Raw genomic sequence first — 127,500 nt, 5'->3', positions numbered from 1 at the left:
GCTCGAACTGCTTGCGTACCGATTTTGGGCGCACATCAACGAACTGCGCTAGCGACGCGTTTTGGTGGCGCTCATGTCGAAAGTGGAGGGGAGCAAATCAGAAGATCCGTAATGAATGAGCGCACCATGAAAACTTACTCGCTTCACTTTGGTGCATGCGATATATCACCAAGAATCCATTATTTTTTTGTGTGGTTCATTTTACAAATTTTCCTAAATGTACCTGTTGCCGGGGACGGTAGTCCACCGCTTGAGCTGGATTTCTTGATAGGACGGTCATTACTTTGCTACAAGAAATTAGAATATGAACTTAGGTAATTATTGAGTGTACACACATGGTCATCCCTATTGTTATTGAATTTGGCGAATGTGTTTCTATTCGTATGTAATTGAAGCGTATCAGCGTTAGAAGTGTAGCTGTTTCCTAGGAATCCTAAAACTAACACGTTTTGATACAGCTGTGAAAACGTGGTTGTAATAACAGGGTGCTTGAGAAACTTCTCAGAACGTAATCTGGGGCTAGTTGGTTAGCCATTGCTTGCAAAACGGGGCCGTAGAATACGAAGGACAAGCAACGAGACATCAAGACATCACCTCCTTGGTTACCCTTTGTATTCTTTGGAACTTTTTGCTAGCAGCGCCTGAAAAAACGTTTTCTAAAGTCCTCCAAAAGGGGGAAGACGCGACAATTAACCTATTTCCTGAGGATTATTTTTACCACAGAGGAATGTACTTTGAAAGGAATCGAGGTTGTAATTAGACAACTAACCGGGAACATCATACTGATTACTTTTGAATGCAAAGAATCACACGAATAACCTATGATGCAAGACTAGAAACTTGTCTTCTGAGAAGTTCATAACTGTTTGTATAGACATGCAAGAAATGGATGCTGGTAACTGCTACAGCATAATAAATTTCGGCCAATCTCTGCCGCTGATACCAATTCTTCACTGATTCGAGATTGGAGTTCCGGGCTTTCGCTACAGGTTCCGTCACTGAGGAAGCTCACAAGATTCTCAAGAACAAGATAATCTTTCCGCACACCATAACGTGGTTTCCGGCGCACGTCGACCCCTAGCTTCACTCCTTTCCCAATCTCAATGATATCACCCACTCCCAAGCGCGCGCACTAACGCACAGCGCGGGAGCAGGGTCGAGCTCAGACTCCGGGGTTATCGAGTTTCGGGACACTCTCACTACTTTCAGCCAAATCACTACGCACTATCACCTGGGCAGGAGGACTAATTCTCCCCCTCATAGCAAACTGGCTAGACCTCTGGCGTCCACTTTACGCATGCTTCAGACTAAGTCCTATCCCAACCTGGCCCTTTTCCATAAGATCACTCCAGAGGCTTTTAGATCTACTTGCCTCGACTGTGGGGCTGTTAGCAATCTCGAACACATGCTCTTGCGATGCCCCTCGTTACAGGGACCCAAGCGCATCACGGAATTAAAATGAACCTCTGCCATCCAGAGCTGAGAACTTTCACGTCAAACTTGGGCTGTCCAGACAGCCCACGATGCAGCGGTTAGGCTCGGCCTACCAGTTGCGGCAGAGCTGCGGCCTACCGCAGCTCTGACCTAGGGCAAAGCTTCTCAGGACCTTGTAACTAACGTTCTTTGTCTGTCTGTTTGTCCGCCGCTGCCGCAGAGCGCAACTGTAACGCCCTTAGCAGGCACCCATGAGGGACGTGACCCACCGGCGAGCATCAAGCGAGCGTCCTTATCCATCGCGCTCGCTTCATGCTCACCCTATGGCGAGGCGTAGAATGACGTCACTCAAGAGCGTCAGCTAAGGGCTTAATTAAATTAAAGTAAATTATGGGGTTTTACGTGCCAAAATTACGATCTGATTATGAGGCACGCCGTAGTGGGGAACTCCGGAAATTTCGACTACCTGAGGTTCTTTAACGCGAACCTAAATCTAAGTACACGGGTGTTTTCGCACTTCGCCCCCATCGAAATGCAGCCGCCGTGGCCAGGATAGCTAAGGACTTGACAGTTGCGCTCTGCGGCAGTTAAGTCTAGTTTTCTGCGAGGATTGGGCGGTATTACGCTGTAGAAATTAGCACCTTCAACTTTCTGCAAGTTTCAAGTTACGAGCTTAGAATCAATCGCCTTAGTCTTTCAGTTAAAAATTAATTACACTAACTTGCTTGGTTACTATCTCTAATCACTATAAAATGCTTTTCTTAGGGATAAAATAAGCAACCGTGAAGACTCACTTTCTCATCACCTCAGTTCTTTTGTCTTCAGAAAGCTTCGAACGCATCTTTTGAAATGCCCTGTACATTTGTGCGACGGTGGTGGTACGCATATTTTTGTCGTGAAGCGCGTGACCTCAGCGATATCTAAGCGGGAAATATAATAAGTGGAATGCCAGTGTCACTGGAGGACAACTTTGAAGACGAATATTTTGAAGAAAGAATTATTGAAATTCCGTAGTTTCGCCTGCCAAAACAACGATGAGATTATGAGATACGCCGTAGCAGGAAACACCGCAATAATTTTTGTACACTTGGGTCTCTTTAACGTGCACCTAAAGCTTAAGTACTCGAGCGCTTCCACATTTCACCATTATCGAAATGCGGCCGGGATCGAACCCGCGTCATCGAGATCAGCAGCGCAAGACACTTAGAAACGGGTGCTGCAGTTTCAGGACTTCTGCTCGATCATACCTGCCTCAGTCCACTTCAGACCTGGCCGGCTGCTATTGCGCGTCTGTAATGCACGTATACAAAGAAAATAATTCAACTCAGTTGGTCACTCTTGCTAAATAGATAGCATCGAGTCTCGTCGTACAAGTAATAGCCGCATCTTCAAGTGAACAGCCCAGGTAGCTTAGTCAGACCGTCCTGTCGCAGGGCACCTTAAGTAATCTGCAATATCTAAAGAAAGGTATTATATATGAACCACTTTTTTTGAATAGTAACTAAAGTCTCCGATAGAGACAGAAAAACCAAGAACCATATTACGGGGTTTGTTGTTGCCTCCAGTGCGTGAAATTAGTGTATCTGCCCATTGTGCGAACGCAATAACAGTCTGATATGAGATCAATTTTATTGTGCAAACCCTTATATTACGCCTTTTTTTGTGACGAATTCATTCATTTTATTGTGTTCTCCGGTGATGAGAGAGAGAAAGACGAAAAGGGAAAAGTAGGGATGTTAACTAAGGGCGTGCTCGGTTGGCTACCCTACACTTGTGGCAGGGGAAAAGGAAAGAACAGATAACGAGAGAAAAAAAATAAGAGTCAGTCATTCAGAGTCATTACGATGGAAGTGTGATGAAAATGGTCGGTTACGTTTCTATGTTTTTGGGCATCAGTGACCACACTTCGAAAAAGGCAGGCATACTTTGTGATAATCGGCCTTGTGCTGAAGCCGGACAAGTAGAAAAGGAACTGTGCAAAGTGTCATAACTTTTCATAGATAATCTACGCTGGGCGTATGCTGACAATGAAAAAAAGAAGTTTATGACGCCGAGATTGTAACCTGACGAACGTATCGGCCGCATACTACAGCGGGGAAATTGCGGTACGCTTCACACGCGGCCGTTCGAGCAGCCGAGGCGTAACCGCTGCGGCCGGCGCATAACTGCTGCTTTGCCATTTTTGTGTCGTCTGGGCGTGCTGTGCTGCATTTGCCCCATCAGCGGTAAATTTTGTTTTCTTCTTCTTTTTTTTTTTGCTTCTTTTCATCGGATGGCGCTTTGGCGACGGCCGTTGGCGGATGGTGACGCGAGCAGTTCGATCCGCGCGATTGTTTGTTTCTCGACGGGGCCAGAAAAGACGCCTCCGGTACTCGCGTCTTTCCCGAAACGGTCATTGAAACAATCCTGCGATGAAGCGTAAACCGGGTTGAACGAAAAGCAAGCGGCACCGTTCGACGCGTTTTGCTGAAGCGCAATTGGCCTACAATTCAGGAGCCGGATGCCACGTTCTGCGGCACACGTTGGCTTCACGTATCGGCTATACTCGTGCCCGCTCCACGTACACGTTGCGTTGTGCACTGCACAAGGTGACGCGGACGTCGTGCTGCGCTATCGAGCGACCAACGGGAACTAATTTGTGTCATAAACTTTTCTATAAAGCATACGGCAGGGAAATAGACGGTAGTGGGTTTAATAGAGCATCGAGTCGCGCGGCTCCGCCAGAGTGAGATTGGGTATAATACGTGGATTGGCTTTAGTTTCGTGCTTCTAGCTTTAAACGGGTTTATCAAGTGCCAAATTGATAACGTTCAACAAAACATTGCGTTAAAATTGTATTCGTTCGTAATTATTATGTATTCGCACTTATTATTGCATTCTGAATTATGATTGCTTAAACGTTTAGATAAGTAAAGCATACTAAAAATTCATGGGGCACTTAGTTATTCCTACGTGGAGGAATGCGACAGCATTGCGACAACCGCGCAATGCTTAGGCATTAAGCTACAACAGAAGGTCGAGGGTTCGACTCACAGCAAAGGTCGCGGTTCGAGTGCCTTAATTACGTCTTAGTTATCTGTTTTACCTTATTAAATTCAACTTAATTAACACCAAAGGTCATGGACTCGACTCTCACCAAATGTCAAGGGTTCGTAGCCTTTTTGGACTATCGGCGGTCACGCCGACAACGCCTGATTTACCGCCTCGTTGGCCATATAATTATTTCGCATTAATAACTCCACAAGAACGCCCGAAGCTCCAACCACGAAGATTAGACAAATTCATTTCCACTGTAGCTGAGTAATTGCTGCGCCACAGTTGCCCCGCCTCACGATCGTCGGTGATTTTTTTCTAGTTCACATGGACCAGAATTCACAGTATGTGAAAATTAGATGCGTGAGCCTCTTGTGAGTCTACGAACGGTTACACTCTCCGGACGAAGGGCTTGATGTACCGCATTAGGATCAATCGCCTGACCACTTTCCGCTAAAAGCTTATTGTGATGACGTAACGCCAAGTGCATGCCGTGCCACTTCGTCATCACGGGCACTGATATCAGCAGCGGATAAGTAACCGCTGCCTATAAAAAGCGTGTGCAAAAGAATAAACGCTGATTCCTTGTTCTGCACCGGCTACTGTAGTTTTCTGGAGTACGGCTTCTCGGTTACCGCACGCTACTACACTTATCAATCCTTTTATAAGTACTTGTGTATGCACCACCTCCAGTCATTTTCTAATGTATGGTTGTTGCGAGAAAGGAATTTTAAAAAATGTGCCTTATTAAGTCCTTCTTTATCAACTGTTTATGGAGAGGTTGGTGCATACATAGGTGGCACCGGCCATTCCTGTTCTCTGACATGACGATTGGGCTCAAAACGATGATCATAATAGAATCGACAATTAGGAAAAATACAGTGACATGATTCCTAAAGTTGTTCCTGGAACATCAACAAAACACGAATGTTCGTGAGCGATTGCAGGTGTAGCCCGTCTCAAGGGAAACAATACATGTACAAGAATTGCAAACACGATGACACAGAGAGACGCACACAGTCAAAAACCTGTGCGATTAGCGAAAAACAAGGGGAACGAAATGAAATTAGCATGATAAGCTTTAGCCTACCATATCAGCTACGTGCCTTGGATATATGCGACCGCTGTCATAAGAAAAAGGTGTGGAGCCCACGGCCATATGAAAATTTTCAACAAAGTGCTGCACACCCAAGAGCACAGTTCCTGGAGGAATAACAGGAGGCATCACCGCCCAGCGTGTTTCAATACGAATAGGAGAATTCAGTTTTATTCAACCGACAAAATCTTCCTCATGTCTGCGTTAACCTTGAACAAATACGTGCCGCGTAATCTCCAACATCCAAACTACGCCAGCTAATTATCATACCAGAACACCACATGCCCGAAGGTCACAGGCTTGCTTTCGGACCGGCTTACGGAAATTAGACGACAGGCCTTTTGCAGATCCTGGGACCGTGGCCTCGTGCGTCTTTGGCGCACAAAGCGACAAAAGGCACCAGCCTATATCAACACCTAATTGTAACGAACTGAACCGTGAATGCTTTCAGCGGGTGTGCGTGCGTACTGCGAACATTCTTTCACGTCTCCTATTCACCTTTTGGACCTCTGTATATTTAAGGGGTTTTTTTCATTCGTTTTTATCCGTCATTGGCTGGAATGACGCCAAGTTCGCTAGCATTGGTCATTTGCTACGGTGAGTAATAAGGTATTATTAGATTCGAAGTAAAAACAAATCCTTACATAATCCGGCGCCAGCTCATCATTAAGTGTCATGAATGTTTAATCTTTACACGGCAGGAACTTCGCAGTTTGTCAACGCAAAACTGTACACGACGACAATCTATGAGCTCCTGATGTGACAAAGAACTGGATTATTTTTTAAATAAGCGTATTTTAAAGAGATGTTGGTGCCTGTAGGCGAATCCGGCTACTTCACTTCTCTGACTCGATAATTGTGCTCAGAACAATGAACAGAAGCAACGCTTGAAAGAATTGAATCCATATTTGACCTTCAGATTTTGTATCCGAAAGGGAGTTGATGAAATATTGGCCTAAAGTGATCTTCCTGGAACTTTAGGCACCTGGAGTAAAGAGAGATAGAAAGAGACATCCTTCAATGTGTGCTGGATGTTATTGCCTGGCCATACGCTAGTATATGCGACTCTAGATGATAGAGGGGATGCGCGAAATGACACTCGTACGCAGTACACACGCACAGACCATGCTAAAGTAATAAGACGATGCACAAAGCGTAAGAAAGCACCTGCATTGTATTTCAGGGCAGTGTCTCGGAAAAAGACTTCTAGCGTCCTAGTTGCGCGTAAAGCTCTGTAGCAGCGCTGCTCCAAGCTCCCAGAATACCTTGCAAATCGAAGGAACTGCCGCGTAAATTTAAGATTTGAGGACTGCTCTTGTGGCCGCAAAGAGTGTGCACACGCACAAAACACGATGCAAGTCATTGCGCATACTGCGCACAACACAGTGATGATGGTATTAATTGGAGTTTGTACAAGAAGTAGCTTGTGTATTCGACGCCTATATAAGCACGGTGTAGCAGCTCTGATATCCGAATTCCGGCATAAGAAGGCACGAAGTTAGCGGGTGTGGCCGCGTTGGAGAGAAAGTCACAGCAGGGACTCTGCCAATGACAAAGGAGGTTTCCAGGCAGCGGTGACGCGTTCTCAACGCGTGGTTCCAGTGAAACAAAATGATGTGCAAGCGATGCAAGAACCAAGCGGTAAGACCGTCATGCTCCCGGCATAGTCACGGTAAACACTCCGGTTCCAACGTGCACATTTTCCACATAGCTCTACCGACTGCGTCAAACCAGTTGCGTGCACAATAATCCTGGGCGAAACTGAATAAAGAATCCTTTGCTCTGACGCACTCGCGACCATGCATGTTATGTGCAGCTCTCGGACGTCGACAGCTTCCGTTCTTAACGGGAAGGTTTCTCAATGAAGTTAAGACTTGTTTCTTAGTGCGATCTATTAAAAGCACTTCCAGGAGATACAGTAACACCGTTGTTCTTGCAGAATTAATCAAGGCCCAAGCACGCCTGATTTAGATGCATCTGTGGGTCACTTTGCACGTACGGCGAAATGGTTCTTAACTCGGCCCTTTCGAATGCGGCATCGAAACTTTTTGAGACAGTCACAATAAAATTAATTTTCGTTCAGGTGTGAATGCCTAACGTGATCGCTTCTTCGGCGAGTACTCTCCGATGAGAGAGAATTGAAATATTTCGCAATAGCGACCACTGTGTAAGAGGGTGAAGGTTGAGACAGACGCCGCATCTACTTGTTCTGTCGATCGGATCATCATCATTAGCAGCAGCATTATCGTCAACAAACGTTATGCACTACATTAAGCGATCATGGGTGCTATTTTGCGTACTACTATAAATACTGCAAAGCTCGCCCATATTGTCAAATTCACCATCATAGCAGCCCTGATGGGCTCACAGGGCCGCTACGGCCTCATTGATTGGCTCAATATGCCAACATGGTGCAATTAATCCATACAGCCGAATTTGACAGTGCACAGAATAGGAATAGCAACGTGAGATAGGCGAGCATAGTGCTTGCTTCCTTCAGAGCGCTGCATGGAACTACGTCGGCAAAGGTATCCGGCCGTCAATTGACACGAGTTGCCTTTCCACAGAAGTAGCGCATCGTTCTGGCGAAGACGCGGCAAAACGCCGGCGGCCGTCGCCGCCGCGTGTCCGGGCGCGTTGCGGCGGCGACGTTCCGCCCACCGTCTGGCTACAGAGTCGGTCTGGCTGGGGCGCCTTAATCGCTGCAATTACGGGCTCCGCTGTCCCTGCGAGTGCATCTCGCACCCGCTGACCTCGGAGCCGAGACGCGCTTCCTCAAGCCGCGGAAAACATTCTCCCGTAGTCGTTTGTCGTCGGGTGCACGGCCTCCTCTCATCGCGATTGTGCGTCTGTGCGCAAGGAGAGGAGAGAGCGGGCTTGAGCCGGAATGAATACCCACTTGCAATACTTTCTGACTACAAGTTTACAAGTTTCCCATGAATGAGTACATCAAAAGCAATGCGAAGTGTACAGGTTCTTTCTTGGAATGCAAGCGGTAATAAATATGCTTGCTGATTTTCGTAACGTCCAGTGTGCTCTTCGGCATCAAAAGTTTTGATACGCCTAACTTCGAAGCAGTGGTTCATGCATAAAGTAAAACAAAAGGAAAAAAAGGATCTTCGAAGATGTTTCTCAATTCAGGCGACTCATACATCAAAGACAGTAAAGCTGTACAAGGGAGTTCAGGCGCCAATGAGGATTGCTGCTGTCTGTCTTACCACAGCCCGAAATCTATCCAAGTCCAGGGCAGTTTCTTCGCTATACCCCAGCCTTTTCAAATGATTCACTATATCCGAGATTTGTGCAGATTTGCGCTTTTACTTCATCATGGGGACCAGAATTCACAAGTCATGAAAGAAACATGAATTGGACAGCACAAAGGGCTCATAGTAAGAAATACTAATGAAGGCAAGTCATTTTGGACAACACGTAAATGCGCAAGACTAGATTAACTGTAACTCGGCTTTTCCTTTACACAACTACAATTTATCGATGCCATACGACCCAGACGCAATAGTTACGTGAATGTTTGTCAATTAGGTCCCTTCTAGCTGATCTCAAACTTGAAGCCAGTGATACTGAAAGTGAGAAACAAAAATTACGGATTACTGTTAAAGATAAGCCACATGAAGTTGTCTATTCGAGCAAGCTATGCGTGAGGTAACTTTTATTTTTCTAATTCTTAGTTATTACGCTTCAGAACAAATTCGGGGTTCCCAAGCAGGCTGCGTTGCTGACTGCTCTTTGACTGACATTTAAAACTGAGCTCGCCGCCGCTGCACGAGAAATTGTGCGGAATTCCCGCTTAGGAACTTCGCTGTTAAATATATCGGAAACGTGGCCCGTGAGTCCACGAGAATCACAATGGGGGCTCGTTAATATGACATCGTAAGGCACTCTAGTAGAGCAAGCAAGAACAATGACAGTTTAATAATACTCTCATGGTAGGCAAAAATTAGTGTGAGCTGATCCAATTGATAATCGAAGCTGAACACATCGCGGCCTTTGGTGCTGCGCGTATTAGCAAACCGCCTTCAGCATTAGCAAATGTGTAGTTGGATTTTCTACACATCGCTTGTCTCGACTCTTGATAACCATTTTTCATAGTGTATTTATTTAATGATTGTATTTTTTCACGTGCTCGATGGACATGCTTGTGATGCGTTTTGGCGGATTTTATAAATGCGACTGGTTACCGAAAATCAACTGCTGTTAGATAGCGACGTTCGTGTGTAGAGGTGATGTCAAAAACATGGCGTCCATGACGTCTTTCTGCCTCTGCAAAAAATCGGCCCATTTATTCACTAGAAGCATAGCGTTCGAGATTGGTTTCTCTTACCCTAAGGGATCCGTCACTGTGACGAGGATTTGAACACTACCTATTTCTGTCTTCTTGTGACCGTGTTCTTGCTTGCGCTACTAAAACACTTTTCTATGAGACTACTTGAGCAAGTCTGACGACTGGCTGGGACGAGGACCCACGCGGTGCAGGTCACATCGACGGATGTTTACATCAACCCAACGGCCAGTTTTCGGACCGACAAGCCGGTTCGACCCAATTTCATTGCGTTCATGTAAGCATGTGGCAGTGAGTCTCTTCAAGCACCAGGTTTCCAGGTGGGGCAAAAACAGGCAGTCAGCGTTGTGAGGTGCGCGTGCACGAATGGAGCGGCCGCTGACAAATTGGTGCTTTTGCGCAGTTGAACGAAAGTTAGCTCGTTCTACAAGCTTTTGAGGAAAATAGTGCCGCAAGAGGGCTCACGTTGACGACACTTTCTCTTCCAGGTTGATATCGCCTTGAGTTGCAACGTTGCCACGCCTAAACAATAACATTAAGAAACTACCACCGCGATGATAACAAGGCCACTTCTACAAGGACAGGTGCAGCAGTCGAAACGCCGGTCCGCCTTCCTGGGCCGTGTTAACCCTACACTTCGATGCTTACGTCGGTCGAATACGGCCTTGCATCTTGTCGTTGAAGCGCACCGTGGGGGGGACTGACGCCAATTCCCTGTTAGTTAAGTGTGCGCCACTGGTGAGAAACAGCATTGGACGCTCGACAACCACGCCAGCACAATGCCAAGTCGCCGTTTTGCCTTGGTTGGTTTCATAAGGAAACGCTCGCCAGGAACGAGAAGCGAGAGTGCGTGTCCGGAAGCTCCGGACACATTCGCTCACTTTGCGCATGATCTCCCACTGCAACCTATCATCAGTTCCACGCCGGACGCTGCGCAGATTTCTCTCTCTTTCGCTCTCTCTCTTGATTTTTTTTATCTGCTTACATAAAGTTCCTAACTAGGTAACCTACCTGCGCAGGAAACGAGCCGTTGGACGGCCCGACACTGGTTCCCTCAAAGCGTGCGCTACGTGCGCGATTATCACGGCTGCTGATGGGAAGGGGGAGGATGGAGGGGGAGGAGGAAGGAAGCGAGAGCCCACCCCGGTCACACCAGCCGTGCTCACGGTTCTCTTCGGAGCGCGCCGTGCGCCCTTGGGAAAATTACGCCGCGTTAAGTAACGCGTGTAGACGCCAGCTAGCGTAAACCAAGGTTGCAGACTCTGCGCAGCTAACGACCAACGTCCTAGACGACGTCGAGAACGATTGCGTAAGCTTCCCATCAGTCTCTCCAATTCGCACCAAAGAGACATGCATCTTCCAGCTTGCTTTATTTTTGAAAGCCAGTTCTTGGCACTTGTCATACACAGCGATGCGGCGAAGGCATGAGCTGTACATACGTTCCTGTTTCGGAAACATTATTTCTCTATTCATATATGACGCGCTGTGCGGCGCGTGTAAGTTCTGAAGTCATTTTGGTAGCTATTTTTGTTGGTTACAATGTCCAGAAGGGCACATGATTGTACTATGAGCTTCCAAATCTTATCTCGAGTAAGTTTACATCAGGGACCTAGCAACCAATGAACGTTCAGGTTTCTTTACAATAAATAAGAAAGTACGCATGGGTTCTTCCCATCAGTATGGTCAATCAAAATAGTGAGTGTCATTTTCGTGAGATGTTTCAAAGTTGCAACTAAAACTATCAGTAGTTATGTATGAATGGATTCGGAGAAATCTGTATACACATGACCTTGGATTCGCAAGCTTTTTATTATTTTAATTATCATTTATCAACTACCTGCAACGTCATTTCCTAAAAGCAGTCTTGCACGTAACTTGAATATTGTGCTCAAGTTACTGCAACTTACGTACTTTTGTGAATTAGGAACTAGTACGAGGCATAATTTCTCCAATGCTATTCCCTGCATGCTTAGAAGTATTCAGACTATTAGGCTAGGAAGGCTTAGAACTGAGTATCAATGCCGAATGCCTCAGCAGGCTTCGATTTGCAGATGACATTGTTACAACAAATACTTGCAACAATTACTTAAATGAATTACAACAAATACTTGAGGACCTTAACCGAAAAAGTGCTAAACTGGGGTTGAAGTTTAATATGAAGAAGACCAATATAATGTTCAATAGACTCGCAATAGAACAAGAATTCAGGGTCGCCAGTCAGCCTCTACAGTCTGTACAGCAGCACGTTTATTTAAGTCACTTACTCAAAGAGGACCCTGATCATGAGAACGAAATTTACAGAAGAATAAAAATGTGGAGGAGTGCATCCAGCAACTACTACCAAATTCTGACTGGGGGCTTACCAATGTCGTTGAAAAGTGTACAATCATACCGGTGCTAACATATGAGGCAGAAACTTATAGGTTAACAAAGAAGCTTGAGAACAAGTTAATGACCACGCAAATGTGATGGAACGAAAAATCTTAAGCGTATCGTTAAGAGACAGAAAGAGAGCGGTTTGGATACGAGAGGAAACGGGGTTAGCCGATATTCTAGTTGATATAAGAGAAAAACATGGATCTGGGCATGCCATGTAATGCATAGGGCAGGTAACATTACAGTTGTAGAATGGGCGCCGAGGGTAGGGAAGTGCAGTCAAGGACGGCAGTAAATTAGGTTGGGGGATGAAATTAATAAATTTGCAGGTGCAAGGCAGAAGTAATTGGAGATCTCAGGGAGAGGACTTCGTCCTGCCCTCAGCTGGCATAAAAGTAGGCTGATTATTATTATTGTTGTATGTATGTTTGTATGTGTGTGTAGGCTTGCATTGTTCTTCCTGTGCATTGTTTTGCCGAGTGCGCCAGCACGAAGACCCTCGAGGCTCTTCCTGGTCACTTTCTTTAATAAACATGTTTGGTTGTTGTTCTTGTTATTATTATTATTATTATTATTATTATTATTATTATTATTATTATTATTATTATTATTATTATTATTATTATTATTATTATTATTATTATTATTATTATTATTATTATTATTATATCGGCTGCCAGATTTCTTCTCCTAGCACTTACGCAGAAAAAGCAAGGAGGCCCAATATTTAGAGATATTTGATTACGTTAGGTTTGACAAACTTGTCGCCCAGTATGACTGGGACACACTCTTAGCACATAATTGTTCCACCAATGCGTATAAAAAGTTTGTAGATGCTTTCACAGAGCTGAAGCAAGGGTGTAAAAGATCCGTTTTGGTACGTAAGTGAAAATCACACTCACAATGGGTGAATAATCGAATACTGAATGCTATTCAAGAGAAAGGCGTACTTTGGAAACGATTTCGAAAGCACCCTGAAGATGAAGCTTTGAAGATTCTTTACCGAAGTGCACGAAACAATGTTACAGCAATGATGCGCTGTTCCAAAAGAAACTATATTGGGGGTCAATTTTCTTTTTCTCGTAATAAACCTGCCAAGATGTGGTCCCTAGTGAATGTGCTTAGGGCAACCAAGTCGAGCTCCTGTTTAGATCCGATATTGAAAGGCTTCGGTGCTCCGTCACAAGCGGTGGCTAATTGCTTTAACGATCCATTTTCTTCAGTGGCGACAGATACGGGGACACCCCTTAACCTGCAGAGCCTTATCGCACCAAGTGGTTCCGTATCAGATTCGGCGCTTATGCCCTCAATGGCGGAAGACGACTAATTTCGATTGCCATGTCGGTAACGAAAGAGCGGTTCTGAAGATTTAGATGGAAAATCAGCTGATGATAAATCGTAATATCAGTGTGTTAGCAGGGCCGATTCTTTTTATTTTGAACAGTATTCTAGACACGGGTATTGTACCCGATGGAATGAAGAGAGCACGTGTTATTCCGATATTTAAGGGTGAAGATGCATCAAAACCTGAACACTACCTCTCCATATTCGTACTTCCTTTCTTATCACAACTGTTGGAAAGGCATGTTCTTGAAGCGATGGACAGCTGTGTTCTTAAGCACAGCATATCATCAGCTTCCCAGTACGGCTTTGTTCAAGGCAGTGGCACGCAGAAACTTTTTAAACTTTGTCAGATTTTTTACACGAAACTTTAGAACGAAACCAAGAGGCCTGCGGACTCTTTTTGTATTTATCAAAGGCATTTGACTCCGTTAACCCTTGTATTCTATGCAACAAACTTTACAACTATGGCTTTCAGGGAGATTTTCTAGATTTTCTTAGTAGTTGTTTCCTGAATCGGTGACAAATTGTTTGTCTGAATGATGCACACAGCACTTTGCGGTACCTCATAGCAGGAGTGCCGCCAGGTTCAGTGCTGTCACCGATTTTATTCAACTTATACGTGTGTGACATGGGACAGGTAATTGGCACAAGCACCATCTTTCAATATGCAGACAACACGTTGCTTGTTTCAAGACACGTGGAATATGATAGGGCTGTTGCTCTGCTTCAAATTGATGCAGTTAAAATCATAGACTGGTGTAAAAGTAATCAAATAAAAGGTAATGCCCGAAAAACGCAATCAGTCTGTTTTAGAAATCCTATGAAAGATCTTGATGCCACACTGCCTGTCGTATTGCATGGCTCTGATTGTTTGAATTGCGACTGCACACCGATGGAATATGCTGACAGTGTTAAATATCTAGGAGTGCACTTTGACAATGATTTATTATGCAACGTTCATATGGCTTCCATTTGTGCTATACTTCGATGAGCTGTTGAAATAAAAAAATGATATTGCATGCGTTAGCATATTCGCATATAAGATGTGGAATCTGCTGTTTTTTTTTTTAATTGCAGCCACTATTTATGGAAATCCAAAGTAAACAGTTTATTACAGAACAATTTAAAAATTGTAGCCTACAACACAAACATTGATATAGATAACCAATTCAGGTCTCTGAAAATGACAAACATCGATTCAGTTTTTCTCTCTGTTGTGCCGCGATATGTATGGAATGAAGATTTTCGCGTACCCGCAATAAAGCACATGAATCTACGCAGTACCTCCAGATATGTTGTTCCTCGAACAAGAACTAATTATGACAAAAGGCAAAGACGAGGTAGGGAGAGTATTAAACAAATTAGGAATATAATATTGTCTTTGCCTTTACTTGAGTTTACAATGCGTGAACAGCGAAGTTTATCCGGTTAAGGAATGGATTAAAAGAAGGGATATGAAAAAAAGATGTCACTTGGATGAAGCTAACTGTTATTTGTGTGTATGTGAGCATTGCGAATAGTTTGAACATGGTACCTGTATCGATTTCGCGGCTTTCCTTTAGAACGTTCTTGCAATATTCTTGCAATAGAGTGACCAGTCGTGTTTGAAGATTACATGAAGTATCTCTGTCGCTCTAATTTTTGCAGTTTTTGGCAATTAGTTTTCTATATGCTGTTGAAAATGAAGAGGTTTAGTTTATATTTTGGAAAATTAGTTATGCTTGAGATGCTGTCAATGTGATTGTGCCGTGACTGTCAGGCATCTGCCATACAAGCCCTACGAAGGCTTCGGCAGACCCGGCAAGAAATATATGTAAATGAAATCTCGCAATAAAGAATATTATTATTATTATTATTATTATTATTATTATTATTATTATTATTATTATTATTATTATTATTATTATTATTATTATTCGACCTATTTCTATACTACCTGTACTTTCTCACATCATGGAAAATTTCTTTTAAAATGCGTGTAATCTTTTGTTGAAAAAATCTTCATTTTTTCGACTCAACATTTTGGTTTTGTTACTGGTCGTGGAAAGGTAACCCTTCTGGAGGAGTTCTCAGATGAACTGTTTTCAGCTCTTGATCAAAATCTGTTTAGCGTTGCTTTATTTTTGAACTTTTCGAAAGGTTTCGATACGGCTCATCATGGAATTCTATTACAAAAATTATATTCCAGTGGTTTTAGGGGTCCATCCTAAGATATGCTAAAAAACTATCTCGAGGGACAGTCACAAGTGGTTGTCTTAGATAAAACGATAAATGCAAGTGGTAAGCTTCCATTGAAGGTCGGAGTTCCTCAAGGTTCCATTCTATCACCTCTGTGTTTCAATATATTCATTAATGATTTTTCTCGGGTTCATTCAAGATGTTTGATGTTTCAATGATGTTGATGTTTGATGTTGCTGTCAAAACATTTTTCGTACAACATGGCTATCTCTAATCTTCATAATAATGTAGACAAGATAATGACTTGGTTCGCTGATAATTGTCTAAAGGTTAACGCTTCAAAAACAGAACTAATTTGCTTCAGAACCCCCATTAAATCTAACAGTATTAGACACACCATTATTCCTGCACAGTCACAACTGTCATTCCTGTCTATTCGTGCCGGTTAACTACGTGAACTCGGTAAAATGCCTGGGAGCACTCTTCGACTGCTATATGCCATGGCACAGTCAACTATCACATATTTGCTATAAGCTTAGGAGCGGTGCGTGGTTATTCTTTCGCAATAAATCTACCGTTCCGCTTCAAGTAAAAAAAAAACTATTGCGCACACCTTGGTCCACAGCACTCTTCCATATGGGATTACCATTTTTGCTTTCTGCCCCACTCGATGGCAAAACCATGTTGATTCTTTGTTACAAATATACTTAAAAACATGGCCTACAGCACTTGTTAATCACAAATGGTAACATCTTCTCAGTGCTTGGCCTTCCATGCTTGTGGACTCTATTTGTGCAAACTGTGGTGCTACGGCATTTAGTTTCAGTGATTTTGAAGCATGTTACACACAACCCCCGGAAGCCTTCGTAGTAGCGTTCGCTTTGTAATTCCGCGATCCTCAATGAGATATGGTGAAGCTAGGCGTTATGCTTATGTGCCGAAAATTATGAACGATTTGCCAAATGAGGCATTCGCCACTACATCAAAAAAAGGCATTGAAAACATAATTTGTTCACTGTAGCACGGTTGCCTTAACATTTACACATTATACTGGTCATCATTTCTAAAATATGTGCATCTTGCCGTCTTGGTGTCGACTGTTGATCCGTGCTCCATGAGTTGCTCCTTGTTCGTGTTAAGCTTCCTAACTATTACTCCTCCTGCAATATCTTGTTACATGTCGATACTGCACGCTCGCCCTCTGTCCCTCAAGCCACTGGTGGCTCGAAGGACTTGGCCACCAAATGTCACCAAGAGCCACCGAGAAACCACAGACATGGTCTAAATAACTCGAATATTGGTAAACAACATTTTTTAGGGCAAGCATATGCTAACATGGTTACTGCTTTACTTAAAGATTGTCCTCTAAGAATTTATCACTTGCAACTTAAACTTGCAAGAAAGAGATTTTTCAGTAATAAGTATTCTAATTTTTAATACGCATTAATTAGTGCTCAGCTACTTCTTCACCAGGTACTCAATAACTTAACATAACTTTTTGAGTAACTTGTACCTGTCTGCTAAGAGGCAATACAGCAGGGAAGTTAAGTGGAGTCATCAAGTAACAAATAAGAAAAAAGTCACAAGATGTTGCATAGAAAAAAGGCATCATGTGATAAAGTAGCAACATCTCGTGCAATAGAGTTCAAATCTTGTTTGACATGAACAAAACATGTAGTGTGCATATACTCTGCCGAGGAAAGCGTATGTCACCTTGAAAAAGACAAGTACACTTGTTTTTACGTTGCCTCCCGCTTTTACCTTGTTCCCGTTTTGCTCATCCCCATGAACGAAAAAAGAATAACGAAAGGCGAATAGAGCCTAAATGTCAATTTCTAACTGTTTCAAATTGTGGCCCCATTTGACATGAAATGTGATGACCTCATGTGCACTTCACTGTCTATTCCCGGTTCAGTATGATGTGTGTCATGAAAAAATTTTAGCAGCATCATGTTCCTTCTGCGATCGTCCAGCTGTTGGCATTGCAGTTGCTTATTTGTTGTCATGCTGAATGTCCTGTTATAATAACCAGTTACCAAGCGTCCTGCCCCGTTTTGGATATGAATAGAAGTTTAGATGTGTACGGGTCCCATCATTCACAGGCGTACTCATATGCCGAACGGACGTGAGTATAACATAGATCTGTTGCTTAAAGGTACTCGGGAAATGTTTGCACTTTATCGGCGCTGAACACCTTCCGATTTTTAGGATTGGAATGGCCTAAACGAAGTCGCCTTGGCCCGCCATGGTCTTTTCCGGACGTTACCTGCAGCCTCAATGTACCCCACCTACCGACGAAACGCACCATTTCAACTGCTGAAGCCAAGTTTATTGTGTTGGACCACTTGAGCACTTTGTTTCAAAGCCATCTACAAGTGTACACAGACGGTTCGGTGTGTGCACAAACTGATAGCTGTGCAGCGGCATTCTGCATACCATCCCTTTATGTGTCATGGTCTGGCCGACTGGATCGCGTAGTTTCCTCTACAACAGTAGAAAGCGCCGCAATCACCGCGGCTTTGCGGAAACTACGTGCCTTTTCTGCACGAGATGTCGTGGTGCTGACGGATTCCAAGTCAGCATTACAAAGATTACATCGGGGCCTACCTCTAGAGAAATTTACAAGGCAGTCTCTGGCACTGATTGACGACCTCACGAGCAAAGGATTTAACATAACGTTTCAGTGGATTCCATCACACGTAGAAATTGATGGAAACGAGGAAGCTGACGCCCTTGCACGCCTAGCGCTGACATGTGTCCCAAAAGTGAAAGCTCCAAAAGCTTTTCAAAACCCTAAGGATGCAATCCGCCTTCACTTTAGACAGATGCACAAGAATCCACACGAATCCTGTGTGACTCATGGATTTACACGCGAACAAGCGACGCTTTTATACCGCATCAGGACCGACTCCGCATACACCTCAGCTTGGTTATTCAAGACTGGGCTTCGCGCTTCCCCACTCTGTGTTTTCTGTGGTGACATTGGTGACATCGCACATTTCATTTGGCTATGCCCACAGTTTGACACAGAAAGAAAAGCGTTGGTCGACAACCTGCAAAAAAGCGGTCTCACGCACAGGACCTTTGAAGACGTTGTTTTCCCCGGAGGGCCCGCGGCATTCAGGAAGAGAGCGCAACGCCTGCTGATAGCCTTCCTGCGAGACACGGGGCTCATCGACACCTGGTGACACATCCCTGATCTCAACTTGAAGGAGGATCAGGCGGAACAATTGCCGGCTATGTATGCCAGGCTAACCCCGCCTGCTTCAACATCACCACCACCACCACCACCACCACCACCACCTTTATCAGAAAGAAACGAAGAATGTCAGTTGCTTTGCTATAAATGCACATTCCATCAAAAATGGGACATTTTCCATCATGTACCCCAATCAGCAACTAAATCTAAATTACTTCACAAACAATCGCTCATTCACGCGATACACATTTCTGTGTACCACACAATCATGTGTCCAAGTATATAGCCCTACTGCTGAACGCTAGAAATCTCCAGAGCTTTGATTAAACATGAGAAGTTGATGAGTGACTACGTCAAATGCTTTTTTGAGCTCCAGACAAATGCAGCCAATAATTGCCTATGGCTAATGCAGCATCTATGAAAATTACACAAGCAGTGCCGCGATCCTGAGTTATCTTGTATAAAAAGTTATAGATTGAGTGGTTTTACATGCCAAAATAACGATCTGATTATCAGGGACGTCGTAGTCGGGGGATCCTGATTAATTTTAATCGCCTGGGTTTCTTCAACGTGCACCAAATGCATGGTACATGGGCGTTTATGTATTTCGTCCTCATCGAAATGCGACCACCGCGGCCACAATTCGCTCCCGCGACCTCGTGCTTAGCAGCGCAACCTCGCAGCCACTAAGCAGCCACTGCGACTGTTGTCTAAAGTCATGTTGGGCCTCATAAAAAAATTACGCGTAGTTAGATGCATCGTCATACAAGTATGCAGGGCACTTTCCCTAACAATAATGTCACACTAGTCGGAGAAACTGGCCTGTAGTTCTCGACGTAGTGTCTTGGCCTATTCTTCGGAATTGGTAACACTGAAGCGGGAAAATCATCTGCAGACAGACGACTTATTTGATTTCACTTCGCCAAGCAGCTTACAGATACGTTACGCACTCGCTGCCCAAATATCTCCACCACAGCAATCGATCTATAAATGAAATAGCAAAACAGAAAGCAGGCGCAGCAGAAGAACCAGTGTGCCTGTGTGTGCGCGTGTGCGTGCATGTATGTATGTGCGTAATATTTTAAGCACTTTTAAGCCAACAGCGCACTAGCGATCACGTACGCAAGAGCCACGGCAACATTGCATAAAAAAAGAAAACACGGAAACAAATAGACGCAAATGCAAAAAAATGAATCAATTGTGCACAACCTAATTATTGCACCGGCTTCAGCACAGTTCGCACAGCACTCCCGTTCGTCCATCAAGGCGCGCGCGTGTTGTCCTTGCGGTCACGGCCCCAACAGCGAGCGCTGTGTCTTTGTTAAGCATTGCACACGGCCTGTTCCGGCTGCCAAGTCACGATCGTCTTCGCGCACTCGGCGCAACGCGGCGCGAAATCTTTCCGCCTCCCCGCGATCACGTCTCAGTGCTGGGCGTCTCGCCTCAAGGCTTCCTGAAAGCATGAGCAAAGCAAGGCCACATTCCTTACACCAGCTGTGGGCGCTTCACTGCATCTTCATTGCTGCGGATTGCTCCGGGTGCCTTTCTTTTTTTACCCACTCGCGAGAGGAGGCGTGGCGTTCGCTCGATACAGAAACCCGAAGAAACTGGGCTGCAGGGCACGGCGGCGAGAATACCCGATGAGCGACCGGGCTGGAAACGAAGTCATGTACGCCCCCGCTCCCAATCTCAGTGTGCGGCTCCTTCTTTCTTTGGATAAGTAGAAAGACGACGTTGACAGTTTTGCAACGTCTTGGTGTCACTTGATGCAGAAGACATCGACGTTTCCCTACGTACATTTATGATCCATATTTACATTGTCCAAGCAAGAGAGAAGTTCACATGAATATGGAGGCCTAAAGTGCCTATACTGGAAGAAGAAAAGCCAGGGTTGTTGCCGCCCCACCCTAACAAGAAATGTACGAATATGGATCCCCATATATAATACATGAATAAATGAATGCTTTGATAGCAATAACACAGTGAGGTAAAGGGATCTCTATAAGTATCCATGTGTTCCCATATGTCATTTGGCACATGCCCCCATATTTTATATGGGATACACGTGTGGGATCCAAATACGTTCATATAGTGATATATGACTTGCCCCATATGATATACGAGAAAAGATATATGGGAACCCCATATGTTCCTATTGGCACCATATGGGACATGACCCATATGACTTTAAGAAAACATACGGGTTTTTACGTATCTCGATCCCATATGTTCAGTTGGGATTATTCGATAGGGGCATATTGGTTTTGTCGATAGTGTGACGAAGAAAGTGCCCTTGTCCAAACGTTGTCTCCAGTGACATTACTCGTTCACACAATTCATTGCATACTTCATTGCTTCCTTCAACTGTTTGTTTTCATGGTCTAGACACTTTTGTGCGCGTTGTTTTAAGTGTCTTGTCGCGCCCACTACGTTTCTCATCGATTCAAGTGCGCTGAAGCTGAGCGCTCGTCATTCTGTGTACGTTTGTGTGTGTTTGGGCTTTTCGATGCTCATTTGTCCATGTCATTTCTCTATATTCATAACACAATCTTATTTATGTGTGCATACCACACCTAATCCGGCGAGTGTTAAATCAGCACCACTCATGGCCATGGTGGCGGATGTGGAGCCTCCTTTTGACCTATGGCGTCACTCAAATACACAAGAACAGCGACGTACGTGGGAACAGTCAGCACCGTGGCAAGACTGGTAGCGCAACGCACGCGCATTGCGGAGGTTCTGAGTTCGACACCCAATGGCGACATGGTATTCTTCCGTCGATTTTCATTGCCCTTTAGCTCATTATTTGTACACTATAATTTGAACTAGAAATAACTTCCCCTATGATTTCCTTGGCTTCATTATGCGCTGGCTTCACCCAGAGACACTCACACACGCTCAATCTGCTCATGGAGTCTCAGTAAGGCCTGTAGTTAAAAAATATATTTATCAGAAGTGTTGCCGTTGCGCGCCATCCGCAAGCAGCATTTCTCCAGGGGCAAACAATTTTCATCTGTTTCAAGCTTGAGCCTCGATACAAATGCATCGCAGCCCTCAAAGATTGTCTCTCTGATTACTCTCACGGCTCATCACTTGGATTAACTAGTCTTTTATGAAGCAGCAAATATGTGAAGTTAGGGTACTATAATGAAAGGAGAAAAAAGCGTACCATGCTTAGGCATGTCTTTTTTCTTCTTTTTTTTTACTTGTGCACTGCCGCGTTCTCTCGAATGCCAAGGCGGCGAGCAGCTTCTCTGGCAGTGCAGAGGCCACACCGCTCGAGTGGCGTCTTTCAGTGGAGACGTGCCCGGCATATGAAACAGGACAAGACGGACGAAGGCGGCATTGCTTGCTTCGCTTTTCTTCTTTGGCACGTCTTTTCTCACGCGTCTGATACTTCTTTTGCTCCGGGATCGAGACGGAGAAGCGGATTGGTTTACTATCTACTCGCGTCTTCCCCACGCGCTGAAAACTCCAAAGAGCCTGCGTGAAATAAATAGCGGTACAAGGCTAAAGATGTTGAACAGCGGGAGCCCGGTATCTCGACTGTGTATGTTCCGCGTTAGCTGCAGCGTACTAAGCAGCACACGGCGAATGCCAGAAGCGAACATTTCTGGGGTTTCGCGCATTAAACAGGTCTAAGGCAGCGTAGCGAAAATTCTTATGGATGCGTTGTACCTGGATTACTAACGTGCAGTGCCACTCACTTCTCTTTGCATAAAATTATAGAATTATAACAATCTTCAATATGTCAATCGAAAAATTAGAGAAAAAAGGTAGAAATAAATGCAGGGAGGTTAACCAGGTTGCACGTGGTTTGCCGCCCTACACTGAGGAAGAGTGAAGCGAGAACAAAAGGAAAGGGAAGAAAAGCCATGCGGGCGCCCGCACAACAACGCTCACCGTGCATTGAAAGGCGGTCGCAGAGCCGAGTCGTTTTTAAAACTTGCAGTATCTAAACAGAAATGCTGAGCAACTGATACATCACACATAGCAAAACTGTATCAGCAAGTTCTAAGTACCAGGGATCTATTTGCTGGCTATTCTTAGTGACGATTCATAATCGGCGCCAGGTCATACTCATGTGGGGCTCTCACGCCGCCGCATTACAGACCACTCCGTCGGAAACCAAAATTACAGATTACTGGCAAAAAAAAAAAGAAAACGGCGAGAGCAGTTGCCTATTCCAGTAAGGAATACATAAGGTAACTTATATTTTATAAATATTGATAAATACGCTTAAAAAGATTAAGCGGACTCTCCTTTAGTTGAAGTCTGCGTAGTGAAAAGCATTCATGCTTCGGAAGAAAATGGCTATTATTATTATTATTATTATTATTATTATTATTATTATTATTATTATTATTATTATTATTATTATTATTATTATTATTATTATTATTATTATTATTATTATTATATGGTACTTGGGAGATGTCGTCGCCTTTAATTGGCGCCGGCTTCTCATTCTCACACAGAGATTAAAGAAATAATTAACTTAAACACATTAAAACTAAAGGTCAACTCCAAATAATAATAACGCACTGCCCAGTCACATAAGTACACTAATTCCACACTAAAGCTGAAAGTCAGCTCTAAATCATAAAAGCACAAAGTCCAGTCACATAAGTACACTAATGCCAAACTAAAACTGAAAGTTGAATAAGATGCTATACTTCCTCATCCGCGTGGCCACAAGTGCATTCCCCGCTATCAGCTCTTGAAATTTGTGGTATAAAATGTTTTGCGCACGCGGTGCCGAGCCGAAGACGGTGAAGCAGCGTTTCAAAGGCTATCGTTGTATTTAATGTGGACGGGATTTTAAATTGAAGTGACGGCTCAATGTAAAATAAATCTGAAGATTTCGAGTTCTGATCAAACCATGTCGCTTTGCAACCACGGGCTGAGATATTAGGAAATGGAGGATGACATGCCTGTGCAATTACTAAGGAACTTGAAGTTGCTCGAGGAACGCCTAAGCATACCCTAAGGCCCCTAGCTATTAATCGTTGGAATCTCTCTTTAGATGAACGGGAGATTACATGCGGAACAGGTGAAGAATATGCTATCTTTCGCTTTATAAGTGCATTATGTACTTTTAGTAAGGATGGAACCGACCCTCCCCATGTCGTGCCTGCTACGCGGCGAAGAACATTTATTATTGAGCTTATTTGTTCTTCGAGGCCTTTAATGTGAGAATTCCAGGAAAGTTGTCTGTCCAGTATAACCCCCAGAAATTTATGTTGTTTCACTATGTCCAAAGGTTGTCCTTCAAGGCACACCTCAAGATCCTTTAGATATCCTCTGGTGAAAGGCAGCACAGCCGTCATATTGTAAGACAGTTCCATTCCTCTTTCCTTTAGAATTTGTTCACAATGTTTAGGCCTTCCTGCAAAGTTGATTGAACAAGGGTGGTACTTGAACCAGAGAGCCAAATACAAACATCAATATATACAGAGTACTGTAGTGCAGGTCGGAACCTCCTTGGTAACTCCGCCACAACACAATTAAATAGAAACGGACTTACGACGCTGTCTTGTGAGTCTCTTTGAATAAGATTATGAGAGGAACTTTTTCCTTCCCTTATTTCAATAAATATTGATCTATCATTCAAAAAGCCGGATATCCACCGTAGCGACCTTCCAGACACTCGCAGTTCTAGCATGCTATACAATATAGGAGTATGGCTGACTGTGTCGAAGGCCTGTTTAATGTATAAAAAACACAATTGTGACATTTCTCCTAGCTCATTCATGTTAAACATAGGTAACGATCCATGAATACTTTGTTTAGCGCAAAAAGACAGACACAAGAAAGACGACAGGACAAGGCGCTTGTGTCTGTCTTTTTGCGCTAAACAAAGTATTCATGGATTCGCACCAACTAGCCCGCCAACGCTTTGTGCTCAATAGGTAACGATATCCAAATTGCATTCATGGTGCATAGCCACCTTCGAAATACTGTCATGCTATCGGGAAGTGCTTCTCTTTGCTCAAACCACCATTGCAGCCTAGTGTCAATCATTTTCTCCAGGACGTTGCATAAACAGCTCGTCAAACTCATAGCACGAACATACTCAAGAGAAAGATGAGTTTTAGCAGGCATCGACACAGGTATCACAGGCGCTGTTTTCCAAGAGTAAGGTACACACTCCTTTTTCCACGAGTCATTCAGTAACTTCAAAAGTGCCAATCGACCATTAGGTCCCATGGTCCCATGTAGTGAAATCTGTACCTGCAGCAGCCTTTGTCTAACAAGACGCAAGCACAAATTTTTGCTCAGTCATAGAGAATCCGTAGTCTAATTGTACATGCCGTGACTCTGAAAACACGCAAGAACTTTTTATTTTGCTATTTCAACTGAATATTGAAACCCAGCACAAGAAATAGATATGCTTGTTCTAGTTATAACTCTGCAGAATTTCTCAGCTATCACTTATTCTGAAGTATCCTTGGCTATTGCGAGAGCACGATATCGTTGTGTTTGAACAGCAGGACCGCTTAATGCACGAATACTCAGCCATACTCGTGAAACTGGTGTCAGGGGAGAAAATGTATCACAAAATTCACCCATCTTGTCTTCCCTTAATTTTTGTAGTCGTTTCCGCATGACTGAGTGGATTTGCTGTGAATTTCTATACGCTTCTATATTTCCACTCCGGCGATAAGCTCTTTCTGCTCCGCACCTTACAGGTCTCAAATGTTCATATTCACCATCAACTTATGTGTACTCGTTAGGAATGGGCACTTGTTTAATACACATATTCATTGTTTCTTGTATCACTGGTGCGAGTTTCTCTATGTCAGCTTCACAATGCACTCGATTGGACAAGTGTTGACGAAAGAGCTGCCAGTTTGTTATATCATCGTATCTTCGTTTCGCAGTACTTTTCATTCGTGGATATGATATAAGAATTGGGAAGTGATCGCTTCCGTGTTGCTGCGTCTGTTGTCCACCCAGCATCGGTAACAAAGATGACTAGAGCAGTGTACGCCTGTGCAACTGGCGTAGCGATATTCTCGCATAAATGTCACAGATACGTCCTTCAATACGAACAGATTGCATGTTTTCTCGGCGAATTGAACGATATTCAGATGGGCGTCACAGGGATTAACCCCAGTGTAAGGTTGTGTGCTTTAAAGTCCGCACATATGATAATGTTTGATCTTGTGATACTAAAAATATTAACCAAATTATCAATCGCATTACGTCGCAATGCTTGCAGGTATATACTTCGGCTGGACGAGAGGATTTATATGTTATGTAATTAGCAAGACGAAAGTCATCAGGCACAGGGAAGGTGTATTGTGCAGCTAACTTGCGAAAATCAGCAGATTTGGATCGTAGTTTATTAGCTTTCCACTGAAATATTGCGACATTTTCGTAACAACTATTCAGGATTGCCATCCGGTAGCACAGATGTGGACAGCTGACTCAATAATGGCTCAATAGGCAACAGTGCCTTGACCTTTGGAAGCTTGTTCGCCTGAGGTAGAGCTGTAACAATCGCTCGAACTGCAGTAAGCAGCATGGGTAGAATCATTTGTCCACAACTGAGTGGGGTGGTATTATCCTGCAATGTCGATGTTCCAGACGCCGTCCGCAGTGACCGCTGAGGGGTGTTCTGAGAAGATCGCTGAGGTTTTCCTAGGTTACGTCTCTGATATTGTTGTAATGTGTAGCCTTCAGCAGCCGTAGCAGAATGATGAGTCCGCTGTCTCTGGGATCCTTGCATAGCTAGCTGCTTTAATGCTGATGAATATGATGCTTCTTTTATTTTTGTTCAGTTGCTGTAAACTGGCGATTTTTCGCTGGGCTTACTGCATCACGATTCGGAGGAGGTTTCATGTGTCGTGGTTGCTTGCCATGAATTCATGTTTGAGTAGCATGGATGAGGCCTTGTTCTGTGTACATCCTGAGAAAAAAGCCGAATGATTACCTGCAAAATTTTCATATTTAAGCTGTCGCAAAGACTTGCATTCAGCATGGTCATGGTTCTCGGAGCAGGCTTTACGACGACGTGATCCACGACAATTTTTTGCCAGGTGTCCAAACCTCTCACACTTATAACGCCTCAAGGCAGGACTAAGATATTCTTCCACCAGGTGGCTGGTGAAGCCCAAGTGAATTCTCTGAGGCATTGGTTTGTCATTTCAGAAGTGAAGAGTTACACTGTGCAAAGAGCGGGATTCAACTGTACCATCCTCCAGACGGTGTTATCTTGCTTGCCGGCGGACTGATAATGCTCCAAAATCTTTGAAAAACTCGAGCAGCTGTCCCTCAGTGTGCTGAAATAGCACGTGACGAATCTTTCCAACATTTCTAGTGTGCGAAGCCGGTATGCAAGGCTTCGCTCTTAGTCCTATTACTTCGTGAAGTAAAAGCAGGTTTTTCTCAGATGTCATTGAGGTAATTCACACTCACTGAAAAACTGCCGTCTCTGTTTACTCGGAACGTCTGAACCTTTTACTTTGCCGTCGAGATAATTTCTGAGGCAGATTGATTTAGATTCACTTGCCAAAAATTGAGTCCTTCTTCTGATGGTAGAAACATCACCTTCACTTCTTTTCTTTTTGTAGGTAACGAATGTGAAAGGTGCCACATCGCACGCAATTTTTTTTATAATCGCTTAGGTCATAGTTCGAACTACTGTCGTTCTCCTGATTGGGTGTTTCATCAAGACGAGGTCTCTTGCTTTCGCCTTCACTGGGTTCCACCATGATCACCAGAGGCGGTCTGTCAGCGCTTTGATGTTCAAGAACTAGCCGTGTCGGCTTGATGATGTCATGTGAGTGGTGTTTGTTGGCATAACCTTGGACACGTTCCTGCGATGTACTCATGTGCCTCAAAACACGCTGGCGGTCATAAGGCTCGTGCCACCATTCTCGGCTGCCTACCGCAGTAGCGGTTGGAGACATCTCTGAGGGAAATGGCAAAGAAGGCTTCGTACCATGTTGCTGGTTTCAGTGAGCTCGTAGGTCGCTACATTTCTTCTCACTGAATTCCTGAGCAGTCAAGTCCAGGCACAATGCAAACAACTAGTTAAAACTGAAGTAAAAAGCGAGCAGCAAGGAATAGGGCCACCGCATCGGAGAACTTGATCTTGCGAAGCACGAACGTGTCTTACGTTTCTTTTTTTTTTCTCGAGCTTTCTATGTCACATTTTGTAGCTTTACACTCTTGTACACACTGAAGTAAAGTTCATTATAACATGGATGGCGAAGTTAGCGCTTCAGTCGTATATAATTCGACTGGATCACGCTCCTATTGTAATAAAAATTAAAGAAGGAGATGCAGTCACCCTCTAATAGTAACGGCTACTCTTTTGGCATAGCTGAAAAACCAATATATATGCATATATATATATATATATATATATATATATATATATATATATATATATATATATATATATATATAGTAGGAAAACGAAAAGAGACAACGTCCTAGGGCTAAAAATCCACAGCACGCAGTCATATACGCAACATGAGCATATAGATATAAAAGGCGAAGGCATGTCACACTCCACTGCGTTCTTAAACAAAATCACAAACTCACACACGTAGCCGCGATGCAGTCTGCTTAGCAGGTAAGCAAATGAGGAATACGCAATGATAAAATAATGCGCGCACAAAGGTGTGACAGCCAAAAGTGAGCTTCGGCGCAGAATACAAAACTGTGTAAAAGGTAATACATAAGCACTCATAGATACAAATAATAGAAGCAAGTTGTGCTTACATTATGTTACTATTCAGCACGGCATTTAGTACTCCATAAGAATGTCTGCGTCTTCGACAATATGTTCGAGTGCGTTCAATGGTTTTCGCTGTATTATTTTCGTTGGCCAAGGGCCCCGCATCGTATGTATAGCTTTGACGTACTTTGTCAAGTTACAACGAACGCCATCCTAAGTTAGTGGAAACCGAAGATAATTTCGTGACGGCTGCTCCTTCATAATAAAGATGTATGGCTTCCATAAAAAGTTCCATTCGGTGCGACAGATGGAAAGACTGAAGGCGTCTTTTCTTTTCGTGTCGGGCCTGGGTCCGGTTTGGCGATTATGGCGGCCACACCTGCGGTGCTTGCCAATGCCGCGTGACAGCAGTGTCGCTACCAGGCGAGGATCAATTAAAGCTTATCGAGAGAAACCGCAGTGGATGCGGCGTTGCCGAGGCACAGCCAAGAATGAGCAATCAAGACCGCAGAGCTCGTGCGAAAAAAAGAATAAAGTGTTTCGAGGACGGACGGCAGCTGAAAGCCAAAGACGTTGCGTTGTGGGTGATCGCCTAAAGAAGCGTGTCCGTTAATCCCCGAAGGCTTCGATGGGCAGAACGCACTGGTGCGATGCGAGGTGTGTTTCGAAATTTGTCGGTGCGAAGGACAAAAAATAACGCCCGCACCAGCCATCTTCAAGTCATCAGCTGTAGCTTACACTGGTTCTATTTAGTATAAATTGGAGAACTTGGTATTCTATAGCATTAGCCTTGCTGGAGATACTAAAAACCACAAATCAGACTAAAGATTATGCCGAAAACACTGTCGAACACAAGTGCTTGTACCGACATTTTGCTATACCGCGCGAAATGGCAATCAGGGTTGGGTTATATTGTCATGAATATATATGACCAACGTATACATCCTCACGATTACCTTATTAAATAATTGTCGTGCATAACGTAAAAATACATATTTATGGAGTTACTTCTTACCATCCATGATAGGTTTAGATCAGCAACGGTGGGCGAAAAGCTTATTTGTAAGCAGTGAAATAGAATTTCTGAAATCATTGGTTGATTGCATAAAAATAAGAAAATAATAGCTGCATGAGTTGATGTGCTTTTTTTTTCAGTTCCGAAAATACTGATTTTTCGCGTGGACGCTGCTTGGAGGAACATTTAATAGGCTCATTTGATTGCAAGAAGTGGACCGCCACAAAATCCCGCAAGGCTTTTACGGATTAGCTTGTTTACAGGGACAAGAAAAGGGGTCCGACCAATTTCTTTACCACTACGGTGACAGGGCAATAAAGTAGTAAAATAAAGCCAAGAAACTGTAGGCGCCTAGTCGAGCCACGATTCGAAACCAGAAAATTTCGATCGAGAGATCTAAGAGAATCAGTTCCAGTGCATTCCAGCGCAGCCACTCACTGCTGCCAACGAAGCGTGCAGTGCTTGTACAACAAAAACAGGTCCCGTCAACGGAAGAAGCTTAAATTAGCACTGAACATAAAAGATTCTCGTAGTGAGGAGCAGGGGCAGGAGATGATGATGATGCTCCTGACAGTTATGTAAGGACGCAGCTAAAAGAGGAGGCGACGAACGACACACCGAAGTAAGCAGTGGTTATACCGAGACGAAGCAGTCTCTCTTCTGCTGCAAACAGCAACTATAAGCTAATGAATGAGATGAATGCGTCTGTCCGCTAATAAGAATTTCGCGCTGAACGTTAAAGAAACCCAGGTGGCCAAATTAATCCGGAGCACAACAGCACGGCGTCCCTCATAACGAGATCGTGGTTTTGGCACGTGAGAAAACCCGCAATTTGAATCATTTCGAGCGATTCTCATACAACGCAAGGAAAGCAAAGGAAGGAAAAAGTGGAGAAGGAAAGGTAAGGAGGTTAACCAGTTTAGCTCAACCGGTTTGCTACCCTACACATGGGAGCGGGGTTGGGGGGGATGAAAGATGGGGAGGAGAGAGAGAGAAAGCACAAAGCACAGCACACACATCGTCAGTTACAGTCCGTCACTCTTGCGAGGTGTGTGGAGTTTAACTAGCGCTCACACGTCTTCAAGCAGAGCGCCATCCATGTATAACCAATGACGGTTGTAAGCTAAGAAATCCCCTGAACGTACCTCTGCCTCAGCCGATTCCCCTGGCTGCACAGAATGAGTCGCAGTAAAGAGGAAAGGGCTTCGGCACGCTGGGTCAGCGATTTGCATAAAAAAGTTAAAGAAAAGGCCTCACCCCAGCTCGCAATATCAGTGCAGTATGCTGCCACGAGAAAAGAGAAAGCTCGCCATCGGACGGAGAGCCGCATCCGAGTCCTTCAAGTTGGCTGATAGAGGCTGTACAGGACAGAAGCTTAAGAGGAAGCAGCCCGAGAGGGGATGATGCGTGCTCTTCAAAAGTGGCAGCCTGATTATGGTGCAGCAGCTTCAAAATAAATAAGTAAATAAGAAAACCACACTGGTAACGGAGAATAACTGCGAGGAAACTCTTCATAAGTACTTTGCGAGGAAATTGAGTTAAGGGAATCATAGAGGATAAGAAAGAAAAGAGAGAGGGAAAGGTAATCAGAAATCTTGTCACTGGAATCAGGCGGCAATAAAAACCCACCTTAAGTCTTCCGACGTAAGGTGCTCGTTCAGCCGGTGTCATCGAGAGCTTGACTCCTCAGACTATAGCCCTCGGCTTTCTTCGAGTTAGCTTTCTCACCATTGGCCGCATCACGTATAAATTTAACTACTGGGATTTCTTTTCGTCCCTTTTGGGGAGTATCAGTGACATTGAATGAGGGGAGAGAAATAAAATGGAAAAGGCAGGAGAGAAAGAGAGAGGAATAAAGGCAGGCGAGTTAACCAAGGTCTCGCCCGGTTCGCTATCCCCCACCAGGGAAAGGGGGAAAGTAAGGTAAGAAGGAAAAATGAGAGAAAGAGAGGGAGCGGGAAGAAAAGGAAAGGGATAAGAAGTGATGCGCGAGCATAACAACGCCATTCACCGTGTAATCAAAGGCGGTCGCAGAGCCCAGTCTTCTTTGAAAAGTGCAGCAGTGCTTTGATACCTTTCTGCACGTACGGGGGTTGAGTCCATGATCCCGATATCTTTTTTGTTGTTGTTCCTCCGTTAAGTCTATGTCGTCCAGTCGGCTTAATGCGGCCACCAAAGTTTGTCCTTAATCTTTCACCGTCAAAAGAAGGGCGCTAGGTGAAGATGATGGACGAAGGTCTCGTTACAATCACAAAGAGAGAGAGAGAGAGAGAGAGAGAGAGAGAGAGAGAGAGAGAGAGAGGCAGAGAGAGAGGCAGAGAGAGAGGCAGAGAGAGAGGCAGAGAGGTTAACCAAATGCGAATTTCCGATTTGCTACCTTGCCCTGGGGTGGGGTATATATGTGTCGAAAACAGGGCAGAGAGGGAGGGTAAAAGAAAGAACAGGAACAGGTAACATAAAGGGCGTGCCAGTGACAGGCGCTCACACAGGCTGGTCGATCTCCAGAAGCACAGTAGCGCACGCAGGGCCTTCTGATGCGACGTTAAGCCGTGTCGATGGATTGCGTAAAGTTCCTCGTTCCTGCAGATGCTGGTTGTCCAACTGGTTCAGCATGACGGAATGCGACTATCTCTGCACACTGCACTGCCGGCACTGGCAGAGAACACGACGAATTGCTTCCACGTCGCCGCAATCGCCACAGGCTGCGGTGTTGGCCATCGCTATGCGGAACACGTAGGCACTGATAAATCCGACGCCCAACCATAGCCTACACAAAAGGGTAGCGTCTCTTCGGGAAAATCTTGGTGGGAGTCGAAGACTTAAGGTTGGATCCAGGGTGTATAAACGGGCATGCATAAAATGTAGTGCATTGACGTACGATCACAAAAGTTGCACGAGGCACCATCCATCATAATGACATGGAAACGGTAAGTGTTTGTAAAAGCAATTTCGTGCCACGAGCGACTTGCTCACTTAAACCACTGCTGCTAATTCAATCTATGATTATGTTCTGGTTCGGCTGGGTCCATACAGCAGTCACAGCAATAAACAAGGGTCCTGTTGCAGTGTTCGGCTTCGGGACCCACACTGCATTTGTATATTTTCTGTGTTGTAACGTTATTAACTAGGGTTGTAAGAATAAAGATTGATTGATTGATTGATTGATTGATTGATTGATTGATTGATTGATTGATTGATTGAAAAAAGCAACTTTTATAGCTCAAATCATCGCGTGGCTTCAAATCTGTTCTTTTTCAAGCGAAGCTTGTATTGGCTCACAAGTTTCGGTGGTGTTGTCGTGGTCACGCAAAAAAAAAAAAGAAGTTGCTCCCAGAGCAGAGCCATGGCCGCTGGATAAAAAAAAAAGGTGTGGCCTACCGCGTGTATCAGAAACGCTGTGATCCACCGCGACGCCACCAGCTGGGGACTGTTTTCTGGGATCGGCATAGAAAATGCGTCAGGAACGCGCTTCGAACGCCGTCGCCCGTGAAAACGTACGCGTTCCCTTCCCGAGAGCTAGCGGCGTTTGGCCCAGCCAAGCGGCTGAGAATGCAACTTCGGCTGTCACGTTCGCTTCCATCGCAGCTCGGCTGACGCGGCAAGCCGCACCTTTTTTCTTTTATCCCGCGGTCGTCATTAGCAAGGTTCCGCAACCAATCAGCGCTGTTTCGCTTCCGCCGGGGAGGGAAGGGGCAGGAAAGGTTCTCGCGTGCGCTGCACCGGCTTCGTTTCCGTTGAATTCAGTCTCGGAAGACGGATGGGCCGGGCACGCGTTGTGAATCCCCCGAGGAACAGGGAGCCTTCGACGAGCGGCGGCGAGAATTTGCCCGTGAGAGGCCTCGCCGTCGGCGCGCCGATTCAGCCGTAAGAGCCGCCCGAGGCCGACAGCAACGAGAATATCCCGAGCTGAGGGAGCGGGAGGCCGAAGCGATCCGGCACCATTACCTGTGACTTATTTACCCGAGACGATGGTCAGGTGCACGCAAGACAAGCTTCGCTTACCCCCATTTTCCGGTATAGGGAAAGGGTTGGTCATTTTTCATATTCTGGCATCCAAAAAGCTCACCGATCGCAGCGACATGCTACCAAGTAAGGTGCCTCGATGTCCTCGGCGGGCGAGGAGGACATCGAGGCACTCTACTAACAACCGCTTGGCAGCAGCCGCATAGGCGCCTGGGACTGATATCGCACTATGTGAAACGGCACAAACACCTAAAAAAATTGATCCATCATGTTTGTAAAGCATTTGTCGCCTAACGGTATATGAGAGAAAAAAGATATTGCAGTCAAACATCGTTGTCGTCAGACAACCATATCACTTCACAGACACTAACGCACCACACAAGTGCTGAACCGTGTTGTTATTAAGGCAATATGCCCATTTTCCTTAGAAGCGTTTCAAATGTTATACTTTTAAACGAAACCGTGGTCGTCACACGTCAATGTCAGTTTAAACTTTAAGATTATAAAAGAATAATGGCTATACATACCGATAAATACGCTTGATCACATTCCAAAACTTTCCTCTCTGCGCACATTGCCGTTGACGTCTCTACGTGGCTCAGTTCGCATGCGCCGTGATGCTGCCATGCTCGTGTATTCGGAGACGAGATTGTCGAACAGGAAGCGCGTATTATCTAGTGTGGTATAACTAGCGTTTGCAATTTTTCTAGATCTTCAAATAAAGTAAATATGCGCATGCAACAAATACGGGCACTTATTTTTAACAACGCGACAGAAACCAGTGAGCCCACGCCTCTCGTTATTCGGCCGCAAATCCGTAAGAATGCTGACGGACGGCCAACGCCAAGCCTTGGCCGACTGCATCGCACTGCCGTAATGGCTCGCCCTCTCTTCACCGAGAGGCTCACCAAAAGCGCGCAGCTCGGCGAGTGCCAGCCAATGGCAGAAGCGAGCGCAGTGGTGCGCGGATTCGCGCGTATCCGTACATGACCATGCCGTCTGCTCTTGCACGAAGTAGAGAGAGAGAAGGGAGGAAGGAAAGGCAGGGAGGTTAACCAGACTGAGTCCAGTTTGCTACCCTACACGTGGGGAGGGGCGATGAGAGTGAAAGAGAGAGAGAGAAAACATGAGTCTATCGCACTTATGTTTCCTCTTTGCGTAAGCACGCAAGCTTTGAGTAAGCACGCGATGTTCTATTACAGCTGCGAACTCACGCAAACTTATCGGCATTCAGCCCAACCGTAGTTACTGCGGTAAGTCGCAGTTATAACGAGATTCATATGAACAAAACAAATCATGCGGATGATGTTCATGCTCTTCCTAAGAACTTTCTCTTCCGATATGCTGGATTGTGTTCAAAATACCTATTCCTGATATTAAAGAAATCGCTCCCCAGCGCCGAACTACTCCTTGATTGGAAACAATGTATTATATGCTCCGATTCCTAAGACAGATGGTAAGTACAAGCCTATTTCTTTGCTCTGTACTTCTGCAAAAACACTTAAGCCTATTATATCCAAACCCATGTCAGCCTTTCTTGGACAGAATAACACAATTTACAGCCGTCGGGCATGGCTTTCGCTGAGGTGTCCACGGCTAATAGGCTACTCGAAACTATCCATCACATTGCGTTGGTGGCCACCGACAAGCACAGTCAAAGTGACATCATGTTTTTAAACTTCCAGAAAGATTGCGACCGCATGTCTAATTCCGCACTGCCCCTTATGACCAATTCTTAAGCACGATTCACTACTTGCATGGTTTGCAGCCTATATATGTTCTTCAGGCGCCAGGTAGCGGCCGTTGGCGATACAACTTTATACTCTGCCACTGTGGAATCGGGAATCCTACAGGGTTTTGGTTTAGGGCCTTTATTCTTTTTTATTTTTACAAAGAATATGGTTAAAGATCTTCTTGTTAAAGCACGGCTTTTCGCCGATGATTGTGTTGTTTATAAAACAATCCACACTCCGCCAGAGAAGGCGCCGTTAAAAAACTCATTAAATTACATCATGACACGGCAAGTGAGCATTAACAGCAAGAAAACAGTCGCAATGCAAGTAATGCGAAAGGATCAGCCTTTCAAGTTCACTTGCTTCGTCAGTCGTAACAGACTTTCCGAAGTGTCGAGCTTTAAGTACCCATAGGGTACCACTTAGTCACGCGATTCGATGAAATGAAGACGTAACATACACAGAGAAGAACGGTATGAAACAGCTGGTACACTTATGCAGAGCTCTAGGTAAGTCGACGACAGACGTTAAACTCTTGAGCTATAAAACTTATGTAAGACCGATCCTCCAATACACAGCAGCAGCATGGAACTCTCATACAAAAGCGAATATCCCAAAACTTGAGAAAGTGCAGAGAAAATCAATCAGATTTATTTATGAGTTGTATGGCTGGAAGACATCCCCTACAGCCATTTTACAGATTAGCCAAATTGGGGAGTTTGAAGGCAAAGTGGCATCGCGATATTATAGACAAAATTTTTTCTATTTAATATATCACTCGTCGAATTAGGAATAGATAAGAAACAATGCTTTCAAACAGTACAGCGAGGGCGAGCTCGGTCCTTCCACTCGATGGAGGTCAGTGAATTTCTGCCCAAATACGAATGCCTTTAAAAACTTGTTCTTCCTGCGCACAATCCGTGACTGGAACGACTCGTCCGCTGAAGTGGTCGAAAGCCCAACTATTTCGTTTTACGAGAGCGCACTCGATCGTTTACGTGAATAGGTTTCAGTGCTTTCTTTACATTTGAATTGCATCTTTCATATGTGTCTGAGGTGTGTTCTTTTTTTCCTTCGTCGTTTCTTTTACGCTTGCTTTTGGTTAACTAGCTATGGTATTGAATGTTTACTTTGTCGTGCGCCGTGCTAAGAGCTGTTGCACGCAGCGTTAAAATGCTATATACGGCAATCTTTCAAATGTATTCTTGTATTGCTTAGTGCCATCATTCCACAAATGTATCGTTTTATATACTCAGTCCTGGTCAAGGCCTGACACTAAGCCCGGCAGTATGTACCAAATAAATAAGTAAATAAATAAATAAATAAATAATGCCGCTCTGGATCAGTTAAGGCGGCGCAAGCGATTACGTGGTTGCGTTCGTATATTGGCTTTACTGGTGTCCGAGTGTTGATGTCTATTAAATAAATGGTGTGCTTTCTTTCCCAAAGGCAAAACAGAAGATAACGTAGGATTTGGTTCTTCTGTACGGCCCTCATCCCAGCTTTCGAGCACCAAGAGGCCACGCTAATTTTTAATAACATTATATTCACCATGCAAGATGCAGTTAGCTGGCTCTGCGTGTAGAAACATAAATTAGGCTAAAATTATTGAGTGTGCTCCTTGAATAATATACATAGGCACATGATCACCGTCGTCGTCGTCGTCATCATCGTCGTCACGATTATCATATTTTTTTATCTCCACTGCAGGACGAAGTGATCTACAATTATCGCTTTCTTGTGGTAGCTGATTCCTATACTTACACCCCAAATTTTCTTATTTCCTAATATAGGTACTTATGTAGGTGTAACTCAGGTAACTGAAGTTCAAAGCGACATACCTGTTCACATTTCGGTTTTCAAAAGGAAAGACATTGTCAAACATCGGGTATAGAGGAAGTTACAGCTAGATGAAATGATAAATTTACCACCATGAGCACTTCTTGCAATAAGTAAATACGAAATGCAGAAACTGCAATAATACGGAGCATATTCGTCCAAGCATACGATGTTCAGGAGCTCTCTTGCTTAGCAAACTCAACACTTCAAAAAATGCACACCTGGAGTACGGCAAGTTCACTTGAAATTAATACCATAAAAACAAAATCAGTGTTATTCACACCTTGTCAAAAAACAGTTAACCATTCGCTTGATCTGTACCTAGGGAGTGAAAAAATAGCTGTTGTGAGTGAGGTTAAAACACTAGGAGTTATCTTCACCGAACACTTAAGCTGGGATGCTCATGTACAGCGTGTATGTGCAAGTCTGTCACGAGCGTGCGGTGTGCTTTTCTAGGCTTCGTCATGTACTAACGGACAAGATTAAGTTATTGCTTTATAACGCTCTCTTTGCAACTCACATTAACTACTGTACTCTTATATGGGGAACTACTTCATGTAGGAACATTCAGAAAATGTGTACTCTACAGAAAAGGGCACTGCGTCATATAGCGAATGTAGCACACGATGCGCCTACAAAGGATCTGTTTCTAAAATATGGCATACTTCTATTTCAACTATTGTATGACTTTACTATTAAAATACACGAACAGTCTTAAGCAAAACGAAACCACCTTTCTTGCTTTATGCACCTTAACAAAACCATCCGACATACCCTATACGCTCAGAAATAGAAGCACTTGGCTGACTCTCTTTTCAAGAACATGTCATGGAAGAAACAGGTTAAAATCACGCATAGCTACCCTTTTAGGTGACCTGGAAAAAGACAATATCGACATAGATAACTTAACCCGCAAAAAATGGAAAACTTTTCTACTAAATCGCTGGTGCTCTTAAATACATATACACTGTTCGTTGACTGTATGATTATACTACTACATCGAATTGAAATATTTATGTTGTACTTCTGTTCAATTTTCTTGTAGAGAGGTTTCTAATTATTTTACGTCATGTGTTTAGCGTTTTCTGTAGACTGCTGTTCTGTGGGCTACTGTTCATTATATATTTTTCAGTGACATACTATAACAGAGCAGTCGCTACAGATTTTTGAGTATTTTGTATGATGTGCTTTGTGTTTTTTCCGATACATTTACATGACCATTTGAAATCTGTAAATATCTTTTTTCACTCAAATGTATTTTCTGTCACTTGTTTCTGCCAAGTATTGGGGCAAGCACCCAGTCAACCTGCAGCTTAGCAGCTTTTTGTGCTTGTCTTAGCATTCTTCTGTTTGTACAAAAGAAATGCTGAAATAAATTGACTTGACTTGAAAAAAAATAACAACGCAGTTCACAGTGTTATACCTACGATCTGTGCTTCTTTTGTGCGGTATCTTTGTAACAGAAGTCTCGAACGGAAGGCGATGCCGGCATTCGCTAAGCGCAAGAATGGCGTGCAAGTGCCGAAGCAGTGGGCGAGTTAGTCACGGTTCACTTGCAGGTTCGTTAACTTCCGAGACTGCGGTTGCGCATCTCTTCTTAACGAATACAAAGTGATGCCAGAACATAGGAACCACTGCAGCTAACTCGCGAAATTATCAAGGCTGAAATGATAAATACCCATAGGGGTACGTGTGTTTGTGCACCTCCTGTTGCATTGTCATAACACGAATTTGAATATGTTATCCGCCTTTCAGGCAAGTACGGAGTCGTGCGTTTGAAACATGAGAAGTGGTGCACGATGGATCCTTCGCTCTCCCTGTTGTCTCTTCACCAGCGTGTTCAGTTCGGTTATTCGCGAAAATGAAATTAGTTGGAAGTCAGCACTCGTTCAATCCATGCCTGTTTCTCATTTCCTGTTGCATGCGTGCGCTGCGAACACAGAGAGACAGCAAGCAACAGACAAGTGAACTCGGTGCTTCCCGAATGCGTTGGGAATCGGCGTCGCAGCGAGCATCGGCGCGACGTAAGCCGCAGCGTTCTCGCCGCTGACTGCGACAGCGTCGCGCTGCTTTTTCGCCCCGATCTCGCAGTTTCCCGCACGTTTCTCGCAAGACAGAATGCATAATGCACTGGCACGGGTGAGCGGTGTCGCGCCGGCGTCCTTGTTGCGTCGTGCTTTCTTTTTCGCTGGCACCGGCGGCGCCGGTGCGACATATCTCGCGCAGGCAATGCCAAGGTGGGCCGCAAACGCGAAGGTTGGCCGCCGGCGCCCCGCTTCCGAAACGCGCCTCCCGTCATTAGGCGAGCCTGTCCGGCGCAGAACGTTGATGCGTTGGCGATACTAGACGCTGGAGCTGGGGAAAGTGTGTAATACGATGCAATGTCGCCTCAAGTAATGTCCCGCATTGCAACTTTTGAAGTGGCTATCAAAAATAACACAAATAAGTAAATATAACTTAAGTTATACATGCTAGGATGTAATATACAATTCGAGAAATTCCGGTGGAAACCATATTAACGATTGTCAAAGACCGCAATCACACACGACTGAAGTCTTGTGTGAATGCCTCAAAGCTGAAAAGACTGTGCTGCTGTGAGTGTTGTGTGCTGGGTGCTACAGTATATTGTAACTCTGCAGCGCCAGATAACTGGCTTACAGAATATTGTACATCGTGACCGTAAACGCTGCCCGTTGGCGTCATTATCACCATATTGTCAGCAACTGCGGCGTTTTTTCCCTCCTGTTAAATTCATATATAGACCACCGTAACGTTCGGAACTTTCACAATGCAAATAACACGTTTTCCAGCTGTGAAAACATGGTAGCCACAAGATTGCTCTTTAGGCACAGTCGGTGTCACAAATTTACGGCGCGCGACATCTCTGAAGACTCTGAATCTTTCCGCAGCCCGTTCACGCAGAACTGAATTTAGATCTGCAGCCGGGGCTAGCACATGTGAACAACACAGTGACGTGCTACTTTAATGAATGAATGGCAAAAACTGAGCGGGAATGTAACTTAATAGCAAAAAGCATGTCCCGTAACCTTTTGACGGTGACTGCACATTAATTATTGAGAGAACACGGGAAGTCGGTGACGGGTTGATTTGATAGCCCGAAGTTTTCAATGCGGCAGCGACCATGGAATTAAACTAATATGGTCTTTTAAGACAATCGTGCGGGACAGGATTGCAAGCAAATGGTGAAAGGACACAGAAAGCACGCTCTACATGTCTCCAATATGCCCTTGTGCCAAAATCTTTTTTCGAGATATATAATAGCAGAGCGCTAATGTGCCCTCGAATAATGATGCGTGCCGCTCTAACGAGCAATGTGCTCTGTTGTCAACAAAGTTCTGGCCGAGTACCAAATACTCGTTCTGCTTAAAATAGCTCGAGGTTAGCCACGAGCACGGCAGCGACGAATGCACGCATGGAACACGACGTCTGTAGGACCATCTGGTATTGCTCACAAAGCTATATCGCTTCGAAGCTGGCCACTCGTCTCCCCTGACTCGAACGTGAAGCAAGCGAGTACACATCTCAGTACACTTCTAAAAAAGAAATATCCTGATCCAACAGACATTTGGGAATCTGTGTGAAACGAAGCTATGATGAAGCTGCTAATTACCTGTCATCAAAATATTGATTTACTGCACTGACTTTTATTTTTTTTTATTTTTTTGCAGCACGGCAATTAGGTGCCTGCACATCATGACGCGGGGGCCGCCATCCCGCGACCCACGTGACCCACACAGCGGAGAAATACACTGTCTTCTGGATGCCCCGCTCTTCATCGTGCCGTCTCCTGAATCACCTCCCTTTATTAGTATATTATGTTATTATGTTATATTATATTAAGGCTTTCTTTACTTCTTCCGGCGTTACTTGTGGGATTTCAAATTCCTCTAGACTATTCCCTCTTCCATTATCGACGTGGGTGCAACTGGTACTGTATAAGTCTCTATAGAACTCCTCAGCCACTTGAACGATTCCATCCATATTAGCAATGATATTGCCGGTTTTGTCTCTTAACGCACACATCTGATTCTTGCCAATTCCTAGTTTCTTCTTCACTGCTTTTAGGCTTCCTCCGTTCCTGATAGCATGTTCAATTCTATCCATATGTCAGCTGTCTTACGCTTGTTGATTAACTTTTAAAGTTCTGCCAGTTCTATTCTAGCTGTAGGGTTAGAGGCTTTCATACATTGGCGTTTCTTGATCAGATCTTTCGTCTCCTGCGATAGCTTACTGGTATCTTGTCTAACGGAGTTACCACCGACTTCTATTGCACACTCCTTAATGATGCCCATAAGATTGTCGTTGATATCTTCAACACTAAGGTCCTCTTCCTGAGTTAAAGCCGAATACCTGTTCTGTAGATTGATCCTGAATTCCTTTATTTTCCCTTTTACCGCTAACTCATTGATCGGCTTCTTATGTACCAGTTTCTTCCGTTCCCTCCTCAGGTCTAGGCTAATTCGAGTTCTTATCATCCTATGGTTACTGCAGCGCCTCTTGCCGAGCACGTCCACATCTTGTATGATGCCAGGTTAGCGCAGAGTATAAGGTCTATTTCATTTCTAGTCTCGCCATTCGGGCTCCTCCACGCCCACTTTCGACTATCCCGCTTGCGGAAGAAGGTATTCGTTATTCGCATATTATTCTGTTCTGCAAACTCTACTAATAGTTCTCCCCTGCAATTCCTAGAGCCTATGCCATATCCCCCCATACACTGGCATTGAAGTCGCCCATCAGTATAGTGTGTTTTGTTTTGACTTTACCTATCGTCAATTCCACGTCTTCATAGAAGCTTTCGACTTTCTGGTCATCATGACAGGATGTAGAGGCGTAGACTTGTACGACCTTCAATTTGTACCTCTTATTAAGTTTAACAACAACACCTGCCACCCTTTCTTTAATGCTATAGAATCCCTGTATGTTACCAGCCATATTAAACAGGAATCCGACTCCTAGTTCTCGTCTCTCCGCGAAGCCCTTGTAGCACAGGACGTGCCCGCTTTTCAGCACTGTATATGCTTCTTTCGTCCTCCTAACTTCACTGAGCCCTATTATATCCCATTTACTGCCCTCTAATTCCTCCAATAGCACTGCTAGACTCACCGCACTAGATAACGTTCTAGCGTTAAACGTTGTCAGGTTCAGATACCAATGGCGGCCTGTCCGGATCCAGGGATTCTTAAACCCCTCTGCTGCGTCGCAGGTCTGACCGCCGCCGGGGTCAGTGGCTTCGCAGCTGCTGGGGACTGAGGGCCGGTGTTTGATTGTTGTGTTCATATAGAAGGTTGTGGCCAAGTACTGCACCAGGGTGGCCAATCCTACTCTGGTGAGGGAGTGCGTTACCGGTTCTGGTCCCCGGAATCAGGCCACACTCCAGGCCTGTTTATGCAATTTTATCAACACGCGGATTTTTTTTAATCCGGTGGAAAATTGCGCGGCACCGGGATTCGAACCACGGTCCTCTTGCACGCAAAGCGGATGTTCTACCACTACGCCACCGCAGCACTCTTTATATTTAGATGTATATGTTTCGACATATAAATCTTCAATGTGTCCGACTAAATGTATTGACGTTCCAGTTACTTCTTTAAAGGTAACGCTGTTTTGTGCATTGAAACACAAAAGCAAACGGAAGACCAATGTATTACGTCAGGCACTTTAAAAAGTTTGGAGCTAAAAAAAATACTCGGTATATATCGCAAAGGAACATCGTTCGCTTAGATGCTAAACGCGTTGGTCTAAACAAAATCCGACCACTTTGGAGACTTCATGTAAGAAAAATACCGCACTCACGGTCATTCGCCCCCGTTGTTACGAAACATAATTTACTCGCCTGTGGGATGAACTGCAATGGTGTATATTCATTTCAAGAGGAAGTCACATTGACAGCCCTGTTTGCAACTATTCGGTACTTATCTATACCTGGGAACACGCTCTGTCGATCGCTGACGATATTTACAAGTTTAATGTTTCCCTCAGCTGACCGCGCTGGACTCAGTTTAGTTCCAGCTGAATAAAAAACACTGGAAATCCCCATATCAGCTTTAGCGTCCACAACGCTAAAAGCAATAATCACTTATACAGAAAGAAATAAGGCGCACTGTATTGTGCCCGCCTTCATTTCTCTCGTCTTCCTTTGTGGATAGAAGGCGCCCACCAAGGATATAAGACATCAAGGCCGCAAACGTTTACTACACGGAACAATTAAAAAAAATACTGGCTCTTCCGTAATCGAGAGTAGATGTAAGCATGAAATGGCTACTGGCAAAGCAGACTGGTTGGAGATGCTACTAGCCCCAATCTTAAAATGGGCGTAGTGCATGTTCGCAACGGCACACCCTACCACATCACACCGCACCGCGCCATACTGTGCACGGGTCCATAAGGACGCAACAGTTTCCTTTCACAGACAGAACCTCATTGCTAGTGTCGTCTCGATCAAACAGCCACATGCGGCGCGCCAGAGGCGCCGCGGAACTCGCGGTGCGGGCCGGCGTTGAAAAGAGCACAGCGCCAAAAGACAACAATCACGTGTACAGTGCCCTATACCTGCATTTTGAACGTCGCTATGGGAAATTACAAGTAAAACCTCAGCGTGCTGGAAGTTACAGCTTGAGGTATATTGTGAACAAACATGAGGAAGAACTCGGAAGCGATATATTTTGTAGCTTGTTTGGGAAGTAATGCGGTCTTGACTGTTGCCGGGATGATCTCGTTTTGTTCTTGCAACTTGCCCAGGTAACGGCTCTGGTTTTTGGCTCAAGGCCACTTGAAGGTCGGCGACAACGGGAGCTATAAGCCTTTCACGCCTAATAAAAACGTTGTTGATCGCTCTTTCATAGGAATCGTTGGAACACGAAAGTGAAACGTGTCTTCACAGAAGCTGTTCATTGCACGCGCTAGAGCACTGCGCAAATCTGCCATAAACCACAGGCGTTCGAAAACTGTACAAGCGAAACCAAACGGGTTGTTAGTAAATCGCTCCATGAACTCGCGGTCCGTTGCAGCGAAATGCGCGTGATTTGCGTGTCGGCGACCATGTTGCAGGTTTGCTGGGCGCGCGGCGTCCCGTTGGCGAGCGACGTCCTGCTGCCAAGTCGTTTCGGCGAAGGTAGGAGCATTTTGGTCCCGCTCCGTAGTGTCTTGCGTCACCCAGTTCAGGTGCGACGCGCTCAGCTTCAGGAATGCGAGAGGCCGAGTTCGCAGCGTTCACCGCGAACGCGCGAGGGCGTTTTGCTTCACGTTGACGTGTCTCTCGCCGGAGCAAAGTGAGCTTCGCCCCTCGACGTCGTTGCCTTCTTGCGCCGTTTAGTGCAGTAGTTTTCTTAGTTCGTGCCATCGCAAGCGATGCAGTAGGCTGCGTGTAAGCATCGCTGATGCATGCTGAAGCTGCACTCCGTAGGCGACGATGCGTCACAGGCTAACACGACGCGAAAGAGAAACCATGTGCGGAAACTGCGTCGTCACCTCAGCAGGCCTACACCGCCCACACCAGGCTACAACGCGTTGGAGCCTCCGCTGCGCTGAGACTGCCGAAGCGCTCAATGCCGGCGCTCGTCAGTGTCACGATGCAGTACTTCGCTTCACTGCTCCTAGATGGCTGCGCCATCCCTCTCAAGATAGAGCATATTTAACGCGTTCACACCGTCGTCACATCCGTCATTACAGGTAGTTGATGGTGGACCTAGGCATAAAACACTTTCGTGTCAAAAAGGAAGAAAATACAGAACCAAGTGATACGCCACCCTTTGTTTTAGGTCGCCCAGATGCGTAAATCATAAGGGGCACTGACACACGTGAAGGCTGCACGTCGTGTTCGCGTGCAGTGGTGGACGAGGATACAGCCCACGTGCTGCTGGACTGCCCCGTTTCCTGTACGCCTAGCAAAGGCAACAGACGCGTTTTACACTCAGGACTGTCTAAGTATGACTAAGTATTGCCCTTAGGACAATACTTGGACCATGGCCGGCTAGCGGCCCTGAAAAAACAGCTTTCAGTGTCGTAAAGGAAATCTGTGTAAGTACGGACATGTGCGCGAAATAAGGACGATCTTGAGCTGTGACTCGCCTCCGTTGTTATGTTTTGTTAGTGTGAGTGTCTGTGCGCCCTAACGTTTCTTTTCTTCTTTTATTTTTGATAATTTTCATTTTTTAGTATTTATACCAAATTCATGTTTGCATATAAGGGAAATGGACTGCAGAGGGACTTGTTGACGGGATAGTAGGTGTTTATATTTAACAGCATTCCATGCGATTGTGCCTTCGCGCTACAACATGTCGTTAAGGGAAGTGGTGCAACCAGAGGCGTACTGCTTCCAATCTCTCCATTTACACCCCAGTTTGCTCTACGTACCTACACGTCTCCCTCACCCTGTGAATATATACTGCCTCTAAGATTTCTCGTGTTATTTTGCTTCTTTCCAGTTCGGGTGTGCAGCTGCAGTCTCTGCTATGGAAAGAGAGGTGACCGGAATGCTCTCTTGAACAATGGTATTTGTTTTCCGTCAGCCTTACTTTGAGGCATCTTGCGGTTTGGACAGCATATACTTTGTAACAGGTCAGCGGGACAGAGCATACAAGCCACTCAGTGCATTTGACGTAAGGGTCATTGTGCTTAATTACATACTCGTACTTTCGAATCTTGTGCGTGTTTACCTTCCTGCAGAGCATGGACTACCGCAATGGCGCCGAAAAAACTGCATTCACGCCAGCCTTTCGGCCTATTTTTAGCAGATCATTCGAAACCGAGTGCAGATAAGGGATGCCTACAGGTCACCCAAAGTTTTTGTACAGTTTAATGTTCGTCCATGCCTCAACAAGTGCGCTGTTTTTCTAATGATACTCCAGCCAGCCCATCGATACCTGCTACGAGCGTATGTCTGGAAACCTATCTACCCGACAATACATCTGGCCCTTTCGTAACGTCATCGGTTAGACTCATGACATTACGAAGAGGCAGGCGAGTTGTAAGGTAAATATTTACGTTGAACGGCAGCACGCGACGGCTTTTGAATTTGCCTTCTGCCTGTGGTTTGCAGTACGAAGAGATAGCGAATCCCTGCCAGAACAGCCAGCACTATCACCTCAATCTTAAGTATTTATGGTCTCATCTTAACGCTCTCCAGGAAGACGGACGAAATTCAAACATAAACAGAGCAAAGTTGTTTTTCATTCTCTCTGACAAGCAGGTTGTGCCCGAACGGCTTATTTTACAGCTGATTGTCCGCTGTTGTGTTCAGACTGTCAATGAAAGGTTATCTGTACCTACAGTGACGCACGTGCGCAATTTTCTGCACGGTGCCGCTCGTAAAAAGAAAAAAAAATGAACAGGGGGTGAGGTCACCTGTATCGCGCACCATGGTTTGGACGGCTTCCAAGAAAAAGATTGCGCATCCACAATTATACGTCGGCTCCACCTGCTTTCCCGTTCTCTCGTTGACACCGCTCTCGGGTTAGCAAGGAGCAGCCTTCTGATAGGTCGCGATGCTAGCAGGTCCGTGTTTGTGAGCGCGAACAGCCTCCGATTGGTCCTTGGTAGTCAAAAAGGCGTGGCTTGCGGCAGTCGATCAAGGACAGGCTATGCTTCCGCCCTCAACGTTGTCGCCGTTCTTAACTTCGTTGCGATCTGAAAAATAGTTTTAGGGAATCTTCTTGCGTCGTTAGCAGCCAAAAGGCTATCTATATTCACAGCCATAACTGACCCACCATTTACTGCAATCGTTAAGTTATATGGGCTTTAGACATGTCACCCAAGGCATTCGCTTTTATCGTGATGTTAAATATTTGATGTCAGGGTGCTGACGTCAGCGTCTGTTGTGGACTCAAACACTCATGTACAGTTGGCACATACCTGTGATTTCCTTTCTCACTTTGTTACGATATAATGCGCAGAACAACCTACCGCAGTTTCTCAATGGCTCTGGTCTTCAGCTGCTGCGCACAAGGCTGCGAATTCGACTCCATGCGGCTGCGTTCGTATTGTTATGGTCGCAGAATGTAAAAACCAATGTGCACCAACTTTTAGTGCACGTTAACGAACCCCAGACGATACAAAATTTATCCGGAACCCTCCACAGTGGCTTCTGTCCTACCCGCTGCGTTGTTTTAGAACATTAAATCACTTTTCGTAGAATCACACAGGTATGTCGCCGTAAAACAACCCCCAGACGTCTCGCTCACCAAAGATTCCATCAGTCAATATTAGTCGATGGCCCGTCCTGAGGACAGCATACAAGTGGGAAACTCTCTCGAGAACCACTGTTTGAGGAATACTCCCGAAAAGGCGCATGTATAAGAGCATAATTTCAGACGCGCTTGTTCTCGCTTATTCAGAACGCTCCACTGTGTTTCTTATCTTTTTTGCCTCTTCGGCACTCAAATCTGTTTTCACGGTTAGCTCAAATATATTGCATACCGATTCTTAAAGAATTCCCTTTTCATCGCAAAATGGAAGGCTTACCATAAAGAAAAATATCCTCAGAAGTTACGCCCGAAAATTGTTAGAATTTTTTGTCAGTGAAGCCCGCCAGCAATAAGTGCGCATTCGCTGGCGACACCGATAACTGAGAGCGACCATCGATAGCACGCCTTGAAAACTGATCTAGAGGTGAGCTCAGCTTGGCAGCGCAAGAAATTCTTTTCTTTCCCTCGTGCATTTTAACTATGCGGTTGAAATTTTAGCAAAATGTCTGTCACTAGTGACAGCCTTTTTCAAAGTGTTATAAACCGAATTAGCAATTTTTTTTATCCTCAGCTTCATTGTTTGGTACACTTCCTCGGGAACGTTGTCCTCACATATAAATTTTGGGGCCCAATCTGCGTACTTGATGCCTTTCTTTACTTACTTTTTGCGTGTATTTAGTTTCGGGATTTGTGCATTTGATTTCTCTGTGCGGCTGAATTTAGCATTTGTGAACTTTGCAAACCTCCAAATTTTCCCATGTCTCCTTATCTTGTATAAAAGAGGACCGGGAGCTTTCCACATAAACTAGACCTCACTTTTTGTTCTGATATCTTGTTTGCCCGTACGAATTGATTACAATGAAATGAAATAAAATTAAACATTTAAATGCTCCACATCACCGTTTAGGAGGGCTGGCGGGGGGTGCACGAGTAAGGTGTTCAAAGAATAATGACGAGGTGGTCACAAAAAGTCCTGTCTTCTGGTGATTCCGTTCCAGTATGCTATATTATGCAGCAAATCCGAAAGCATTACACGGACTAATCAAACTACACAAAAGAATTAAAAGGACGTTATGTTTAGGTCCTTTTGTTGTTGTTCTCACTTAATTTTTATAACGCTTTACAGAGAATCAAGATATATTTAATTCCTCATGATAACATACAGAATAATTGGGGAGAAGGAAACATGGTATGGGTAAAGTAGAAGCACTCGCTAACAGTTGCCCAGCACGTCAGCATCTGCGAGTTACACAAAGCGATAGGGATGCCGACATGCTCAGTACAGCCAGTAGTACAAATCATGCTTTGCCTTAGGTCTGCTGATGGCGGAGCCTAGCGGTGCCCGGGAAACTGCAATTCATTCCTGCAATAATTGCAGAAATCAGCGGGATTCCTTCTGAAACAATGCACATACTTTGGTCAAGTAAGTTCTCCATGTTGTTATTGGGTACTAAGATGCATGCGCTGCTCTGCCTGTACTGTACATTGCTCTGTCTTCAATAAAGCTGGTGTGTGTGTGTTTGGGGGGGGGGGGGGGGGTGAGGAGGGGCTATTCTGTAAGTGTCCACCTAGTGGACATGTCCATTTTGTCTGCTGCTGAAGTTCTGATTGGCTTGGCTGGGGTATGCGTCAGAAGGAGACAGGGGCTCCCGCCAATCAGCACTTCAGCAGCAGACGAAATGGACATGTCTACTAGGTAAACGCTTACAGAATACCCCCCTACACTGAAACCGGTACTGCACTGCAAGAATTCCCTGTGCTTTTCCTTTGCGTTGCTTTAAAACAGGTGGCGTGTGCTCTTTACTGCTAAGTTAGGACATGTCGAGAGTTTTGGAGCAAACAGAGCACTCGTTTTAGTGGTACAACACGCGAGTGCGACGGGGCAGTCACTGCGTTCTGCTATAGCACTGTTTAAATATTGCGGATGAAAATTACTTTGTTTTATTGCAAGTATCGCAATTATGGTTGCGAAGAACTTGTGACCAGTCTTCCATTACTTTCTCGTCTCCACTATCAGATGGACCCGCAACGTTCGTTGAGCTAGCCCTGGAGTGCTGGTCACTTCCAGCCAGTCATCGATGCTGATGGTCCTGGCCAATCGTGATGAACTCTGAATAACTGTGTTTCACTTCCGTAGAAAACCTTCTTCGAAAACTTTGGAAAACAGTTGCGGAGTCTAACAAACCGAAGGAACATATATCATGCAACTATTACCTATCCACGTTTCTCACCGCTTCTGGACGGAACGCATCGTGGATGCGAAAAGATTTCCTGCAGAAAACACTGACATGGACCGCATGCCTGGTAGTGATGCCTGACCGCATGACATGGCATCACACTACACGTGATGTCTATGTCGGGGGTTTTTGTCGAAAAGGTTTTTGCGGTGTGCATCCAACTAGTTCGGGCAAATACCATAATCGGGCCTCGTGCCTGACCGGCCCAGTGTTGTGCTCTCGTCAGTCGAGCACGGCCGCGAAAGCGGGGCCGTTACATGCTTAACGGAGAATCGTCGAATGAGCGGCGGCCGCAGGTCCGCCAAAGCGCGAAGCGAGGAACGGGTTTTTCCCGCGCCCAGCGAGAGGCGCACGCAGCCTTGGCCGTCGTCGCCAAAACGACGCCGGGGCGACTTCGCGCCGCTTCGGTTGCGTCGGTTGCGCAAGGCCACTCGCCGCGAGAAGCGTGCGAGCGACGCTGCCCAGCCGTCGCTGCTCCCGGTGCTCTGCTCTGATCCAGGAGTGGGCAAATGTCTTCTCCACCAGCTGTCCACGTGAGACGCAGCGACGTCGACTACGCAACGCTCATCCGTTACCTGCTCGAGAAACTGCAACCAGTGTCCCACTCTGGACTGATCCAGAACTGAGAGGTGTCCTCGGGACCGGCGCTTCGCTGAACTTGACAGCGCACTCGGCAATGCTGCCTGCGCAAGGTTCAGCTACCCTGAGTTGACCCCAGCTTGGATGCCGCAAGCGTGACGAGAGAGAGAGAAGAAAAACAAAGCCAGCCGTGACAGTTTTGCGAGGATCTAACAGATGCTTCATTCTTATAGAAAACCCTGATTGCGGATACCGGACTGAAGAAGGCCTTGGAAGAGGACATGGATTACCACACCCTGCACATGATGTGGGCTGTGCTTTGACTGCGCCTGTGTTGGTGCAGCACGAGAGTTTCAGCGGCGATGAGTGCAAGGATTCACTAGACCCTTCATATTAGCTTAAATATGTCGCAAGACAGCAGGTATACACATACGGCATGTAGGTACATTGTTACGATCTGAGATCTTCTAGACAAGCTAAGGGATCCGTATGATTACAGCTCAAGAACCACACCTGACGTCGGAATTACAGTCCAACAGGAGCTTCATTTCAGCATTGAAAAACCTTGCGTGTGGGCCTCGTCTGAAAATTGGTGTCCCGTTCGCGGAAAGTACCTCTGGCCACCGAAACCCAAGGCATTTTGTTCGACCTGTGCATTTGTGCTGTCAACAGTGCCATTGTGCGTCGCTTCTCATCGGAGGTGTGTTCCAGCCGTAGTTACCTGAACCACTCACCGTGATATGCTGCTGCGGCCTGCTATGTCTCTCACCGTCCAGCGTCTGGTCGCCTTAATTTCCATTATGGACTGCTCTAAAGCTGGGCATTCTCATCGGACCCTCCGCGGCTCATGTAAGTGGCAGTGACCGGCGGCGGAACTGTGCCCCGTCGGCGACAGCTTCTGACGTGCTCCTGACGTCGACCTGTAGCCCATGATTGCCAACTGGTTCCCGAGGCAGCTCAGGGTCGGCGTCTCTCGCGTCTCGAGGACGTCCAGAGTGTATCGCCCAAGCTCTGCCGGATGACTACGCATCATACTTGCCCCACTCAGTACAGAATGCAATACTGGACTTCCTGTCCATTTTCTGGCTCATATGTGCTTCTCGTCCCACACTCTTGTGAGCGCAGCGTTCGTGTTGGCTCGTTTCCAATAGCTTAAGTGCGACGCAGGGACACCCGCCATCTTTCTGCGACTACAACTTAGACGAACAACCTAGGCCGTCGCGAATGGAAGCGCCCAAGCGTTGATGGCGAAGCTTCTGTCACTCTGACTTCAGAGCGAAACGAATCTAAAGTACAGAGGAGCACTTCGATTTTTACCAGTTCCCGTAACTGTGCTTTCGCAATATTTCGTACGATTCTGCATAAGCACGATTTCAAAGCCGCGCTCCAACCGGCGACTCGAGCCCGTGTGACGAATGTGTTGTGCCTTGTGGTCTCAGCTCTGTGTTGCCCACTTGAGTATTTGAGTGACGGTCGCTGCTTCATCAGGCTGATACGTGAGAATTATATGACTATGAATTCTGACGCATCAGTAACTAGTCGATGTCCTGGTCTTCTAGCTTTTACAGAGAGGCGTTATGTTATGACAGACTCACGTAGTGAAGCACCCTCCCATTAATCTGCGATAAATCTGAGCCAGTCACGAAGCGCGATTTTTCTATTTTCAACGAGAGGGAATATTCTTTTTAGGCTATAGCATAGCTCTCGTACTTTTCAACTATATTAGCTCTGTTTTCTCTCCAACAAGTCTTGCTGTATTTTCTATGTCTCTCATGATATTTAAACTTCTTATCCAATGTTCCTTACAGTAAATTATTTGCAGAACCATCTAATTTAAATTATTTCATTAGCCTATCTATTGATAGTCAATATAAATCAATATACAAGCTACAAACCTGACATCTACTTGCGCTTAAAAAATTAAAATTTTGATACGCTGCGTTACTCCGTTAGCTATATATGAATCGCTCTCTGTTTAGCATTATAAATCACGGAATTCCACAACTTATTCGCCTCATTAAGACAACAGATATATGCGCTATTCAGGTGTAGGCATAATTTTTTGTGTTCCACCAAATGCGCCAAAATCACGTCGTTGAGTTTTTTTTTTTCTTTTCGCATATACAGAATCGACCATTCATACATGTTATTTTTGAATCTCACAAACAGTGACGCCATCAGCTGAATACGTGAGAGCTCTTGCATCTTGACACACTCCGCAAGAAAAATTTTGGGAGAGAACATCCGCTTCAGCTGTGGGATTTAAAACCAGTTACAACCCTAGTTAATCACGATGATGTAATTAGGCGAAGGCAGACGAAAATCGTAATGTTACCACAACCGTGGGGTTGAGAAAATATAAAGACAAGGTAAGCAGGTTCCGAAAGGAAAGCCAGCCAAACGCTTTGGCAGAGCTGTGGTCACGCGAAATTTTTCAAAATATATATGCTCAGCGCGTGCCCCGCCAGACGTCAGTCAACCGTCTCTGATCACCTCAAGCAACTGAGAGGCCTGTTTTCGCGGTTGTGCGATCAACCTAAGCACACCGTTGCCACATACGACACCGCACTTGTAGTCAGCTATTTCGAGAATAACAGGTTTTCTTGCGCGCGGCTGTTCTGTGAGACACCAAATTGCGTGTTCTTTGCGGCGCGGATGGTTCAATGAACGGTTCTGTGATATGGCCGTCCGACTAAGTGCAGCGTAATTTTGCTCTAGCGGCTTTTGCGACTACATTTACGGACGGCGAATAAAGGAAAGGCAGTAGACAGGCCAGCAACTCGCCGCACTCTGCTTTGTCGATATTATACCAATAGTCAGCGCATTCGAAAAGGCAAACAAATTTTTCTGCTATTCCGACCTGAAGTTATAAAACTTACTTCGTGATGAAAAACAAAGCGATATGAAGGCTTGTCGGTTACAGCATAGCGGTGTTGGTTAACTAACCCAGAAAGAACACATCTCACTTATAATAATAGACGAAGACAAGTGTCCAAAAGTCTTTTCACATGTTTTCTCAGTACCCTACGAGAATTATATAATTATAATTTTTAATCAGTTAGATCCCTGAGTTGACTGGCTTTGCTTAATCGCAATTTCCCCCAACATTTGCTTCTGTTCTTTCCTCTGGAAGCTTGTGCTTATTTCTGGACTTCACATTAAAAGCGATAGGTAGATAAATGCACGAACACGCTTAATTTCCTAAAACGAGAATCTGTGCCATCTTTTCCATACCGCTCACATTGTAAGTGAGCGGAATAATGAATGCAACTATTAATTCTGTTAAAGAAACAGTCCAAGTACGCTTGGTATAGCCAACGGCCTTTATTTCGTGTTCGTTCCAAACGTTCTCAGACGAAACATTAGTTGTTCTGAATGCCTTAAACAAAAAACTCGCTTTACATCAGCAGAGTTGTATAGACTTGACGTGCTCGGACGGTGAATCGTCATCGAAGCAAGGCAAACTAGAGCTCGCCAATCATGGGACTCGGTCTAGAAGTGCTGCTTTGATAAGCTGAGTCGTTGCGTGTGAGAACCGATTCCTTCGTTGCCCACTAAACGCCTAGAATTCACCGCCAAATCTCTTGGATTTCACGTTATTACTGGGAACAAATACGCGGAGTGATTCTGTTTAGCCTAAATCAGCAGTCTGACAGCTAGTCGCCATTTTATGTGAGCTGGTGTGCATAATGTCGTGAGTTGCGAGATATCTAGGCTCAGAACAAGAACCAGACATCTTTCCCTCCTGCACCTGCTCCGTGGTGCTTCTTTTTCATCAATGTAGATCATAAGAAAATCGAGAAATCTAAGCCTCCGTCACATTTCATCCCCCCCCCCTCTAGCACGCGGTACCATGCTATGCATTGTTTGGCATAACTTACATATCTTGTAAGTATTGACATAATCTGCATACACAGAGCTAACCGAACTATATCTCTTCTCTTTTGGGGGGATTTAGCGAGTACCGTAATACGACGGTCGATTTGCTCCCAAGATAGGTTGACATTTCTCAGTTTTATCTCGCTTCGCACACAGTTCATCAGCTAGGTCTTTGTTGTCAAGAGCAAACGAAATGAAGTCGGACTAGACCTCTGCACGCGGTCACTTGCTCGCCTGCATTTTCTCATCCTTCTGAAACTCTGACGCTCTCTCCAACGGTCGCTCTTTCTCTTAACCTAGCAACAAATAGAGAAGGCATTTTCGAGCGATATCGCACTTACATCATAAGTTTTTTTTTTTCTTTCCAAGTGACGAACTGCGCAGCTGCGTCACCTTGATCTCTAACTGGCTCGCGAGGCGAGGCCTTCTAGTGGACGCGTCCTTGCTCGTTGCGGCGGCTTGCGGCGGCGGCTTGCTAGGCTTTTCGAGGGCAGCTCGCCGAAGGCTGCAAGTCGCTCCTAACCAACCCGACCAACTCGTACGGCACCGACACGAGAAGGTGTGTGGGAAGCGGAGAGAAAGCAGTCCGATCGCTTGTCAAAACTTCACCGCCCGTCACTTTCGACGCGGGTGCCCCGAACGACTTTTCCTGAAAGCATCGTTTCTTATTTCTCGATGCTCCATTAGTGCAAAGCCCGTTTGGCGCACGCGTGTTTCTCGAACTGTCGAGTGGCCGTCAATCCACATAAATGTATCAGTTTTTGGCAGAGCCTGATCGATACCATTCGTTTTTGACAGACTTGTGCTTCCGGCCCTCATATCGTGTGTGTATGCCAAGCGACCATTAAACATTGAGCGCTTCTTATGCATAGTGCAGGCTCAGCTATGCACAAAAGCTGCTTATGGGAAAAAATGGAAGCATGCAAATTAAGCGTGTGGCTGTCCATTCGAGCCCGATAATGAAGGTTTAACGGATAAGGCTCTCATGAGCGCTGATGACTACGTTTGCTTTACAAAGCGCGCGCTATCGTCAATTGCTCTTATTTCGTGCTTTCGCCGCACAGATTCCACATAAGAAGGCACTGTATGCTTCTAGCACATTCAAGACGCCAATACTTGTGGACCGTACTCGTCGGTCATGTTATGGTGAGAACAACATCGTTTAGATACTGCCACCTGCAATACTGTCGCAATACACTCAATGTTGTAACCTGTTAGAGCATGCAGCGCAAGCTGATAGACCCTGCGACATGCTCGAAAATCGCAGTCACTGTTAGTGGCCTAGCAGTGTGCGGCTTGGTTCGCTGTGTTGTTCTGTTGTGATTTCACAAACATACATCGCCGACAGCGATATCACGTATGATCTCATTCTGATGTATCTCGAAATGACACAACGATGATAAAAGAACGTGGACAGTGGAAGCGGAGAGCAAACTCGATTTGCGACGTCTTCATTCGTTTCGCATCCCTGGCCCTTGTTTTTTTGAAACGTGAATGTTTTTCATAAAAGAGGACGCCCAGAAGTGATCTCGCTGTGCAGTTTGCGCATTCAGGTCCACTTGGGTGCTTAACAAGGTGTGTCGTCGCCATGCTGGATAGCCGCTGCATAGTCGACTCCGATGCAACCTGTTTCGCCGGCCCTGCAGCACTGTAAAGATGTGATCGAGGGGTAAGTTAGTTTATGAATCACTTTGGTGCTCAACGAAATCGTATTTTTAGGCCTCAATGCCTCTTTTTAGAGCTGGCCTTCTTGGTAGTGCCAGTTACCTTCAGTAGACTGGTTTTCGCTTATTCCCACGGTGGTCGTAGACGTGCAATGCGTTCCAATGTAAGTTATGATTGCACCACATGTTAACACGTGATGCTAGAAAGCTACAAAACTTGACATCGAATACTAAGAATGTTAGGCGTAAGGTGAAGAAACAGGAAGAGAGCGGTGTGGATCATAGAGCAAACAGGGATAGCCGATATTCTAATTGACAAGAGAAAGAAATAGAGCCGGGCAGGTCATGTGTTGCGCAGATTAGATAACCGGTGGACCATTAGGGACTCAGAATGTGTGCCAAGAGAAGAGAAGCGCAGTCGAGGGCGGCAGAAGACTATAGGTGGGGTGATGAAATTAAGAAATCCGCAGGCGCTAGTTGGAATCGGTTGCCGCAGGACAGGGGTAACTGGAGATCGCTGGGAGAGGCCTTTGTCCTGCAGTGAACATAAAATAGGCTGGTGATGATGATGACAAAAATCACGTAGGAAACACAATCACATTTCAAGTTGCGAAGTTGCGCATCTACTATTACATATGCGATGTCGTTTACGAAAACGGCGAATATTAGTTCTTGAAACTTTTTGTAAAACGGCAGAAGAGACTGGTCTCGTGAAGAAATTTAATGTTGTTGTTCTACCGCTACCAGTTCAACTCTCAGCAGCGCTTTTTCCGAGTGCATTGCCTTATTTTCCCGAAAATTTGCTATTCATACTTTGCACCATGACTTTCTATATGAACACTTGCTTCCTTGCAGAAAAATGCTTTCTGGTCGCAGTCCTATAGCCGAACTCACTATGAGCAGCAACTGCTTTTAAAGGAAAAGTGCACCTTCATTTTCTAACCTTATAAAGTTGTAAGAAAGGTGAATGTTCTCAAAATTAACTGAGAAGCAATGACGTAAAATATTTATTGCGGATATGAGGTCGTCTGCATGAGGAACTTTATTGAAACGGCTTGGTCCTATTCCTGTCTTCAGCTTCCAACCAAATTTACAACAGTTTAATATAGATTGTTGTGTCGATCGCTATAGACCAAAAAGAAAAAGCGTCATGGAAGGACGTTTTGTTTACATCGAGGTGACATGAAAACCAAGAATGCGAAGTAGTTATTTGTGTATTTCCGTAAAGAAAATGGGTTTTAATTACAACAGACAATAGGAGACAGTTACTTTGTCCACATATATGAAGACCCTGCTTTCAGCATCTAACAATGGTAGTTAAACAAAATATAGGCTTTTGATATTAGTAACTGACATTGTCGGTTGAAAAGCAATTATTTCTATACACTGTCTTCTGGTCTCAGGAGGCTATCCGAGATTTTGACGGAAATAAACATGTGCGCAATATGTTTATTCCTAAAGTTCACCAACTATAGCGCCAAGTGCCACGCCGTTTTGAAGTTTTAATGATTTCATTTTTTTTTTGTCCTATAGCCATCTGTGCAAAACATAGTTTATCACAAACAAGAGAATTCCAGCGTCCTCCCGTCGTGCAGACGACCGCAGACGGTAGTATCATTCTAGGACAATGGCAGCCTCGACAGTTAACCTTCTGCTTTAGGCTGATCTTCTAGAACAAAATATGTAATCCAAGACCTGAAGCCGCGGAAATTCTTATAGGCAGGCCAAGAGAAGGAGCAAACTTGCAGTACAAAGCAGGATATCCGAGATGAACTGGCCGTGCCAGTATCAAACGTGTTCACAAAAATACTAGCGAAGCTTCTGCGCGTATCCGTGAATACTATGGCTAGATAGCGTCACCGCATGAAAAGACGCAGGCAGGAAAACATGTGTCTACTTCTTGTGACCACTACCTTTCCGCGCGGTGAGAGTCCCATGATTCCTGAGTCCCATAATTAGATTACCGTGTTTATTTAACACCGCGAGTGATAATGACAATGCCGAAATTTTCATAAATGGCACATTCTTTATTAAAAGCAGTGTAGAATTTAGATGTGTTTGTCCTAGTTCTTTTGTGTCTGCTGTTTTTTTTTAAATATTCATGCACCCATTTAGAAGGCAAGTACGCTGTTTTGGGGTCACAGTAATAAACAATTCAAAATGTTCCAACTCATTCCGTCTGTTTCAAATTGTATGCTCAATGTTGGTGAAAGTTCGTCAAAAAACGCACCTAGTAGGTCAACTCAATATTGAGTGTTAAGTCCACTTCTTGCAAATCAACTGCAAAATAATGCAAAATAAAGTGCGGAGCAAAGCAAAGCACCTCTTCTGTACCCTGTTTGTGTTTCCCTAAATTATCATAGCTGTGCCGACTCGCTTTACAGTGTGCTCTGCAATATCAAATTAGTTTCGTTGAAATCGATTTTGCACGTTATTTGAAATTGAAAATAGACGTTTAGTTTCCGTACACCATGCCTAACTTCACGGACCGAAGGCGTTACACAAAGGAGTATCAATGTTCCGAGAAAAGGCGACACAAAAATAAAAATTGTGTCTACTTGTTTAAAAAGTCACGTACTGTGGCGTGGTATTGCATTTTCACTCATCCTGAATGAGAACGACAGGAGCCGTGTGCCTTTTGGCGTCCACACTTCTTGCCGAAGGAAAAAAAAAAGACACCCATGGCACCGGACACCGGATTACTTGGCGAGTTGAGACACCAAGTTTGTACGCTTTAGTCATAAGTCACATATATATATGTGAAGAACGCGTATTTTAAGCGTGGCAAACTTGCCTTCTTCAGAACTAGCTCAGAAGCTTTTCGAGTAAAGCTAGGATTCTCGCAGTGGAGAGCTGTGTAGTGTGCTTTGTGGGCTCACAGTGTCGCGGTCCCTGTTCTCTATGTTGCGTACGTTTTCTTTTTTTTTTTTTTGCGCTGCCCTTCAAATATGCTCCCAGATAATTTCGGTTGGCCGATTAGCCACAGCGGCCTCTGTATTCGAGCATAGAGAGTTTGACGAGTAGAGATAACTCTCACTGCTTATGAAAACAAAAAGGTGTCTGTCAGACTACACTGGAGCTGTTGTTCTTGGAACAGAGCGTTGTCAGGGGCTTCGCTTTCAACAGCTCAGGTACACAGCTTTGTTCTTTGTGAACTTCTACGAGTCTTGACATGTGTTCTCAGAAATACAGACTTGCGGGCGACGCAACTAGACCGCAATGAAATCCTGAAATACGGGATCAGCATAGGAAGCGGAGGTCAGTCAGCATAACAAAGTGAAATAGCAACCTATGACTAAGAATTTAATACCTCTTTATTGGTGGGCCTTCTAAGTACATCCCGGAAATAGATATGTTCCTAACCATCTCAAAATGTATTATCTATTTTTCTTCCCCTGAGATTTTTTTTTTTCAATGCAATCGCCAAGTTAAAGAAGTTCCAGAAGAGTTTTCACAGACAACGCACCAGCGTGTTGCATAACGAACAAGGCGGAACCTCCTCTAGTCTTATCCGTGGCCTCTCCTGTGTATTACAGTATGCCTACGTTCGAATAGCTAAAACTAGATCGCAGACAATTTTGCACGCCGTTCTCGCTTTCCACCCGGAAAATAATATTTTAAGAATTAACAAGAACCAAACATTCGAAACAGCTTCCTCGCGGAAACCGTAAACATAACCATACACGCTTTCACGCTTTCAGTACGAATAACCTAACCAGGCAATATGCAGCCCTTAGCTTTGCTCTGCATATATGCTGCCGCGCGCGGTGACCTATTTCCAGTGGTGGTTTTATTTAAGAGCAACCACTGTCTCTTAAATGTGCATTTATCAGCATAACGTGTAGTCGACAGCTATGTTCACCCTTGCAACAAGGCAAACATTTATTCATGACGGCTACGGAAGCTATACTTACGCACATGTACCCTGCCTACTAATTGTCAAGTATGCCCTCTAGTGCAAACCCCTTAACTTAATAGTGGAACTCATTTAGAAATTATCTCTCATTCAAAGGCATCCTCAGTACGAACAACCTAATTACGCAATGGTCCATCCAGGGCGTTTCTAGAGTTTCTTCTTTTAAATATTACAGTTTCTTCACAAACTTTGCCCATTTATATTAAATTATAGATATTTTAATTAATACAGTTCATTCTTTCATTGTTTTGCTTAACAACCTTTGAGTGCGCACTCGCATAGAGTAAGAATGTTCTTTGTAACTGTAGGATTCACTGCCGGCATGGAATATTAATAATGTCAATTAAAAATCAATTAATTTCATTATGGCGTCTCAAGAGTGCATTTGGGGCTTTCCGTTGAACAATTGAGCAACCTCGTCTAGCTTCGTGCTCGGTGATGTTATCCGTATAACTACAGATAGTAATCCACACATGCCATAACGGCTGAAGCTTCGCTCTTTGAAAACATGTTATAAATGCGCATGTGAAATTCGCCAGTATTCTACCCAAGGCAGATGCCAACCACGAACCGATACAACTTGAAAAATGTTGAACATAATATTGTCCTTCGAAACCAAAGATCGTAGTCTGAAAATAATTTTTGGATGCCTAAGAATGACTTCGCTATTGAAGCGGGTTCTATGTTGAAGTTTGCTTTTTTAAATTATTTTCTGCAAGGTTATGTACAGATGACGACGACAAGTAGAGGTGATAACGTGTGATGGGGAGTTATTCTGTAAGTGGTCCACCTAGTGGACATGTCCATTTCGTCTGCTGCTGAAGTTCTGATTGGCTAGGCTGGGCTGCGCGTCCACAGCAGATAGGCGCCACAGCCAACGGAACTTCAACAGCAAACAAAATGGACATGTACACTAGGTGAACACTTACAGAATACCTCCCCTGCATCCTGGGCATTTGTGAAAAGAAATGCGCAAGCGAACGCCCAGTTGGTCCGACTGTTTTCCGACTCTAGATGTGCGTTAACGAACTCGTAAACGTAAACATTACAGGTTGCTATACTAGCGGGTGCTGATTCTGCCCATGAACGCAGAGCGATTAAGTTAAGCATCTCCCCCTTTCAATAAATGCTCTTGTAGTAAAGACACGTTAAGTGAAGAGTACTGCGAAAGCACGCGGCACGCTGTGATGCAGCTTTTTTCCCTCTCAGGCTGATAGGTTTGCCGCCGGAGCGGATGCAGCAGTGTGATGACTTCGTGCACTGCCTACGAGATTCAAGGTCTCCAGCTGCTCGGCGAAGAAGCAGATAGGCGCGGTGCGAATAACGAATGCAGAAGAGGAAAAGAAATGCTCCCGTGTTTGTTTCGGAACCTTTCCACTTTGTCGCTTCTCTTCGTTTTCCTCTCCTCGCCGTGATTCGCCCGCATGCATCCCACATCACCACATCGCCACGTGACAGCTAAAAGCAACTGGAACAGGTCCGGTTCCCGCTTCGTTAGACAGTTTGACTGTCCCGTGACAGTTCTAGTATTAGTTACTCGAGTTGGCCGCAAATGCCACATCTCCAACTCGGCATTATTAAATGGTCTCACCTAAGCTAAGCGGCACCAGTGGATATGCGTTGTCGCATAGAGTTCGTGTCATTGGTCATTAGACAATGTGAGCTTGGGCAAATACGTCACCGAAGGGTCGCTTATCCCTCTAGGGACTACACAGACATACCATATGGATATGGAATACACACACACACCAAGAAGTGAAAATTAAAGAAAAGGGACAAAAGGAATAAGATGCAACGTACCATAAATATAGACTGTCAATTTGGAGTTAGAAACGGCCGCCATACTCTACTCACACCCAAATCAGAAGAAATACCTGCCGCAGTGTGTCCAGCCTTATGCTCAGCACAGATTGAAATTAAGCCCGTTTGTATGATCAGTTCACGAATACTGTATCAGTACACTAAAAAAATACTAATACGAACAACCTTCTACACAGCGCAGCATAAATGTACAGCCTAACAATTCTTGCATCCAGGTCAGTGACTGCACGCTTGTGGCAACCACATACCGATGGCGGCGAAACGCTAAAACACTCGCGTACCGAGCTCCGGGTGCACATTACAAAACTCCAGGCAGCAAGAATTATGTGAAGGCTTCAACTATGCCGTCTCTCATAGCAGCAACAGTTTCATCTGAGCTCCCTGGCCCGTGATTGCTGCAGAGTACTGCCTGAAGTTAGGATGTTAAGGAGACGACACGATAACAGCCGTGTGTCGTGTTGTCACCTTCATGTCCTGTTTGTAAATTTATGCTTTATGCTACAGTATCCTCTCGTAGTCCCTGTGTCGCTTTGCAAAGCTAAATATGTGATTTGGAGAACAAAACTGGGAATGTACTGATCGATGCCAAACAGGTTGTTAATTGGTGAAACATGCATGTCATTACTCCCATGGTGGCCGAGCGAGGAATGTGCACCTCGCAATTTTTCACACCAACGTGCATTATGCGTGCGCGCAGATATGAGCGACGCCCAGGAAAGCCGACGGCAGCAGCACCAACAGCCGAGCCAAAGGGCGCGCGACCCAGCGAGCGCCGCCGTGTGCCGGACCCACGCCTCCCCGCCGGGAGAGCACCCGGCCAGCAGCTCCGGAAATCCCGACCCAGGCCACAACAAGCCATGGCCGCCGCGGATCTGCGGCGTGTGCGGCGACCGTGCCAAGAGCTACCACTTCGGCGGCATCTCGTGCGACAGCTGCAAGGCCTTCTTTCGGCGCTCGGTGCAGAACGAGGCCCAGTTCCAATGCCCCAACCGCGGCAACTGCCGCATCACGCTGGCGTCCCGCAAGAGCTGCCAGGCGTGCCGTTTCGCCAAGTGCCTCGCCATCGGAATGGAGGCCAGCTGGGTGATGACCGAGCAGGAACGGCGGGCCAGAATGCAGCAGCGGCTGCTCGCCAAAGGAGGGGACAGCCGACCAGCGGCACCGCGGCCCCTAGCGATGCCCCCGTCTGCCGAAGACGTGGAACTTCTCGAGGAACTTGTGCACGCTTACGTGTCTGGTTGCGCCGGCGCTCCCTTCGCGAGCTGCCTGCACCGCGAAGAAAGGTCCAGGACGGAGCTGCTGGACGTGTTTTTCACGCTCGTGCACCAAATAAGTGGGTTCGCGCAGGGACTGGACGCCTTCGCGAGGGTTCGCGAGTCGGACAGGCACATTCTGTTGAGGACGGCCGTGCTCGAACTGTGCTTCCTCCGCAGCGCGATGAACTTCGACGACGCCGGCGATAGGTGGCCCCCCATAGTTCACTTCGGTGACGAGGCCACTTCTGTGCCTTCTGTGCGCGCTTCCGACGTGGAACGCTTAGTTCCGGTGGAACTGTGGGCGCTGCACCGGAAGTTCCTGGTGTCCACGCGGAGGCTTAAGCCCGACCCACTGACACTGCTCCTGCTGTCGGCGATAGCGCTGTTGTGTCCGGACAGGGCCGGAATCAGAGACCTGGAGGCCCTTTCCCTCCAGCAAGAGCGCTACTGCGCTCTGCTACGCAGGTGACGCTATGAGTACACATGAGGGTTCTCAGCATAAGATCCCGTTTATTTTGCAACACGACTGCACTGACAAAGAAATAATGAGCGAGAAATTAAGTCGAGCTAGAAAGCGGACAAACGCTCCTGTCGTTTGTCCCGTGTACTTGTTCTTGTTCTTGCTCAACTGGTTTCTACCACGGTCCTCGTCTTCATTTCGCGCTCATTAATTTTCAGCACAACATACGCCGTCTAAACCTACAAGAAGTGATCTTTCTACACGAGGCATGCTCTACTAATATGCTATTCCAAATCTCTTTAGCAAACATTGTGTGTATTAAGCTTCTCTCAGCTAGCACTGTCATACTTTTGCTTCGAGCTACCACAAGAAAATTTAATTGTATACTCGAAACTGTAAAGGCGGCTAAGCTTGCGAAATATGCAAAAAAAAATATGGACATGCCATTTTTGGCGCTTATTTATTTATTTATTTATTTATTTATTTATTTATTTATTTATTTATTTATTTATTTATTTATTTATTACTATTAACATCCTAATGGGTACCATTACAGCAAGGGCGAAAATGAGTACAGCACGGAAAGAGAAATACAAATTCATAGTAGTACAAAGCAGTCGATCAAAAAGATGCAACACATTTGTGGTAGGACACGTCCATAGAGCGTTCAAAAGCATAGACATCATCTGAAGCAACATCAGTAATGAGCAATTGGTTCCATAATTGAAATGCATATGAAGACGAAGAGGAATCGAAATGTATGCATATAGTATTATGTGGCTGAAAAACATGATTTATTCGTGGATTCTTTCTTCCCGGGACACGTAAATTTACTTTTCATTATCTGAAACGCTATCGCCTCCATAAGGCGGGAAAACATCGTTAATAAAAAATCAAATTACTAAAAAAAATTTACAAAACAGAGGAATCACTGCACTTTCTCCAAGTCCTGTAATCCGCGTTGTTTCCCTGATCGTGAAGTCTGTGTGCTTGCCTGCGTTTCTTCTTGCGTCCGCGTTTTGCTGCGCTATCCAGATACCATTCCACGTCGAGTCCCGCATCAATCAAATGCGTACTCGTCCTTAATGCAAAGCACCCGCCGAGATCGCTGCGTGGCTATGACGTTCTGCTGCTTAGCATGGGGTCGCAGGTTCGATTGCAGGCTCCAGCAGCCACATTTGTGTTGCCGAAATATTTGTGGTTGTTTTAGAGTTATGTGCAAAATTAAAAAAAATCCAGGGGGTCAGAATTAAGCCGGGGTCCCTCACGGCGTCCGTCATAGTCCAAGTATTGTTTCGGGACATTAAAGCCGACAAATCCACCAAGCAAATTTGCGTATCTTGTCCTTCCAGTGCGTGATCTCGGAGGCCATGTTCTCAGTTCGGTCGAGGTAGCAAAAGAGGTGCTGACAAGGCAGATTTCCGTTAGTTCTGTCTTATTTCTTACTCAGTGCAGTGTTTAAAACAATCAGAGGACATGCACCTATGCATCTACGAGTTTTTAATGTGGAAGAATTAGTGTTAACTTGAACGCCGCTGAGCGGTCCTTCGAGTCATGAACTCCTCGCGGGCAAGGAAGCACGTTGAGACGTTTGGCGCGTTTTTTGATCTGGCGTTACCGAGGCGCAGTTAGAACGCAGGCGAGAGCTTGCGCGGAAAGGGAGCACGCTGATAACGCGGGCTTCAGAGAGCGAGGGTCTCGTTCCGCCGCGGCGATGCCTTCTCCCCTTACGCAACACCTGGCGCGTTAGCGTCCGTCAATGCGTTCCCCTTCGCCCGCTGTGCTCCGTCGCAGCCAACGAAAGCTCCATCGAGGCGCGCTTGTGACGTGGCGTTGCAGGAATTTACCTGTCGTTTGGCTGCAACAGGTGACAGACGCCGGCTTTTTCGCTCAATGAGCGATTTGACGCTAGCGCTTCAAAATGCTTTTGTATAACAAATGTAAAGATAAGGTGGGGTGTACGGTTTGCTGCGGTGTTGGACTATGCCTTCACCTTTATCGGTTCGCGTTTCCTCCTGACGTTATCTTACCCTCTTCGTTTATCCGTTCCCGACGGTCCCGGACTACCTGAGAGCTTTCAGCCAATGAGCGTTGCCTGTGCAGCGTTTCGGGCTGCCCGGGACTGTCAGGGACGAACAATCAAAGAGGCCCACTAATGTTTCATTCGACTGGTTCATTAAGAGCGCCGCGTGCACTCTGCAGCTCATTGCGCTCGGAGGCGCCCTCAGCTTCGAGCTGGTAGCGCAGCCGAGATCCGACAGAAACAAGATCACGTTGATACTCCGATTGCTCCGTCGCTACTCTGGGAGTAGCTAGTACTTTCGGGTGGGGCATCTCAGTGCGTTTGTAGTTCCGCTCTCGAGAGGGCTCCGCATCCTTACAAACCGTGTTCGAGCTCAGTAAGAACCAGTCGAATGTACCACAAGTTGGAGAATTCAACAGTTCAACTTTACAGTTACTGTTGATGCATTGCTAGAGTGTTGTTTTCCTTAAAGGACACCGAAATCACGTCTGTCACCCGCAAAAGCGTAGGTTCTTGACCTACACAGGAGCAAGGCATGACCGGTAGTCGACGGGCCATCGCAGGTACGTCACATGGCGCAAGATGGGGTCCATCGAGTTCGCCAAGGTTCTAATGCGGCTTCCCGACTTGCGTGAGCTGGCGGACGCGCACGCCGACTCGGACTTACTCTTCGACGCCAAGGAAGCGGCTGACGTGCAGAGGCATCTATCCAACGTCATGGTGAGCATCGTCTGACTTTCCTCGACCAAGTCTTGCTCGAAAGTCGTATTGCGGCTTGACATGCTGCGTGCTCCGAAAGCCTTTCTTGCTAAGCCATGTGTTTGTTTCAGCTAGTCGGCGCTACTTTGTTGCTGACGCGGCTTGGCGAATACTGATACGGAGCACCTACAAAAGAACGCAGAATGTTCACTTTAAAATGCTTCGTACAATTTAGCATGGCAATCATGAGAGTGGAAACGCATGGCTTAACTTTATCGACTATTCAAGCCATTTGTCACCGGATAAGGAGCGACCGCAGCGCCGTTAATTCTTGCCAGCCATAACAGAAGTAGCGCGAAAATACGGAATAGAAAACGGAGGCAACATGACATAGTTTCCTGTGGGTTCACCAGCCAGCCCAACAAATAATCACTGATAGACTGTTCTCACCAGCGTTATCTCCTATATGGCCGGTGAGCAACAACAAAGAGTGGATTCAAATAAGACACCTATAAGCAACTGCAACAATATTTCATATGTGAGGTGTAAAAAAGGACGTGAAAAATGGCGAAGATATATAGGGATTCAGAAAACGCGCACGTGCTCGGCAGAGGCGACAGGGTGCTAATGTGTCCGAGCGCTCTGCAGAAAGGACAAGGCAGAGAGAGACAGCAAAGAGCGGAAAGGCTGGGGGGTCAACCAGATGAGCGTCCGGTTTGCTGCCCTATACTGGCGGAAGGGAAAGGGGGGACAGAAAGAGGAAAGCGGGATAGAGGGAACACTGTGTGTGCAAGTAGCAAAACTCCTTGAAATCAGTCAAGTCCAAGAAAGTGCCCCGCCAATACGTTAGGCTGCGGTCATTCTGCTGTCTGAAGCTTATCTTGGTGCTTCCCCGTAGCTGATGATGCATGTTGAAGTCATATGTGAAGACGAAAGAGCCACTTGTCGTTAGCAGTGCATTGCAGTGCGTGGCAGTATATCGTTAAAGCAAACCCCAGCCTTTTTGACATCATTGCGAATATAATGCTGCGGGACAATGAATTAAGCAACACACAGAACACGAGACGATTTCGGAGTTACAACCGATATTTATTGCAGCGAACACTTCATTTAGGTACACAAATAGTCATAGCCCATCCACCTCCATACCTTACTTGCCAAAGACTCAACAACATAATCTCTAACTCGGCGCACGTAGAAGAGGCGAAGAAAAAAAACGAGAAAGGAACTATCGGCCATCAAAAGAGACAGTGTTTGAAAAATGTTTCGAAGAAAGGAATCGCAGATTGAACAAATGTATTGAGCGTGATGGAGAGTACATTGAAGATGACAGGGTTGTTCTGTAAAAAAAAATATACATATCTTTTTAAAAAGAATCCCGGTCACTTTTGGATACTCTTCGTATATAGTGGCCCTTAGCCACGGTTGCGTTCGAGGTCCGAGCACAGCCGTGCTTTAGAAGTGCATTCGACTCAGCCCACGTGAAATTTATCCTCCGACTTATCTTCAGACTATAGTCGAACTCTCTCCACGCTGAAAGAAGAACGCGAAAGACTTGATGGCTTTCCGGAATGGCGTACACACTTAGTGCGTATAAAAAATGAGCAGCAATCGAGAGTACACTACATTAGCTGTATGGGTCAGTTGAAGCAACATGAATTATATAGAGTATATAGGGTATCTTATGTATAAGGTACGTTGTTTTGCTTGGATTTTAAGCTATTTTGAAAATTGCTCCTTTTGTTTTACGGTTATTTGGGCTGGGTGAAGCTGCCACGAGCAGATTGTTTCTGCACTCGATGACTACACCGGCGGCCACCACGGAGCTCTGGCGCTCGCTCATTGACTTCGTCCAAGACCCAGCAGCTCCACCGGTCGGCGCCCGGCATCAGGTCTACGCATACAAGCCCAAGCCCAGCGACACCCACCGACAAATCTCACAGTGCTACCTCTGAACGGCCGTCGATAGTGGAAGAGGAAAGCAGTTAACCTCCGTTTCCTTTCCCGAGCTTACAGCCACCGCAGGGACATATACTGTGCGCGTGTGCGGAAATAAACCTCACATAATATCACATTTGTGCAGGTGCGCACTGTCGAGGTTCCGTCCCAAGTCGGCGAAGTGGCGAGCGAGTCCCGCCACCTTCCGGGGCCGCGATGGAAGTTTCCGGGGGACCTGCAGCCGCTCAGCGCCACCGAGTCCGCCGGAGATGAGTCGGCCGAGGAAGAATCAGCCGAGGAATCGTCTAGTCAGGGATCGTCAGACCGTTCGGCACCGGGGGCCCGCAAAAGCTGACGCTTCCGGAACCGAGATGGGGGATTCGAAATCATCCATATATCCATGTACAGAGACATAGGCAGTCGATGTACCTCAAGAAAGGGCTAATTTCGTAGCGCTGCCTGTTGACACCAAAAGCGCTAGCTGCCGCTCCATCAGCATCTCATGTCGAGCCGAACGCATTAAAAAGATACGCATTTGTTTACGTTGCCTCAGTATCACTACGTGAAAGTAAAACGCCTCGTATCATCCAAGAGAAAAGAATCTGCTAAATCCACGCAAGCCTAACTATTCGGAAGAAAAATCGGAATCTTTCCAAACACGTTTACTGCGGGAAGTAGACGAGGAAGTAGAACGGGTGCCAACTTCAGATTTTATTTAAAACGAGAATTCGCCTTTTTATGGACAGCCAAGTGACGTGATCGTGGGGAACATATGCTTCAAAATGAATGACTAAAAGAAATCAAGAATGCTCAGCGAAGCATTGCGCATACTAATCAAAAGGCGTATGTGTTTATGACCTCGTCTAGTATGCATAGTGAATTTCTTTAGATATGACCCACCAACCAGTTAAAATCAACATTACAACCTGAATCTTCTCCGGCGTCTTGTCCAATAAAGGTGAGTTCAGGGTAATTCGATTTGCCATGATGAAAATGCTGCCAGAAAATATAGCCATAAACTCCTGTATCAACGATCAGTAGCATAATTCGGGCAGAACCATGAATCTCACTACAAAAGTCGACGTTAATGCTATTATTGTAATAATCCTGGCCACGACTACCGCGTTTCGATGGGGGCCAAATGCGAAAACACCCGTGTACTTGGGTTTAGGTGCACGTTACAGAACCTCAGGTGGTCCAAATTTCCGGAGTCCTCAGCTACGGCGTGCCTCATAATCAGAAAGTGGTTTTGGCACGTAAAGCCCCATAATTTATATAATTATTGTAGTAATGTAGCGACACGCCGGGTCACCACCGCCAAATCGCGTCATGGATGAGGCATGTACCGCAGACGGGCTCCACTCTCACGCTTTCCTCTGGACACGCTGTACCATCGAGTGAAGCCGCCGCGAAGTACGCGCATAACACGTGTGTCAAGGTTGTCTGAACATATACGACGTGAGTTCGATCATGCCCAGCACCGGATAAATTTTAAAGGATCAATACGGTTTTGACCGAGCGGCCTTGCCTCAGTACAGCAGCCAGACGCACTCATTAGACCACGAACTACCAAGTGGCCCGAGCCGGCGCGAAACAGGTCAGACGCGGACCAGGGAGGCAGGAAAGCGTAGGAGAGGCCCTGGCTAGCCCGCATGAGTTGAAGAGTGCGTGGCGGAAGTCACCTCCCAGAAACAGAGAACCTCTTAAAAACTTCTTGAAACGGCTACAAACGGCTAAGACGTCTTGTTCTATGATAAGCCTGAAAACGTAATTTCTTCTAAGCATAACCTCAGCACCTGGAATATGCTAGTATATATTCTATCTGCGGTGAAACCCACTACTGGTGTCACCAGAGTCTATTTTGGTAAACATATTCAGAACGTCTAACTCAAGAACTTTTTTAGATCTTTTTGTCCAGAAGTGCATAAAATGCCAAACGGCCTGTTAAAAGTGCGGTTACCGTCGACCGTCGGCGTTAACGAATAAAAGTCGCCACAGACAAATCGAATTCGTAGGAAGCAACATAATAAGTTGGCCGTAAAGTTAAATAATTTCACACAAAAACTTCAACAATCAAATTAAGGGCGTGTTATTGTTTTACATACGGGGAGCGCACACGACGTGAAAACCATTCTTCTATACTCGCGCAGCACGTAATGACAGCAGCAGGAGCGAAACGCCGGTGTCGCAGTGACCACAGCGGTGTCACAGAGCCACCGCGCTGCACTGACTTCGGTGGCAGTCAAGTAGGCACGCTCCAAATTTGTCATGCATCTCATTCCGTGTTGGAAACACTGGGAGGCAGGAAGTTTGAAAAATACGGCCACTGTCGCCCGTAATGTCTCGGTCGTGGGTTCGTTATGCCAGTTGTGCGTCATTCTAAGCCGTTCTGTACATTTATACAGGATATTAACTGGAGTCATTCAGCTGTGCTGCTGCTGTTTGCCGTGTGTTTTGCATCACTGCTTCATGACATCGGCTGCATAGCGTGTTTTCGCCGACGGCTTACTGTACCATAATGGCGGGATCTGCGTTCTCCGCCTTCGTTGTTCTCGGTGCGTCTTTGTACGTCGCGCGTTCGGATAACACTTTTTCCGGTAAGTGAAATACTTTGCCCTTCGGTTTTCGTCAACAGTGTGCATATATTAATGTGTTACCCATGACAATTCTTGATGGACGGGCTCTTCTTCCCTCCGGGTTTTCATCTCTACTTCTATACGAGGGTTCTGCTTTTTAGTCATTGTGGTTAACTTTGCACAAATCAACCGAATGGAGTGCATTCGAAGACGACGCGCTGGCTGTAATCCTGAACCAGACTGAACTCGCCCTATTTTGTGTCCTTTTGTTCTTGCATGCAGCTTGTAGCCTTCCCACTTTATAGCAAAACAAAAATATAACGGCAATGTTTACTTCGTCTATACAATCCCAAAAGCAGTCGGGTGCTGATGTAAAAATTTCACTCGTGTTTTGTTCTAAATAAGCAGCAAAACTTTTAGCCTAGTAGGTGCTTCATCTGGGAGTGCAATCACGACTGCTTGGCATTTATTAATGAATGGTGTGGGTCACCTCATTTGTAATTGCAAATTTGTCTTTCAACTGACTTGATGATCTCTTATTTTGTTCTTTTCACTGTATATAGACGGCTGGGCATCCTTCTTGTCCCTTGGCGCTAGCTGGATGACGGTACCTCGTCATGATCAGTGTAAGCCAATATACCGTACCCTCTCTAGACCTCCCAGTGCTTTCTATATGAGTTAAGGGCAGGGAGTGTTTCCTGGTAAACTAGCTAGTTTGTGTCCCACAAACGGGCATTTTTTTGCACTGGTCCCTTATAAGCTGCCACATTTGACCGTTCACTAGGTGAGCAAGTATTCAACATGGACCATTACTTGAATACATATTTTTGTGCGCAGTGTCTTCTCAATTGCGAGTCAACGTAGATGCTCAGTATTACCTGATGCTATAGATTCACTTATGAATTTCCTACCTCAAATCACTTTGCACTTTCTCGCGCAACAAGCATGTTAATACTTCCAAGACAATCGGCAATGTTATCGTTTGATCACATCATGAGATACTTTAAATTTTTGTGACGTATCATCCAAGCTAATGCTTCATTGGTATGAGGCGTTGCCCTAAGCCAATTAGGGCCACATGAAAATACATCCACAAAAGTGGCTCATCCAGCCTAGAACTGTTGCTTTGGTACACTACTTTATCACCAGTACTACTTTGCATGCTACCTGCTTAGCCTGTACTGTGTGATGTTTAAGTTTGAAAAAGAAAGAAAGGTAACAGTTAGACAGTGCAAAATGCCAAACTTGCTTTTGGTTTAACAATATAAAACGCTATTTACCTTTTTAAGTTTGTACATCATTTACCTGCAGAGTGGATTACTGTTTTAAACTGATTATATTTTGCAGGAAGCTTCTCAGACTTTTTGACAAATTGATGAGTGTCTTTTTAGCCACAAGACACCATATATTAATTTGAAGGCTGGCTTTGACTCTGCTCTGCAATTAAATAACTATATGCCAGGAAATATACCAGTAATTTTAAACATCATTACATACATACCTTAATATACCCGTAATTTAAGAGAAAGGAGTGCTTAAATTTATTTTTAATGTGAGCCAGACTTCTTACTTAGCACATATATTGCTAATCGAAGTTCCAATTTGAACATTTCCATTTCCTCCCTCGCCTTTTTTCTCTCTTGTGTGCAGGTATTGCTTGCCTATGCCTACAAGAACTGTTGTGTCGACACACAAGAACCTTCACGGGTGGCCTGTGACAGAAAGCTTTTGTGGGCAGCCAGTGCTTTCCTACGAGGGCTGGCCTGCTCTGGCAGTGGCGGCAATCATCTTCTAGATTCATGCATGATCACCTTTGTTGCTATTTGTCATTCTTGTTAATTACACTTCCTGCATCTTCTCCAATTTATTAGGTAATAAAGTATAACTATGTGACATGGTGTGAAACAGATGTCTTGCTGCATTTTCGCTTACAATCATGATTTATGCAGGAAAAACTCATCGTACAGGGTATGAAAAAGAATAACAGCATATTATGATTTATTTTTCAGTTCCGGTAACATGCAACGTGCAAGGAATTTACTAATGGGTGGTATGCCGAAGAAATGGCCATTATTTCTGCGTGATGCTGTACAAGCATGTGGTGTTACCTTACAAGGGGCACACACAAAGTATGTTACAATTTACTTTTAAATGAGGTGTGGACATCAGAAAAAATATATTTATATTGCCAGTTAGAGTAGCCTGCAGAGTGTTTTTCCAGATGTGAACTATCCTTTATTCCTTAACAATTCATTCCAGCACCTCGTTCTGTTTCGTATACTGGTGTCAGGCTGTCCTGCCCCCTGTAGCTTAAACCAGGATGTAATTTTTGCCTGAACTGCAGCATAACCGACAAAATGTTTACCTGCTAGAAACTATTTCAATTCGGTGGAGACCCAGCAGGGCGAAATTTCGTCAATAACGACGTGTTAGGTGCAGAGGTGTTCTTGTTTAGGTCAATGGGCGATTATTGGCATGATAGCATACAATACAGATCTTGTTTTATTTGCAAAATAATTCTGACAGGCGTAATTCTACTGATTGGTCTAAGTAAAAAGCACTGATTGACCAATGAGGCTGTACTAAACTGTTCCCATGGTTCACATCTGGAAAAACTACCTGTGCATCATTATTTGACATTATAAACTCTTTTTTTCTGATGTCCGTGCCTCATTTAAAATAAATTGTGACTGTGGGTGAACCTCGTGTTGCTGTAACAGCTGCCGCAAGAATTTGTGGGAATGTCTAATAGAAGTCTTCAATTGTTCTTGTCACGCTGTCCGTTGGTCAACTTTTAGCGTAACGTTAGCAGGGCTTACTGAAGTACTTCTAGACGTCCATGGCTACAAAATATCTTGATCAAGACAGCTGCTAGAGTTTGGGATAGCCGTTCAAGACATCTTTTAGACATCAAATAGCTGCTTCCGTATTTCGTGGGCTGGTGTTTTTCGCAAAGAAGCACTGAGACTTGTGTGTCAAACACCAACGTTGCCATAGCAACCGAGCTCCTCCTGCTCTCAGGCACTGAAAAGTGGGATAAGACTTTTCGGCCCGTGTCTTTCTCGCAGCACATTCTGTTCGCGAGACAAGCTGACTTTGGAGGGTGGTACGTCAGCTTGAAAGTTGCGTTTTGGGTCTGTGCGCGTGTCAACCAGCAGCAGAAACACTCGAGCTTGGTTTAGTTTGGTGCCTATGGATATGGCTCAACCCACTACGGTAAATGGGCCACGAATCGGGCGGCAGTAGGTTAGAAGAGAAGAATATTTAAATAGAACTGTGTAATTTACAAATTATATTAAATAAATACTAATCGTTATTGTCAATTTTCAAGCTGTGTTATTCTAAAATTTGAAGTTAATATTTTTGAGCTCATATTGAGGAAAGTAAAACAATTAAGTTAACGTGGCAGTATCTTTGTTTCACTTACAAAATTAAATATGGCATAAAATACGTTCCTATTGCCGTGTTCTAGTGCCGACGCCCTAAGAGACAGTATCACAGGGAGCGTAACACCCAATCCAAGATGGCGGAGAGGACCTTCTAGAAGTCGTTTTCTGTGCATGTCGAATCTACGACACTCTATAAAGAAATGTTTCGTAGTTTCAGGTTCGTTGCAATAAAAACAACGAGGGGAAGGTGCCAAACAAGACCTGTGGGAATAAAATTAAGCATTGGTATTTGGCAACGCATTCTCATTAATGAAACTTTACATTTTCTTATTGAACACCACCTGCTGTGACAAGGGAATCTAAGGTGCTGTAAATCGCTGTTACTTAATAGACATGATTTACCATGTTCTTCTTGAACACAAAATTTTCTAAATCTTGCAGCCGTGATGTATGCTGATAGTTTCAGGATCCTCAGTGCCGGGTCTCTAGGAGATGACGCCGCGAGTGCATCAGCTGACTCATTTAAAGTGAGTCACATGTGCCTTGGTACCCATACCAAATAGATGAGGCGGAAATGTTGGGGGACAGATGTATAAAATCCTCGGAGAATGGCAGATGGATTTGGCACTGTTAGAGCAGAACAAACGGATAAGGAATCGGTTATGACTACGGCTGAATAAATAGATGAGCGAAGTTTTCGTAGAGCTAGAATGATAGCCAATAACTCTGCCTGAAATATTGATGTAAAGTCGGGCAGCCAAAGAGAGAAAGACCAATTTAATGACGGCGAAAAAATGCCAACTCCTGCCTTTTCTCCACTGACAGAAGCATCTGTCGCTATTACGGTATTTATAGGGAGTTTCTCAAGGTGCTCATCTAACAAGCCTTTTAGGTATCTGATAGGCAGAAGTTTAGCATTATTAGGAAATATATTATCGAATTCAACGCTTACTGTCACAATAGGTAATTTTGGGAGAACCACATCACGGATTGGTACTTGCACTGGTTCTAATAGTTTCTGAACCAACATTAGCTGAAGACGATGCAGTCGAGACCATTGATTCGCAAAGAATGCAGACGGCTCTCGAATATATACATAGGACGAGCGTCTCTGAGAAAAAGCATAGATATTCAGTAATGTCTGGACTGTCAGTATCCTAAATCGAGTTTGAAGAGGACGCAGGTGAGTTTCAGGATAAAAAAATATTATGCGCTACAAATTTTGGAAGGCCGAGACATACAGGTAATGATTCGCGTTGAATACGAACGAGAGCGGGTAATTTATAAGCAGGACCTCCAAAAAATTATACGCAGGCAAACTCTAAAATGGGGTGTCGGAGATATATACAATAAATCATCAGCAGAGTCTCCCTGCGCACTCCAAAATTACTGTTGCTGACGCTTCGTAATAAACACACAGATCGTGCTCATTTATATATGCGATGTATTCTATGTGTCCGCCAATTAAGCTTTCCTCTATAAATCATTCCCAGATATGTTAATTATTGTACCTGTGAAATTATCTCCTGATCGTACGTCGCAGTGTTATACGGACGGGAAAAGCTAAGGGGAAACTATGAGGGTACTTTTGTTGACATTTAGTGACATTTGTATTCCCTAAGCCACATTTCAATCTGATTCAAGTACAGCTGTAATTCTTTATAAAGGCTATTATATTGCTTGACACCGAAAAACGTATACTTATACCTGCACATCACGGTGTGTAGTGATACGACTTAGTAAAACATTAAATAAAATGGGGGAGAGTACTGCGCCTTCAGGAACACCCCTCGTCTGTTTGTAACATTGAGAAGAAACACCGTTTTGATGGCAATAAAATGTACGTCCGCTCAGGAAATTACGAATCCATACAATTATATACTGTGGGAGATTCACACTTTCAAGTCTGTCGATCAAGATGGTGTGCTCGACACTGGCATATGCCTTCGCAATGTCTAATGTCACTAAGACTGCCAAGTGGCTGTTGCGGCGAGTAAGTTGAATTGGACTCTCAAGTGAACATGAGCACACCAAATTGAGCATCCAGCCCTGAATCCTATTTGAGAGCCACTTAATACTAGCTTATCGCCTATCTACTTTTCGATATCACCACACAACACTCTCTCGACTAACTTTACAAGATTTGAAGTCAGGGAAATAGGCCTAATGTCGTCTATTGTGTATCCATCGCCCTGCTTTTTAAGTAGCGGAATTACTTTGAGAACTTTGCAATCTGGATAAATCCATGCATTCTGAATTGAATTTTTTTCAAATTTAAGGAAGTCCTGGGGAGACAATTCGAATATTATTTTTATCATTGCTGTAGTTATGCCATCAGGACCTGGAGCTGAAGCTGGTATAGTGACTTCACCACTTTCACTAATTCTAATGTGACTGCTGTGAATTCATCCGTTTGTTCAGGCGCCGGCATGTGATAGGGTAGAAGTGACGTAAATCGACTCTCTAAGCCTTTTACAATCTCCTCCAGTGACTGTACCAATTCCGTGGATGTTAAACTAACAGATTCTACATTTGTTGGTGCTGAAACAATCTTTTTAGACCGTGTATACCTAAATAGGGCTTTTTAATTACTAGACTGTGATAAATAACTGTAATGTTTTGCATTATAATTTTCTCTCGATTTGTCAAACGTCTGCCTTAATGTAGCTGAAACAAATTTATAGTCATTCCAATTATGCAGACACTGGTTATATGACTTTTTCAACGCTGCTTTTCTTCTTCCATATTCACGTTCACAGTCAGGATTCCAAGAGGGAAAATAAGTACCACCTCTGGTTGACTGCATACTTGATCGGGATTTTGTATAACTGTCACTTATCACGTTACACAAATTAAGTGCCTTTACTTCGTCACTTAGTCCTCCCTGTTTATTTACATGTGATTGCAATGAATCATAAAATTTGCTATATTTAACATAGGGGCGGACATGCTTGTTGACCCAATGAATCTGGCACGCGATTTCAAAAATTATTAGAAGGTGGTCGCTGTTTGTGGCCGAGGTGATAGCAGACTAGGACAAAACGACACAACCGCAACGGGAAAAAAGTCAGGTCTAGCACTGAACGCGTTTTCCCAGATACATAGGTTGGGGTTCCCGATTTTACACAATTGAGGTCATTTGATGAAGTCCAATATAACAATCGTTTGCTACAAGAATCGGACCGATCGCCCCATGATACATGGTTAGAATTGAAATCACCAGCTATGATTATATTCTTTCTGCATGCTGCAACCACGGCATCAAGAGAACCTGTAGAGAACAGGCCTGTAGGAAAATAAACATTGACTATCGAAAATGTGGCACAATCAAGCAGCATTACGTCCAATGCTAGCACCTCACTTTCTGAACAGAGTGACTGGTGACTTATCTTAGCTCTATCACAAGTTTTCGGTGAGATGAAAAATGCTAATTACTAATTAATAATTACTTGAGCAACTCCCGAACTGAAGCCAATAATATCAGAATGCACATTCACTTGAAACGAATTTCATACCGGTGTCACACGTACACGTCTGATCGCGATCGGGGCATATACGGATCGGATTTCTTGATCGCTATCAACAATGGTCGTTGCTACACAGTGCAACGGTTCGGATCGAGTTGTTATCGTTTACTGATCGTCAGCATCTCTCACAGAACTGCATAATGTACTGACTGCAAATTCAGATTTGCAAAATATGGTTAAATTTTGAGAATATTTCAATTCTAGAGCTTATTATTGTCGGCAAAAACATTTTCCAACGTCTGTTACTGAGCTGACTTCACTTCTTGTTTTTGGTGCTTTCAGAATACTGCGCTACAGGGCGCAGATGTCAGCCTGCGATTAAACCTGCCATCGCGATCGCCGAGGTCGGGATCCCGTAGTATCGCTATCAGAAATGACCGTGTAGCGACATCCGGGTCAAGCTCGATCCGGATCGGCCCCGATCGCGATCAGAAGTGTACGTGGGACACAGGTGTGACACCGGTATTAATACTAGCACCCATTTGGAGATAAACGTATGCACTTGCGGTAAAAAATGCGGTAGAAAATGCACTGCTGTTACACCTAATTTCTTCAGATCTTTTTGGCACTGAAACTCAAGACTAACTGGAACACCAGTGCATATTGTAGCACGTTTAGGAACACATATATTGAGACTTGTCGATAATCAACTGAATTCATTCCTAGTAGCTACGACTTTCGAACTAACCGACTGCAATTCTTAAATTACGATACGCGCACGCTTAGTTAAAAGTTGATTAGCCAGATTTGTGTAATTAGTCGATTATGTATTTCGATTTTTCGTGCAAGTAATATACGTATTCTAAGGTAATAATAATAATAATATTTGGGGTTTTACGTGCCAAAACCACTTTCTGATTATGAGGCACGCCGTAGTGGAGGACTCCGGAAATTTTGACCACCTGGGGTTCTTTAACGTGCACCTAAATCTAAGCACACGGGTGTTTTCGCATTTCGCCCCCATCGAAATGCGGCCGCCGTGGCCGGGATTCGATCCCGCGACCTCGTGCTCAGCAGCCCAACACCATAGCCACTGAGCAACCACGGCGGGTTTATATCCTAAGGTAATACGACTGAAGAAGTAGAATTCGGGCTATCTTTAACGTTTTCGTTAGAATGCATTGTGCATACAAATTCAAGTTCATAAACACGGCTGAGCTATGATGACGCTTGTTTGTTAACCTGAGTGTGGAGGCAGTAAGGAAAGTGACGCGAATGCGTTCCGTACGTTCCACAGACTCCCACAGAACGTTATCTATTAAAGCTCGGGGTCTCTAGGAAGCAAAAAGGGACGGGGAGAGAGGCCTAGTCGCCTCGCGAGACACCCGCACCCGGAGACTCGCCTCTGCGGGGCACGGCTCTTTCCCTGCCTCCGTGGCAGCCCTCCGGCCTATGAGCTGTACACAGCGCGTACTCGGGCAGCGCTCCCGCGGCGCTTCAATCCGGGGGTCTATCCCGTGCAGACGAGGGGCCTCCTCACGAGGCCCCCACGAGGCCCTGCGCGGCGTGAGAGCCGAGGGGTCGCGTGACCCCGTCCCTCCCAGGGGTGACACCGCTTGCACAGAGCCCAGCGTCTCGGGCCAGCGGATCCCCCTGTACCCGATTTTTAAAAACGCGCCGGGTGAACGCGCGGCCATGGACTCAGAAACGCACCGCACAAGCCGCGCGAGCGGGGATTTGAACCCACGACCTCCCGATGTCGTGGCGGACGCTTCAGACCACTAGACCACGGCAACGGTGAGGGAACAAGAAGCGTCAGGCCAACGTCATATCTGAACGGCGGCTCATAGAATGAAGAACCAAATAATCGCTGCCTATTGTATCTTGTTCTGTCTGAATTCGTGTTGTTGGTTTACAAGTTTCTGACGCTGTTAAATAGCAGGAAGCTATTGGAAAACAAACACAACACTACACAAAAGACGAATGTATCGCACTGTTGTACTGTATATTTGTAACATGTACTTGTTTATACACTATCTTGTGAACACGTCGTAGAAGTCTTAGTAATGGGTTGCCTATTTAACATATGAAATACAATGTGGCAATCGCAGATCGAACACACGAAGTGTTTAATTGATTTATTTAAAGCTACTAAAACGATTTTAGATGAGTGAAGAAATCTCGAAAGTGAAATTCGCGTAACCACGCGGCAGTGAAGCATCTCCCGAAAGTCGGAAATGGCGCGCTTGGAAATCCTGCCGTCTCTCGCGATCGACGAATGGCCGCACAAATGAGAGCACGTCACGCTGCCTCGCGACCAGTGACGTCCGAGAACGAGCGATTTCGGCTGGGACACGTGCGACGACAACCAAAGTCAGTCGAGGCAGTCGCTCCCCCAACCGGTAAAACCTACAAGTGGAATGCGTGCATCCATCTAGTGGCTAAACATGCAAGCTAAAGCATTTGATTTTAGGCCTCCGAGACTGCAGACAAACACTGCGTTGAAAATAACGTTTTCTGGCAATCCGCCCTTTATTGTACAACATTGAGTCAGACGATAACATCGTTACAGCGTCAAATAAGTGGATGTCAAGCCCTTTGATATGGGAAGGGACTCTATGGTGAAAAAGACAGACGTGCTGCGACCTGCTGACGAGCGAGAATGTTTTTCTTTCCTTATCCTCCTTTCCACTTGGCGCGGCCATGGGGCAGTGCGTCGTCCGGCGGCGAAAACGTACGAAAACGCAAGAACACGGCCCTTGCGAGGACGCCCTGGGGTGACGGAGCACTTCGGTCTACTGCAGCATCATCTGTCGCTGACTGAAGTCACTGCTGGCAGGCGGAGCCATAAAGGTGCAACACAGGGCCTCCGGGATCGGCAATTATGGTTGTTGTGGAGATCATGTCCAGGAAGAAGGTCATGCGCGTCCGTGCGGAGCTCGCCGATTGCTTGATGTGGTTTTTTGCTGCCGCCTTCGCAGATTTTTTTATGGGCACTGCAAGCGCTGGTTTTGTAAAAGTACGGGGTCATGAATATTTGGCTGCTCATGTCGTGTTCTAAAAAAAAAAAAAGGTTTTGCGCTCATCGCTGCGCTGTTCTTGCTGAAATTTTTCATAACGATCGCATTTCGGCTTCGACTTGGTCTAGTATAACACTTGGCATAGTACATTGGCTGTTCTTTAAGAAAAAAAGTGCTAATTTGCCTGCGCTTACGGGTATGAGAGCTGCGGCAGCGACGGCGCAAGCATAAATTTGTGTCGCTACCTGCCGTCATCTCCAGAAAGCAGCGTTTCAGGGACCTCTGCCGCGTGTTGCCCGCTCCTGGAAGAAACGACTTCCCTCGTACGTTTGACTGTCGACGCTCAACTTTTTTGAAAAGCCCCTATTCTATGCATTGAAGCACAAACCTAACTGGAGCATTAATGCATTTCGACAGACACATTGAAAATTAATATCTCGGAACTTGTGCTGTCCAGAGAATTCGTTCCAAGTGGATACGCCGTGCAACTCAGCGGCTATAATTCGTAGATCTAGATATGTGGCGTAAAATAATTAATTAAAATTTTTAATAGCGTAATCACGTTAATTATTCAATTGAATGTTTGGATTTCTCGCAGAAGTAATGGCCGATTCATTCAGTAATTTAGATCAAGGCTTTGAACTGTGCTCTATGCCATAGGAAATACCTTAAAAATTTGGTGAAATTAGAAAAAACCGTGTATATTGTAATAATATATGTAATACAGTAATTTTAGCCGGCGAATTTTCAATGCGTATTCTTGGAATGAATTTCCAAAATGACACAGGTTTGGAGATATACTCCACAAAACTTAACGTAAGAATGCACTGTTGTTCCGCTATTCTATGCATTAAAGCACATAAGTAACTTTAATGTTCATGTATTTCATTCCGCTCTTTGGGGGAAAATCATCTAGAAACTGGTGTTCTCCTGGAAATTAATTTCAAGTAGACACATGCGTCTTGGAAACTCACCAGCTAAAATTTGTAAATTGCAATACGTGCCGATAAATAATTAATGATGAAGCTAATCGGTGATGTTTTGTTGAATAGTTAAATACGTGTTTCGATTTCTCGTGCTAGGAATTCCCGTCTCTTCGAATCACACAGCTCAATGACGAGAACTATGCTACCTGCCATCGGCGATTTTTTTTTTTAATCCGTAGAACTTAAAAATGACCACACCGTATACACACACCCATGTACATATACAAGCCCTTTTAAGCTCTCCCATCTTCTCTCTACCTCTACCACGTAAACGGCTACCGACACTTCCCACACGTACACTTTTTTCCCTCACTTTGACGTTCTGAAGACCTCAGCAGCAACACTGAAAACTAGCTCCAGAAATTCGGTGGGACACATCTCAGGGTGACTGTCGACGGTAAGGCGTTTGTCATTGAATCATTACAGTGGGACAAAGTACTGTCACCGTCAAAACGATTTATGTATGACGCGTGTTCTGTAACGGAATTCCTCCTTTGCACTTCGCCAATATTCGCCAAGAACACTCGGCGCCGTCTAGCGCCACCGCGGGGAAGCCTAGGCTTGGCCTCCTAAATTCGTGGCGCGCCGCTGCATGCGAACGCCGAGAAACACGTCACGTGGCAACCGGGCTCCCTTCTCCGAGGGAGCCCTGTTCGCCCAGCACAGCAGGCAGACGCTCTAGGAATTCGACCACGGACTACCCAGTGACCCAGGTAGGCGGGGAAACGGTTGGATAGAAACAGATATAGATACAAACGTAGCCCCCAGAAAGTTCGCGAAGTATCGAAATAATGCTAACGAATTAAACGAAGGAAAGAGAAGGAGCTTAATCACTTCGCTCCAAGTGTGCGCTGGCGGGTAGGGCAGTCTTGTAACGTATACGGATCTTGCGCACAATATTGTGGTTGCCCAGCATCTGGCTCCCCTGTGAGGCGCAGCACTTCATCGTTGCTAGGACTCGGAAAAGGCGGTGCCGGTTGGCCCGATGAAAAGCTGAAAAGATCGCTTGTAAGCGATTTGCTGGCTATAACGGCCTAAGTGGCCTTCGCTGTCGTGACGTACCAACATCTGCTCGAGTCGTCCGGCAAATACTGAGACACAAATAGAAAACAAATACTGACACCCCGCGAGTTTAGCTTTTGAACATGCGTATTTGCGAGTCTGCTGCATGGCACAATCTCGGGCCGTTTTACTATATTTTTCACCAAATGCAGATTCTCAAAGCTGCGTCGTTTGTTACAGCTTGTTCCGTAAATTAAGTAATTGGTTACATGTAACTGGTTGACGAAAAACGTAATTGTAGTGAGCGTTACCGAATAAACGAAGTAATCGTGAAATTACAATGTTAGCAGAAAATGTAACTGATCGCACATAAATAATTACATGTATTTAACTGCGTACAAGCCTGCCCCTGTCTTTTTCACTCTCCCAACGAGGGACGTTCAACCGGCGCGTTGACTCTTGGGGGGGAAAACAGCCTGCACATAATTGTCAGACCTTTCAGGGGAGTCTCCACCAACAGCAAACTTTCTTAATAGCGGCGATGACTTTTCTCATTGCTTTCAGGTCGGCGATTCACGTCTCTCGCGTTGAAGTACATTCTTCTCGCTTTGACAAAACAGCAGCACATATGTAAACAAGGCCATTTGCTCCACGCATTCAAGTCGTGCACGGTTTACCAGTCTGATGTGGGTCATTTAGCACTTCTAGAAGTCTGTCCTAGGAAATATTACCTCCCTTACACAGTTGGAACTGTGTGTAGGCAACGTGCGTGAAATTTAGAGTATTTCTCGTATGATGTGGTAAGCCTCCTTGATTGACGCTCTTGTACTCTGTGAGTAATGAATTGCTGCCAACAACTGCCGCCAAAGAACGGATTTCCTCTAAACATGAAGAACTGGTTGAATTACCAGGATAAAAAATAATAGCTACATTACGTAATCGCGGTGAGTGCCTCCAAGGTGGAGCCCCTGGTCTGGGGCCTGCTGTGTTGTTACTGAGCTTGCCTATTATACACAAACATGTAAAACAAAATCCTCTCATCTACATCACTTTGCAAGCAACATGCAACATCATACATAAAATACATCGCCGCTTCAGAGGTTAGGCTAAAAAGGCTCACGGCCTGGCATGGCCCATATTCCTGGTGAAACGGTACAGTTGGCACACGAAGGCGTTACAACGTTGTAAGACGCACATTGCGTAAATGTAAGTACAATCGTCCGTTTAACCAAGTTGCTAGCAGAAACTCGAGCTTTTGATAAGCCCCGCTAAGCGCGACATTTTGTACCGCACATGACTGACATGATCAGTTCATGATATTCCTTCGTTGAAGACAACTGCAAGAAACGCATCTTGATCTAATCGTTAAAAAATGTAAAGTGCAAAACAACGAAACAACACGAAGTGTTGTTTCGTTGTTATGTACGCGAACGCTGAAAACTGCCTGCCCGAGTCGAAATCTCGCATCATTGCTAGGTAGCTATGAAAAATGTTTTTGCTTGACCGTAGATCACTAGAAATAACAAATATACGTACTTTTGCAGTCGGTCGCGAAGCGAGGAGGCGTGTTCGCGAAGGCAAGAAAGCGGCACTTCTTACTGTACCACGCGGCGGCCGCAACAACTGAATGATCGTAAGAAATCAGTCTCTGCATCAGCTCAAATGAGACGATTCGAGCAGTATAGGCAGATCTAGACCGGAAACTAATCAGACCTAGGGAACGGTTCTGGACACCGTCAAACTCCGCCATACAGTCAAATTCGCCATCTTGTCAGCTCTTATTGGCCCAGAGGGCTGTTGCGGTCTCTCTGATTGGATCAAAGTGCCGCCATTACAAGATTCGACGCGGTATAGAATTTGACGATGTCCAGAACAGTATCCCTAAAATTTCTCGCAGACCGCGATGCGAGTGCCACCACGCTGCAAGAATAAGGCAGGTGCGAGGCTAGACCCTGAAACCCCGCTGCAGAATATATGCAATTATTGGCAGATCGCACGCGACCTCTGCGATGAACGGTAGTGCTGTACATTCTATATGCTCGGGTTCTCAAAACTAGAGCGTTTACCCCGTTAGAGCTACTATGTTACCCAGAATCACGAAAGAAAGCCAGTTCCACGCAGTGAAAGCTGTCAAAACAGCGAAGCTGGTGGTCGTTTTCTCAAGTTTGAACTCGTGTTTAGCGCGATTTTCATGAAAGTCTTTTGTCTCGTTGTCGTCGTTTTGCTAGATTCAAGCTTCGGTTCCGGATTGCGCACACTGTTCAGTTGCGTAAGGCTGTGATCAAACCGCAGTCTATCACACACCTTGCAGCTGTGGCCGCACTCACGGCTGAGAAATTATCTCTTGAACAGTCCCTCGGCATCCTCCGTGGGAGGAATCTCTCTGCGTCGACGTCTCTACTCGGCCTCCTACTCTCGAAGTTGGTGGTTAGCTCGCCTCTGTTGGCGCTTGGCTTGGTTCGCCTTCTCTTGAAAGTGGGCGTTGGCTTGCCTCCCTCCACCGGCGCTTGGCTTGCGCTTCCTGTTCTCGATCCTCGGCGGTAGCTGCTTCTCTCCGCTGGCGCTTTGCTTGCGCTTCTCACTCTCGAGGCTCGGGACTTGCGCGACGTCGTCGCTGCCGCTCCCGTGCGAACTCCCGCTGACGCTCGCGCCGATAGGAATCCATGGGGCGAAAGGGCGCGCGCCGGCGAAGCACCTGCTGCCATACCCCTCTCCTCCCCCTTCCCTGGCGTGCACGCTGCCTCCTGCCCCTCTGCGTGACACAGGACAACGGACGGCGAAGGCTAGACTTAGAACAGCTCCGCTGTTGAAACACGAGGCAACCCGGAGCCCATCGAGCAGCTGTCAGTGAAGGTGCCCAGAGAAGATGCGAAGCTACAGAGCGCTTTGTTTCACTCTACTTTCATCTAAGCCGTGAGGTCCGTGAAATTCGACCCCGCGAGATAGCAGTGTGTGAAGCCTTTAATTTGGAGGCCCAACAGTCAACCACAGCTGAACTCCATACATTTATGAAAGACACACAGCTTCCAACACTCAATCGCTGCGTATTTCTTGCTCACTCATTCGTTCGCTCTTGTCATCGACCCAAGTCGGTGGCGGACCAATCTGGAAGGAGAAGAAAACAATGAATGAGCGAACCAAGGCACAGGTACTGACCCATATAAGCTGTTTATTTTACTTTTTTCTTTTTACTTAGAGTTAACGCAATGCTTAAAAGGCGTCTGGCGGCAGAATACTACAATTCCACTCGTATAGCTGGATTACTCGTAAAAGCGGGCATTATTTTCACGAGACCTTTATTTCCATAATCGACTAATTTACCAAAAATTATGATTCATATTCAATTAACTTAAGGCCCATACTGCAATGAACAAATTGCAGCCGGTGAATTCGCAAGGCATATTACCTTGGAATGAATTCTCGAGATCAGTTGAGAAATATGTATTCCCGAAGTGTGCAACTAAATATGCTGGTGTTCCAGTAATTTTCGTCCGGCAAGACAAAAAAGGCATTTTGTTTAAACAGTAAGAGGAAGAGCAGGACATTTTATTGTCAACTTTGATGGCGTTATCTCGAAAATCGCATTTTCAAGAATCATTCCAAGTGGATGCACCTGGAGCGCTCACTGGTTGCAATGTGTAAATTCTAATGTGCCATAAATTATTTAGTTAAACGCTGATTAGTGAGATCTTGTTCCTTAATCAATTACGCATTTAGATTTCTCGCGCAAGTGGTCTCCGCTTCACCGCGCAATTCAGCTGCGTGATTGCAATCGTTCTATCTACCGCAGGCGATTTATTAAACCATTCTGCTAAATCCCCCCACCCCCACTCTCCCCCCCCCAAAAAAAGAAAGAAAGAAAGGACGCCTGGTACATGCCTCCGCCATGCCCGCGACGACAGTTGCAAGACGGGACCAGGCGCGGTATAAAGCGCAGCGCCTGGCTTACCGCGTTGACATCACCGGTGGACGCTATGGGAAAATCTTACTGACAGATGTCGGTTTAGATAACAGAATGAACAGTGCGAACTGCAAGAATGCCGTAAGCAATTGTCTATCCTGCCGCTGTTTCTTTCTCGTTGCGCATTACTGATCAAATGCCTAAGACCGATCCTTTGGCACGTGAATAAGGAATCGATGGCCGCCAGGTATACCTCCTATACGTAGAACTGTAACGAGAGCTGTGACATTCTAGAGTCAATGGTTTTCTCGAGCTAGCGTTTATTGATTGTTCTAGAAGTTCCCCGTAGAAAGCCAAGCACGGCCCTAGGACGCATTATCAGGCGGCTCGAGCTTTAATGCGAACGATGCATATAGGATCAATACCCGTGTTTTCTTCGTAGGTCCGACCAGGTATATAGCCTCAATCGCGCAATAATAAGAAAATCGAGTCTCCGATGGCGGGACTTGAACCAGGGCACTCCCGCACAGCAGGGCCTAATGCCATATCATTAGGCCACATATGCGCGTGCATTGGTGAGAAAGAACACAAGACTCTTACACGTTCTTTCCGTGTGCAAGATATATAGCGCTTTGGTATGTTTGCCACGTGCATATCGTTACATAGCAGAAGTTTCCTCGTGAATTGGGTGCACGATTAGCAGCTTTTGCGACGGCAACGAATCCGAATCTAGCAGTGCCAGAAGCGAATCGAAAGAAATCGCGAATATCTTTAAAATTAATTCGAGTCTTGTGTCATACGTGCGAAATCCAGGATATGATTATAAGGAACGCCGTGGTCTGTAGGGCTCGGGATTAATTTCGACCACCTGGGCATCTTTTAACGGGCGCACAGTGCACGGCACGCGAGCGTTTTTTTTTCTTTTTTTTTTCTTCTTTATTTTTTCATTCCGTCTCGCCGTCATAATGCTTCCGCAGCTGCCCCCGGGATTGATCCTGTCACGCCTTAGGTCGAACCAAGCAGAGCAACGCCATAGCCACTGGACTAACGCGGCGGGTTTATCGAATACCTGTCGAATAGTTTTCGAATCGTCATTATCATCAAAAACATTTATTGGTCTCTGCAGGATCTTTTGTTGTAGTCCATCAGGGCCTACAACAAAAGTTTTCGAATAATGGTAAGCCGTTTTCACGATTGGTATAAAACGATGTTCAAGTCCTAGTAATCAAGACGTCAGCAAGGTTCTGTCATTACATTGCACGTAGCGAAGTGTTGTTGCTTAGAAGAAACAGTCGAGCATTAGGAAGAAATAAACAGTTTCTTCGCACACACGACGGCACACTATTCGTAGAATACGAATCATCGCTACGTATGGCTAGTCGGTGAAGTGTGGCTCCCCGAAGAGTGCAGCCTGCTCGTGTTCTCGTGTTTATGGCCGCTGCTACACCAGGATAAAGCTTATCGTGCTTTTTCTCCGATATTATATGTTTGTTTGTGCACAACTGATGTTTTGATACATACGCTAAATCTATTGGAAAACTGAATGTATGTATTCATTCGAAACTATTCGAAACTGAAGCAATGAATAAATGTGTTAGCTTGTATACATATCGGTCGTCGTCTGACGTCCGCCGCCGTTGACAATTTGACTGCAAAGGAAGCATTCTAGCTATTCCAGAAAGCTTGTCTTTACTATGCTTAAATATTGTAGAATTCATTGAAACACCCACACCCACTGCCGTAATGAGTACTAGTATCTCTGCTTAATCGAACGCCTATCTATTATCGAAGCATGCCATATAGAGGGTTTTATTATATTCCGCAGACTTGTCAATTACCGAGTGACTTAGATGGGTGAGATCTATTGCCGAACATGCCTCTCTAAATTCATTATATCCGCTGGGCTGGCTCAAGTCGTGGGGGCTCGATTCCATTCAAAAGTATCTTGACGAATATTTTGTGCAATACAGAAAGAAAGCTAACGGGCCCATAACTGGCGCAAATCTTGACCTTCTCCTTCCTTGTGATTTAATATAATGCTGAAATTCTTTCAAGCCTGGCATATCTGTATACGCACACTCACCAGTCATAAACGTCTATCGCATGCGACAATCAATTCGCTGCTATAGCTGCGGCTATGATGTTCTACTGCGGAGCTCGAGGGCATGGATTCGATTCATGGCCGAGGCGGCCATATTTCGATAGACGCAAATTGCAAAGACGCTTGTGTACTTAGATTTAGGTGCACGGTAAAAGAACCGGCCCGAGGGGGTCATGATTAGTCCTCCGCTAGGGCGTCTCTCATATTTTCAGAGTTGGTTCAGGACGTTAAACCCAATCAATCAATCAATCAATCAATCAATCAATCAATCAATCAATCAATCAATCAATCAATCAATCAATCAATCAATCAATCTATCTATCTACCTATCTATCTATCTATCTATCTATCTATCTATCTATCTATCTATCTATCTATCTATCTATCTATCTATCTATCTATCAATGTGCAGCAAAGTCCCACCGCCAGTCTCCGCCAGCCTTGAGAGAGTTTGACGAGCAGCTCGTCCGACTCCATGACGTAAGCCAGGCTGCCAACGGGCTGTGACGATGCGGACTTGAGAAACGAGGCCGCGTCCCTCCACGCCACCGTCTTCCTCGTCATCGGCCCCATCTCGGGCAAAGGGGGCTCGTCGCCGTAGTCGGAATCCTCGTCTGCGCGCCGAGAATCGAGATCGAACGAGAGATATTCAACTGCGCCACCTGAAGAGATAAGCCCACGTACGAGAAAAGAAATGCGCCGGCATATAATTGGACTTTGTTGAGTCCAGGTTTCGCCGACCCTAATTGTTTGCGGCTACCTTATTTCAGCAAGTGTTGTTTCCTTGCCTCGAACATATTCCATCCGCAGCTTGTCCTTCGTCCTTCACATTTGGTGCTTAACGCAGAGCTTCCAACTCGGCTAACAGAATACCAGAAACGTTTGTATGACGGTGTACGTGAACAGGTGGCTGAAGACATGACCGATATAACGAACAAAGCAAGCGCAGTAACCTACAAAATACATAAAAAAATAGTTGGTCATATTTACAACGGTTACCGTCAACATAAAGATGCGAAACTTAATCAATGTAATCCGATTACAGCTCAAAGACAGAGCCGATCACAGACAAAGGAGACGACGCTTCGTGTCTTGTTGACAGTTGCAGGCTACACGCGGATTTGGGCCGTGCACCAACTGGGCTGAGGAGAATCTATTTGCCAGTGCGCACCTTTGCGCTCTTCCAGGATGCTTCTGGTGGCGTCCACCCAGGGCATGGGCAGTCCCGGTGCACCCGGCGGACCCGGTGGTCCTGGCGGACCGCACTCGCCCTGGAAGGTGCAAGACCCCGTGTGACCGCTATGAGGCGCGACCAGGGTACACCTGCGCGGTAACTCAGCGGCTGCGGCGTGGCGCTGCTGAGGTCGCAGCTGCGATCCCGGCCGCTGAGACCACGCTTCGATAGGGACGGAATTCAAAAATGCTCGTGTAGTCGCATATTTTATTTTAATTTTAATTTTTTAAAATTCAGCCGGAGTAGAGAGGCACATACATTGACCTTGAAATGATGTCAGCAATTTTCTGTTAATCTCTCTGAAATAAAACTTACTTGAAAACGCTATATAAGGGCCACATAAGATCGTTCTTTTGAATTGTTAGGCAAGCGTGCTGCTTGTAACATGGAGGCGAAACTGGCCACATAAAGCGACGCAAAGGTTATTGTGCTGCACGCGATCCTATGATGCGATAGTGCGCCTGCTATATGTGTCTCTCTCATTGCCCCTTTCTTATCTTATTACCTACCACGTCCCCCAGTGTTGGGCGGCAAACCGGCTTTTATGTTATGGTTAACCACGACACCTTGCCTATTTATTTCGCTTCTGTCTCTCTCTCACTATCGCCTTATGGCGGCAAACTTTGCTTTTTCGGGGAAAGCTTTTGCACTGAAAAGCATAACTTTGTTGTTGTTGTTGTTGTTGTTCTTGTTGTTGTTGTTGTTGTTGTTGTTAGTTGCGAGATAATCAATTGAGGTTGAGCGCTCCATATAGAAGGATGTCCTGTCCTGTTCCTGAGTCAGCAATGTCTATGCTACTCGGCCGGGCCCCTGCCATAGAGCTCCAGGTGTCCGGTCCGCCACGACCGATTTCTACTACTGCTGATCAACAGGTGCTAAACCTCCCCGATGAGCCTCCTTCTACTGACGAGCGCCAGGAAACAACACTCCAAGAACCGACTCACTTGTTTCCTGTTAGTTTGGCTTCAAATAATCGTGTTCCCACCCACAAAGTGTGCCTCGAGAGGACGAATGATACGGCTTCTCGTTGCGGCAACACAGAAGACACCCCCGCAGCAAGAGGTACGTTGCGAGATTCTCCGAAGTGACCCTGCTAAGTGGCCGGACGTTATTACTGAGAGCTTTCGGAGTGCATGCCTTGAGAAAGGGCCATTGCATTTTCAAAATCTGGCCGAAAATTTTCCGTCTTCCGAAAGGCAATACAAAACTCAGAACCGCTATATGTCACCTCATCTTTTCGTGCGAAAGGCTGTAAATGGGGAGGCGTACGAGCGACACTGGTTAATGTACTCGGAGTCCAAAGGTTCCATTTACTGTTTCATGTGCAAACTATTTTCCATTTCAAGCAACCCCTGTGCTTTCACCACGCACGGCTTTTCTGATTGGAAAAGAGCAGAAGAAAGGGTTTGCGCACATGAAAATAGCGTCGAGCACCGGAACTACGTGGCAGCCTGGCTCGCCCGCTCTAACTCGAGCAGCACAAATGACAAGGAGCTGGTTAAGCATCTTGTCACTGAGACCGCTTACTGGACAGAGGTGTTGAAGCGCGTAGTCGTTGTAGTTAAGCTTCTAGCTGAGCGCAACTTAGCGTTTAGGGGCAGTGAGGAGATTTTTGGTTCCCCGAGAAATGGCAATTATATGGAAATGCTTGAGGCCATTGCCAAGTTTGATCCCTTTCTAGAAGAGCACATCAAACGCTACTGGAACAAAGGAAAAGGTCACCCATCATATCTGTCAAAAACCATTTGTGATGAATTTATCGAGCATATGGCAAAGGCTGTCAAGGAACGTCTCGTTGACGAAGTGAAACGCGCAAAATACTTCTCTTTAGTTGTTGATTCGACTCCAGACCTTACTCGCGTTGATCAGCTGTCAGTTGTTTTACGATGCTACTTAAATGGTAAAGTGTACGAAAGCTTTCTTGGATTTGTTTCAATTGAATCGCATACCGGCTCGTATCTTTTCGATACCGTGATTTCTCTCTTAACGACCAATGGTATCTCAATTGATGACTGTAGGGGTCAAGCTTATGATAATGCGAGTAATATGTCAGGAAAATACAAAGGACTGCAAGCTCAAGTCAAACACCTGAACGAATTGGCAGTCCACGTCCCGTGTGCTGGTCATTCACTGAACTTAGTTGGCGCGTGTAGCGTTGACAGTTGCCTTGAGGCAATCAAATTTTTCACTATAATTCAGAGACTGTATGTGTTCTTTGCTGCCTCACCTAAGCGATGGAGGTATCTTTTGGACAGCATGGGCGGAACTGGCCAGCAGCTTGTTTTGAAAAGTCTCTCTGAGACCAGGTGGTCAAGACACGCTGAATCATCTAAGGCCATTCTGAAAAATTTCAATGCAGTCTTGTGTTGCCTTGAAGCTATATCAAAGAACGAGGAAGTAAACGGTGACACTGGGAACTAAGCGCACTCTCTCTTCAAAAAAAAATGACAAAACTGGAGACTGCATTCATGGCGATTTTCTGGAGTGGTATCTCGGAGCGCTTTGACAAAACAAGCGTAGCACTTCAGAAACCAGGCCTAGACATTTCAACTGATGTAGACCTGCTGACCTCTCTAGAAGGCTTCGTTAATTGTTTGCGACCTCTCTTTGATACCTTCGAAGAGAGAGCGCGCACGCTAAGTACCAATCAACGTTATCAGGATGAGGGCAAACGCATCGTTTTGAGTAAGCACCCGGACGGAAAAAGCGATAGTGCGCTACAAGGTAGAAAAAAGTTTATCGTATGGACCTGCAATGTTGTACTTGACAGTCTAGACTCTGTTTTGCGAGTGCAAAAGGCTGCCTACACTGAACTCTGCGAAAGGTTCGGATTCTTAAAATTGCTGACAGAAGTTGGGAGCGAGGCCTGTCTGGCACAGCAGGCTGAGAAGTTGGTGAAAACCTACAAAAATTATTTGGAGCCAGCATTTTCCGCTGAAATCGTTCAGTTTGCAAACTTTCTGCACAACTCTGTGTGCCAGGACACGAGTCCCCTGGGAATAATGAAGTTGCTGCACGAAAGAAAGCTTATTGATGCGTTTCCGAACCTTTCTATTGCTTTGCGAATGTACTTAAGCACACTCGTCAAAACTGTCAGACCGAACGATCGTTTTCCAAGTTGTCGCTGATAAAAAATCGCCTTCGTTCGAGCCCCCTTGACGACAAGGTGAACTCGCTTGCTATCATGTCCATTGAAAGTGACCTCCTCCGCGATCTATCCTTCGAACAGACTATATCTGATTTCGCCAAAGCGAAGGCGCGATAGATGCCATTTTAAAAGAGGACTGTTTGTGCTATACATGAATAGTTGCAATAAGTTCGTTGTGTCACCTCCCAGCCTCCACATTGCCAATGAAACGCTGAGCAGTGTAATTCAAGATATGCAAATCTTCGTTGTTCGTCTCTTGTTTGTTTTTCTTGTGATATTTAGCGTGCTTATAAAGAACTGTATTTTTGTTGTTTTTGATAGTGGCACGTTTATTTGGTGTCGTCCTTGCTTGTCTTACCTTTCACGAAAATATTTTCAAATAACGTTTTGTAATTACAGTCGGTAATTTTCATCTGTATTCTAGTGCATTTTATGGTGTTTGTATTGCCTTAAGTATTGTATATATCTATTGCATATTTATAGAGTAACGTGTATAACGATTACTGCAGTCTGATGCTTGAATTTTCCTAATGTTTTGGATACAACCATGCGTCTCCTCACGGGATCAAACTTAGTGATGCAAACAAAGCCTAGCTTCAGAAGTATCGAAGTCTGAGCTGTGTTGTCTTTTCTACGTTCTTGTTCCTCTTGAGTGCACTAAACTTTTCCTTAAAGCCTAGCTTTTGCTGAAAACAGAATGCAGATTAATCACAAAGTGAACATATGTGTTGGTGTTTACAACAGCGCGCGTTTCAAGCAAGTTTTGTTGTTTTCCTTATAATAATAACAATAATAATAATCCCACTTATCACACTTCATTCTTTTTAATTTGGTGGAATTAAAATCAAACATGGCATATTTCCAGTAGCGTAGCAGGCGACAGGGGGTGGGGGGGGGGGGGATCAGCATAGGAAAAGGAGGCCTGCATTCGTATTAGCCCAGGGCCCTCATTTTTCTTAATCCGGCCCTGATTTACACTGCAGCTCAGAAGAAAACTGAAAAGATTAAAAAAGAAAAAGGGCTTTCTAAAGAATAACCGAATACAAGAAATATCCACCTTAACCATTCAAGTCCGAGATCAAGTTGGTAAAGATAAACAGAATTACCATGGGCCAGTATTGCTCATTTTATTTCGTCATGCCGAGAAAAAGTTTGGCGTCTGGTTTCTCCTTCATCACACAACTGCAAGGCTTTTGATATTGAGGGCTGCATTACCCAAGACCGCTCAAAAATAGCAAACGCATTTAACGATCAGTTTCAATCTGTTTACACTAAGACAATGATTCCATGCCCAATTTCAGCTCCTTCCATCCGCCAATGCCCGATATGGTCATTAGTGAATTGGGCACATTTATTATGCTCTATAAAATGGCAATAGCAATATAGCAATAGCAATATAAAAAAGTCGTGTGGTCTTTGATGGGATCCTGAATGAAGTTTTGAAGCGGTAAGCCTAGTGGGTGGCAAAGTACTTTCACGTATTGTTTTCGAAATTGTTGCAGGCGGCAGAATAATAATAATAATAATATTTGGGGTTTTACGTGCCAAAACCACTTTCTGATTATGAGGCACGCCGTAGTGGAGGACTCCGGAAATTTTGACCACCTGGGGTTCTTTAACGTGCACCTAAATCTAAGCACACGGGTGTTTTCGCATTTCGCCCCCATCGAAATGCGGCCGCCGTGGCCGGGATTCGATCCCGCGACCTCGTGCTCAGCAGCCCAACACCATAGCCACTGAGCAACCACGGCGGGTACAGGCGGCAGAGGTTCCAAAAGACTGGAATATATCTAATGTGATGCCCCTACACAAAACTGGCAACAAATGCTGTGTAAAAAATTACTGTCTCATATCATTATTCTCAACCGCTTGCAAATTGATGGAGCACATAATGCATAAGCACATTTCAGTATTTCTCGAGGGGCACAACTTCTTCACCAAAGAACAACATGGGTTTTGCAGGGGCTTTTCAACACGAACTCAATTAATATAAACTATACATGATTTTCTGGTTTCTGTAAATAATGGAAATCAAGCAGACGCATTTTTTTTAGACTTTCGTAAAGCCTTTGACACTGTTTCTCACAATAAACTGTTTTATAAATTAAACTTGGTACTACAAAACTCAAAGCTAATATCCTGGTTTCCATCATATATTGCTGACGGCCAACAATTTGTATCTTTTGACCAGCATTGCTCAGGTAAAGTTTCAGTGTCGTCCTGTGTCCGACAGGGCTTGGTGCTGGGACCACTTTTTTTCTTCTGATCTCTGTAAACGACATTTTTGACGATATCCCAGTTAAAATTAAACTATAGGCAGGTGATCCTGTTTTATACTCCGAAGTTAAAAGCACGTCTGGCCAGCTGCTCTTAAAGCAACCGTATCAAATGGTTGTGTCATGGTGTGAAAATTGGCAAATGTCCCTCAATCTTGAAAAAGCTGTAGCAAGGAAAATTACTCACGAAAAGATCACCCACATTTATTAATACGGCATCAAAAACAATTTTCTTACCGAAGTAACAGAGTATAAATACTTAGGTCTCCTCATAACAAGTGATCTTAGATGGAATAAACACATCTTCCAAGTCACAGCAAACACACAACGCAAACTATTTTTTCTTCGCAGGGTTCTGAAACTATCCGCCCCTACGCTCTGTCTTCTTGCGTATATATCTGTCATTCTACCTAGGTTAGACTACACCGTTATCTGGGATTCATTCATTCAAATATATATATATATATATATATATATATATATATATATATATATATATATATATATATATATATATATATATATATATATATATATATATATATATATATATATATATAATCATAGCCGCTAAGCTGCACGTGTACAATGATTGGTCACCTGGAACGGCCGAACGCAAATTCTTCGGAGTGAATGCGAATGCGAGTGTTACGGTGCCACACTTGCATTCACTCCGACGAAGGCCGGTCTTCCGGCCGAAGCGTCAGCAAAACATAAGCCATAACGTTCGCCTTTCTTTCCTTCTCCGAATATATATATATATATATATATATATATATATATATATATATATATATATATATATATATATATATATATACTCTTTAAGACGAAGATTAAGCGCCGTCCAAGTTCTTTTCTGGGACCTCGCTTACTCCACTCTCCCTGCTCCGAAAGTGACCCGCCGTTCGGGTGGCCCGTGCTTTCTCCGTGTCGGATCTGGAGCGTCTTGTATACAATCCGACTTGGAGAACCGAATTGACCTCGCGAATTCACCATAAGCCTTTTGTCAAGGTCGGCACGCTTCCTATCAGTCGCATGGAGATTGAACAATGACAGCGCTAAATCCATTCCCTGGAAAACTTGCATGAAAGTCTATGCCCCGCACTTGGACTGGGCTCTATCCAGAACGGGATGACTAAAAGGAGCGCACCCACCTTTTGACCGGGAGGACCCTTCTCGTAGCGGGTCGGACGATGTAGGCTCTCCGCCTTCATAACGGTACCCTGCGAGCAAAATGAACGCAGCGCGGAAGCCCCGCGTCTTAACGAGGGCGCGCACTGCTCTAGCAGAAGCTGGATCCACCCAAAAACAATCTGGAACACATGTAGCGCATTACATCGCAATTTTTCTACAGACGCAGCTGCGTCTTCTCGAGCTGTATTCGTGTAAGGCCGCTGCATGGCACACTGGAAACGCCAGACTACATCCGCACCTTAAGTTTCGGGGATGCTCTCGCGAGATTTCGCGTGATCCAGCACCGGGCGCATTGGCGTCTACGAGCGGCTGCGATAAGAGTGTGCTTCGCACTGTGCGACTGCGCCAAGATTGCTGTGCCAAGTGGTCGTCCGAGAACACGGTTTCCAATCGAAGGAATATTGAACTTGAACTCTCGGGTTTTATGTGCCAAAACCACGATTTGATTATGAGGTGCGCCGTAGTGCGGAAATCTGGATTAATTTTGACCACCAGGGGATCGTTAACGTGCCCCCATTGTACAGGATGCGGGCGCTTTTTTGCATCTTGCCCTCATCGAAATGCGGCCGCCGCGGCCGGGATTTGATCCCGCGAGCTCGTGCTTAGCAGCGCGATACCAAACCGCTAAGCCACAGCAAAAGGTCCGGAGGAAGATTTCGCAAATTTGCCAAATGCGGGATACGAAGAGAGAATCCTTAATACCCGCATTCAGAAATGCATCTTAACCTGCAGCATACATGCTTGACTTCATCTAAGTGGCGCTTGTCCTGCACGCATCTAAAGAAGCGCAATGAGCGCTCTGGGCACGTTCACGCCAGGCGTCACGTAGATCACGCCAAGCATGGGCTTCAAGTTAAGATGCATTTATGAATAGGGGGTAAGACTCCCTAACGCGTCACAAAATTCACCTCTTTCGTCGTAGTTGTGTAGCCAGTAATGACCGAAACAGACAGTAATTCCGCGCTTGCGCTTCGGGCACAGTGTTATGCCTAGATATGTATTTCCTTCGTCACGATGGCGGCCATCGACAAGCTGTGATCCGGGGAACCGTTCGTATACAGCTGAACTGAAGAGATACCTTATAGTAGAATGATATTTCGGTCATGGTGAAATTTATTTCATTTGTCTGTTAGGAAAGAAGAAGCATTTGCTAAAGGCTTGAGGTTAAGAGGGCATTCAAACCACAAACCAAATGCCGCGGACGAGCATGACGTGGTTATGAGTCGCGGGGAATTGAGCCGCCAGCTGCCGCTTATCTGCTTCGTCCACGTGTGCGCCATGATTGGGCGCCACCGAGGCACGTGTGGTGCTCGTCCGGATTTAGGTCCGTCGAGCGAGCACGCCATAAAGGCCGCGCAGGTTCGACTTCCCTTATATGAAAGGTGCGCACACTTCCCGCCCGATTTGACTGCTTCCCTTGTGTCTTGCGAAATGTGCAGCGTGCTCAGAGACGCTCAATAGCAGAACCAGCACGTTCCTCAGAGACATCAAAACCGTATTCAATTGAGCCAGTTGGCTTGTGGCTAAGACGAGTTTTAATCACTGAAATGAACATAGAGGCCTGCGCATTTCGTGCTGGGGCGCAGATAGCCAGGTCGGTTTCGCGCACGCAGCGATCCCCGACCGCTCACACCAAGTACCCGCTGTACACGTGGCCGCCTCGAAGTCCCGGATCTAGCCACATACCGGTGGTTCCCAATTGGCTCTTGCGCGATGGACGTCTTCGAGTGACTCACATTTTGTTATCGTCGTATGCGAACTTTCAAGAACAAGAAATGTTCAAATCCAACTCGCATCGTGGAATCCACGAGAAGCAAACATCTATAACTTCATTCGGGGGCTTTACACGGTGCCACAACCACGATACGAACGTGAGGCACGCCGTAGTGGTGGACTCCGGATTAATTTCGACCACATGGGGCTGTTCAACGTGCAGCGACTCTTTCGTGAAACGGCTAATCCCAAATGCTCAAAGTTCGCCCATTTCATTCCTGCGAATTTGGGTCGCATGCATGTTGCTCGCATACGCTCTCGCGCTACGCGATGTGGCACACGCGGCCATCAACTCAAAGTTCTAGCCGGTGTTGGCACGATAGGCGTGCGACTGTGGCCTAATGGTTAGACCGCCTGGCTACTGTGCCGAGGAACCGGGGCTCGATCCCCACCACAGGATTACCTTTTTCAACTATTCAGCAAGACAGCGACAGCCACGGCCAGGAAAGTTCGGGAACGTCGGAAAAAGAAGGCTTCGCTTAAAATAGACAAGCAAGGACTTGTCGTTAGACAGCGACATGCCATTACGGCGAGCTACTACTACAGACGGCATCTAGGCCTGTGCCCTGCTTCAGCGTTTTAGGCCAACACCGGGTGACCTGATCCCGTCGGAGCATTCATGCGGCCCGCGCCTGCGAATCCTCGGCGCTCTGGCAAAGTCGTCTTCACGGCCGGACGCACGGTCCTCTGCATGGGTCGCTCTTATGCGAGAGACAGGGCTGTCGCCTTATCGATTATTGATGCTGCATGGCGAACTGGCGCAATAAAAGAAAGATACGAAAAACGTAGGGGTTTCCAAATCTTTCCCATTTCTTTCGAAATTGCTGAATATTCACTTCTCAAACAAGGGATACGAACACTTGTTGGAGTCTCGAGGGAGGGAAACCGTTGCAAGTTAAGACTGCTGGTTCTGCTAAAGGAGAACCGTGGCTTCTGCACACAGGCAACCGTTCCAAGGGCGGAAGCACGCGGCAGATGACTTATTCTCCAGCTATGCAATAACAGTGCGTGACTGCCCGCATGCAAATTTGTTGCCTCGTTTAAGCATAGTAATTTATGATTACCCAGTCTGGACGGTGCTTGCACCCCTTCAAAAAGATGTGCGAGGGCTGCAGCATTAGAACCCCCCTAGTTTGAGGCAACACTCGGCATGCATCTGGCGGCTTACTGTTCCCTTGCTTGATTGCTGTAATTCTCATGGTGCTCAATATGAATGAAAGCACATGTTTCTCATTTAGAAGCTCCTCAATTAACTGGCCGTCCAGTTACATGTGTATCAAATAATCTAAATAAATCTTTCTTTTTTTCTTTGCAGTATGGAATTATTTAAAAGTTTGTATTTCGTTTGCCTTAGCAAGGATAACATATTCAATATTTGATACGCCAAACATTTTCCACAATCGAACACCCATATTAAATAGAAAACTCCAGGCGACGTACCGGTACGTAGTGCAGTACTAAAGATTACGGTGAAGACACCGGACTGCATCATGATGGAATGCCAGCGCTGTGCGAACTAGGCAATACTTTGTGCAATTGAATATTGATGGCCTTTTTCGTTGTTTCCGCAAGACCATGTAAGTTTACAGGCACAGTGCGGATGAAATCATACCGGCGGCCCAGCTGGTCCAGGGGGACCGGGACGACCTCTTTTCCCGCGACGGCCAGGATCTCCTTTCTCGCCTTTCTGCGGCACAAAAATGGACGTTTGCGCTACACACATGGCACTTCTCTGATTTAATAACGCCACTCGTGTTCTCACAATATTGGTCGCAAGGAAAAGAGTCAGAACGCAGAAAGAACATATGTATAAAAAAAATAGGGACGACATGCATTCGGTGAAGGTGCGCGCGATGAGACCGGCGCGTGATCGCACTTCGAACTTCCAGCTTTATTCATTCAAGCAGACAACTTATACCTGGTGGTGGTGTGGGAGAGGATGGCAAAGAGGCAGCCATGACAATGCTCCAAAACTCGTCCAAACCAAGAACTTGCAGAACGCTCAGTAAATTGGACTGTTGAATATTTTATTAAGAAGATGGTAATGAGACAGCCTCACATTAAACTACACGTCGATATATCGTACAAGTGAACAACCTCTTGCCCAGAGACGCCGATCGCCTGGTGTAACTTCTAATTCCTAAGAGTCATAATGAGGATATCCAGCAAGACCGCGTAATAAAAACTCTTCATGGCACCATACAAGTAATAGTTCCAATAACGAGCCTGTGTCGCTTGTAGTGTATGCGATTTACGTATATGGTGGCTCAATGTTTAAAGAAAGCTATAAGTGGTTTTAGTGCAGCCAATGACATAAGCACGCGAACGCTTATTGAGCAGATAACAGGGTAACGAGAAAGAGACAGATGAAAATGAAGAAAATAAAACAAAAATAAGAAATACCACACGTAAGCTACGGAGTTGGACGGAGACAGCCACACAGATTTAAAGAGCAGGCTAGTCCCCGATTCAGAAAGACTAGCGGACATTGGCAGGGTGCTTGATACTTCAGACCGGTAATCGCCCGTGTGTTGTTGCAACAGACAAGGTGAAGTACGAGGGAGAAAACTTACTTGCCATTCAGCGCGGCCTTCGAGACTCGACGGTGCGAGCTGCGCGCAGCCCGATCTCGGAGACCATGCTTGAAGGCAATTAAGTTAATGTCACTAGGTAAGGGAGCGAAGGAAAGAAGGAATGGCAAAGGCCCTGGAGTTTAAAGTAGGCCAGAAGGGCCCGCAAGGCGTCGGAGAAGGTTAAGGCTACGCTTAGTCCTGCATAGCGGACAATAGATATGACGCTCTCTGCAGAAGAGGCCGACATTGAACGTTGCAGTGTTACCCTTCTTGCTTGATATGCGTTGCAGAGACGCATATTAAGTGCTATCAGATCAGCACTCAAGTCGCGTTTGTTTCTCTCTTACTCCCCTGTCCCAATGTTGCTTTCCTTGGATTGACGAAACGTCAACCTGCATCTCGAGATATAAAGTTCGCATCTATAAGACGGGTGCTGTTGTCTCAGAACAGCACTGCACCGTGGTCAACTGAATTATTCTGCTGATGATGGTGACGATGATTGTGATGAATGAGGCACAGGCATGCAGGCATAGGCTTTGCTCACTTCTGGAATGAAATCCTCCCTCCTGAAGGACGCTCCCGGCTCACCCTTGCTTCCCGGTTCACCTTTGTCGCCCTGCAGGAATGACGTTTTCCATGGCTTCCACAGAGGTGACTTCTCGGAGTGTCAAGCAATTGTGTGGTGTTTTAGAGGCCCGACATATAGTTCAGCAAGATAGCTCATATATATATATATATATATATATATATATATATATATATATATATATATATATATATATATATATATATATATATATATATATATATATATATATATATTCCTTGTCAACAGTTTCGAGGGCACTGCGTAGATGACTGGACGTATCGTCAGGCAGCGCGCTAGAAACCCTGATGTCGCAGAGTGGAAGGCGTCATCTTAAAATCAGCTGACGACCTGTCTGCGATACCTTGTCGGCGGTATTTCTTATAACACAGTGTCGGGGGCTGCTACACTCGGTGAACAACAGGCAGAACGAGACATACCTTCAACCCGATCAAGCCGCGTGGCCCGCGAGGACCTTCATCTCCTTTTTCACCCTGTCGGAGGAACAGGCAAGATTATGCTGATATGTATGACAATCCGCCAATGCGCAGCAGCTTGCTGTTAAAGCACAAGAGGTAATTCATGTTAACTTTCGCGCGACAGGAAAGTTTTGATAATGACGACGAGATGGCAAGTCATGCAATGCCAGGAGTAGAGTGTGCATACCCATTTTGTATGGGGACGCGCTATAATGCGAGGACGTATATCCAAAAAGACCCGTGGTCAACTGTGAACACGTGCACTCACTGATATGCTCAAACTTATCGTGAGTATGCTGTATCTTACCTTGAGGCCCGGCTCGGCCGACCTCTTCCAGGGTTCCGTCTCAGATGCTGGCTTGTCTTGGCTGCCGTGCGGCTCCGCACGCTCCACCCACGGTACGCCGGAGGCGTCATTCTGCACTCGAATAAGTAAGGGGAGTTGTGCCATACATGTAGTACTCGTACATATAGGCTGTCCCGGCTATAATTAGCCAGGACATCAACTATAAAAATATAGAGAAAGTGAATTCATGCGATAATAAAGCTGATGTCATGTTGTTGGCAGTCGTCTTCCGCAATTGAGGTTACTTACTGTAAGAAATCTATTACAATAGGCCGAAATTAGGTAAGCACCTTACAAAATACTGATGTCTATTTTCGACTAATACGGTAGCTTCACACAACCGTTGAAAACATCAAATTTTGTCATGGTTATTTACGCGCGGCCCGTTTCTCCTCGTTGACAAGAGAGCGCGAAAGGGAACACAAGTAAGTCTTTGTTTTCATAGATAAATCCCCCCAACCCCCCATTTGCCCCGTATCTTTTTCTTCTTGCTGCTCTGTTCATCCGACGGCGCGCACATTTAACCCTAAAAACTACAGGGGAAAGAAAGAGGGAAAGAGGAGCATGTTATGCTTGCGAAGCCCAGAGTAGGCGAGCAGTGAGAGAGAGCCCCCCCTGGTGAAAGCGATAGGCGTGGCGCTTTTGCCTATCTTTATAATCATGGACAACTGACGCCGGCCAACACCATTATCGGTACGCCACCGCTTCGATTAAGAGGCCGACCAGATGAAAGTCGCAATCATCCATGTGCAAGTGTTTTGAGTGCACGGTCTTCGAGGCACACAATCCGGATGTAGAGGTAACTTCTCGCTTTCAGCGGTAAAGGCATGGCGCGGTACAAATATCTGTGTTCGGACAACGCTCTCTAACTTTCTCGTTTACGCGTAGTAGTTGAAATAGTATTTAAACACTGGTTCAATATTTTCAGCAAATAAGTACTGCAGCCGAATTCACATGTTAATTGTATTCGCCATTGGGTGCGTACCTTCGCTCATATTACACCCAGTATTAGGACTGGCTGGAAAACGCGCTTACGAACAATTCTAGCGTTAAAGGGCTTTGCTCACACGATGTTCTTACGCTTGAACCGTCTGTAAAAGCAAAATACTCTGTCTGCTTGTTTTCGCCAGACTACTTCAACCATGATAAATTGCAGCGACCAAACTTGCCTGATATCCTAGAGTGTCCTGGCAAAGAGGCACAAGTACTGGGACGCTGAAAAGCCGCAGAGTCTGTATGCGGCCCTAAAGGGGAGAGAAATACAGAAACAAAAAGTTATAATGCGAACAACTTATATCCAACTGAGTATATCTCATGCGACGAACTCTATAACGCAGTGGTGTTTGATGCAAACATTACATTCACAGATGCTGTGTCTCTTATCAGCGCCGACCTTTGCACTGAGGACCCTGCTACCTTTAGCGAGTCTATAACCAGTATAGCGAAGAGGTCGCTTTTCACTGTACACTTTACGTATCGCTGTAGAAAACGCGGCTTGTACTAACAAAGGTTCCTAACAGAGTTATTGCTGGTAGCCCGACTTAACATCTTGCGTAAGAGACAGTTACCGGTGCAAATCCAAACATGAGGCCAATTACAGGTCAGACTAACAATTACAGTTTAGCGCTAAAGCGAGTGAGATGTGGACATCTCGCCTAGCTCATTTCTATTTGCCTAACGTTAGCACATTTCGCCGTCTGCCCCCATGCAGGCATTTCAACAGTGTGAAAATTCGTAGGGCGTAAAGACCCGAAGGTGCACAGTGGGCTTCAGAAGAACCCCCAGTTGGGCTAGCCATATTCCGGTCATCCCGATTACAGAGCACACGTCCTTCTCGCGTTCGTGCCCATGCGGGTGTGAGCGAGGCTCGCTCACTAAGCGATGGTCCTTCACTCCGCGGCGCAACGCGAACAATGCGCAAAGGTCCGTCAGCTCCCCGACAGGGAGCAGAGAAGATGCGAGGCAGCCAATAGATGCGGTACTCAGAAAATACCACACAGCACGATAGGCACGGCTTCTGCGCGAACGCTTTCGCAAGACCGATCGAGTACGCGTGGCTGCGGCTAAGTGCCACGTCCAACTGGTGGCGGGTCTGCAGAGCACCCGCCGCGTTGAGGAAGCACTCCGTGGTTGTAGGACTGGTTTAGAGATCGGGGGGCTCAGCGGTGAGAGAGCTTCAGGGAGGGCCAATCCAAGCGGCGCGTCCAGGTGGCGTGTACTCGCACAAGCGACCCGCGCTGTAGAGGGAGGGAAAAGCACGGGGTGCGCGGGAAAGTGGTCCCGACGTGGTCACTGACTCACACAAGTTCGAGTTCTTGCTAATTGCGATGACGGACGCCGCAGTGGAAGGATCCAGAGTAATTCTGAGCTCACGAATTTTTTTAGCGCTCGCACAAACCATGGCACATGAGTGTTTTTGAATAATTGCGCCCCCATTGAAGTGTGGTAGCCGCCGGGAACATAACCCGCGGGATCGTGCTCAGTCAGCACGATAACGGCAGGGTGCACAACCTGCTCTTCTCAAAAGGACAGAAAAAAAGATGTGCGGCAACTACCGTGGATAATTGTCAATCTAAGCGAACAGCCGAACGCTTCAAGAGCGCTACTCTCTTTATTAAAGGAATGGTGCGCTTGAGGGCGCATATTTCATGCAGTGAAGATATTTAGGTTGCGTTCGTGGCTCCACTGCGTTATTCAGTAGAGAACAGAGCCCTTGACCAGCACACCTGTAGCTTTAGTATGGGTGGACAGAAACCACCAACCACGATAGCGGACGAAAGAACCAAAGAAAGCTTAGTCGCTTGAATAATGTACAGATGTGTGCACATGTTAGTGTTTTTTGACGCACACAAGTAGCTTGCCGAGAAATCGCGCAAGAATAAAGTTTATAAAAACAACTTAACTGAGCCCCAGCTCGCACTTAGTATAAGCGCGCACTCTAATGAATCTGGAGTAACTAATCATGTTCTAGGTTTCAAATGTGAATTATTGAGCGGTCATCGCGTAAACGCGCCGAAACCGAGCAACAAAGAAGACACCGACACAGCACTGCGCCTGTCTTCTTTTTTTGTCCCGTTCCCGCGCTCTTTTCTTCATGATAATCATGTACCCTTATATAAGTATAACATATAGGCTTAGTGAAAGAAAATAAAAGCTCTGCGTATTTATACTGAAGCAAGAGAAGCACTAACGGGAAAGCTTATTGAACTGGAGTTCGCGGGACAATGTAGGAAAAGAAAGCGAGAAATTGAAAGCGCGGAAGAGAAAGCCACACGTACTTCCAGAGCAGACGCTATTTCTCGGGTATTCTCGCTGAGATCACGATCGGGATCTACGCAGGGGCCACATCATTCTTAGAATCGACAACGTGCTTAAGTACCGGAGAGCTGGCGAACGTAAGGAAGCGACGCGTAGTGGGGGGCGGTGGAGTGATACTGTATATGCACGTGTGCACAAGTGCCTGAGGCTTGGCCAAGAGGGCAGAATCGGCGGCCAAGGGAGCGCACCAGGAACTTCCCGCTGAGGATGGGTCCCGCCTGCGCCAGGTAGAGGGTGGAGGCGTGGTCGAACACAAGCTCCTTGGGGATGCGCGTCGCGTGCTGCGCCATGCGCACGTCCTGCAGCGTGCTGCAGTTGAGCAGCTCCAGGCTCAGCTGGTTGCCAGTCGCCGTCATGCTCAGCCTGCGCATACAACGACTGCGCTGCGATGCACTGACTCGGCGGCCGAACGCGTGGTTCAGCAAGCTTCCAACACTTGGTTTCCGGAAAACAAGGAGCTCTGTAGACGACCTCTTCATCAATGCGACCGGCAACTTAGCACGCAGAGCAAGGGGAAAACGTCGCCCATCTGTCCATACATCAGGCCAACAGTCCAATCGTTTCTTACCTAGCGCCTTCTTGCATAAGCTGCAAAGCTCACTGCAAATTAGCTACATGTCCCGAAGTTTCGCTCGGCTATGCATTGTGTGCGCATGCATAATAAATAAAAGTCGGTTATTACAGAATGCACGACTGACATGCAGCGGTCGTCTATTTGTTTAGTGCGCGATCGAGCATAACTTGTAGACCTATGATAAATCTAGCCAGGTGTCATGTGCGGCCCACAAGCGTGCATAATTACGGTTTTTGAATCCTATACTTTCTTATATTAGGCCACTCTGCACCCAAACGAACCTGGACAGACATTCACGTGGGCAAACTCTCGCGCTCTTATTGCGTTTCTCAATTATGCGATCATCCATTGATGTGCTCAGTAGTTTTGCAATTCGCACTGACTAGAAGACTTCAAACATAAAAAGTTACACAGTCCGTTTGAAACGTTCAGTCGGCTTCGTCCGACGCCTTTAGTTGCGCAATGAGCGCCTGCTGCATGCGCGCTGCTCGTGGACGGTCTCCTTCACGACAGAGCACACTGCTTGTGGCATGCAGGGTTGAGCCGAGACCGAAATGGAAAGGTTCGAAGCCTTCGGCTACACCCTTTCTCTTCTATGGAAAATAAATAATATTGTTTTAAAAACAAACAAAAATACGAAATAAAAATTATAATTAAAGAGCACTTCAGCATCCACAAACAACACATACAGTATTAAGGACAACAAAGGCGGCACAACAACAACAAACACAAGTCACCGCTTAAAATCGTCCGTAGTCTTTCTAAGCACACATTAATGACAAACATTTTTTCCCTGCACTGAACGCTGTCATCCCAAAGCCGATAGCCGGTCAAACCAAAGTGCGCGGCTTGTCACACTGAAGTGCGCGGGCACGCGTAAATTATAAACGTAAAGACAGAAGTGAAATGTCCATTATGGTTACGCGCATCGCTTCGTTCACACGAAGATGAAGAGACGGAGGCCAAGTCTTCTCGCATTGTTAAAAAAATACAGTTACGTGTGTCCGCCTCCCTCAGTGTCACAAACACCGTGTTTTGCCATACAGCAAGAGCTAGTCTCGTTTAGAGCCGATTGTTAGCCTTGCATCGCGCATTGCTTCCACTACTCGTGGCAACGTGCCGAAGCGTCACCTGATCCATCCGTGCGGTCCGGTGGCCTGCTTGGGCAGCCGGAAGGTGGCCAGGCGCTGCGATCCGAGGTGCATGGACACGTCCGTGTAGTACAGGCTCACGTGGGACGCGTCGCGCGACACTGCCAGGCCCAGCTGGACCAGCGTCTCGGACGGATTCACGACGGCAAACAGGAACTGCTCGTCCTCAATCGAACCGGAAGGAGCCTCAGCGTGGCCGGAGCCAGGGTGAGATGCGGCTGGCCGGAACACCGCCTGCGGCGCCACACATGCGGGCCACTGGTCGCAACTGCAGACTGAATATCCCGGCATGTCGCACGGGAGCTGCTGCTTTTACAGCGGAGCGGTATATGGCTAGGGTACCATAGAATTTTCGTGTCCGCACACAAAAATTATCATCACCAATAGCTCAAAACCCCGCAAGCATTCATACCCAGTAAGCAAGCAAAAAAATGCAATGGTTCATAGCCCCGTAAGGCAGAGGCTACACCCACTCAGCAAAGTGAAGCGAACAGTGCTTACATTCTTCTTAATCACGCATAAAACATGCAGAGCAGCATGTCTAAAACTACCATCATCAATGGCTCATACAGGTACGGCACAGGTTCCACGTGGGAACATTGTGTGAGGGGTAGAGTACATATTTTTGTTCTACAGAGAGCTACCGAGACAATATAGATATCCCTCATATGTCATAGCCCCGTAAGGTCACTCACTTTGCGTGGGTTAGTTGCGATGACGCTACCCCTGTGTTCGTTTTCGGTAATTTTAATGGGAATGTGTCGGGACCGAAAAGGGAGGGGTTTACGCGTTTCGTGTAGCAGAGATATCGCTTGCGACGCCACACCGATCCGGCCCGACCGACCACCCAGTGGCGTGCGTGCATCGATTTGACGTTATCAAAGAATGTGTTCGCAACTGCGAGTAGGCCGATCAGTGTATATCATCGCGACCACAAAGCCATCGTGATCGCCGTTAATGAGTGACAATGAGTGATGCAATAAAGTCTTTACCACAAGTTTTCTTACCACGATGTTTACAGGTGCGCTGGTCATCCACCTTCGCAGGGCTAAATGTCCTTGAATTTTTGTTGTTCTTAGCGCATTCGTTCCTGTTGTCTTTTATTCAGCGTGGCCGCCCACTTACAACCAGAACATGTGTATCACTCATGATTATTTCAACACCAGGTGTTGAAATAATCATGTCATTAAGTCACTGGTCCATGTTTAGCCTATCAGCCAACATAAGTCCACGGGCTGTAATCGAAGACCTCTTCCAGCGACCTCCAGTTGTAGTGCATCAGCCAAGTCCATCTAACGCCTACAAATTTCCACTCTCGTTATTCCAGCCAACCCTCTGCAATCTACACCTATAGATGTTTGCCTTCATATGGTTGTCATTTCGTGTCTGTTGGATGCAAACTGCATATATATCCCCTGTCGATTTTAGCCTTAGCATATTTTGCAAGGCCTGCCTATCAGTTCATATCTTTTATGTCTTCACTACAACTACGCCTAAGTATCCCTACTCCTACATTTATATTCTAGCAAAGAATTCTCTGGAATACATGTACAGTAACCGTCGCCCTAGCTTAATGTGGTTTTGATATTAGAAGTAAATAATTCTCGGTAAAAGCCCTGATGGAACTCGAAGGGCAGTACTGACAGGCTGTTTAAAACTTCAAGCTGGTTAAGTTAAGAAGCTACAATGACGTTGGAAAGTCAGTACGTGCCTATAACTGCCTTACTGCCGAGCTCCTCTAGCGTAAGATTTCCTCGTGTAATCTTCGTACGAAGTTATTCGAGTGAAGTGAATCAATCAGCTACTCCAACATAATGCACACTGCAGAAATTACGCAGCAACAGGCGAAAATAAGGTGACACAGCACATTCTGTTGTGCGTGTCTGCTTGGAAAGTGCACGCGTGTTGTCTGGTCCAGCAGGCAACGCGTACCATGTGAAACGTTCCAGCATAGTTTGCTTGGTTGTGCAGACGCGCGTTTCACGTCACTCCGAGAGATATAACAGGACGCGGTCCAAAGCACGCGACTCACGTGCAGGGCGAAGTCCCTGAACAGAGCCGCGGGAAGCAGCAGGCGGTAAGGGAACTTGACGTCCGCTCTGGGGCCGAACTCGAGCGCCAGCGACGGTCCAGACTCCGGGTCGCCGGAGGCGAAGCGCACCGTCTCCGGCGAGGCCGCGCTGCCGCTGGGGCGCACGCGGCGCAGCAGGTCCAACTCGGCAGCAGGGTAGCCTGCACGACGCGACCCGTGTCGATGGGGGAGGGGGGGGGGGGGGGGCGACGACGACGTCCACGCGCACGTGACCGCGGCACTGCGCCTCACGATGAGATGCGATGCGTTTTAGATAGAAATGTTCCTGGCTCAATGATACTGCAACGTGGCGCGGGTACGTTGATATCACCGTCCACCTCAGCGCAGAGCAGGAGTGCACCAGCTATCGCCGGACCTCGCGTTTACTAGTTTCGTCTCTGTTCGGCAACTGCGCTTTCCTCACGCCAGGAACATCCTGTGCTCCCAAAGGTGTCGTGATGCCCTAAGCGAAATCTTTTGGCGGACAGAGTCAGCCGTGTTGGTGACCATGGGTTACCCAAACTGTAGTTTCGTGTATTAATGCGAAAAGCTACGCCTGGGTTAATTAATGTGCTTCCTTACAGCAGTTACATAAGAAAACAGCACAGGCATGAGGCAAAGACTGATAGTTCAGAATAAAACAAGACATGCATTCGTGTCTCAGCTGTCACTAATGCGTTGTTTATTCTCAAGAACAACAATCCAGCCGAATTTGCACATTGCCTCATACAAATAACTTCTTTCACTCGTTAGATTAATGTCGGGGCATAAATGTAGAAGTTAATATTCTGAACTGTGGGCTCAGTTTTTGAGACACGGGAGCTACGAAAATTTGTTGCACGACGTTGGTGTTATCGAAAGCTGGTGAAGCGAAGCACGTATCACCTACCTCCGCTATCACTGTCGATCGAAAAGTTTGCAGAGTCAAATGCACGCGGTCGTTCATAGAAGATTAATTTTGCAGTACCTAGATGGCGGTTCCTCAGAACAAGGTGAATTATCAGCGTCACTGCGCGCACGTAAATAGGCTGTCTCGAGTGTGCGCCCCTCTGGATTGAACGAATGAGCGAGCGCCCGCCATCGCTCATTCCAGCAGCAGAACTGCGCACGACTTAGGTTCTCATTTGAACGATTCATCGATGCAACAAAAGTACGTGGTCTAAAGGAGCTATAACTGTTTTGATATAGCGTCGAGTACATTGATTGCGAGAGACATACGACTCGAGGGATTCTCCAGCTCCCTTGATAATTCAGTTCCAACTGACGGAACTCCTTCCAGACGGAACTCCAGCTCCAAACTGGCTTCTTTCAAAACCTCGACTGCAAGGGAGCCTCAGGACATAATCTGGTGACACTTGTGCTCGTATCTGCGCGATGACTGTTGACACAATTCACTATTTGACCGCAGTTCCGATCAACTGCGCGTTCTCGTGCTATGTTGGCTAAATAAATACCCATTAGGTTTTCGCAATGGTGTGCAACCCATGAGCCATAGGAGGTGAGGACAGCTCAGGTGCGTATGACAACGCATATTCTGATTGGGAAGAGCAAAAAATAAAAAAGGAGAATACGGCACTGTGTAATATCTCTTTTCTATTATCTTTTATGCCCCTAACTCCCTTTCTCCCGCACAGGGTAGCAAGCCGCTCTAAGAACTGGCTAACCTTCCTGTCTTTCCGTCTATTTCTCCTCCCCTTCCTTCTGATTGGGCGTAACTTCTTACTATATCAAATCACACTACTACTGCACCGACTCCTCGCCGGTAAGAACGAAAGAACCTAACGTTTTCAATTATTGTAGATTTGTTAGCAAGAATAACTAATCACCAACAGCAGCCGAGATGTCACGCAGTGGAAAAGGCAAGGAGCGGGTCGACCTTTGCGATGTCGCCAACTGAGCGACCATGAAGCAGACAAAAGCCGTGAACCCGTATCTGAAACACGGAGAACGAGAGAAAAATTGATCGTGTGAGAATCATTGACGGCGGCCGTATAGCCGAACACTTAATTCTAAAAAAAAAAGCTATTTGCTTCAGTAAAGGAACAATGCGCTTAAAGGTTCATGTTTAATACAACGTATTACAGTGAAATCGTAATAAGCCAACAAACACTGACACCAACGACAACATAGGGGAAATTACTTGTGCTTAATAAATGAAATAAAGAAACGGTAAATCAATGGAGATGAAAGTGTATGAAGAAACAACTTGCCGCAGGTGGCGAACGATGCCACAACCTTCGCATTTCGCGCCGCGGCAGCTCAATTGACAGAGCATCACACGCGAAATGCGAAGGTTGTGGCATCGTTCTCCACCTGCGGCAAGTTGTTTCATCATCCACTTTCATTTCCATTGATTTATCGTTTCTTTATTTCATTTATTAAGTACAAGTAATTTCCCCTATGTTGTCGTTGGTGTCAGTGTTTGTTGGCTTATTATGATAGGACTAACAAAAATCGGGCCCCTCGTTTAACCCCCTTTCTTCTCGTTTATTACAGTGAAGGTATTTAAGTAGCGTTTACTGTTTCATTGCATCAATCCAGAGACAACAGAATTGTTGACCAGTGCATCTGTAGCGGCATTGCAAGTGTACATAAAACGAGTACAAGCATTTATTTATTTATTTATTTATTTATTTATTTATTTATTTATTTATTTATTTACAATACTGCCAGTCTCATATCGAGACCATAGCAGGTGGGCATATGATTATACATACAATGCATGTTTTATATACCGAACGGTAAGAACATCAAAACATGTAAACAGAAATAGATCAAACACGTTCAGTGCACAATTTTAGAACAATAATACTATTAATAACAAGAGCGACTCACATAAATAACACACTTCAGGTTAGATGTACGTAAATATTATTGCAATATTATAAAAAACGAAGAAAGAAACAAAAGAGGTAAATGTTTAGCTATAGTCCAGGAAATGGTAGTTCTGACGATTATATGTGCATAAGAACTATTTCTTTCCTAACTACTTATTTCATCTTCCAATAACTTGACAAAATCAGACTGCGATACTGGGTTAGTTATAGATGCATCTAGGTTATTCCACTCGCGAACAACGCGGAGGGAAAAGGAAGACTGAAAAGTATCGTTATTACAGAGGAACTCGTTTAGTGTATATGGATGTTTATGACGAAGTACGCGGGACTCCGAAAAGGTAATGCATGCAGAGGCATTTATTTTTAGTCGGTTGTGTAGTATTTGATGCATAAATTTTAGACGAACTCGTTTTGCTCGAACAGCCAAAGTTTCAAGTCCTGACTGTGTTAGGAGAAGAGTAGGGGAATCACTGCGCCGGTATTTTCGGTGGATAAACCTAATTGCCTTTCTCTGGATGCTTTCCAGTTTAGATATGTTTGTTTTAGTGTACGGGAACCGTACGACATTAGCATACTCAAAGGCAGGTCTCACAAATGTAAGTTAAAGGTTTGACGTTAGTTGGTGCCAACCGCAGGCACCTTTTGAGAATAAAGAGTTTTCGTAATGCACAAGAAGTAATGTTGTTAATATGTGATGTCCAGTTAAGGTCGGACGTTATTGTTAAACCAGGGTACTTATGCTGTTGAACTCTAGTTACGAGGCTACCGTTAAGTGTGTAGTGGAAAAGCGATGGGTGCTTTTTTCTGGTTACTATCATACAAACCATTTTGTTTGTATTAATGGTCATTTGCCAGTTATCACACCATTCGGTTATTTTTGCTAGTGCATTATTGAGCAGAACTTGATCCTCGTGATTACGTATTTTTCTGTATATTATACAGTCGTCTGCAAAGAGTTTAATTTTACAATCAATGTTATTTGTAATGTCATTGATAAAAACCAAAAATAACAGCGGACTTATTACTGAGCCTTGTGGGACGCCTGATGTGACAGGCACCGGAGCAGATGGGATGTTTTCGACGACGACAAATTGGTATCGCTGAGATAAGAAGCTTTTGTCCATGCAGTAATGGGTCCGTTGCCAATCACAGCTGTAATTTTGGCAGTTAGTTTAGCATGGCACACACAATCAAACACTTTACTGAAATCTCCTCATATATAAAAGCCGATTCGTCCCATTTATCCCCAGCAGCACGATCGCCAGCGCAGAAGGCGACTGCTGTTCTCCTCTCCTGCCGCCGGAGGGCGCAGCCACCACAGGGGCAGAAGGCGACCGCGGAATAGGCCTCTGCATCGGCGGTGGGAGAACATGTGCGGCTGCTGGCTCCTTTTAGTGCGTAGCTGCGATGTTTCTTAAATCGACGTTGGCATGAAACGCAAACAACCGTGCCAAAGGTGCTACAAAGCGAAAGGACTACTTGTTGTTTGGCTACTTACGATAGTGGAAAAGATGCCAAACCATTTTAAGACCGCTTGTCCGCATGTTACTATCCGGTCTTCTCGTCATATGGTTTCGCGTGTTTCCCATTATAATAGGGAAAGAAGTTGATTTCTCCTAACGCATGCAATCTCAGCAGTAAAATTTTGTTTTAATCTGAGAATTGTATCGGCCACCATGGTCCGGCCTCTTCAGTTTAGCTGCTAATTTAGGTAGCAACTCGGAGGCAAGCTAATGACAGAAAGAGGCGGTCTTGTAATGGACCTAAATTGGCTGGTGGTGGCGGTGGTGATGGGGATAATGATTGCAATGATTATTTGGCTACAACATTCCTTCAGGTGGGTTTGTGCACCTACTGGAGCTTACCTGTAAACATGAGATGAACTCTGCATAATCGTCAGGAAGTGAAGCGAGGTAAGCAAGTTTCTGTAAAGACCCGAGAATCGAACGGTCAGCATAAGCGACAGAAAGAGGAAGAACTAGGGGACAGTAATCGAAAATGGGGGTGGCCCAAGTTACATGTCCTCAAAGTAGCAGACAACACTGCTCATCCCTTTCAGTCACGGTGCACGCTATTGTGCGTGATTTGTTTTTGCCGGTTATGCACAACAGTGGCGAGAAGAAAAAAAGCACGACATTGAGCTGAGGGTCAATTGAACCCCTATGCTTAAACACAGTATGACTCAGGTTCCCTTCATACTGCAGAGTATTGCTTCGCAGGACCCTTTTACTAAAAGCACTACCATGTCTGACAGAATATGCGACACGTCGTGCTCCATCAGCAATAGCGCAGGAATAGCTTTTCCTTCTTCGTAATGCGTGCGGTTAATAGTTAACTTGCGCGTGTTGTTCCAACCGGTGATTCAAGCCTTCTTAAGAAGAAAAAAAAAAGAACGCGACATCACTGACTATATGTTACACCAAGTTAAGCACTTGTGATATTGAACTATCACTTCAAAGAACAGATCATCCAGTTTCTTTTTTCTTTCAAGCAACTTGCATAAAATATTTTCACTAAATACAAATTTAGTGCAATTTAGACAGTAATCAGAAGACCTCTGCAGTTAAAGTTGACCTCTCGGATTAAGATATTATGTCTGTGTTCGGCAATTTTACGTCTGCGTGTTGCAGAACATTTGTCTCCAGACCAATGACAAAGTCTGTGCGAAGTCGCATCGACAACTGGGCATGTTAGAATTCGATCATTTGAGCCCTTCAAGCAATTGTTTTGCAACTGGATTTCAAAACTCCGCGTCACGCAAGCGAGGCATCCCACTCACCTGACGCAGGCGCCGGGTTCTGTACACGGAGCACGACCCTCAGTGAGCCCCACAGCGGCGGCCGGCGCCTCGCAGACGCGACTGCCCGTCGGCGCATGCGCAGAAGAGGAGACGGCGATCCTTCTCCTCTTCCCGAACCGTCCCGCGCCGGGAAGAAACGTCCCAGTTCGAGGCCGTCCGGTGCTCCCCAAGAATTCTTTAGCCACTCCTGTAGTGAGACTCTCCCTTCAAAAGCTGATCACCATCAATAAAGCGTTCGCGGGAACGAACGAACAAACAGATGTGCGTGCCACATATGGACACAATATAAAATATTATCCATAGCTATTATTCCACGTTAACATAGATATTAGTTGTTTCTTTTGGTAAAAGGTGACGCGCCAATCTGTAAGTTGAAAATTTTTTTTCAGAGGCGGTTGGTTTGTTGGAACACCGGGACCCCTGGACAACTGTGCAACTGTCTTGCGTAGAATATCTTCCCGTTGCTCGTCGCCAAGAAAAAGATGACATCCCTCACATCAAAAGCGCACGCTCTGTTCGACCGTCCGCCGTTTCCGGGCGTCTCCATCATCTCGTACGCGGAGGCCCGTTGCGTACGCGGCTGTTTATGCCTGCACTGGGCGGCTAGGATGCGTGGCGAGGCAGATGCGTCCTTCGCAACCTTGATTTGCCTAGCCTCTTTCTTCCTCCATAAAAGATAAAGGCACATTTTTTGGGGGCGCTCCACATTTGAATTATTTTCTACACAAATGATTGCAACGCTGAATTTGCAAATCTTCAATTGGCCTGGTGGCCCTCCTTGAACACATTGAAAATTTTATCAGCATGGGGGCATGCTTATTCAGAACGTTTATAATATCCTCGTAATAACTAAGTTGATCGATCAGCTGCAGCTTCTTAGGCGTGCCACTACACAGGCCATTTTGCAGGGGCGGGCTTCCTTCTCTTTCTGATGTTTTTGCTGCTCCTGATTTCCGTTACACTGAAATGAATGGCTGCGTTGCAATAACGCATTTGCTACTCCCCTCCATTACACTGAAATAAATGGAGTCGCATTCCTGGCGCTAGCACGATTACAGAGAAAGGCCGCGTAAACTTGACGCATAATGCAGCGCTGCAGCAGCGCAAGTGCGGTACGCATTGGCTCACCGTGTATAAGATTTACAACAGCGATGCGTGCATAATGCGGCAGTGAGAGCCTGACGCCTCGAGCAACAAATTCGTGTCATGTCACTGCTCTTTGTATTGCTCTGTTTCAAATGATATTAAAGTTCTCTCTGTACGTGACCAAAGCAGAATCGGAGAAATGTAAGGGTCTTAGATTTAGTACCTACAAATACCTGAAGGATGATTCTAAGTCTTCTCGTCAATCGCCAGGACTTTCAAGTTAGTGGATTCAATAGCAAGAAGCTCATCGCAGAGGTATAAAGCGGCATTCCTAGTTAGACCACAACTGATCACTTTGAGCATCCACGTTCATGTAAGGTCCTGTCTCATCACATGGCTAGGTGTCCAGGGAAAACAGGGGGAGAGCGGTAGATGGAAATTCAAGACGATGAGAAAGACGAGAACAAGGTGAAAGCGGGAGCCAACGTTTCGCCAATTGGACTTGCCTTTTTCAAGACCTTGAAAAGGACAAGTCCACTTGCTGAAACGTTGGCTCCAGCCTTCAACTTATTCTCGTTTTGCTCATCACATGACTAGGTGTCACTCAAAAAAAGTGGACTTTCAGCAAGGCTTCACTCCTACGTCACGCTTTCTTTTTTTCTTTTTTTTTAGTGCCAAGAAAAGTTCTCGTGACCGCGCTCGAAAAATTGGACAGTCGCCCCTTTACAAGGAAAAAGCTCTAGGACACTGGTCCAGACGGGCTTCGGCACTCAAGGCCTTAAGGGCTTTGCTGAAGTTTTTAAGGACATGCGAATTGTGCGACCGTCTTTGAGTGTTGTAGCGCGCAGTATCGCGTTACTGTGTGAATTTTCCGGTTTCCTTTTTTTCCCTCTTCTTCTTTCTCCTTTTATTCCCTTTACCCTTTTCTCCAGCACAGGGTAGCCAGCCGGTACTTACACTGGCTAACCTCCCTGTCGTTCCTCCCCTTTGTCTTCCCTCTTCCCTCTTCTTTTTTTTAACAAATTAACGTTTGTTTTTCTGAGCCAAAAATGCACTGAGACTGAACCACTTCAATACAACATACTGAATCGAGTTCAATTTGGCAGTGCCTAGTTTACTGACTTAATCCGCGCCCGTATTAAAAAAACCTCCCTCGTAGTATTTGTAGTACTAGCGAAAGCTGAAAGTCCCAACGCAACGTTACGGTATAAGGCATCATAAAATTTCGCAACCGATGCAGTGCCTGCTGCGCGCGTGGAGCGACGCGAGTGCTTCCGCGACGGATTGCGCGCTGTCCGTGTCAGCAAATGTCTTAACCGCCGCGGTAGCTTAATGGCTATGGCATTCTGTTGTCAATCTCGAGGACACAGATTTCATTAGATCAATCAATCAATCAATCAATCAATCAATCAATCAATCAATCTTTTGCGAAGCCAACCAGTGGCTCATATTTCTACATGTGGCTGTGGCTCCTGTTACTATCTTAATAAGCAAAGCCTCACATTTGCAAGAGACGCAGTGCACTGATAAGCGTATAGTATGATGGTATGGTATGATGTACTTTACTAATATCCCGAAGATCAACCCTTAGGAGTGACGCAGGCGGCTCCCGCGTCGGGACAGTAAGGTGTAACCTTACCGCCGTATCGTGGGCCTTCTGGACGGCCTGTACTTGATCTAAAAGAACTCCACTGTGTAGGACTCGCCGCCACCAGTCTCCCTCTTTGTCACAGTCTGTGAAAGACACAGGACACTGCCAAAGCATGCGGTCCAGAGTAATGATGCCATTACACTTCTCGCAATTGATTGGTACCTCTCTTTCTGGATATATCTTGCTAATAAAGTTTGGACTTGGATAAGTTCTTGTCTGCAACAATCTCAGAGTCACCGCTTGAGCTCTATTGAGCTTAGCGTGTGGCACTGGGAATTCCCTCCTGTTCATGTAGTAATGCCTCGTGATTTCATTACATGGAAGTAATTGGTCCCTGTTCTCCTCCTGTATATTATTAGGGTGCATAATTTTTTTTTAGTGGTGGTCCATAGGAGGGCGCTCCTGTGCTCGGTCATTAACACAACGTCTACTTTGGCCTGCATAGGTCTTCCCACCGCACCATCGATACCGAACACTCAACACGGTTCACGCAGGGCTCCGTGTTTTTATTTCTTTTTTTTAAGTTCTCGAAGACCAATTTCTAACCGGCGCGAACGATTCGTGCACGCAAGCCATCCAGCATCTGCGGTTCTGAAAAAAAAAACCGCAGAGATGGTATGCCTATTAGTGTTTTTTTTATTATTGTGGGTCGTCTAATGGACGTGTGGTATCATTTCACATTGGTCGCCCTATGTGGTCGGCGCGGGTTTTGGTGATTTGTTGCCCTTTACGGTTGACTGGATGGCACCAGAGACAACAGTCAAGACTGAGCAGAGAAAGCCTGCCGAGGTTATAAAGCAACCTCGAAAATTGGTTACTAAATATATAGTCTGCATAACGTGAGGCCACGGCTTTATGAGAGCAGATTGTAGGCCAAGGCGCGTCTCTTATTAAACATATTGCAGTGCGCAAAATCCCATAGTTACGAATATGAGCATGTATGTCAACCCACAGTTGTTAAAAAAACTACGGTTTAAACGCTGTGGAGAATAGTAGGAAGATAACTTATACATAAAAAGGGCGCATTCCCCGTGTTTCCGAAAAGTGGCTCGAACATCGTCTCGTGATTGCTTAATCGCCACATTTTTAGCTTGTGTAGTCAATACCGACACGTTTGCACATATTGATTATGGTGCTACGCTCCATACCTTAGTTATACCATTGCTCTAGTGAGTAATGCCATCGGTGGCGACCAACAACGGGTCATTCTAAAATGTAGGCACCTACGATTAAAAGTATCTTTGCCAGCAGTGCATACCTTTCCTGGGACAAGGCACAGTTTGTTGTGGCACGGTTCTTCCCCTCGCACGAGGGATCGGAGTTCGATTAATTGTGCTCTGCAGCGACAACTATCAGCGGTGATCTTGAGTGGGTAAACTTAACAAAATTCGCTGACCAATCAGTTCAACAGAAATCCGCAAGATGGGTCGAGCTTAATGAAAGACATGAGCATCTATAGCGAAACGACTTTTTTCATTAATTTTGTTTTCTATTTATTTATTTGTTTATCTATCTATCTATCTATCTATCTATCTATCTATCTATCTATCTATCTATCTATCTATCTATCTATCTATCTATCTATCTATCTATCTATCTATCTATCTATCTATCTATCTATCTATCTATCTATCTATCTATCTATATAATCCGTATGGGTTTCCTTTGTACCATCGTGCTACTCCCTGGTGGACGACAATCTTTCTCTTACTATGTATCGATATTGTCACAGTACAGTAGGAGACGGGAAAGCCAATGTCGAGGACGTGTAAAAGCACTTTATCAGCGCAGTCAACGCGATGTCGTTGTCGTCTCTGCTTTTCTACTCCCGCGCTACTTAGCGTCGTTTTCATCGCCTGGCACATACTCGCGGCGAGCATAGAAGATGTGACATTTGCCTTTGAAAAGGAGGCATCGTCCCGATGCACCAACGTCCGAAGGCTGTGCACAGACGGTGCAAAGTTGAGGTCATGAGGAAAAGTATGGCTTCATACGAAGCACGTGCACAACCTCGGGCAGATGCCGCTGGCGTTTGGAGCAGTTATGGCTGTGGGGGACCACTTCATAATTCACATCACTGATGCGGCGCAGAACTGTATACGGGCCAAAGTATCTCGCAGGAGCTTCTCAGACAGCCCCCGCCGACGAATTGGAGGCCAGACCCACACCTGGTCACCGACGTTGCATGTGACAGGTCTGTGCCGAATATTGTAGTGTAGGGCATCGTATTCCTGTTGTTCTTGGATTCGCAAACGCGCAAGCTGCCTGGCTTCCTCTGCGCTTTGCGTAAACTCCTCGGCACCGGTCTCGTCGTCACCGCACTCGTGCGGCAGCATTGCGTCCAACATTGTTGTCACTTCCCGGCCCTAAACGAGGTTGAAAGGCGTCACGCGTGTTGTCTCTTGGCGCGCCGTATTATACGCAAATGTAACGTATGGTAAAATCTCGTCCGAGTTCTTGTGGTCGACTTCGATGTACATACTCATCATGTCTGCCAGAGTCTTATTCAAACGTTCTGTCAGCCCATTGGTTTGGGGATGATAAGCCGCGGCCTTTCGGTGAGTGGTACCACTTAATAGCAAAACGGTCTCCAGAAGCGCAGCCGTGAACGCAGATCCTCTGTCTGTTATGACCACTGCGGGAGCGCCATGCCTTAGGACGACGGCTTCGATGAAAAATCACGCTGCTTCGGCTGCTGTTCCACGTTGGATAGCACCTGTTTCGGCGTATCAAGTAAGGTAATCTGTGACGACGATTATCCATCTATTTCCGCCAGGAGACAGTGGAAACGGACCTTAAAGATCCAAGCTAATTTGTTCGAACGGCGCTTGCGGTATCTGGACAGGATGTGGCAGTCCAGCTGGCTTGCCAGGTAGGGCTTTGCAGCTTTAGCCTAATTCTTGCCAATGTGCGGGTGTAACCCAAGTGACCAGCTGTCGGCTCGTTGTGACAGGCATGTAGGACTTCGTCGCGAAGAGATGCGGTAATGACGAGTAAGTAGCTGCTGCCACTAGGTGAAAAGTTCTTTTTATAGAGAACGTCGTGGCGCAGGCAAAACGAAGGCAGCCCTCTCGCGAATAACCCCGGCACGCTGCTTGTTTTTCCCTCCAAGTAATCGAAAAGAGGAACCAGTTCTGCGTCCTCTTGTTGGTGGCGTGAAACGGCGACAGTATCTACCACGCCTAGAAAAGCCGCGTCATCATCGTCGTGCACTGCAGTCTCAACAGGAGACCGAGAAAGGCAGTCGGCGTCGGTGTGTCGTTTCCCTGAGTTGTAGACAACCGTGAAGTCGAACTCTTGGAGCCGAAGACTCCAGCGCGTAAGCCGACCAGCTGGATATTTTAAATTAGCCAGCCAGCAAAGTGCGTGATGATCACTGACAACGGTGAAACACCGACCATACAAATATGGCCGAAATTTCAGGACGGCCCACACCAGTGCGAGGCATTCTTTTTCTGTAGTGGAATAGTTAGCCTCCGTCCTTGATAGCGTCCTGCTGGCGTAAGCAATCACTCTCACGGTGCCGTCGTACAAGCACTGCGCCGAGGCCGACATTACTAGCGTCGGCATGAAGCATCGTAGGAGCGTCGTCATCAAAGTGTGCGAGCACGGGAGGCGTCTGCAGCCGCTGCCGTAGGTCGTGAAATGCCCGTTGCTGGTCTTCGCCCCACACGAAGGGGACATCTTCTCTGGTGAGATGTGCTAATCGTCATGCGATGCGCGAAAATTCCGCAATAAAGCGTCGGTAGTAGGCGCAATGGCCCAGAAAACGTCGCACGGCCTTTTTATCTGATGGCGTTGGGAAATTAGCAACAGCAGAGATTTTATCAGGGTCAGGTCGGTCACGTTCACGACTAACAACGCGACCGAGAAATTGAACTTCTTCAAAGCCAAAATGGCACTTTTCAGGTTTTAAAGTTAGACCAGCTGAGCGTATTGCTACAAAGGCCGTCTTTAGTCTCCGTAAGTGTTCCTCGAATGTGACGGAGAAAACCATCACGTCGTCGAGGTACACCAGACAGGTTTGCCATTTGAGGCCTGAGAGTACCGTGTCCATTAGTCGTTGAAACGTTGTTGGCGCAGAACACAAACCGAAGGGGAGCCCCTGAAATTCATAAAGTCCGTCGGGCGTCACAAAAGCGGTCTTCTTACGGTCTCTCTCATCAACTTCTATTTGCCAGTAGCCGCTTTTCAAGTCCATCGACAAAAAGAAACGTGCGTTTCGTAGCCTGTCCAGTGAATCGTCGATACGCGGTAGCGGATAAACGTCTTTCTTTGTGATGTGGTTGAGTTTTCGATAGTCGACGCAGGAGCGCAGGCTACCGTCCTTCTTTTTCACCAATACGACAGGCGATGCCCAAGGACTCTCAGATGGCCGAATAACCCCGTCCTCAAGCATCGTCTTCACTTGGGTTTGTATTGCTTCGCGCTCTTTCGGTGCTACACGATAAGGATTGTGCCGAATTGGTCTGGCGTCGGCTTCGGTGATAATACGGTGCTTAGTGAGCGGCGTCTGGCTGACTCGTGACGTTGATGAGAAGCGGCTCTTAAACTTATCGATGAGCTCAAGAAGGCTGTTGCGTTCGACGGGCGACAAGGTGGGGCTGATGTCAACCACAGGGGCAGGCATAGCCACGGTGGACGTCGCGTGCTCCATTGAGAGGCAGTCTTGTACTGAGGTACATTCGTCGAAGTAAGCAACAGCCGTGCATTAAACAATGTGTCGACGTTCCCTGGTAAAATTCGTCAGCAGGAGTTCGGCACGTCCGCCGTGTACGTTAATTACGGTCCTGGCGATGGAAACGCCTTGACTCAGTACCAGTGCGTCGATGTGTTCGGCGACGCCAGTCTCGGTGTTCAAGTTGTCGCAGATAACAGGTACGAGGGAACAGCTTCGCGGCGGAAGCGTGACGTCGTCGTCGGCGATACGTAAGCGGGGTCGCTGGTGTTCCGCGGGGTCGACGTCGTCTGAGCTCGTAGAAAATGTGACGACGAGGTCACGGACATTAATCACGGCACCGTACTCTCTCAAGAAATCCATCCCCAATATAAGTTCCTTGCAGCACTCAAAGAGAATGACGATGGTGGCGACGAAGGTTGCACCGGCGATTACTATTCTGGCTGTGCATTTTCCAATAGGCGTCATCAACTGGCCGCCGGCAGTTCTGATGTTGCGCCCAGTCTACGACGTCTTCACTTTTCTCAGCCTGTCAGCCAGCTTTTGACTTATTGTCAAAAAATGGGAACCAGTATCGACGAGAGCGGCCACTTGGTGGCCGTCAAAGCAAAAGACAAGATCGGCGCTGACGGCGTCGGTTACAGGGGGTGTGGTTGGAGTCGTCGGAACTTTAGAGTCGTCGGTCGGCGCTGATGGGGGCTCTTGCAAAGTTAGACGGTTTGCAACTTCACCCCCAGAGCTCGCTGCCTCTAGTTTCCCCGGCGCGGGCTAGGAGACCTGCCCCTAGAGGCGTCAGGAAAATCGCGACGGGTCGGTGGGGTGTAACGAGCCGGAGAAGGGGAACGCGATCGAGGCGTCGCTGAACCTTCCGGCCGAAAGTTTGTAGAATTCTCGTCGCAGGTACTTGCAGCATCAAACGCAGGGTAATTGCAGTTGGGAAACCTTTGATACCCAGCTGCGCGGTAGTGGCACGCGCGGTGAACATGTCCTGCTTCGCCGCAATGAAAGCATAGCGGCCGGCGGTCAGCGGTGCGCCACAAATCGGTCTTTCGAAGCGGGTAGCCGGCAGGGGACTCGCCGTAAGACCGAGGCGCAGCGATCGGCTGGCGGCGATACGGCATAGCTGGCGGCGGCTGTGACTGTCGAAAATAGGGCGTCGGGGGTGGCGGTGATGGCTGCGTCGTAGTGGTTGACGGTGTCAGCAGCATCGAAGTGGCGGGAGGTGGACGACAGACAGCATCCGCGTAGGTTAATCGTCGCGGCACCGCCTGCCGGTCTGGCAACGAAAGGCCTGTCGAATTTCCTCCCGAATGATATCAGCGACAGAAGCCACCGCTGGTGCCATAGGAGAATTACCGAGCTGCCGGATCTCCTCTCGCACAATCTCCCGGATGACTTCACGCAGAGACGTGCCGTAGCTCTCAGGTAGAACTGAAGCATTCACCGGCGAGTTCGCGCGATCATATTGGCGGTACCGTTGCTTTAGTGCCGGTTCTATAGCGGTAGCCTCCTTGGTGAATTCGACCACTGTCGTCGGTCGGTTCCTCACGAGTCCGGCAAACAGTTCCTCTTTCACTCCGCGCAAGAGATAGCGTAACTTTTCTTCGGCCATCTCAAGGTCTGCTCTGCGGAAAAGGCGGGTCATATCTTCTGCAAACATGGCAACGCTCTCCTTTGGTTTTTGAATACGGGATTCGAGCAGGCGCTGCGCTTTGTCTCTTCTGTCGCTGCTAGTGAATGTGTCTAGCAGCTGGGTGCGGAAGGCATCCCATGTGGTCAAACTTCTCTCCCGGTTCACAAATCACGTCCGCGCACTGTCTTGCAGCGCAAAATAGACATTAGCCAGCTTTTGCTGGGAGCCCCAGTCATTATATCTGGCGACACGCTCAAATTGGTCCAGCCAATCTTGGGCATCTTCAAAAGCGTCACCATGGAAACTTTCTGCGATCTTAGGATTCTGTAGCGTCACCTGCGATGGAGCTGCAGTAGCCATGGCTGAAGTAGGTAGACGCGTTCCTGCAGAGTCCTGCAAAGGGTTTAACTGGGCGTCAGGCCTAGCAGGCGGCGACTGTATCGGTGAATAGGAGTTTCGACGAACGCAGGTGATTCCGCGTTCGATGTATGGCTCCGCGAAGGGGTTCCGAGCACTGAGGCAATCCTACCCGGCACCTCCACCAGTGTCACATTCCAGTAGGAGACGGGAAAGCCGGTGTGGAGGACGTGTAAAACCACTTTATCAGCGCAGTCAACGCGACGTCACTGTCGTCTCTGTTTTTCTACTCGTTTTCATCGCCTGGCACATACCCGCGGCGACCATAAAGGATGTGGCAATATTGTGGAGAGCAAGCGTTCACATCACCGTATACTTGCGCGATGCATGCTTCGAAGCACGCGACCTGTAAATAGCTCTGTTGTAAGCCACGCCCGCGCACAAATTTCTTTAGTCACGTCCACTTTCGTTGGTGAGGCATCTTTGGGCGCCGACGCTAAAAATGACGTTCCCGAGAATGCTCGTATACGGCGTTCCCGGCCCGCAAGTTCTTTTTCTCCACATTACATCAGCGCTCGGCCCTGCGATGCGCTCTTTCTCTCTCTCTTTCTATCTCTCTATCTCGCCTTCTTCTCTTGAGCCAGTCTAGGAACGTGCGCTTCGTCTGGTTTATGCGTAGCCCTGCTTAATGCAACAGTTTTATGAGGAAGAGACAGCGCTGTAGTAAAAATACTCGTCTGGATTTAATGCACGATTTTTCTTTTTCCCATTGCTTCACTTTGAGACGCCTTTTCTAGGCGCAGGGGCGCTGTTACGCCGAGTGCTTTGAAACCGAGTGAATCGTCTGCTCCGTCTCGTCCACTTCAGCATGCCCCGCTACTCGGAACGGGCGCAAAGAAATACTCCAAATAACTGATCAATACAACCGGCACCGCGGGGGTCTTCACCGGAAGACGGGCGAAAGAGAAAAACTGTTGCAGTCAGTCAACCAATGGCCACACTCTAAAAAAGAAAGACAGAAAGTCGGCGAGGAGAACGGCGCATGTTGTCAGATCGATGGCGGCCGTAGTTGTCCCTACTGCCGCTACGCGGCGTCACCGAACAAGTTCATAGGACGTCCGGCGACTCATCCACAAGACGCTCCAAGATCAATGAGATGAGGTGCAACTCTGGAGTGGACAGGAGAGGCTGTTACGCTGAGTACGACGGCGAAAAAAATTGCAAGTGGAACCTGAACTTGCCGAGTATACGTACGTTGTTTTCGATGATGTCAGTGTACGCCTTTAACTAATACAGCAATGAAACGAAACAAAAATAAACTGATTGTGGAGATCCCACGCACAATAGTAATCGACGTCTCGCAAACAATTTTGCAGGCACCTGGCTATGCAGCATTGTTCGGAGCTCTGCAAAACGTTACCAGGTGGACGAACACGTTTGTATAGTGTTAACACGACCCGCCACGGTGGCTTAGCGGATATCGTGCTGCGCTGCTAAGCACGAGGTCGCGGGATCAAACCCCGGCCGGGGCAGCCGCATTTTGATGAGGGCAAAGTGCAAAAAAAGAAATGCGCGTGTCCCATGCAATGGGGGCACGTTAAAGATCCCCGGGAGGTAAAAATTAATCCAGAGTGCCACCTCATAATCATATAGTTATGGCACGTAAAACTCCAGAATTCATTCATTCATTCATTCATTCATTCATTCATTCATTCATTCACAATAATATTAACACCAATTCTTTAAGGAGACAAAAGCAAATGATGGGACCGCAAGAATATAAAAGAAATGCATTACCTATAAGTTTATCACGCTGCAGCAAGTGTACCTGTTCCTGGAGAGTTCCACATTCGTTTTCAAAGACAGGTCTGCATCAGATAACGGCTTGAGTGCTGCTTTCTATATTTCTGCATAGAGTTATATAGAAATTACGGGGCATCCCACAGGACATCATCTACAGTGACAGAGCCGTTTGTAACGTTACAACCTGCAAACTTCTATTGCTGAGAGAGACCGTAGGCTATGCCGGGTGGCCTATCACCATCCTAAAGGAGCTCTAGAAGTGATAAAATTGTCATATAGGTGACTCCACTATCTACGATGTTATGAAACATTAGCTATTGCTTCTTTCGCTGGTCGTGAGGCAGTTTTCAGTGAATACCGAACCACACTGCTCTCGCACGGAACAAAATGGCTGACAGATTAGCTACTGCAGTGCGCGCTTTAGTGACCTTGATTCCATTTACCTGTTGTGTATGTCAGACGCCGAAAACGTACCGCGCAACCCGCAGCACAAAGCTTCCAACGACGTTAGGTTCGGTGAACAGGCAGACCCTTCACATAATGTACAGAGTCCTCACCGAACCAGAAGGTTGACACCCACGTTCGACACCATGCTTCTTCGCCTCTAAGCTTTAACGTAGCTGACGCGCATGGCTTTTTTCTTTCTTCCTTTCTTTCTTTCTTTCTTTCTTTCTTTCTTTCTTTCTTTCTTTCTTTCTTTCTTTCTTTTTTGTCGCTTTAAAGGAAGAGTGTCCTCAGGTTCTAGTTTCCGCCTCAACCCCGACGCCTCCGCGGAGGATATATTTATAGAATATTTTCAGTATGACTAGCGGCGGGTTTACCTGCGTGGTCGTTTGAACAACCTTGACAGCGTTTCAAGTGCGAGTGCTTGTAATGACATTATTTGGGTGCATCTGACGCGTTAGCATGTCTAGTGCTTGCTGGTGCTTTTTTTTTTCTTTCTTGAATCTCGCCTGAGCTCTGTCGATAATTTTTTTAAATATCCGGCTCTAAAGAGGAGTAATCACTTTTCCACACTGAAATTAAATAAAAGAAGCCTCAGTGACAGCGCAGGCATGTGCGCATGCTTGTGAGCTGCGAGAGACCGACAGGACGACTGCGTTGGAACGCGCACACAGCTCAGAAGTGAACGAAGACACAAACGCGTTGTTTACGGCACGTTAATGTCCTTGGTAGCCAGGACGACAATAGTTAAATGAAGAAAATTGGTTTTTACCCTTCACTGGCATGCCATTACGCTGCCAAGTGTGCAGAAAAGATGAGCCGCCAACTTTCTCTCTCTCTCTCTTCAATAACCATATCAACCATATTGAGGGCGCGTTTAGCACGCATAATAAGGCTTAAGCAATCTACCTTTAAAGTTGCATTCCAGAATTTTATGCCTTGCATGCAAGGTTTGTTCTTGATTTTCAAGTGCACGTATATAACGCACAAGATGTTTAGAGAGAGAGAGAGCGAGAGAGAGAGAGTAAATTTGCACAGAAGGGACGGCGAGATATTTTACATCAAAGCAGCATCTCCACTGGTGATTTACATGATTTCTTTCTCTCTCATTATTCTTTTTTTATCGTGCTTTTTCAACGATAGCAGGTCCACTCCTCAAAACTTTGAA

At 45.9% G+C, this 127,500-nt stretch overlaps 2 protein-coding genes across 3 annotated transcripts; one reads left to right on the top strand and one right to left on the bottom strand.

Annotated features, from left to right (window-relative positions):
* Positions 1 to 54,048: 54,048 nt before the first annotated feature.
* Positions 54,049 to 72,344, top strand: LOC142589575 (vitamin D3 receptor-like). 2 transcript variants are annotated; one of them, XM_075701048.1, is made up of 6 exons: positions 54,049 to 55,767; positions 62,197 to 63,220; positions 65,802 to 65,958; positions 68,021 to 68,833; positions 71,015 to 71,077; positions 72,102 to 72,344. In XM_075701048.1, exons 2-4 carry the CDS (start codon positions 62,199 to 62,201, stop codon positions 68,228 to 68,230), a joined length of 1,389 nt encoding a protein of 462 aa, XP_075557163.1. In that variant the 5' UTR covers positions 54,049 to 55,767; positions 62,197 to 62,198; the 3' UTR covers positions 68,231 to 68,833; positions 71,015 to 71,077; positions 72,102 to 72,344. The 2 variants fall into 2 exon arrangements, with proteins under 2 accessions (XP_075557163.1, XP_075557162.1); XM_075701047.1 differs by having other exon boundaries at positions 68,021 to 71,077.
* Positions 72,345 to 85,260: 12,916 nt separating this feature from the next.
* Positions 85,261 to 114,803, bottom strand: LOC142590861 (uncharacterized). Its single transcript, XM_075703259.1, has 15 exons — positions 114,660 to 114,803; positions 113,746 to 113,805; positions 110,870 to 110,976; positions 109,005 to 109,204; positions 106,953 to 107,206; positions 105,436 to 105,610; positions 103,099 to 103,173; positions 101,891 to 102,001; positions 101,545 to 101,598; positions 101,063 to 101,134; positions 99,558 to 99,632; positions 96,133 to 96,201; positions 89,489 to 89,588; positions 88,741 to 88,931; positions 85,261 to 85,420 (listed from the first exon to the last, which is right to left on the bottom strand). The coding sequence occupies exons 2-15, from the start codon at positions 113,769 to 113,771 to the stop codon at positions 85,349 to 85,351; spliced, it is 1,581 nt and encodes a 526-aa protein (XP_075559374.1). The 5' UTR covers positions 113,772 to 113,805; positions 114,660 to 114,803; the 3' UTR covers positions 85,261 to 85,348.
* Positions 114,804 to 127,500: the final 12,697 nt, after the last annotated feature.

This window comes from Dermacentor variabilis, chromosome 8 (genome assembly GCF_050947875.1).
Source record: "Dermacentor variabilis isolate Ectoservices chromosome 8, ASM5094787v1, whole genome shotgun sequence".
Taxonomy (NCBI): Eukaryota; Metazoa; Arthropoda; class Arachnida; order Ixodida; family Ixodidae; genus Dermacentor; species Dermacentor variabilis.
Note: the sequence above shows the minus strand (reverse complement) of the source record. Positions and strands in the feature narration are given on the sequence as shown.

Excerpts from the sequence above, each read along its gene's own strand:
- LOC142589575 (XM_075701048.1), top strand. The coding sequence starts at position 62,199 with ATGAGCGACGCCCAGGAAAGCCGACGGCAGCAGCACCAACAGCCGAGC. Across the intron at positions 63,221-65,801 it reads TACTGCGCTCTGCTACGCAG|GTACGTCACATGGCGCAAGA; the intron begins GTGACGCTATGA and ends GGGCCATCGCAG. Across the intron at positions 65,959-68,020 it reads GGCATCTATCCAACGTCATG|GTGCGCACTGTCGAGGTTCC; the intron begins GTGAGCATCGTC and ends ACATTTGTGCAG.
- LOC142590861 (XM_075703259.1), bottom strand. The coding sequence starts at position 113,771 with ATGCAGAGTTCATCTCATGTTTACAG. Across the intron at positions 102,002-103,098 it reads AGGACACTCTAGGATATCAG|AATGACGCCTCCGGCGTACC; the intron begins GCAAGTTTGGTC and ends ATTCGAGTGCAG. Across the intron at positions 101,599-101,890 it reads CGGCCGAGCCGGGCCTCAAG|GGTGAAAAAGGAGATGAAGG; the intron begins GTAAGATACAGC and ends TTCCTCCGACAG.